General features: G+C 37.3%; 2 protein-coding genes and 1 long non-coding RNA gene across 3 annotated transcripts in view; 2 read left to right on the top strand and 1 right to left on the bottom strand.

Moving 5' to 3' along the window:
• The window catches only part of ABCC6 (ATP binding cassette subfamily C member 6), an 84,226-nt gene extending 50,569 nt beyond the window's left edge, over positions 1 to 33,657 (bottom strand). Inside the window, 9 exon segments of the mRNA XM_056806308.1 lie at positions 1,703 to 1,880; positions 7,522 to 7,734; positions 10,582 to 10,713; positions 16,996 to 17,057; positions 19,910 to 20,035; positions 24,067 to 24,204; positions 24,359 to 24,484; positions 26,222 to 26,398; positions 33,461 to 33,657. Coding sequence (XP_056662286.1) covers positions 1,703 to 1,880; positions 7,522 to 7,734; positions 10,582 to 10,713; positions 16,996 to 17,057; positions 19,910 to 20,035; positions 24,067 to 24,204; positions 24,359 to 24,484; positions 26,222 to 26,398; positions 33,461 to 33,517 — 1,209 coding nt within the window. The 5' untranslated portion in view covers positions 33,518 to 33,657.
• Positions 33,658 to 37,339: 3,682 nt separating this feature from the next.
• On the top strand, positions 37,340 to 88,635 carry LOC100025365 (BOS complex subunit NOMO1). The gene is made up of 31 exons (XM_001376291.5): positions 37,340 to 37,685; positions 41,016 to 41,105; positions 43,447 to 43,492; positions 44,434 to 44,534; positions 44,657 to 44,763; positions 47,214 to 47,286; positions 48,680 to 48,832; positions 49,153 to 49,290; positions 49,798 to 49,887; positions 50,520 to 50,625; positions 50,824 to 50,974; positions 55,636 to 55,810; positions 56,610 to 56,751; positions 57,643 to 57,774; positions 59,022 to 59,158; positions 60,171 to 60,258; positions 61,156 to 61,219; positions 64,592 to 64,687; positions 67,343 to 67,552; positions 67,629 to 67,711; positions 68,235 to 68,394; positions 68,542 to 68,668; positions 72,858 to 72,971; positions 73,582 to 73,709; positions 74,402 to 74,543; positions 81,692 to 81,775; positions 82,716 to 82,826; positions 84,290 to 84,391; positions 86,682 to 86,801; positions 87,737 to 87,829; positions 88,113 to 88,635. Exons 1-31 carry the CDS (start codon positions 37,521 to 37,523, stop codon positions 88,242 to 88,244), a joined length of 3,660 nt encoding a protein of 1,219 aa, XP_001376328.2. The 5' UTR covers positions 37,340 to 37,520; the 3' UTR covers positions 88,245 to 88,635.
• Positions 88,636 to 125,676: 37,041 nt separating this feature from the next.
• On the top strand, positions 125,677 to 127,282 carry LOC103097102 (uncharacterized). Its single transcript, XR_001623337.2, has 2 exons — positions 125,677 to 126,381; positions 126,864 to 127,282. It is a non-coding gene; the product is annotated as an uncharacterized LOC103097102 (long non-coding RNA).
• Positions 127,283 to 144,179: the final 16,897 nt, after the last annotated feature.

The raw sequence follows: 144,179 nt of genomic DNA, 5'->3' as shown, positions 1-144,179 counted from the left end.
CTTTCCAGCCCCCTTTTAAAATTTAGATTCGAATACAGAGCACAGTGGCTTAGTTCTTTAATTTATTTTGCCATTTGGTCAGAGAAAGATGGTAGATCTCAAGCTTAAACGTTCTGAGTTGCATCAGGCTAGACTGATTGGATGTCTTCTCTAAAGTTGAGCATTAATAACTCCTAGGAAGCTGAGGGGTGGGATGAGGGCTGGAGGGCACCAATTTGCTTAAGGAGTGGGGAAGTGGCCCAAACTAGAAATGGAGCAGGTCAAAGCTCTCATGCCAATTGGAGTGCCATGAAGTTCATGAGTAGCCCCTATAGTTGCAGCCTGGAAAGGAGGCTCAGACTTTTAAAAAAGTAAGTACTGAGAGTGGTAAGTTGGCACAATGGAAAATCATGAACTTAGAATTAAAGGACTTGAGTTCACTCAAATAAACTTACCACTTCTTATTTGGGTGACATTGAACAAATTACTAACCACTCAGTTTCTTCACCTGTAAAATGAAAGGGATGACCTCCTTATAGGGAGGTGAAGGACTCAAGGTGCAGAAAGAGACATACATTTTTTTGAAAAGACCTCTGAGTGGAGTTGCTTTTGCTTGTCTATACATCTTTTTTTTTCTTTTTAAAACCCTTGCCTTCCATCTTGGAATCAATACTATGTGTTGGTTCCAAGGCAGAAGAGTGGTAAGGGCTAGGCAATGGGGGTCAAGTGACTTGCCCAGGGTCACACAGCTGGGAAGAGTCTGAGGTCAAATTTGAACCCAGAACCTCCCTTCTTTAGGCTTGGCTCTCAATCCACTGAACTACTCAGCTGCTCTTGTCTATACATCTTTGTCTATTTTTATTTCTCCTAGTTTTCAATGGAATGTTAAAGGAAGGGAAGGTTAGCAACTGGTTAGCAATAACAAGTGTTCTTGTTCAACTACTCTTTATGACCTGGCAGTCCATACTATCCATCAAATTTTCTTGGCAAAGATCCTGGAGTGGTTTGTCATTTTCTTTTCCAGTAGATTAAGGCAAACAAATTAAGTAACTTGTCCAGGATCACACAGCTAATTAGTTTCTAAGGCCAGATTAGAACTCAGCAATATTAGTCCTCCTGACTCCAGGTCCAGCACTCTATGTACTGAACCACTTGACTTCTACTCATGAGAGTAGTTACAGAAATACCACTAGGCTGCCCATGAGAATAGTTACAGAAATATCACAGTAATTCATGGGAAAATGAATTATTAGGCCCTTGGTCTTTTGGTATAGAGTACTGAGTGGCTGTCTATGGGGAGATGAGATAGATGCTAAAAGGAAAAGGGCACGGAAATCCATTGCAGATAAAGCTTCTTCAGTGTTTCCTGAGAATCATATCATAGGAGACTGTTGAGGTTTCTCTCCTTGTCTTTCCATCTTGGGGTAGCTTAAGTGGCTCAGTGGATAGAAGAGTCCTTGTTTCAAATCTGGCCTCAGGTACTTCCTAGATGTGTGACCCTTGGCAAGTCACCTAACCCCAGTTGTCTAGCCCTGACTGATCTTCTCCCTTGGACTTAGCATCAATTCTACAACAGAAGGTAAGGATTTTTAAAAGGGGACGGGGGGGGGGGGGGAAGAGGGGGGAAGATGCATAATTAGGGAGACTGGTTGACCAGAAACACTTTCCCTTGGGGTTCCTGATATCCTCTGGTCACTGCTTTGTCCAGAGTGGGTGGACTCACCTTCCTGTACACCAGACCCATCACAGCTGTCCGCAGTCTTATCTCCAGGACCATGCACACATACATGTGGCGTTGCTCAAACAGGGTTTGCAGGCAGGCAGAAAGGAAGAGTAGTACTGCATAGAAATAGCCCTTCCAGGCTGGAGCCTCAGGATCACTGATGAACTCTAGGAAAAAGCTCCAGGAAGAAGGACTACCAGTGAGAGAATGCAATCATCTCAGGGATCACTTACCAAAGTCTGGGCTATCTTTTTGAGCAACATTAATATTTAAATTATTATTTGATGATGTGACAGAGGCTGGCACATAAAGAAAAAGTGCCAGGCTGAAGAGTGTGTGGGACTAATCACCTTGATAGGGGAGGGGTCCCAGGAGATGGGAATCTTGAGTAGGAGAAGATTCTGGCTGGAAGAACAGTTGGTCTGTCAATAGGGAGAAGCCAAAGTGAGAAGGTGGAATAAGACTTTCTCTTGAAGGTTACCCACTTTTCCTGCTTGTGACTGGAAATCTTTCCCCCCAACACTTCCCAATTGAAGGGATCCAGAGAAGAGAAACCTGAGAAAAGACATTTTGAATCTGTCAGACTACCTCAGCTTCTGTTGCCATGGGTTTGAACAGTGATCAAGGGGCAAAACTCAGGGACAGTCAACCTGACTATCTCTCAGGGGGCTCAGGCTGCCAAAGCCTGAGTTCCCCCCAAACTCAAGGAGAAAGGGAAAAGGGTTTTAGATAGAGACAGGGATCCTCCTTTTCCCCATTTTCCTTTCCCATTCCTTCCCTGCCAGTTACTCCCGTTATTCCCTTTTATTCCCTGATTGAACTGACATTAAAATTAAATTGCCATTAAACATAAATTGAACTGACATTAAAATTAAAAGTTATCTTTTCCCCAAGCTGTGAATCAAGTGTGAGTGAACAGATCAAGGGGAGACCCTTTGGTCTCAAATAGTGGAGGGGCAACATAAGGGACAAGACAAAATCTGGGAGAGCAGCCATAGCTAAGGAGGGAAGGCAGAAGGGGGAAAATCTTCAACCCCCCTCTCCTCTCTCTGAGCCAACCCTAAACATAAGCTGTCCTCTCCTAGATCCTGTTCCCTTTATCATCCCCAAATCTTTTCTCCATTACATCTGCTGTCTCCCCTGAACCTTGTTTTGAGAAGGGAGGTATCCACTCTTTTCCTCTTTCAATACTGGAAGACTTACTCTCGATTTCAACTGGCACCCTAGAATTTAGCTGAACCCCATTTAAAAAAAAAAGCTTTAGTGATTCACTATCACCAACTGTCACCAGCTGTCATCAACTGTTAGTCGGAACTCCTGAGGCTAGCAACAGTTGTCATTGGCTCTGCCTAAGGGTTTCCACACAGGATAAAAGACATCTTGATTCTTGGTGTGGGGAGTAGAAGCCAGTCACCAACTGCCACTCTGGTCAGTTGGAAAACTGAGGAAGTGAGGCCAGTGTAAAAGGGGCTGTACTAGGGCTGTCAGCTTATAGGATCTAACCATCTTATCTTAGTTAGAAGCAAAGCTTGTAGGGACAACAACCATTTTCTAACTGTTAACTCCTGACAGAGCCTAAGAAAGATCTAATGGGAAACATGTTACAACTAATATTGTGATCTGCTGTGGTGGGAATAATTGTAATTTATTGGGGCTATTGTATAATTTATAATACAATGGTAGGGACAATAGATAATGTTCTGGGGACATTAGCCAATATGACTATGGGATGGATACAGATGCCAATGAATTATCTAGATGTGAATTACATCTGGCAAATCATACACCAAATTTATGTGGTGTTTGTGGCAGTGACTAACATCTTAAAGAACATCAAAGCTGTTTCCAACCTGATCTTCCAAAAGAAAACTGTACATGCTCCAGACATCAATAATAGATTAGAGGCATTGTTTGGTCAGATCCCTATCATAAATGAGATATGACAAGATTACATGCAGAGAAAAAAAGTAGTTACTAATACTAAAAATGCAACACCATTAGGGGCAGTAGGGGGAAGTGACATGGCTACTGATACAATAGCAAAATGCAACAAGGCACCAACTAATGCATCTGCTAACAATCTTGTAAATGCACCAAAGGTTCAAAAGATTAAACCTTCACCTGATGTAGCTAAGGTCACTGATAACTCTGGCATCTTGCATGCAAAGGTTCATAAGTCATTCACCACCCATGAATTAGAGTCTTTACATAAATGCATGCCTAAATTTTTATCAGAGCCTCATCTTGCGATCAAAGAACTAAAAAGAGCACTCTGCCTCTATGAATCAGATTTTGAGGAGGTAGAAATTCTTTTATCTGAACTTTTTATGCTTCAGGAACATAAAAACTTTATTGAACAAACTAGAAAAGATTCCTCACTCACAAGCTGGCCAGAAGTTTTTGAGGATCTGGATTTTTCTAATCCAAGATCAATGACTTATCTAAAAAAATGCCATGAGGATCTATTGCAGGGAATGAAGCAATTGTCAGAAAGATCAAAAGAATGGAGAAAATTTGACATATTATTCCAAGAAAAAAAATGAACATCCAAGCACATTTATTGATTGCCTTATTGAAAAAACCACAGGACTATTGGGCTTTAATCTTGATTCAAAAGAATCAGAGGCACATGTGAGGAGAAAATTTCTCAAGGGCTGTGATAAGCACTTGAGGGATTTCTTCAGGAGCTATTTCTGTAAGTTTGAAACCCTCTCACTTTAAAAACTTAGGGACATTGCCACCTATCTACACAATAACTAAGTAGATCAGGAAAGGGAAGAGGATGATCTAAAGAAAAAACTCCAAGAGACCTGTGAAATATTAAGGCAGAAAGAAATACAGAAGGTTAAGAACCTGGTTACAATTAAGACATTTAACAGATAAACCACACAGTATAGACAGACACCCCAAAGTCAACAGAGGGTGCAAAGAGATACTAGAACTTGCTTTTTATGTTCTCTTCAGGGACACATAGTAAGAAACTGCCCAATGAAACATTGCTATGAACAGGGTTAAAATAAGAGAGATGGGAAAGGTCAAAATGCATATCATCAAGGAAAAGAATACACTAACAAAAACTATGAGAGACAGGACTCTAATAGCAAACAGTGTTGCTCTCACTGCAAACTGAAAGAACAAGAGACCCCAGACCTGAAATCCATGGAAGCAGTAATAGTTTCTGGAGCAAAACCCCATTATTCAGAGGTTGTAGCTAGGATTGATCATACTACATTATGCCAGGTGCTAGCATTATCTAGTAAAAAAAGAGATGAATTTGGGAGGTACCCCAGGGAGGAAACATGAGGGCATGATCATAAAGGGCAAAAAGGGAGATGGTAGAAAGGAAAAAAGAAAACGTTAAAATTTTAGTGGTGGAGAAACAGATAGTTGGGCAAGATACCAAGGGAAGCAACTTAAGTATAAAACAAAAGTCTAGAATTGAGGTGGAGAATAAAATTGCACAGATAATAACAGACATGAAACATGACATTTATGGTTCACAATACATGGCATAAAACTGCATGGAGAAAAGCAAGGAACAGATTAAAACCTTTTTGGAAAAATTCTTAGTTTGTAGAATGGGCCTAGAGAGTAGAAAATCAAACAGGGCTAGTAAATCTTTAAAATAGCAATTTAAGTATCCAGACCATTCTGATAAGGCAGTCAAATGGTACATTTTTGCAAAGGACCTGAAAGTTAATACATTTGAATATCAAGGAGGGGAAAGAAAGAGAAATGAGGGAAGAACTAATTTAAACCATAGAGCCAAAGACTTTCACCCACAAGATCATATAACACTCAAAGATACCAGTCCTGGGGATGAGTTTAGCACAGATCAATACCAAACTTCCAATGACTGTCTATTTCCTGAACCAGAGACTGCAAAACAATCTAAGGGAGTGGGAACAGAAGAGTCTTTGATAGTGAAACATCATCCAAGCAGTTCTCAGACTGAAATTAATACAAACACAAACCTTTCCTCTGAGCAAGCTGTTAGCTCACAGACATCAATGGTCCAAAGTGATACAGAGTTAGTTAATAATAGTGCATCGAATGGGGATGGAATAACTGAAGAGGGGATGGAAAATTATACTATAACATCTACAATACCTGAAATATCTACTAATTGTACATGTGCATTACAAACCATGGGGCAAGAAGAAGGTTCTGATGATAATGGGAAACCTGTGCATGCAAACACCATAATAGCTAATTTACAAGACACTCCAGGGCCATACCTTGGGACAAAAGTGGGAAAACAAGGTTACAAACCTCTCAGTGATACAGGGGCAAGTGGATCTGTATTGAAGTCATTCCAGAAGATAGCACCATAGATTTCCAGTCACAAGCAGGAAAAAGTGGGTAGGTAACCTTCAGGAGAAAGTCTTATTCTACCTTCTCACTTCAACTTCTTCCGACTGAGAGACCAACTGCTCTTCCAGCCAGAATCTTCTCCTCAAGTTTCCCATCTCCTGGGGTCCCTCCCCCATCAAGGTGGTCAGTTCCATACACTCTTCAGCCTGGCACTTTTTATTTATGTGCCAGCCTCTGTCACAATGATGATAGCTAGATTTAGTGTTTTAAGACTAGCAAAGCACTTTATATATTTTTTTCTTAACTGGTTCTCACAACAGCCCTGGGGAATAGATGCTAATATCATCCCATTTTGCAAAGGAGCAAATTGAGACTGCGGAGGTTAAGTGACTTGCCCAGGGTTACACAAATCAGATAGTAAGTGTCTGCAGCAAGATTTTTTTTTTAGAAAACTTAAAAAATGTTTTATTGATGTATTTTTTATATGACAAACATTTAGAGATTTGAATATGGATCTTCCTCACTCCAACCCAAATGCTTTTTCTATCATGACATTAAACTAGGACTTAAAAAAAACTTACCTTCTGACTTTGTAACAACTCTAACCAGGACTGGTATCTTTGAGAGTTATATGATCTTGTGGGTGAAAGTCTTTGGCTTTATGGTTTAAGTTAGTTCTTCCCTCATTTCTCTTTCTTTCCCCTCCTTGATATTCAAATGTATTAACTTTCAGGTCCTTTGCAAAAATATATCATTTGACTGCCTTGTCAGAATGGTCTGAATACTTAATAGGGTTAAGTGACCTGCCTAGGGTCATACAGCTAGGAAGTGTCTGAGGACAGATTTGAGCCCTGGTCCTCCCAACTTCAGCCATGGCTCTCTATCCACTGTGCCCCCTAGCTGCCCCTAGCTAAGGACTGTGCAAATCCACCTCACTTAAATCTAATTCATGAAGGTCCTCTTCAAAAATGAAATTCAAGAGGATAGGTTTCTCTCCTCATCTTTCCAACTTGGGGCAGTTAGGTGGCTCAGTGGATTCAGAGCCAGGCCTAGTGAGAGGAGGTTGTGGGTTTAAAAGTGGTCTCAGACACTTCCTAGCTATGTGACCCTGGGCAAGTCACTTAACCCCCTTACTGCTCAGCCCTTACTGCTCTTCTGCTATGGAACCAATACAAAGAATTGGTTCTAAGATAGAAAATAAGGGTTTTAAAAACAAAAACAAAAGTGAAGGATGAACAACAATCTCAACAAGGATTGGATAAGGTTGGTCATTTTCTTGATTTTCTTTCTTCCTCATTCATTTCCTTTCTTAGTCACCCATTTTTCCCTGACCCAGCTCCTACATCATGGACAAAGAGCAAGGAAGGGAAGGAAACATTTTGAGGCAAAGGGGACTGTCAGTTCTCCCTCTAGGGCTGCCCAAGTAAAGAGTGTCAGCCTTGCAGGGATGGCCCCTGACAAGCTTGGGAAGACAATCAAGGGCAGGTCCTTGCCCTGGTAACTACCTCAGTATCTTTGGGACGGCAAATCTGAAGACATCGCAGACGATTAAGCTGAGAGTTCCAAGGAGGAAGGTGCCATTAAACACTTTCCAAATCGCCTTCAGCAAAGGGAATCTGGGACTCTGATGCCCCTGCAGGAAAGTTTCAGTCTCTGGAGGGAGTGCTGGTTCAGCTCTGTTTCCTCCACCCCTTTCAAATCCCATCTCCTCTTTGGTCCTTAAGAAAGAAAGGAGCAAGTTCAATTAGGATAGCAACTTGGCTCACTTGTAATTCTTTGTGTACAAAGGTAATGCTGCTACTGTTCCACTTCTTGTAGTTGTCTATTTGTTTCCACCCATATCTGATTCTTTGTAACCTCCTTTTTTGGGATGTGTGTGTGTTGCTTTTCTTGGCAAATACATTGGAGTGGTTTGCTATTTCCTTCTCTAGTTCATTTTACAGATGAGGAGACTGAGGCAAACAGGTGTAAATAACTTACTCAAAGTCAATCAGCTAGTCAGACCCCAAAATCTTCCTGGCTCTGAGCCTGGTATTCTATCTGCTTTGCCATTTAGCATCCTCTCAGATCTTTTTGAACCCAAGCATGACAGGTGGAAAGGGAATGAGTATTTATTAAGTACCTACTATGTGTCAGGCACTCTGCTAAGTTTTGTATAAATGTCAGGCTTGATCCTTACAACAATCATCCTGGGATGTGGGTGGGAATATTTTACTGATTTTATAGTTGAGGAAACTGAGGTAACCAAGAGAGTAAGTGACTTGTCCAGTCATCTAGTCTTATATTGGATTTGAATCTTGGTCTTCCTCTATCTCCTGAGCCACATAGCTGAATAAGATTTTCCATTTATCTTTCCTTGATTCAGCCCAATGCCTGTCAAAATCTTTTTGAATCTTGACTGTAATTGCTTATGTTAGATATTCTTTCCCACTTCATGACATCTATAAATTTGATAAACATGTCAACTATTCTTTAATCCCAATAATTAATAAAAATGTTACACAGCATAGGGCCACATCCCTGGTGCACTTCATTGGAGACTAAGATGACATTGAGCCATTTAACCGTTACTGGTTCTGGTCACTAAATGAGCTACAAATCCATTTATTTGTATAATTTTCCTAGGCTATACCTCAATCTTTCCCATAATAATTATTTTCAATACTTCAACAGATACTTTGCTAAAGTCCAGGGAATCCATATCGACTGCACTCCCCTGAGCTACCAGTTAAGTAATCCTATCCAAAAAACAAGTTGTAATATATGAGTGTATATATATATATGTGTGTGTGTGTGTGTGTGTGTATAAATATATATCTAAATGTAAATTATATGGTTTGTGACATATACACATGCATACTTAAATATATATATGCATATATATATATATTTATCTATCAGATAAATCAGATCTAGAATATAATATTCTCTTGTTGGTTTCATCTTCGAAAGGATGAAATTTCACTTAAGAAAAATCAAGAAGTAACTAATAGTAGCAGGTGTCTGGATAGAGAGCTGGCCTTGGGATTATGGGGAGCTGGGCTCAAGGTCTGACTGACTCACCCTGGCTGTGTGTCCCTAGTTAAGTCACTTGATTTCTCAGTGTCCTAGTTATGGGCAGTTAGGTGGTATACTAGATAAAGTGCCAGACCTGGAGTCAGGAAGACACATCTTCCTGAATTCAAATATGATCTCAGACAATAACTGTGTGACCCTGGACAAGTTGCTTAGTCCTATTTGTCTCCATTTTCTCGTCTATAAAAATGACCTGGTGAAGAAAAGTCAACCACTTCAGTATCTGCCAAGAAAACCCCAAATGGAGCTACGAAGAGTTGGATACAACTGAAAGCAACACTCTTCTATATGAATACTCTTTGCCAAGCCCAAGATCTATTTCATGAATTTCTTATCTATTTCCACTTTCTATCCAATTGTTCTATAGGGTACTTTGATGACAAAACTGCTTCTATTTCACTCTCCATCAACATATACCCCAATCTTCCCCATCATTTTTCCTACCTCTGGTACTTGGATTTCCTCGTGTGATTAGTATACCTTCTTAATGTGTAATGCTATCTCTTCCCTTCTTGTCTATTCTGTCATTTTTCTTTCTTTTATTTTTATAAAATAACAACTCTAAAAGAGAATGGCAAGGGCAAGGTAACAAGGTTAAGTGACTTGCCCACGGTCACACAGCTAGGAAGTATCTGAGGTCACATTTGAACCTAGGTCCTCCCAACTCTAGGCTTGGTACTCTAATCATTGATGTTTCTTTTGAATAAAGTTTATCCATTCAGAACCATGGGTTTTTTAAGCAGTAGAAATTCATTTTTTCTGAGTTATCCATATTTCCTTATTCCTTGACTTACCCCTTGACTAGGGGCACAGGCATATGAAATCTGGGGCAAAGGATGTAATTTCTGTCTTGAGAGTACAGTGAAGCTACCTCACTGAACACCATGCTCTTTCCAAGTGAGCTAACCAAATAGACCTTTGATTTCAATAAGCCTTTGGCTTTTGACACCCTGGAAAACTAACATAAAGCCAGCCTTCACAGAAAAAGAAATCAAAGCTTAGGACCACCCTCCGGTGAGTAAATATCTCTCTGAGAGGATCATACCTTTAAGCTTTAATAATGTAATACTTATGACTATTTTATATTATTCTATTTTTTATTTTAAACCCAGATCTTCCACCTTAGAATCAATACTACATATTGGTTTCAAGGCAGAAGAGTGGTAAGGGCTGGGCAATTGGGGGTTAAGTGACTTGCCCAGGGTTACACAGCTGGGAAGTGTCTGAGGCCAAATTTGAACCCAGGACCTCTCATCTCAAGGCCTGGCTCTCAATCCACTTAGCTACTGCCCCAACTTATGACTATTATTGACTATTAGAAATTAGCTGAGAGGGAAGGTGGAGTACAGGATAGGGTAAGGTAAATAAGGAATGGTTATGATTTGGTCGAGAATACTCTGAAAGGTAAAACAAGATGATACTAGAACTAAAGTTTATAGAATTTTCATTTGTTCATGGATGATCTGGCTCCTGGCCAATGGAGTACTTACTGTTGGGTTTCATTACAAATCCTCTTCCATTCACTTTCAAGTCGGGATATGATTTCCTCTGATGAATTTTCTTTTCCAAGTGACCAAAGGTCATCCATTTCTAAGGGCTTCCTGTAGCCCTGCCACACTAGCCTGTAAAAGAGAATCCTCTAGGAAAAATTACAAAAGACGACCCCATCATCTCCTCATGACCCCATCTCATCTTTATTAACTGAGGGAAGAGACAGCTCTATAAAGAAATATAGAACAGTGTCACTTTGCTTCTTCGATAAACGTGCAGAAAAGACTGTTTTTTATTCTTCTCACCTTGGTAACTGCTCATCAGACAACTCCTCCATGTGTGCTCTTGACTCCATCTCCTGTCTTCTTCAGCACATTGTTCCATCATTGAAACCTCCCTCCCCAGCATTCAGTTTCTCCCTTCTACTAATAACTTCCCTATTGCAATATTCCCTATTGACTGCCCAAGACTCCTTTATCCTTAAAAACAAACATAAAAACCTACTCACTAGATCCTACCATCCCTTTGAACTACTAATCTATACTCCTCTTACCTTTCTCAGCTAAACCATCAAAAAAGCTGGGTACTTTCACTGCCTTGACTATTTCTTTTCTCACTGGTCTCCAACTTCACCATTCATTTGATTTTTTTTGAAAAGTTTATTTAATTAGTCAGTTTAGAACATTTTTCCTTGTTTACAACAATCATATTCTTTCCCTCCCCTCCCCACACCCCATCCTGTAACCGATGCACAATTCCACTGGATTTTACATATGTCCTATTCTCATGTTGTTGATGTTTGTACTAAGATGATCATTTAGAGTCTACATCTCCAATCACATCCCCCTCAACCCATGTAATCAAGCAATTGTTTTTCTTCCGGTTTTCTACTCCCACAGTTTTTCCTCTAAATGTGGATAGTGTTCTTTCTCATAAATTCCTCCAAGTTGTTCTGCATCACTGCATTGCCACTAATGGAGAAGTCCATTACATTAGATTGTACCACAGTGTTATCATTCTCTGTGTACAATGTTCTCCTGGTTCTGCTCCTCTCACTCTGTATCATTCCAGTCCCCATGGAATTCCTCCACTTTATTATTCCTTTGAGCACAATAGTATTCCATCACCAACATATACCACAATTTGTTCAGCCATTCCCCAATTGAAGGGCATCCCCTCATTTTCCATTTTTTTTGCCAACACAAATAGTGTAGCTATGAATATTCTTGTACAAGTCTTTTTCCTTATTGTCTCTTTGGGGTACAAACCCAGCAGTGCTATGGCTGGATCAAAGGACAGATAGTCTTTTAAAGTCCTTTGGGCATAGTTCCAAATTGCCCTCCAGAATGGTTGGATCAATTCACAACTCCACCAGCAATGCATTAATGTTCCAACTTTGCCACATCCCTTCCAGCACTCATTACTTTCCTCTGCTGTCATGTTAGTCAATCTGCTAGGTGTGAGGTGGTACTTCAAGAGTTGTTTTGATTTGCATCTCTCTGATTATGAGATTTAGAATAATTTTTCATGTGCTTATAAATAGTTTTGATTACTTTATCTGAAAATTGCCTATTCATGTCATTTGCCCATTTATCAATTGGGGAATGGATTGATTTTTTGTACAATTGATTTAGCTCTATAAATTTGAGTAACTAGACCTTTGTCAGAGGTTTTTGTTATGAAAATCCCCCCCCCCCCATTTGTTGCTTCCCTTCTAATTTTGGTTGCATTGGTTTTGTTTGCACAAAACCTTTTTCATTTGATGTAATCAGAATTGTTTATTATACATTTTGTAATTTTTTCTAACTCTTGATTGGTCTTAAAATCTTTCCTTCCCCAAAGATCTGACATGTATACTATTCTGTGTTCACCTAATTTACTTAGAGTTTCTTTCTTTATATTTAAGTCATTCACCCATTCTGAGTTTATCTTGGTGAAGGGTGTGAGATGTTGATCCAAACCCAATCTCTCCCATACTTTCTACTCCCCCTTATTATTCCCTCTTATTTTCTTTAGTCTTTTTAAACTAGCCCCCCCCCCCCTCTCCCTCTCTTGTATTGCTTCCTTCCCCACCAGTCCATTTGTTATCCTTCTACTTCTCTATAGGGAGCAAATCAATTCTCTGCTCCAATGGGTCTAATTGTTCTTCCCTCTTTGAGTCAATTTCAATGCACATAAGAATTAAATATTTCCTGTCTCCAATCTCTTTACCCTTCCAGTGTATTGGTGTTCTCCCTCACTCCCGCCATGTACTTCTTTATGACATATACATTTACCTCATTTTGTTTCTTTTCCCATTTCTCTTAGTAGTAACCTCTTTTTTTTACCTCTAGTTATATATATATATATAAAATGTATGTCTTGGCATTTCATCCTATACAGGTTATCACTGTTCCCTCTAAGTATAATTCTTCTAGCTACCCAGGTGATAATAACAATTTTTAAGAGTTACCAATATCCTCTTTTCTTGTGGGGATACAAATCATTTTAACTTATTGGGTCCCTTAAAAAAAGGTTTGTTTTTTTGTTGTTTTTTTCCCCTTTCTTAATTATTTTTTGGTGATTCTCTTGAGTTCTGTGTTTGGGCATCAAATTTTCTGTTCAAGTCTGGTCATATCTTTATGAATGCTTGGAAGTCTTCTATTTTATTAAGTGACCATACTCTCCTCTGCAAGAATATAGTTGGTTTTTCTGGGTAGTTGATTCTTGTAGATCTAGTTCCCTTGCTTTCCAGAATATCATATTCCATGCCTTTCAGTCCTTCAGTGTAGATTCAGCCAGATTCTGTGTTACCCTAACTGTGATTCTATGGTATCTGAATGACTTCTTCTTTGCAGCTTGTAATAGTTTTTTACTTTGGTCTAGTACTTGAATTTGGCTCTAAAATTCCTGGGTGTTCTCAGTTAAGGACTAAGTACAGGATGTGATCTGTGGATTCTTTCAATCTCCACTTTTCCCTCTTGCTCTAGAATGTTGGGCAGTTTTCTTGGATAATTTCCTGTAGAATGATGTCCAGGCTTTTTCTTTTTTCATGATCTTCCTGTTGTCCAATGATTAAGTTGTCTTTCCTGGACCTGTTTTCTAGATCTTCCCTTTTGTGGATGAGGTGTTTCATATTTTCCTCAACTTTTTCATTCTTTTGATTTTGTTTCATAGTTTCCTTCTACCTTGTGAAGTTGTTTGCTTCTAGTTGTTGGATTCTAGTTTTTGAAGACTGAATTTCAACCCTGGATTTTTTGGTCATCTTTCTCCTTCTAGTCTGATTTTCTTTAGAGGTCATCTTTCATCTTCTTTACCTCATATTTCATCTCCTCTGCCTCATTTTCAAGCTGATTAATTTTGACTTACAAGACACTATTTTCTGTTTCCAGATGATTTATTTTGCTTTTTAAATTCTTTCCCTAGTTGTCTTTAGCCTCTTTTAATTGTTTTTAGAATTGAATTTTGAGTTCTTCCAAAGCCTATTTCCAATTTGCTGGAATTTCTGCGTTTTTGCTTAGTGTTCCTTGATCCTTTTCTGTTCCATTTGCTCTTTTTTCATTGCCTAGATAGAAGCTGTTGATTGTAATTTCTTTTTTCTTTTTCTGTTGTTTACTTATATTTCCCTCTTCTTTCCCCCCAGTAGTTGCCTGTAGTCTCGCTTTTCTCATTATGTGCTGGATCTGTGGGTTTGGGCTATTCTGTCCTCAAGGGACTTCTTCTCTGTTCTGCTGATTGATCAGGTTAGTCAGATCGTCCCCAGCTGACAGCAGAAGCTGAAAAGGAGTCCCCAGCTGACAGCAGAAGCTGAAAAGGAGCTGAGCTTCCTGCCCCATCATCAAGGTTATTGCCTGTAATTTGTTGTAGCTTTTGCCCTTGGAGCTTAGTTAGCAAGGCTCTTAAATCAGTCTGTGGGGGAGGGGTGTTGGAGCTTGAGCTTCCCTGCCCTCTGAAGGCTTCTTATCTGCCCTACTGATGAGATTGAGCCAGGGGGAGGAGTTGATCTGTAAATCTGGATGTGCCCTGAGGCCAAAACCTCCAGAAAAGGGGAAGGGGCAAGATGGAGCACCTTGGCTGCAATGAGGCTGCCTGCTCTATGCTTCTCCAGCTGCCTCTACGCTGCCTATGTTCTACACCCTGAGCCTGACACAGCTATGCCAACAAGGTATTCCCTTGCTTGCCCAGAGATTCTAGCCACTGCTGAAGGCTCAGCACTGTAGGTGGGGGAGGGGTCCTGGGACCTTCCTTCTTCTTTCCCCTTAAACCGGAGAGTTCTAGAATTCAGGCTTTTTGGGGAGTGTACTTTTTAAGTTGGGTCTAGGAAGAGGGTTCCCGAGCTCTCTTCTGTTGTTAGACTTGGTTTTCAGTCCCCTCAAAGCATTGTGTTTTTGAGTTGGTGAGGAAGGGTTTACAGAGGTCTGAACTGTTGTTGTGTCTAAGCTGCCATCTTGACTCCACCTCTTCACTATTCATTTGAGACTATGCTCTCCAGAGTTACCAACAATTCTTTCTCTGAACTCATTCCTCTTGACTTTTGCTGCATTTGACACTGTCGATCACCTTTGTGTGCTAGATACTCTTTCTTTTTTGGGTTTTTATGATCTTCCTCTTTCTATTTATCTGATTTCTCATTCAACTTTGTTAGTTCATAATTTATAATTTGCTTTCTGTTTGTGTACTGCAAGAACCTGTGTTGAACCTTCTCCTTTTCTTTCTTTATGTACACGAGTTTAATCTCTATGCAAATGACATTCAAATCTATATATCCAAGTCTAACCTTGTTTTGGACTTTACTCTCACAGCATCAATGGTCCATTGGGCATCTCCATCTCAATGTCTCAATGGTACTTCAAACTCAGTATATCCACAATGGATCTCAAGATCTTCCTTCCTTCCCCTCTTCTCCTACCATTCTTCTTTTACTTTTTAGGGCACTAACGCTTTGCAACTTTTGGGTCCTTCTTGACTCTTTATTGATTAGATTAATGGCCTCTGAATTCACTAAAACTTTGGGTAGGTAAATGTAGTGGCACATGCCTACTGTCCCTGCTACTGGGGAGATTTTATGAGCTAAGCCAATTGGTACTAAGTGCAGCATCAGTACAATGGGTCATGAAAGCTACTGCATTTCCAGCCTGGGAAAGACAGGGAGAAAGAAAGGAAGAAAGAAAGGAGGAAAGAAGGAAAGGAAGAAAGAAGGAAGGAAAGAAGGAAAGAAAAAGGGAGGAAAAGACATGGAGTTAGACTTGATAGAGACATTATCAGAAGCTGTCTGGTCCAAGAAAGGAAGAAAGAAAGAAAAATAAAAAAGAGAAAGAGATAGAAAGAGACAAAGAGAGAGAGAGAAAGAAAGAGAGATAAAAGAAAAAAGGGAGGGAGGGAAGGAAGGAAGGAAGGAAGGAAGGAAGGAAGGAAGGAAGGAAGGAAGGAAGGAAGGAAGGAAGGAAGGAAGGAAGGAGGAAGGAAGGAAGGAAGGAAGGAAGGAAGAAACTTTGGGCACTGCTGTTTTGCTGAGGAAGCAATCAAGTAAGGTCTTTGGATACAGGTGTGGGTATTCCAGCTGAGGCTACACACTTAGTGTGACTGTGAACTAATGTTACATTGGACCTTGAAGGTAGATACTGGAGAATCAATTCTTATATTCTAAGATGTTTCTGAGTGTCTGTATTGACCTCCTAGAGATGGGAAAATACAACTGATGACACTGGGGGAAACTGTTAGACCTGGGAGAACCTTGTGAGATTGGATGGAAGTTAGAAAGGGGATTAAAAGAAGAAATGGAATGGTGTGTAGTAAAAAGATAACTGGCTTGTGAATCAGAGAATCTGGGTTTAAATATGGGCCCTTCTGTTTACTGCCTGTTTCCTGTTTGACAAGTTGATATGTCCTTTATGAGCCCCAGTTATGCACTTTGTTAAATGGCATACTTGACCACACAATCATAGAGATTTAGGGGACCCTTGAGCTATATGACATCTGACCAAGAATTCCTTCCAGAATCATAGGGGAAGAGACTTATAGATTTAGACTTGATAGAGACATCAGAAGCTGTCTGGTCCAAGCCTTTCAATTTATAGATGAGGAAACTAAGGCCCAGGTAGATTAAATAACTTGCCCAAGGTCACATATCCTTAAGAGATGGTTGGCTTGTCTTTTGCCTAAAGAGTTTTTCTCTCTCCTCCCTGGTGGTACAGAACCAACTATTTCCAAGGTAGCCATTTCTATTTTTGGGTTGCTCTAAATGTTAGGCAAAATTTTTCCCTCCTTGGACTCAATAACCTCCTCTGACTTCTCATTTGACTGATGATTCTATGATGCTATGATGATGCTTATGATGCTTAAAGCATTTTAATCCATGGTAGAAGAGTAGAATAATGGTCAAGGGCTTTAAGGGGCAATTCATAACAATATCCTGAAACTTGTTTTTTTCTTACCTAGAAAACCACCAGAATGTGACTTTAGAAGGAAATGAGGCTCCAGATTCAGGACATGGATTCTGGAAGAGGCAGAAGAAAGCTGACTTTTAAATTCATTTATAAACTACATAATCCCAGTATCCCTAATCTCTTTAAATCCTTCTCCCTAGCTTCTCCAGAGGACTGACCAGTAGTGTTTAAAACTTTGAATTGCTATTGTTGAGTTGTTTCAGGCATGTCTCATTCTTTGTGACACGTTTTAAGGTTTTCATGGCAAAGATACTGGAGTCATTTGCCATTTCTTTCTCCAACTCACTTTACAGATAAGGAAACTGAAGAAAACAGGTTTAATGTGATTTTCCCAGGGTCACACAGCTAGTAAGTATCTGAAGTTAAATTTGAACTCATAAAGATGAGTTTTCCTGATTCCAAGCCTAGTACTGTACACTGTGCCACCTAGCTGTTACAACTTTAAAAAATTACTGGAAACAAGACCTCTGGTGTAGTAGTGGATGCCCCACAGGCATTTTAAACTCATATTCAAAACAGAACTCATCATCTTTCCCATCCCTAGTCCCTCCCTTCTTGCCAACACCCTGCTTCTGAAGATACCACCATCTTCTCAGTCATCTAAATTTGCAACCTTGGTGTCCTCTTCAATTATTTACTTGAACGATAACCATATATCCAACCTGATGTCAAATCTTGTTTATACCAAAGCACTATGTCTCATCTATATCTCCTTATTTCCACTGACATAATCACCATGGTAGTCTAGGCCTTCATCATGTCTTGCCTGTATCTTTGTGACTACCTTTTCATTGGTCACCATACTAGAAGCCCTGATCCCATCCATTGCCTACCCAACTACAGAAGTCATCTTCCTTAGGTACACATTTGACCACGGTACCCTTGTTGTTGTTCAGTCATGTTTTAGTCTTGTGTGACTCTTTGTGACCCCATTTTGGGATTTTTTTGGCAAAGATGGTAGAGTGGTTTTCCATTTCCTCCCCTAGCTCATTTTACAGAAAAGGAACTGAGGCAAACAAGGTTAAATGACTTGCCCAGGGTCATAAAGCTAGTCTGAGACCAGATTTGAACTCAGGAAGATGAGTCTTCTTGACTTTAGGGTAGGTATCCCCTCAGTGTGTCACTCAGCTGCTCCATGGTAAACTCTAATAAGTCCCAATCATTTTCAGGATCAAATATAAAGTTCTCATTCTTAACATTTAAAGCCATTCATAATTTGACCTTTTCCAATCTTCTTATAATTACTACCTTTCCAGCTTCTTGAACTTTTCTCTCCTCCACATATTCTCTGATCCCAACTATACTGCCTGCTGTTCATCAAACATAACACTCCATCTCTAGTCTCCATGCCTTTGAACTGACTGTCCCTGAAGCCTAGGATGCTGTAATTCCTCACCTCTGGTTTTCCTGGCTTCCTTCAAGATTCAGTTCAAATCCCATCTTTTTTCAGTAGTTTTTTTTTTCCTGATTCTCCACTACTGCTAGTGCCTTCCCTCTGAGATTACCTACCATTTACACTGTAGGTATCCTAAAGGTACATACTTATTTAGAGGTTGTGTCCCCTTTTAGAATGTAAACTCCCAGAAGACAGGGACAATATTTTTGTCTTTCTTTGCATCCTTGGCTTAACACAGTATGAAGACTGTACTTAATGAATGTTTGTTGACTGACTAGTTGGTAGATCACTGAAGTAAGAGTCAGAAAATGTGAGCTTAAATCCTATCTCTGCTATTTGGACAAATCACTTCCCTTCTCTGTGAAATAGTAGGGAACATTCTATGAGGATATTAAGACAGTGAAAATAGCTCTTATTCCTGAAAAGCAAATGTTTGTTAGTTCAAAATTGATTAAATATAGCATTTCTTTAATTATTTCATGTGTGTATTTGTCTCCCTACCCTGACTGTAAATTCTTTCAAAATAGGATGGAAACAAGTGTTAATTAAACACTTACTATGTGTTAGCTAGGAGGGTGCAGTGGATAGAGCACTGGGCTTAGAATCACAAAGACTCATCTTCCTTAGTTCAAATCTGGCCTCAAAAATTTACTAGCTATGTGGCCCTGGAAAAGTTATGGTCCCACCATACTGGCGTAATGGAGAAGGTTTATAGGTGGATCAGAAAGATTCCGCCTGGTACTTTTCTTATGTGCCAACCTCTGTCACACCAGGCATGTTTGCTGTTTAGTCATTTAAGTCATGTCTGACTCTTTGGGACCCTATTTGGGGTTTTCTTGGCAAATATACTGGAGTGGTTTCCCATTTCCTTCTAAAATATTTTACAGATGAGGAAACTGAGGCTAACAGGGTTGTGCTAACAGGCTCAGGTTCACACAGCACAAAAGGTAGTCAGCTAATAAGATGGATATTTTAGAATCACAGACCCATAGAGTTGTAAACTACTGGAGAACTTATCTGTATCATTCACTTTCCCCTCCCTCCCATTCAGATGAGGAAACAGACCCTAAGAAGTGACATGTTTGTAGCAGAGTCAGGGTGAAGGGCAGCTAGGTGGTCCAGTGGCTAGAGCTCCAGTAATGGAATCAGGAAGATCTGAGTTCAAATCCAGTATCAGGCACTTACTAGCTGTGGGAACCTGAGCAAATCACTTAAACCTGTTTGCCTCAGTTTTCTCATCTGTAAAATGAGTCAGAGAAAGAAATGGCAAACTACAACAGTACCTTTCTTCAAGAAAACCCCAAAAGGGGTCACAAAGAGTTGGACATGACTGAAAGATGACTAAACAATAAAGAGCTAGTACTAAAACCAGGTTTTCTGAAGTCTAGTCTCACTATACTACACTATAACTTGCCCCTCTTTTTTGGAGAAGGATCCAGATGCTCACAGCAGGGCCTTACTCTTTCTATTTGTTTTAGGGGAAAGAGTGACACGGTTGACACTTACGGAGTCATGCATAATCTTTGAGAAGAATGGAGGCTGGTCTGCTAGGAAGGATAATACAAACTGTGCACCAATCAAAGCTGAATGAAAATAGGTTATGAGGTGGCGGAAAGTGTCTTCTGGAAAGCCCTGTGAAATTTAGGAACAATCAATCAATCCATAAACATTTATTTTATAATTATATATAATATTATTTTATAATATATATAATTACATACTTAATATAGCTACATGTTTATAACATTATTTTAAAATAAAAATATTTGATTTTTCCCAAGTACATTCAAAGACTTTTTTTAAACATTCATTTAAAAAATTTTGAGTTCCAAATTCTCTTTCTCATACCTCCTTCCTTTCCCTTTCCACCTCCCTCCCTGAGATAGTAAGCAAGCTAATATAGATTTTACATGTGCAATTATGGGTAAAGCATTTATTAAGCACCAACTAAGTACTAGCCACTGTGCTAGGTGCTAGGAATACAATGAATCCTCTCATTCATATGGCTGAGCAAGAAGGGTCTAACCCATGGAGTGGGGATGGGGGTGGAATAAACCTTGTTAAATTAAAAGTGAGGGAAGGAAGAGTCAAAGGAATAAAAAAAAATGACAGTAGATATGCTGGGGAAAATTCTTTTAGAAATGGCTTAAAATGTCTCCTCTATGCATTAAAATAGATTTTGATCCACAAATGGTTGATTTATACAAATTCTTTATATATAAAGAATTAGCTAGGTCTAGAGGTACAGGGTGGAGCAGGGCAGGACATTTCCCCTGAAGTGGCTATGGTGGCTAGAGGAAGATGATATTTGGGGCAATAGACTGTGTGTTGGAGCTGGAATTGTAGACCTGAGTATGAGTACTGACTCTACTTCTTGGGGTCACAGGATTCATAGTTACACCCGGAAGGGACCACAGAGGTCATTGAGTCCAATTCCACCCATTATACAGATGAGGAAACCGAGGCTCAGAGACATTAAGTGACTTGCCCAGAGTCATACAGCTAGTAAGTGCCTGAGGTTGTTTCAAAACCTAGCAAGATCAATGTACTCTCTACTGTGATACCCTGCCTCCAAAGCAAGTAACAAAACAAGTATCTTCTCTGGATTAAAATGAAGGGGATAAATGCTACCATCCTTTTAGTTCTCAATCTATAATCATATCATATAGGTTTATTAAGTACTCTGTCCATATATTTCTTTGAAACTCAGAAATTACCCTCTGAGAATAGACTTGGGGTAAATGATTTCAGCAAAATAGTATACAATAAACCCAAAGATCCCAGCTTTTGGGACAAAAATACTGGGAAAATTAGAAAACAATGTGGGAAAAATTAAGTTTAGATCAATATCTCACACCCTGTACCAAGATAAATTCAGAATGGGTAAATGGCTTAAGTATAAAGAAGGAAACTATAAGTAAATTAGGTGAACATAGAATAGTATGCCTGTCATATCTATGGGAAAGGAAAGAACTTAAGACCAAGCAAAGACAGAGAATATTACAAAATGTAAAATGAATGATTTTGATTACATTAAAGTAAAAAGTTTTTGTGCAAACAAAACCAATGCAACCAAAATCAGAAGGGAAACAACAAAGTGGGAAAAAATCTTTATAACAAAAACCTCTGACAAGGGTCTAATTTCTCAAATTTATAAGTAGCTAAATCAATTGTACAAAAATTAAGTCATTCCCCAAATTGATAATTGGGCAAGGGACATGAATAGGCAATTTTCAAATAAAGAAATCAAAACTATCAACAAGCACATGAAAAAGTGTTCTAAATCTCTTCTAATTAGAGAAATGAAAATCAAAACAACTCTGAGGTACCACCTCACACCTAGCAGGTTGGCTAACATGACAACAAATGAAAGTAATAAATGTTGGAGAGGATGTGGCAAAATTGGGACACTAATACATTGCTGGTGGAGTTGTGAATTGATCCAATCATTCTGGATGGCAATTTAGAATTATGTCCAAAGGACTTTAAAAGACTATCTGTCCTTTGATCCAGTCATAGTGCTGCTGGGTTTGCACTCCAAAGAGATAATAAGGAAAAAGACTTGTATAAGAATATTCATAGCTGCACTCTTTATGATGGCAAAAAATTGGAAAATGAGGGGATGCCCTTCAATTGGGGAATGGCTGAACAAATTGTGGTATATGTTGGTGATGGAAAACTATTGTGCTCAAAGGAATAATGAAGTGGAGGAATTCCATGTGAACTAGAACGACCTCCAGGAATTGATGCAGAGTGAAATGAGCAGAACCAGGAGAACATTGTATACAGAGATGTATACACTGTGGCACAATCGAATGTAATGGACTTCTCTACTAGCAGCAATGCAACAATGTAGGACAATTTGGAGGGACTTATGAGAAAGAACGCTATCCACATCCAGAGAAAGAATTGTGGGAGTAGAAACACAGAAGAAAAACAACTGCTTTATCACAGGGGTCAATGGGGATATGATCGGGGATGTAGACTCTAAACAATCACTCTATTGCAAATATTAATAATATAGAAATAGGTCTTGATCAATGATACATGTAAAACCCGGTGGAATTGCTTGTTGGCTATGGGAAGGGGAAGGGAGAAGGAGAGGGAAAATATGAATCATATAACCATGGGAAAAAATTCTAAATTAATTAAGTAAATAAGTCTAAAAAAAATGCCCTCTGAGGCAAATGCAACATCAATAGGCTTTAATGTCCCCATTTTGCAAATGAGGAAACTGAGACTCATAGAGACACTGTAAATGGCCACAGAATGCCCCCGGATATGAATCCAGTTCTCTTCTGATTCCAAATTGGGCATACCTGCAGTAACTGCAGGAGAAATGCCTCCTTCCTGGCACACTCAGTCCTGTGCCTCCAATTCTCCCTTGATTGGCTAGAATGGGCAGGTATATGGTGCAGTGGATAGAGTCTTAGGTCTGGAGTCAGGAGGACCTGAGTTCAAATCTGAATCCAGATTCTTACTGTGACTATGGGCAAGTCACTTATCCCTGTTTACCTCAGTTTCCTAATCTGTCAAATGAGTTGGAGAATGAAATGGAAAACCATTCCAGTATCTCTGCCAAGAAAACTCTAAATGAGGTCATAAAGACTTGGACACGACTAAACAGCAACGCCTTAGCCATAATTGTTTTAGAATATGCCTTTTTCCAATTTCCTCTCATGATAATTTCTCCTTCCTTAGTCTTTAAACCCTTCAAATATTTGCAAGAATTACATGCCAATAAACATGATAATTGACATTTATATAGAGCTTTAAAATTGGGAAAGTATCTTGCATACATTATCTCATTTGAGTATTATAGTTCAGTGACATTATGGGTTTAAATAAATTTATAGGTAGACCTAGTAGTGTAATAATATGCAGACATTGTTTCCATGAAAAAATGTCTTTCAAATTCCCCCAAAAATTTTACACTAAAACTGATTTACATATGATCTTTGGCAATAGAGTCTACTTGCCAGTGAAGGATCACCTTGGTTATTATTATTATTATCATGTTTTATATTGATTAATATTATGTTAATTATTAATATTATATTAAGCAATGATATTATTATTAAATTTTTATGTCCTTCCCCCTTCTCTTTGGGCCAAGATAAAAAAGCCATCTTGTTCAAGAAATGATTATCTATTATTCTATCTCATTAATTTTTATATCCCAAACATCTTGTGCATATGCATAAAACTATAATTTCCTCAATGTAGAAAATTCTCACTATGGGAGTCTTTTCCATTCTCAGATCATAACCCACTTAGTAAATGAATCCCAAGAAGTTTCTGGAGTCATGTAGATGTTAAAGGACTTGCCCAAGGTCACACACTAAGTATAGGAGGTAGGATTTTATAGTCAAATCCTGCTGCCTCCAACCCCACTCTCTATTTATTATGCCACACTGACTCACTTTGTGGATAGTTGTTCAGTCATTTTTTAATTGTCTCCTACTCTTTGTGACCCCATTTGAGGTTTTCTTGGCAGAGATACTGGAATGGTTTGCCATTTCTTTCTCCAGTTCATTTGACAGATGAGGAATTGAAGCAAACAGGGTTAAGTTACTTGCCCAGGGTCATAGTCATGTAATAAATACTTATATTTGTATATAGCCTGGGTTCCCAGGCTCCAACTATGCCCTTCATCTACTTACTCCTTGTAGGGCTTGGTGTACGGTGGCACTGACTGTGACCGCCATGGAGAAGGAGCAGAGCAGCCAGTAAATAAATAGCACTCCTGATGACTGGATCCCCCTCCTTCTCTCCAAATGGATCAGGAAAATTGCCAGGATCTACAAGGAGGGAAGCAACAGCAAGGGGACTTTAGAGCCTGAAGAAAGTGCAAAGACTGTGAGAAAATGAAAACACTCTTGTCCCAAGCCCACCTTTGGTTTCTTCTCTATCCCAGCAAAATTTAACACGCAAAAGCTAAACTCTGGTTATTACCATGGTGATGAGCCACACTGTAGGATTAATCAGGAATTCAGGAGCTTGAGGGATTCCTTTTTTGATTTTCCAAAGAGTGAAGATTATGTTAGAAAAACATAGGAGGACCAAGGTGAAGCCAAGCACCTAAGAAGAACAAGATTCATTTGAGTTTGGAACAAAAAAGGGAAAAGTAAAGGTGATCAACTTTTCCTACATCCAATGGCTAGATCCTTGGATTTGACTTCAAGAAACCTGAAGTTCAAATTCTGCCTCAGTACTGGCTGTGTATGACCTCAGATGAGTCAATTTTCTCAGTCTCAGTTTCCTTATCTTTAAAATGGGGATGAAAATAGCACCCACCTCAGAAGATCTTTGTGACATAATATATGTAAGGTGCCTTGCAAACCTTAAAGAACCATAGAAATGTTAATGATTATTATCATCACATAGCTATTGTTACCTTTCATTTTTAAGAGGACCAATGATATGTGATGTTTTGACTTGTGCATGAATTATATTTCAATGAGGCAGAGTTTCACAAAGTTGTCAACCTCACTTTCTCTCTCAGAGTCATTGATGTCCAATAGGAAGACAAAAGTCAGGATGACTGGTAATGACCCAGGATGTGGTAGGTGACCTTGGTATCTTCCATATCTCACCAGACTCTAAGCACTTCATAGCGTCTGCTTCAATTACTTTCATGGCCCTTAGAACAAATTGTTCTTCTCTACCCATTCCACTAAGTGAAGTCTTCACATTATCACGTCATCACATTATTTTAAGCACAAAATGATAATCAAATTGGAGAATACTGAATTGGAAAGGCACCTTAGAAATAATTTACACCAACTTTCTTGTTTTATAGATAAGGAAACTGAGAGCCCAAAGAAGGGAGATGATTTGGGGATTGACACAGATTAGAGATACGACAAGATCAATGGTACAGATCCATCTAGTACTAGAAATAATAGAAGAAATTTGGGTACTTGAATCCTAGAGAGATGAATGATGACTAAAATGGAAAAGGACTTGTTATCTTGAAGAGAATTATTGCTCCCTCATTACCCTTTTCTGCCCACATGGACAAATATGGCTATTATTACACACAGCAAAAATAATAATGGCATCCAAAGAAGAAAACATGTTTAGCATCATTTTACATTAAGACATCAAGATTTGAATTATGGGGAGAAAATAGTTCCTCAAAGGCACAAATAAGAAACCACAAAAAAAAAAAGTGGGGATGGGGTGGGAGGGAATGAACTGAATACTAAAAGTTCATCCTGTTTCTAATTGAGATGAGGATGGAACATCCTTTAAAGCCACTTTAAGTACCATCTCCTTCCTTTGTAAAACTTTTGGACAAAGTAATAGTCTCTGATTCCAGAAGATCTAGGTTTGAATCTTGCTTCAAGCTACTTCAAAACAGTATGACCCTGGGTAAATGAATTAACCCTGCTAGATCTCTGTTTTTTTTTTTTATCTATAAAATGTGGATAATAACAATATTTCCCATATGGAGTTGTGAAGATCAAATGAAATAAACTATGTAAAAGATTTTATAAACCTCAAAACCCCATTATGCAATAAACACTGTCACTGCATCTATTGTAATCTCCCTCATCCTTTGAACAACTTAACCAGTTATGATCTGGAATCTATAATTTAGCCTTTACTTATAGATTGTCTTGTACTGTTCTTTGATTATTCCATTTGTAATAATTGCTCCCCATCATTAGACTGTAAACTTTCTTGAGGAAAGAGACTTAGATTTGTTTATTTCAAAGTCCCTTGCATGGTGTTGAGCACATGGTGAATAAGTATTGGTTAATTAATTGCTATCAAGCTTATAGTAAGGCCAGGAACTCCAGCAGCTGCTACCATTTTAGTTTTGAAGAGGCATGACATCCGGATGTAGCCCTTGTTGTTGTAGCGAAGGTAGAGGAAGTAGAAGGGGCTAATGACCCACAGATAGACTGAGGGGAGCCAGGCCACAGCTGCATTCATGAGGCATAGGCTGGACATCTGGAGTCCCAGTGACTGGGTTTCATTCCAATTCTGTACCAAGACAAACATAGAGAAGGAGTATTAGTCAGCTACTCTGTATCGAGTTTGGTATATCCTAGATGCAATGGTTCTGAACTTGGGGTCCATTAACTTCTTTTAAAAAACCTTTTTTTTTGATAATTATATTTGTTTTTCTCCCCCCCCCTTTATTATTATTGTTATCATTAAACCTTTGCCTTCTGTCTTAGAATCAACGATTGGTCCCCAGGGTCACACAATGAGGACATGTGTGAGGCCAGATTTGGTCTCAGGACCTCCTATCTCTGAGTTTGGCTCTCAATTCACTGAGCCACATAGCTGCCCCTGATAATTATATTTCAATAAAATTAATACCTTTTGTAATCCTATGTATTTCATTTTCTGCATTTAAAAATCATCATTGTGAGGAGATCCATAGGATTCACCAGACTACTTAAGGGGTCAATGATGCAAAAAAAAAATTAAGGACCCTTGCTCTAGGGGACCTATAAAAATTAAATTTAACTCTCCCCTGATTGTGAAGATTAAATGAAATCTGCTGCCCATTTTTAGATTTAATCACCAAAAATGTAAACATCCCACTTAATCATTGAATCAAGAGGTCTGTGATCCAGGTGTGTCATAGTGGGTGATGAATCAGCTTCAAACTGACTGCCCCCAGGTGGTTCTAAGCAAAGCTTCAACTATAATTGGTAGATGTGAAAGTGGAGGAAGGCATAGGAAGTGATGCAAAAGAAAGTCTTTAAAAGGGAGTTACAACTTCCTGGGAGAACTTCAGCTTCTTCTGGAGTTCTGAGTTTGAGTTGGAGGCTGGTGATGAATCTGCTGATTGGACCTGAGACCTTTCCTGGTGAGACTGTCCTTGAATCTCTTCCTTTGGACTGACATGTGGTGAGTGAAAAGGCTGACTCCTTTCCTGGATTTTCTGACTAGCCTCAGGAGAGACTTACCTCTTGAGAGACTTTCCCAGGTCCTCGGTCTTGCCAAGGCCCCTCTGGCTAAGGACTAACCCTCCCTGCCTGGGTTGAGCCAGGAGCCAGGAGTATATTACTTAGTGCTTAGGCTAGATATCTTAACCTATCCTCTCTCTGATTTCTAACTTCACTCTTTCTATATTTTGTAAATAAATTATAAATAAATCTCTTTGATATTAATTAAATTTCTGGCAACCCTATTCTTAAATAATAATCCAGTCCAACCTTTTATAAAAAAAAACCCTTTTCTTCCAAAGACCACAGGGTATTTGCTGACCTATGGATAGAATATTTCAGGGTATAAACATACCAGCACAATATGAAGAGGTCAGTCTAAATGGATTTTACCTGAAACCCACACTTGGACTTTCCCCTGCTAGGACTACTGCCAGGATTGCTACTCCTGTCTTTGAGAGCTCCCACCTTTTTGGGTGCTGATCCAGGTTCCTCCCACCTCTCACCCTAGGTAAGCAGGTAGTTCACAGCTTGCCTCTGCATGGTAAGTGTATGCCTCTTAGCCTATATTCCCAGAGATCAGCTGTGGTGCTAAAGCTTTTTCCCCGATTCTAAGCAAATAAGTACCTTTCTCTTCCCCTCATCATCAGCATCCAGTTTGTTCCTACACAGCCCTGCCTCCATTGTCCCACTGATTTTCATCCTTTATCCCTGTCCCTTATTCTAATATGCCCATAATAAATGATGTCAAGGATTTTGCTTCATTTGCTTCATTCTGCATCTTTTGCAGTACTTAGCACAGTGTGTCATCAATAGGTGCAAAATTTGTGTTTGTTGAGTATTATAGATGTATAAGGGAACTGTGGAGTGAAAATTTTAGGAAATAATATCACAAGGATTAATTAGCCAGTAAATATTTAAATCATAAGTTCCCTGAGGACAAGGACTATTTTTTGCCTCTTTTTATATCACCAGCTGTTGGCACGATTCCAGGCACATAGTAGGCACTTAATAATTTAAAAAAAACCCACCTTACTTTCTGTCTTAGTATCAATTCTAAGACAGAACAGCAAGAGGTAGGCAATTTGGGTTAAGTGACTTGCCCAGAGTCATACAGCTAGGAAGTGTCTGAGGTCCCACTTGAACCCAGGTCCTCCTTACTTCAGGCTTAGTGCTCTATTCATTGTGATACCTAGCTGCCTCTTAATAAATGTTTATTGATCTACTGTATTAAGTACTTATTAGGTGTCAGAGAGGAGTGCTAGGATCAGAAACATTTCAATCAGTCAACAAAAAGGTATTTACCAAGTCCCTCCTACCTACTTTATACCAACAACTGCATTAGGCACCTGGATAAAAGTAAAAAATAAAACAGTTTTTGCCCCTAAAGAACTCATGTTCTGGGAATGAAAGAAAAAGCCTTTATAAATCACTGACTATGGGCAAAGCATTGTACTAGGAGCTGGGAGTACAAAAAGAAAAGTAAGACAGTCTCTGTCCTCAAGGAGGGCATTCCATTTTAATTCTATTCTATTCTATCTATATGCAATGAATTATAGTTATTATAGGGAGAGACAATGCACATTGAAGGTTTTAGCAGTAAATCGTGGAAAGTGCATGGCAAGTCATATGTTAATGCATCTGATTTGGTGTCCTTTTCACTGGTGAAATCATATCATTTGCTGATGCTGATTCATTTGACCAGGATTTTGGTGTTCGAAATTTGGGCTCTTTTTCCCCAGGGCTGAGCTGACCTAGGGGATGAGCAGACCCTAGTTTTTTGGCAATATGTTTTAATTTTGTCCTTGCTATATCTTCTCAGTAAATGAGACTGTTTTCTCATTTAACTATTAATATGATTGAATAATAAATAATATTTATGTTTACTTATATTTTTATTATTTATATTTTAAATATAATAAAATAAAACATTTTATATAAAAATAAAATATTTTATATTTTAAAAATAAAAATAAAAATAAAATATTATATATTTTTATTATTTGTATTATTATCATTATTAAAATATTAATTAATTGTTGGGTCAGTCCATGATATTATATCGAAGGGGCCCACCTTCCTCATCACCACTAGCACCAAATACTGATCAACTAACAGACGAGTGCAAGAACCCTGAGAGTGAGGGACAGCATCCCTTTGCTGACTGGTTCACCTACTAGAATAGCCCTTAGAGACATCATCTAGGGAAACAAATCTTGTGGAAGGAGGCCATGCATTCCTACCAACAGTCAGCCAATCGTCCCATACAGGGCAGGTAGACTAGCCTAGATAATGCTACCGGACTCCTTTAGGGAAAGTTAGAAGCCAAAAGCTTGTGCCAAGCAAGCCACTTTGTTGTTGACAGCCCAGGACTGAACCTATGAGCCCTGGGCATAGTGACATTTAAAAATGCTATTAAAGAAGAGGCATTGGTATCTGTTTTGCTGCTGCACCATATGTGTTGTCTCCTTTATTAGAATGTGAGTCCTGGAGAGCAGGGGCTTCCTTTTCAACTTGTATCCCCAGAGCTTCACATAGTTCTGAGCACACAGAAAGCATTTAATAAATGTTTTATTCATTCATTCATTCATTCATTCATTCATTCAAAGGGAGATACTAATTATAATAAGTAATTGAATTCCTGACTGGAGTCACTAGTATTAGAAAGATGTCCCCAGTCTCTCAGAACACACCTAGAAGCCTTAGGGGAAAATGTAATCTTGCCTTGGGAACCTAGTGGTATTTGGGACCCATTGGTTGGGGATGGGTGGTGGTAGTCATGATGAATTATAATCACAGTTGCCCCAAATGAGGTCACAAAGAGTCAGACAGAACAACAAATGACATTTTAATCTAGTTTGGAGTATGTGACTCAAGGATTACATGCTGGACACCTTTGCTCTAGTTCAACCAAGAATCTTCACTCAGTCATTCAGTCTTCGCCTAAGGACTTCCAAGGAGAAGGAATTCAACTATTCCTTGAGGCAAGACATTCCATTTTGGGATAGCTTTAACTAACTTCTAGGAAGTTTTTCCTGGCATCAAAACTTAAGTTGTCTCTTTGATATTTCTATCCCACCACTTGAAATTCTGCCCAACAAAACAAGTTAGACCCTCTTCAATTTCTTAAAGACAGTTTCCATGAATCTCCTCTTCATTGGTCTCGGCATTCGAGCTGCTTCAACCATTTCTCTTATATCACGTCATCTATCTGATAGATGTCCTTCACCATAGGTGGTACCATGTATATAACACAATAGACTCAGAGTCAGGAAGACCTGAGTTCAAATCCAATCTCAGAAATTAGCAGGGTGACTCTGGGCATGTTGCTGAACTGCTATCTGCTTCCTTTTCCTCATCTACAAAATGGGAATAATATAGTACCTACCTCCCAGGACTGTGGTGAGGATCAAATGAAATAATATTTGTAAAGCACTCTTTTTTAGTAGTGTGACCCACAACTCAACTTAGCAGAGTGCACAGTGTTAGTATTATTTGTTATTGGAGGCAACTAGGTGGTGCAATGGATACAGTGCTGGGTCAGAGTCAGAAGATTCCAAGTTCAACTCCAGCCTCTTAGCCAAGTCCCTTAACCCTGTTTGCCTCAGTTTCCTCATCTGCAAAATGAGCTGGAGATGGAAATGGCAAGTCAAGCTAGTATCTTTGCCAAGAAAATCCAGTGGGGTCACAAAGGGTCAGATATGACTGAAACAACTGAATAAAATATAGTGCATTAAGGTTTGCAAAGTGTTTTGAGTCTCATAACAACCCAGTGAGAGAGACTTCATTTTGTAGATGAGAAAACCGAGGCTTCAAGAGCCTGAATGACTTTCTCTGGGTCACATAGCTAGCAAGCATAAGAAGCAACAGATATGAAAGTAATAAACACTCTGAAATGTCCTTTTCTAGTTTTATCTACACTCACTCACTACCTTCAGCCTCAAAGGACAAGACCAGACTCTCCTAGCACCATTTCCCACAGCTGGAATATATTCATTTCCTTCTCAATCTGTTGAAATGCTTCTTCTTGCATATCTTTCCATATCTCCCCAGCTCCAAGTGTTCTCTGTCTCCTACTGAAGTTTGGAGCTCCCCTTTACATTGAACTATACATGCAAATCAGGATCATATATTTTTTGTATATTCTTTGTTAGTAGTGTAACCCCTGGCTGAAAGCATGAGATTCTCCTTTTTGGTGGAAACTGATTTCTTAATCCTCCATGCTTGCCTAAGGGTAGAGTTGATGAAATCTTGAGAGAGGAGAGAACCAGCTCTCAAAGCAGAGAGCCAAAAGACCAGGACTTCTTTTCTCTCTCAATCTTTCATCAGCTCCACCCCTCCCAAAGACCTGGAGAATTGAGTAATACAGATACAGCAATGAGGAGAGAACTTTGAGCTCAGGCTTGTCTCACTCTTCATGACCCTGTTTGGTGTTTTCTAGGCAGAGATCCTGGAATGGTTGGCCATTTCCTTCTCTAGCACATTTTACAGATGAGGAAACTGAGGCAAATAAGGTTAAGTGACTTGTTCAGGATCTTTTGGTCAGATTTGAACTAAGGAAAATGTGTCTTTCTGAGTTCAGGCCTGTTCCTCTAGCCACTGGTGCCACTTAGCTACCTTACTTTCATTTTGGCTATACTAACTATATTGTCTTGGGCAAGAGGGAAAGGATAAACCCCTGCTACATGCACTCGGAACCTTAGCTAGGGATATTTGAACTCGGGTCTTCCTGACTCCAGAGCCACCACATTGAGTCACCTAGTGACCCCCTTCTATTAGATTGAAAATGTTCTTCATTTGTTTTTCCTAGCATCTAGTGCAGTGTGCTTAGTAGGAGTTTAATATTCAGTTTAATTGCAAATGACTGGAAGTAGATTTTGCTGTTATTTTCTGATATTGAAACTATGAAGTGAAGGTGATTTTGTCTTAGCATGGTAAGAAGTATGGGGAATCTCACTGGATACTTGTATCTGTATAACTGTATAGAGAGCTCTTTTTCATAAATGATTTTAGACAAAGGCAAGGGCCAGGACGAAGTGACATCTCCTTATCTCCAGGATTCTTGAGGTGCCTCTCAAGTCCAGTCTTGTGTCTCCACTGGAAATCTCTGGTCTTTACATATATAAATGCTCAAGTCTTGCAGCTGCATCCACAAATCCCTGAACATGGTGTTGTCATGGTGGGAAAGAACCCCTGGAGAGAGGTGTTCTGAGAGTCTCTCCCACCAATCAAGCTTATCTGCCCTAAGCCAAAGAGGAATTCTCCCAGTTCCAGGTCAAGATGATGCATAGATAAGGCAGATCTTTTATAAAGCTCTAGGATTGCTACAGGGCATCCCAGTTTCAGAGAACTGCCTTCTTTGCCTTTTGCACTCCTTCCTTCTCCTCAAGTGTGGGGTGGGAAGAGCTAGAGCTCAGGAGACCTCTCTGTCTGTCTGTCTCTCTCTCCCCCCTTTTCCTCTCTCTCTCTCTCTGTCTCTCTGTCTGTCTCTGTCTCTCTCTGTGTCTCTCTGTGTCTCTCCAACCCACACCCTTTCCTGTCTCTCTCTCTCTCTCTCTCTCTCTCTCTCTCTCTCTCTCTCTCTCTCTCTCTCTCTCTCTCTCTCTCTCTCTCTCTCTCTCTCTCTCTCTCTCTCTCTTTCTCTCTCTCTCTCTCTCTCTCTCTCTCTCTCTCTCTCTTCTCTCTCTCTCTCTCTCTCTCTCTCTCTCTCTCTCTCTCTCTCTCTCTCTCTCTCTCTCTCTCTCTCTCTCTCTCTCTCTCTCCCCTTTCCTCTCTGACTCTGTCTGTCCTCTGTCTGTCTGTCGTCTGTCTGTCAGTCTCCTCTTTCCCGCCCCCCTCTTATTCTCTCTGCCACACGCAGGGAGAGCTGTAGAATTTGGGGTACTAGAGAGCCGAAGGGGCAAGCAAAAGAGGGGGTTCCAGCTTTGCCTACTACCATTTGGAAACTCACCTACGGCAAAGCTTGCATTTCTTTCTCGGGGTGGGACAAGCATAAGGCTGGGCGGGGAAAATGGGGTGCAGAGGGGGGTTTTTCTCTTCCTCTATAATTCTTCTTCCCACCGGTCTGAAAGATCAGCTCAGCTTCACTAGAGATTCCCTAGAAGGAATGGGGTGGGGTGGCGGGGTAGGACTGGAAAACACTTACCCAGTTCCCCAAGACAGGGTTGCAGACTCCGCTGCCAGAGCCCACCACTACAACCATTGCGACACGTCTGTCTCAAGTCTGACCTTCTCCCGGACTTGTCTGGGTAGCGAAGCTCGGGCTCTGGAGAGTGAAGGGACATTACCGGGGGGACCCTGGCCTGAATTCTCCTCACCCTTATCAGCAGACCTGGGTCAAGGTCCAGATGGGGCCGTGCGTGTCGGGGGGGGGCGGGGTAGGGGAATTGGGGAAAATGGGGTTGGAGTATGGAATTTTTTTTACGGTATCGTCCCTCCCCGTTTTCTGTTCCAGGGTAGGAGTACCTGTTCCAGAGTGGAACTGGATGAGGCTCCCTAGCTGGGGTGGAGCGATTTCTTCCTCTCTTGATGCTCCCCCCTTCCTAGAACCCAGCGCAGGGAGGCCTTTTGGTCTGGCGGCTGGCTGAATGGCACGGTCTTTTGAAAAAGCCAGAACGCAAGGCTTCAAAGAGGAGGTGGAAGAGGAAAAAAGCAGAAGTATCAGGTTAAACTGGATCTCAAGGCGCTTTTTGGGAGCTGTGGTTTGAAAAAAAATCTGGCAGAGGTCTAGTGTGGGATGGGTTTGCATGGAATAAAGGGGCAAAACAGTTTTTACTCTTTCAGTGTTGTTAGCAGAATGGTCCTAAATTGGAATCTTGCAGTGCTTAGCTAGCTTACCCCATTTCAAAGATTGAGAAATTTGGCCTGTTGAGAGCTTTTGTGGAGTGGGGATGGGCTGAGGGCTTATGGGAAAGTGAGGACAGTTCAACCCAGGGGTCAACTCCTGGTGTCTATCCTTTCCTGGTCTATCTCTTTGGATATCATGGGATCCTATGGTTCGAACTGGAAGGGACCTTAAAGGCTATTGAGTCTAACACCTGTATTTTACAGGTGAGGAAACAGAGGCACTAAGGGTTTAGGGTGTCAGGTGGGTTTTGTACACATTTTTTTTACTCTAAATCCAGCACTGTATCTATCACTTCAGAATAATATCTAATAATATCTAAGTTTAGATACTGGGATATCCAAAGTCGGATCCAGATCCTGGATAGAAAACATCCCCCTTAGGATCCAGCTAAAAATCCCACCTTCTATAAGAAGGCTTTTCTGATCTCCTTATCTCCTATTTTTCAGGTCTATATTATTTATATGTAGTGGGTTGCCAGTTGTTTACCCCATTAGGTTATGACCTCCTTGAGAACAGGGACTATCTTTCTTCTTTGTATCCCAAAGTGTTTAGTACAATGGTTGGGACACAGTAGGTTCTTTATAATGTGCTAAGCACTGAAGATGCAAAAAGTGGTAAAAGACAGTCCCTTCCCTCAATTTGCTTACAGTCTAGCTACTTGCCTCCTTCTCTGTTTGTCCAAATCTTTCCAGTCTGCTATCATTAAAATTATTAAAGGGCTTTTAGAAGGACAAAAACTCCAGGGATGGGGGAAGTTGTCAATAAATCTTCAATGGAATTAAAAACAAAACTCTAGGGTTGAAGTTCTTTCCCTTATTACTTTGTAACCATATCCTTTCACAACCAAGGGAATAAGCTTGCCCTGTAATCAGACAAGTGAAAGGAGATGGAAAATCCTGTTTGTATGTATAACTTACATTGGGAGAGGTAGACTGTTTACATGCTACATATTGGTCAGCAATCTGTTTCTTAATTGAACATTCTGAAAACCTTACCAGGGATAGACTTTGGCTAATTTCTTAGAGCCACAGACAACTTTTCTTGAAGACCTACGAGGATACCAGCCAATATTGTGTTGCCAGGCAAAGGTGTGGACCTGAGAGCCAGAGGTTGGGGGAAGGAGTGTCAAATCCTGGCTCTGACATTTGCTAGTTCTTGAGCCATGATCTTCCCTCGTTCTGGGTCTCAGTTTCCTATTGTGTTTGAGGGGGTTGAATTGGATGATGTGTGGTACAATAAAAAGAAGGCTAGAATTGGAATCCTCAATTTTAATCCCAGATCTTCCATTTACTAGCTTTAGTAAATCATTGAACATTTGGGGCCAAGTTTCCTCCTTTGTAAAGTACAGAGGCTCTGTACTGGGTGATCTCTGAGATTTCATCACTCTAAATTAATGATTTCATATGTAGAAATAATTCAACAATAGCTCAATAAATACTTATTAAGTGCTGCCACCTACTATGTGCAAAGTACACTTTTGGGATGATTTGGATACAAACACGGTTGTCAAATTGAAAAAGGTGTTGATATATGGAATGAGTAGTGGAACTAGAGTTGGAAGAGCTAGGTTCAAAATTTGGCTATTACTAATTCTTTATATGACCCTGAGGGATAGATACATGGCTCAGTGGATAGAGTGACTAGGATGGAGTCAGAAAGATTCATCTTCCTAAATTCAAATATGGCCTTAGAGATTCATTAACTAAGCAAGTCTCTTAACCTTTTTTGACTCAGTTTCCTCATGTGTAAAATGTGCTAGAGGAGGAATGACAAACCACTCTAGTATCTTTGCCAAGAAAACTCCAAATGGGGTAACAGAGTAGGACACAACTGAACAACAAAGTGCTTCATTACCTCTAAATCACGAGTGCTGAGATAATTCTGGGCTGAAAGCAGGCAGGTTAGCTCTGTCCATGTATCTTCTCCATCAGAAGGTAAGCTCTTTGAGGGCAAGAACTGTTTTACTTTTGCAAGTGTTCCAGACAGTGCCAGGAATGTAGAAGAAACTTAATAAATGCTTGTTGATAGAACTGGAAGTGTTTACATTTTATTTAACGTGATTCTTGGAGAATCAAGAAAGGTTTCATGTAGAAAGTTGTGTTCCAGCTGAGTTTTGAAGAAATGCTGAGAGGTGATGATGAGGTAAAAAATTCCAGAAATAGGAGACAGCAAGTGAAAAGGCTTACTTTCTTTTTATTAATGTGTGTACAGGTTGCACTTACCTCTTTAGGGCAGGGATGGGCTTTTTGTTTTAGTTTTTTTTATTTCCCCATTTTCTTTTCTCAGCTTCTAGCCCAGTGTCTTGAATAGCTATGGTTCTTTTGAAATAGATCTTTATTGATATCTTTTGTTTTTGTGTCACCTAGATTCCCTTCCACATGCTTCCCAGAAGGTCACCCCTTATGATAGACATTTTTTTAAAGAAAAAGGGAAAAAAAGAGAAACTATAGAAGAAAGAAAAATCCAGCAAACCCCATCAATACAGATAGCTTGGACAGAATTGAATCAGGAGCCAGGAAGACCTACATTCAGATCCAGCCTCAGACATTAACCAACCGTGTGACCCTGGGCTAGTTTCTCCAGTTTCCCCGATGTAAAGTGGGAGGAATAATAGCATTTACCTCCCAGGGTTGTTGTGAGGATAAAATGAGGTAATATATATAGAGTGCGGTAATATTTATAAAGTGCTTGCACACTCGAAAGAGGTATATAAATGTTAGTTATTATTATTAATACCTGGGAAAAACTGAAGGTTTAGGTAGCGTTCTGCACCTGTGCACTCGCCCTTTCTCCCAAACCCCTCAAAGGATTGAGGTGTTCTCTCATGTTTCTTTTTTGGAGTCAAGCTTGTTCTCTTAAATTTCCAAACATTCATTTTTGACTATTTTTTTATGGTTGTTCTTTCCATTTATATAACAAGAACTTAATAAATGTTTGGTTGAATCGTCGTTAGAGAATACAGGGAGTCCCAAATACTTTGACTCAATACCTACATAAACATTCAATTTAATTTCGAAGGATGGACAAATCATCCTACTAAAAGTGTTGTAAAAAGGAGCCCAATCTTGTACGCATGCGTTCACTGCAGACCCAGACTTCCCTCCCTCCTTTTTTTTGGTTAGAGTACGCCTGCGCATTGTCCAATTTCAGAGGGAATGGGGGAGGATATGGGGAAGTGGGAGGTGGGCTAGAGGGCGCATGCGCGCGGGGTTGAGCAAGGGGCGGGGCCTGCCCTGTCAGCGGCCGGAGGCGGAAGGAGAGGTTTTCTTCTTCAGTGCCGGGCTGGGCGGGGCGGTAGCCTGAGGTGCGGCCGTTCTTGGGTCCGGCGGATCGCGGCTGGGGGGCGGAGGCCGGGGCCATGCGGCCAGGTCGGGGATTGGGTCTGCCGCGGCTGTTGGCGGCTGCCGCCGTGCTGATACTTCTGCTAGGCGGCGGCGCGCAGGTCCGCGGCTCGGAAGACATCGTCGTGGGCTGCGGGGGCTTCGTCAAGTCCGAGGTGGAGATCAACTACTCCCTTATCGAGGTGAGGCGCGCCGCGACCGCGGAAGGACTGCCCCTGTAGGGGATGAGATCCCTGTCGCATGAGGTCTGCAAGCGCAAGACTATCCATTATTGGCCATCATGGAGTATGGAAGGGACCCTAACCATCCCTTTCCTTTTACAGATGAGGAAACTGAGTCTTGGCGTGATTCAGTGACCTGCCTAAGGTCACAGAACGAGGGGCTCGAATCTAGGTTTTTCTTTTTCCCAAATTCGGGGCTGCTTCCCAAACCTCAAATGGAATAATTTAGTGAGAAGTTAAAGACCCCAGGTACCGTGCAACAAAGTCAGGAAATGAGATTTAGAGAATGTCAGTCTACCCAGACTTTTATTAAGTTACCGTATGACCTGCTTCTGTGCTGTGGACTATGGAATAAGCAAAACGGAAAGATCCAGACCCATATTTCAATAGTTTGCATGAAGTAATCTGCCTGAACAGAAGAAAAATGCATTATAAGTTACTGAATGCTTTATGTAAACTTCTGATTGTTTCTGATGTGGGAAAGCTAAATTTAATTCAGTTTTTTTTTATCTAAGTGCCAGAGGTAATGCAACGTTTCCTCCCCACATTTTCACATTTTGCACATTTAAATTTGTACAAATTTAAGTTATATACTTAGTATAGAACTTGGAAATATCAGAGACTACTCCAAACAGTGGCTTCTTTTTGATTATTGTTCTGTCACATATTTAAATGCACAAAGTAGAGTGCATAGAATTGCAAAAAATCAATAATATTGAAATGCAATTGTGAAAAATTTAATTCCTGTGGCCGAAGAAAGTGAGATGAGAAGTGGCAGTTGATATATTGGTGCAGAGGGAATTGGTGAACAGGTCAGAATAGATAGAGTGTTTATATGTAGAACTTTTTTTTTTGGGAGAAGAGAAGGTGAAAGAAGATGCCTGGTGAAATGGATTAGCTAGAAGGAGATAATACTGTCTTTTAGAGAGAAAATCTTGTTACAGCTGTTTGGTCAGTCAACAAACATTTATTAAGTGTACTGTACTAAGAACTGGGGATATGAAGAAAGGCACCTCTTCTCAAGGAGCTCCCAGTCTAATGGTGAGGACAACGTGGGAATCATTATGTACAAATGATATATATCTATATCTATATCTTGTATTTCTCATATATATAAATAATTTATCATATACACATGTGACAAATTGGAGATAAGCAACACAGGGAAGTCCCTGGCATTAAAGCTGATTTTTAGTTTTTGGAGTGTGTATTGTAGTGTAAAGTTCTTCCTTGTGGCTCTCTAGAAAGGTAATCTGGGAGTTAGTTGGTCGTGAAATGGATAGAGTACCTGGCCTGGAGTTAGGAAGAGTCATCTTCATGATGTTCAAATCTGGCCACAGACTCTAGTTGTGTGACCCTGGGCAAGTCACTTAAACCTATTTGTCACCAGTTCCTCATCTGTCAAATGAGCTGGAGAAGTAAATGACAACCAATCTAGTATCTTTGCCAAGTAAACTCCAATGGAGTTGGGAAGAAGAGTTGGACACAACTGAAAATGAACAAGGAACAAAGGTTCTGGGCTCTGCCCTATTTGACTTTGAGTAAATTGCATAATATCTTGCTCAGTTTTTCTATCTGTAAAATGGCAGACATGTCAGGCGTTAATATAAATAAAATACTTCATTTCTTTAAAGAAGAAATTGTTCATCAACTCTAAGTTATAGTAAAACATGATGAATGTTTTGGAGTGTGTGTGTGGGAACCTGGGTTCAAATCCCACCTCTAGTGATTACTAGATGTGTGACCAGTGGTAAGTCATGAATGTGTTTCATTCTTGGTATTTGTATTTTGATTAATAGCATAATGCATGCATTTTACATGGAAGCACTTAATAAATGTATGCTAATTGATTTCCAAATTTTATTTTCCTCATCTGTAAATTCGGTTTATAATAATTCCTACCTGATAAGGTTGTTCTGAAGATTAAATATACTTCTGTATATAAAGCTTGTAAAAGTACCATATAAATATCTATTATTGGACCTCTGGGATCTCTAACCCTAGACTTCTAACCATTAAATTTTTTTTTTTGCTTTGAAGAGGTACATTTTATGTGTATCTTTACCTAGCTGTGCAACACCTAGGTAAAAGCTTCATATATGATGTCAGAGTACTAAACTTTTCTGAATTAATTTTCAGTATATTTATTTTAAAATATTTTATTGGACACTACCTTTGCCAGTAATTCAGGAAATACAGTTCCTTGTGGCTTGCAGGTAGCGGAGGGAGAAGATCTTTACTCTGTTGGGGGAGTAACAGAATTTATATATAAGGTTATATAAGGTTAGTTTGTGCCTTGAGCCATAGGGGAGGAATTACCAGACTGGGGAGTCAGGAAACCTGTGTTTTCCTTACACAATGCCAACTAGTAGTGTGACCTTGGGTTTCACTTCACTTAAGTGAGCCACATTTTCCTTTATTTGTCAGTGAGAGAGAGTTTAATTAGATAGTTTCCAAAGCTTCTCCTACCTCTACAATTCTCTAAGTTGTTTTTTTTATTGAGTTGAAAGCAAAAAGTGGCATCTCCTCTTAGTGCAGAACTTCTCTATTTTTTTTCCCCACTAACCTGAATTAAATGATTTTGTTAATCTTATATGTGTTTATATTGTAGAATTGTGAATTCGTCTGTATTTTTATGCATTAAAACCAAATAATTTTGTCATTTCAGTAATGATTTGATTTTGTTTTATTCCCAACTAAATTTTTTTTCAAGACCAAATATTATTTTCCTAATTTTTAAATAATGGTTGCCTTGTTATGCTTTATAAACACATATTTATTATTTCCTAATTGCGTTTGAGAATACATATGTACATATATGTTTCTTCAAAACTCATTCCATGGCATATTTAATTAATATTATGATTGAGAATCCTAAAACACTATTATTCTTTGCAACACCCATGGAAGATAAGTTAACAGTAAATTAATTTTCCAAATTAGAAATTAAGGAGCCTAGGTATTACAGTACATTATAAAATGTACTATAAAGTACTATATAGTACTACTATAAAGTAGTCAGGCTGTAAGTTTTAGAGAATAGCATTCTACTCAGAGACTACTATGCTATGCAATAAATAAGAAATAAATAAAACTGAAATATTCTAGTAGTTCATATAAATGACATGCATAACAGAAAAAAACAACTTAAGAAATATTTTAAAGTATCAAATGTTTTATGATTTCTGATTGTTTTGGAGGTGGGAAAGTTAAATTTAATTAATATTTCTGTTTTTGAGTATCAGTGCAACTTTTTTTTTCATTTTCACATTTTTAAAAATCTTTGTATAGATTAAGTTATACACCAAGCATGGAACTTTGAAATACCAAACAGACTGTGCTCCAAACAATGGTTATTTTATGATTCCTCTCTATGACAAGGTAAGAACTGAAAATGTTTCACTAATTTCTTGTTGTTCACTATTATTGGTATGGTAGGAAGCTGTGTGCCACATTGATCATACTAATAAGTGATACTGGTTTTGACTTTTTGCTTTTTACTTTTGTGGCACTAGGCAAATTATTAGTTTGTTTTCTTAATTATATGTGGAATATAACAATGTTAATTAAATTCAGAAGTAGATAACTAACAATCAGAACAGTGATATAAAGCCAGTCAATTACTTTTAGTAATTTGGTAGATTCTTGATTTCATTAGAGGAAGCCTCTTTCCACTATTCTATATTGTCCCAAGAATCTTCCATAGATAGTCTGCACATTGTTCTTCAGGCCTTATCTGGGAATATAAATGCCTAAATGCTTAAGGCCATATACTGAAGGTGTTTCTTATTCTTATTCTGTGATTGACTTACCTTTTGTCTTATAAGGTGACTTTGGATTCTTAATGCTGGCAATATGCAAGTTTTGCCAGGTTCTGCCAAGTTGGGAAAGTGGCAAGTGTGGGCCTGGGGGGAGACTGTTGGGAAAGTATACTAGCTTTGAGGTGAGAAAGCTTCCATCTGTAGTTTAAATTCTGGCTTTCAAACTACCCATTTGACCTAGACTAAGTCACAACCTTTTTGGGCCTCACTTTCCTTTTATCTGAAGTGAAGAGTTTGGACTAGATGGTCTTTAAGGTCCCTTGCAGCACTAAATCTATGATCCTTCTACCATTTTAATTTGAAGCAGATTGTTACCAGAAGGTTACCCATAATAATGAATGAATGAAAAAAGTATTTTATGTGCTTACTACGTATTAGGCACTGTTCTAAGTTCCTAGGTTTCAGATTCAAAAGCAAAAGAATTCTTGCTCTCAAGGAGTTCACATTCTAATGAGACAAACAACACCTATGGGGGGGGGGGCACAAAAGGGCATTTTGGGTTTAGAAATCTTAGGGATAGTAAGTGAACCACCAGGGCAACCACTTTGACTCATCTTTTCTTAAAGTAGTAGTCTTGCCTATTATATTACAGTTCTGGGGCTTCATCATTCAGGGAAACCCAGACCTGGATTAAGATTTCCACACTTTTGCCCTCTAGGATATGGCCTTTGGAGATGGGGAGAGGGGTGTACCAGCCCAGAGTCAGGATAGGAGAGAGGTTAGAGGGTGAGTGGGAGCCAGCAAAGTCTAGTAAAGTTTATTTTATTTAATTTTTAAACTTTTAAAATCCTTACCTTCTATCTTTGAATCAATTCTATGTATTGATTCCAAGGCAGAAGAGCAGTAAGGACTAGGCAATGGGGGTTAAGTGACTTGCCCAGGATCACATAGCTAGGAAGTATCTGAGGTCACATTTGAACCCAGAACCTCCTGTCTCTGGGCTTGACACTTAATCCACTGAGCCACCTACCTGCCCCCTAAAGTTAACTTTTTACAGTTGACAACCCATTCATTTCACATTAAAAGTTAAAAAAAAAAGTAAAAGAAATCTCATGGTAATTGTTTCAGTGAATATAATTTAGCACAAAAAGCATGTTTTATCTTTAAACAATTTGCTCAGTTACTACACAAACATTAAGAACCTTGCCCTGGCCAATTTGTGATATGAGACAGTAGAGGAAATACAGGTTTCTACCTACCCCGAAGGAGTTTATAATTCATCGGCGGAATACAGGTAAAGAAACTGAGGTTCAGAAAAGTTAATTAAATTACCCAATGTCAAAGTAAGTGACAGAGCCAGGATTTAAACATAGGTGAGGTAGGTCTCTTGATCTCAGATCCTGAGCTCTTCAAACATAATACAAACTAAATGGTAAATACATACGAAACATAGGAAGTGCTGTAAGATTGAAGGAAGAAGATAGCTGAACTGAAGTGATTTATTTCCATTATTATACATACTTATCCTCTCCTTACTAGATAAATGGTTATATGGATGTGACTTATTTAGCAAGTTGTCTTTAGAAGTCAAAGAGGTAGCAGTGACTCTTAAACTCAGTATTTTATGTTGGAACTATATCATTTGTTAAATCCAGTGCTTTGTGTTTACATAGGATGACAGAAGCTAATAATTTGAGGCAGTTTTTGAGTATCTACCTTGTCTGAGTTCAATTTCTACCTCTGATATTCTTTTTGTTACTTTCTGTAAGTCATTTAACCACCATAAACTAAGCCCATATTTCCTCATCTGTTAGATGAGGGGATTAGACTAGAGGAGCTCCAAGTTCCTTTCTATGCTGTTGCTTTTATATTTACTTTCATATTTAAAAACTTTTGGTTGGATAATAGCTTTAACACTAACAATGCTATTGAAAACTTAACTTTTTTTTTTTTGGTCATAGGGGGATTTCATTCTCAAAATTGAGCCTCCCCTAGGGTGGAGTTTTGGTAAGTAAATGAATAGACAGGTGCCTTCCATTATTGAATATAGTCTTTACTGAATCTTCATGAAAAGAGATATGCTTTGGATAGATTGTTTAAATAGTAGGAATTAATTTCTAGTTGTAGTCATACTTGAAAACTTTCTGAAAAACCTACTGTAGCTAGGCTAATTCCTCTTGGCAGCTTGGCAACTTTAAATACTTCTCTTCTACTTCAGTGAACTACCTTTTAACTGAAAAAAGATTTTTATGATTAAGTGAAAAAGAAGTGATTTTCCCACACTTTCTCTTCTCTTTTTTACTTCTTACTTTGAGTGGATCAGTAGAGAAGGAGGTGGGAGCAAGATGCTTTTTTTATATCTTACTAAAGTTTATGTAGAAGGGGAAAATAGATTTCCTCCCAGACATAATAGGAATAGCTATTCATGGGATGTGCTTGTTCTAACTTTGTAGCTTGGAAATGAGGCATGGCAATAGATTATTGTAGTCCTTTTTTTTTTTTGTAAAATACCTTATACTGTGCTCTGTAATGAGAATTTTGTTTTAGCCATTTGAAGGAACGTATTTCAAGCACTATAATAAAACCACCACTTGAGGATTCATTTGGAGACTAGACTTTTTAGAAGCTTGGAATCTGAGATGGAGGCATTTTCCTTTTTTCATGTCTGGGAAGGTACATAATTAGTGTTTTCCCAGAAGGTTAAAGAATAGAGTAGAATCCATTTAGTGTTGAAGTTTTGTTGAAGTAGGTTTGAATTCCAGTGTGCATAAAGTTTTAGTACTATAGATGGACTATTTGGTGATATTTACCAAACTGCAAATGGTGCTTTGAGATAAAACTGAGATGAGAAACTGATTAACATATTTTATTTAGGAAGGTTTTACTATATTAGATATGTAATGTTGTTCTTCTGTTAACTCCTTTCCCATTTCCTTTTCTGTCTCTAGAACCAACAACTGTGGACCTTCACGTTGATGGTATTAATGATATCTGCACAAAAGGAGGTGATATCAACTTTGTATTCACAGGGTTTTCCGTGAATGGAAAGGTTTGGCTTTTTGCAGTTTTCTTAGTAACTTGCACTGATCTGCTCTTTCTTTTCCCTTGAGAGCATATGTTGGATTAATTGTGCCTTGTTATAAATGACTAACTGTGTGTTTTTTATGGCAGGTACTCAGTAAAGGGCAGACTTTGGGACCTGCTGGAGTTCAAGTTATGTTAAAAAGCATTGGGAATGAAGCTCATATACAGTCTACTGTGACTCAGCCTGGTGGAAAGTAAGTTATGCTTTATTTTGCCTTGTCTTCTGGATGTATAGACTTTTCCTTTTTTATCCTAGAAATTCTTTACAATTTGAGTAAGTAAGCACTTTTTTAAACACTTTGTTCTAAGGCACCGTGCTAGGTGTTTTGTGGGATACCTATTAAAAAGAAATAAATCAGTTTCTCAAAGCTGATTTTTTAGAGTAGGAAATGTAGAATTTTGATGAACCTTCCAGAGATTTGCTGAATGACTTTAGGAAAAATTACTTAACATTCTTAAGTTTAGGGAGGTGGTGTGGTATGGCAAATTGAATAGAGGTTCTGGACTGGGAGTCAGGAGACCAGGATCCAAGTGCTCTGCTACTAATGAATTCTGTGATACAGGACAATTTGTATCATCTCTCTGGTTCTCATAGGATCTTAGGCTATAGAGCCAGAAGGTACTGTAGAGGTCATCTAGTCCAGATCCCTCCCTTCTTTGTCTACAACTTCTTTTGGTCTTCTGGTTTTATTAAATGTGGGAATGTCAGAATTATTATAGATTAATACTTCTTGTAGTATTTGGACTCAATCACTGGACTATAATCTTACATTTAGAGAACAAATAGCCAAGTTAATGTTTCTAGGCAGCCTAAAATTTGTAAGATTCTTTGCTCCTTACTTCCCTTTTTTTGCCTACCATTACTGCACAGGTTGGGGATCTCAGAGGCCATTTGGAATATCTCTTTGTTTCATGGGCTTCCATGCAAAAGAATCTACCCGGTGACCAGTTAATTGATGATGAGATTCTCCTTAGGTTATAATAATAGTCTATCACATTCAGAAATCATCATTTGGTCAGCTAGTTCCCAGCTATTAGACATGTACTTGATTTTTTGGCTTTTTTGTTATCACAGATCATACCGCTGGAAATGGTAGTGTATTTGTGTACATTTGTGTACACAAGTGTCTTTTCTTGCCTTGAATATCCTATTTGGGATCTGGTCCCAGTAATGAAATCTTTGGCCCAGAGGGTTTGAATAGTTTAGTAACTTGCATAACAGCCTTTGAATTGTAATTATAAAAGTGTTTTGAAAATAAGTGTGAAATGTTTCAGTAGTTCTCACTCTGTCTTCCTTGCCCCAGGTTTGCCCCTTCCAAATCGTATGTAGTTACTACGATATCCTTTCTCAAACATTCTTTTCATCATTATTTTAAAACCTATGGGCTCCTTTTGAATTCGGTTGTACTTTAGTAGGTATATTCTTAATATATATTTATTTGAGGCACTATGGTAAATTTTGAGGAAACAAAATGTAAATAAGTTGTAGTCCTTCATTTCTTGGAGCCTACAATTTAACAGGTATTTATGAATCAAAAAAAACACAGTTTCTTTAAAAATTTTTTTTCACCTTCTGTCTTAGTATCAATTCTAAGATAGAGGAGCAACAAAGGGGAAGGCCACTGGGGTTAGGGTCATGTAGCTAAGAAGAAGTGTCTGAGGTCAGATTTGAACTCAAATCCTTTTGATTCTAGGCTTGGCACTCTATCTACCATGCTACCTAATTGCTCCCTTTGGCAGGCTTTTAAGAAATGAGGCCACATGATGTAGTGTAAAGATCATGGGGTAGGGAGTCAAGAGAGCCCCAGTTCTAATCCCAGATTTTTTAACTTTGCACCCCTATTTTTATTTTGGATCTATGATTTCCTTGTGGTGAAAACTCCCTCTACCAGTACTGCTTAGATTACAATTTATATAAGACTACATAATTTATGGTATTTGTTGGCTGGGTCATTGAAAAATTAAGTGACCCACCTAGAGTGATGCAGACACTATGTATCAAAAGTCATGAACTACCCTAAGGGCTTCCTGGCTCCCGAGCCATTTCTTTATTCTCTAGTCATGTTACTTCTCACTTGTGTGACCTTGGGCAGAATATTTAATTTCTCAGGGACCTGTTTTCTCCTCTGTAGAAAGAAGGGATTAGATAAGATGATCTCTACCACCTTCTAACATTCTATATTTCTATGTGCTTTATAATCATTATTTTAATGCTTCCTTTTTAACCAGCATTTGGTGTCGCATTTTGTTCACTATAGTTATTAAATAAATGCTTCATAGTTTTTAATGGCAAACTTGTGGTTATTGTGAAATTATTTTCTTATGCTAACATGATTGCTTTCACTCTGCTGGATTGATTTCACTCAAATCAAATTTGAGGGATATCATTGAGAACTATTGTTGTGTCCTGTAAAGAGTGTTGAACTTGGAATCAGGACAGTTGGATTCAAATCTTGTCTCAAACACTTATTAGGAACATGAGCATTGGAAAGTCTCTAAATCAGTTTCTTCATCTATAAAATGAGTATAATAACAGTTGTACTCTCTACTTCACAAGCTTGTTGTGAAGAACTTTAAAGTAGTATGTAAATAAATGTTTATTCATAGATTAAGAAAAAGATAAACATAATTTTGAATTTCATAGGTTTGCCTTTTTTAAAGTTCTTCCTGGAGAGTATGAAATATTTGCATCTCATCCAACCTGGACATTGAGAGAAGTAAGTATTTGAAACATGATTTAAAGGAATGAATGAAAAAAGTTTTTTAAGCACTTACTCTGTGCTGGGCACAATGCTAAATGTAGGAGAAATAAAAAAAAAAACCTTAAGGAATTTGCATTTTAAAATGGGAGACAACATATAAAATGGGAGAGCAGTGGCCAGGAAAGGGTAAAGTCAGAGATGGTGAATGGAGCCAAAAAACAATCAATTAACATGCCTTTTCTGGAAGCAGTGCTGGTGTTGATGTGATTACTTCCCAGAACAAAAGATTGGGGGTGAAGGGGGAAGATGTAAAGGGGGTGGCTATACATGCTAGGAAAATATCATTGAGTCAAAGTTGGGGGACTAGGGTGATGTAATGGGATCTTGCCAGTTTAAGAGCTGATGGTTTTATTGAGTAAGTGGTTAAATGGAATTGATTCATTTGAATTATGAAGTAAATTTAATTTTTTTTTGGGAAGTTATCCATAAATAAATAGTAAATAAATAAAAACAAATTATTAATGGTATCTTTGGTAATAATTAGGTGGGTGCTATCTGTGCTGCTAAAAATTTTCTTTAGCAGTAGTGTATGTTATCTGTTAGAGCTTTTAAGAGCACATTCTTTTTTCTGTTATGAAATGATTCTATTTTTAATTGGAGGTTTTTTAAAAAAGCAAATACTTAAAACAATGCAGAATGTTAATACAATTTAGTTGTATTTTTCTTAAGACAAACATAAAAATTTAGAACAATTGTGGAAAAAAAATTTTTTTTTGCCTTCCCATAGCTACTTATGTTATGTTTAATAGAATTTAAAATAAATTTGAAATATTGTAGATTTTGCTTTTGTTCTGATATTTGATAGCTTTCCTGCTTAGAAAATCATTAGACAAGATTAGGTTCAGAGTTTTGTCTCTGAAGTTTTGTGTCCCTCTAAGTTTTCACATGCATAGCCTTAATTTGATACTTTGTACTGTTTTATGGTATTTTAAGTTTTGAATGTACTTCTCATCTTACACCATGTTGGCAAACCTATGGCACACATGCAAGAGGGGGCTGCTCCCTTCCCCCTCTCCATGTGTGCCTGAGGACATTTCTCCCATCATCTACCCCTCTGCCCAGCAGCCTAATGGGAGCACTTCCTTCCTTCCCTGTCAGGGATAAGGGGCGGCTCACATGCAGCTTGAGGGTACAGTTTGGGCACTTGATTCCTAAAAGGTTTGCCATCACTGTTGATAGTACACAGTTTTAGACTTGAGTTTTTTGTCTTGCATTCAACATTTACAGTATGCTATAAAGAAGAACAAAATATCCACTTGAGGATTTTAACTGTCAGATGTTATGCTATAATTGTATACCTTGAAAAAGGAAATGTACCCATTCATTTTTTTTTGTTTGTTTCTTTTAGGCTAGCACTACTGTTCGAGTAACTAATGCCAATGCTTATGCTGCTGGTCCTCTAGTAGTTGCTGGTTATAATGTTTCTGGTTCTGTTCGAAGTGATGGGGAACCTATGAAAGGTGTTAAGTTTCTCCTCTTTTCCTCTTCGGTAGTCAGAGAGGTAAGAAGTCATGTATGTAGAATAATAAAGATGATAAAGGAAAAATAGAGGCTACGAAAATAGTGCTAATTTAATTTGTAGATGCTGTTAACTGTACCTGAGCTATTATTTAATGAGAAATCCAAGTAATATATGTATTGATGTGGATGTTTAGGTAACTTATTTTATCTCAATTTTTCTTGAAATAGTAATATTGAATATTATGATCTACAATAATATAGTACTTATGAGGAAGAAGGCAATTATGTAATTTTCCTATAATGATTTTTAGTATGTTTCAAGTTACAGGAAAGAAATAATTTTAATTTTTTTCTCCACAGGATATATTGGGCTGTAATAGTTCTCCAGTTGATGGGTTCCAGCCACAGGATGAGAAACTGATATTTTTGTGTAGTGTTATCTCAAAAGAAGATGGCTCCTTCTCCTTCTTTTCATTGCCAAGTGGGAGATACACTGTGGTAAAGGAAGTTTATAATTTCATTCATCTTTTTTCTTTGTGAACCTGATATCCCAAAATTGATACTTTAGTAGTTAAAATAGATCTGAATCTTTAGTGTTAAATGTTTCAGTTCCTGGTTTCATGTGCCATTCTCTTTTTCTGTTCTTTGTAAATCATAATAATACTGTTTGGTAATGACTATCAAGTTCATACTAAAAAATGTTAAAATAATATCTCCACCTGTGTAACATAAATGAAAATTTTGTTCTTGAGTTACTTTGGTTGGGACTCTTGCTACTGAGTTGCTTATGTAAAAATATCTATCTATATATATTTATCAATATCACTTCCTTTTAAATCTGAAACATTTCCCACAGTAGCATTTGTTACTCTAACATTTTGTTGGGAGGTCTTTGAGCCCTTTCCTTTTTTTCAGGTTGATAGATTTAATGTTTCAGTGGCTGTTTTCCTTTTGGAAGTAAAATAGTGTGCTGATGCCAAATTAAAAACACTGATTTTGTTTCAGGTTCCATTCTATAGAGGAGAGAGGATTACTTTTGATGTTGCTCCTTCTAGGCTGGACTTTACTGTGGAGCATGACAGCTTAAAAATTGAGGTACAATTTCCATAATATTTTCAATTGTAAGGCAGATGTTTATATTTCATATCTACAGAAATACAAAAGTTCTAGGAAACAAAAATTCTGACTGGAGGGATTTTGGGAAAAAAACAGAACCTTGCTTGGTTGAGGTTTTTTTTTTTAAGGACCTCTTGTCCATTTCTTCATTTTTAGAAGAATTAGTTTCTGTGATGATGATAACATCATATTTGTCAGTTTTTTCAGCTGTTGTGCATCCAAGATTAGAAGTGAATTTTGAGGTCCCAAGCTCTATCAGTTCATATTTCTTGGAAGTACCTTTTTTGTTTTTTTTTAAAAGCCTTCCATCTTAGAATCAATACTGTGTATTAGTTCCAAGGCAGAGAAGTGATAAGGGCTAGGCAATAGGGGTTAAATGACTGATCCAGGGTCATGCAGCTGGTAAGTGTCTGAGGTCAGATTTTAACCTAGTCTCTAGGCCTGGCTCTCAATCCACTAATCCACTTAGCTGCCCCCTAGAAGTACTATTTTATAAACTAGGAAGTATACCTGGCAAAATAATTGATAAACAGTTTGAGAAAAAGGTCCATAAATCCTGCTTTGATTGCTTGTGTGAATGATGCATTTTTTATCTCCTGTGCTTGTTTCAGCCCGTTTTCCATGTCATGGGCTTCTCAGTGACTGGCCGGGTTTTGAATGGCCCAGAGGGAGAGGGTGTCTCAGATGCCATTGTCATACTGAATAATCAAATCAAAGGTGAGTGATGAATGTTGGGATCTCATAGTTACAGTCAAATGAGGAAAACAGGACTTATAAATGAAAAGGAAATTATTTCTAACTTGTTTTATGAAAACATGGAAAAGTTTAGCTAGCTATTATTATTTTGATTTGTCCCAAATATATATACATTTGTATAGAGTTGATTTGCTTATTTTAGCTTTCCTTGTGTTTTAGTAAAAACAAAAGGAGATGGCTCTTTCCGCCTGGAGAACATAACCACAGGATCATACACAATTCATGCTCAGAAGGAGCACCTCTACTTTGATCCTCTTACAGTCAAAATTGCACCAAATACCCCTCAGCTGGCTGACATCATAGCCACAGGGTAAGATTGTGGTTTTCTTAGAAAATACTAGGGCAAATAATCTTTTATTTGGAGAATTTTAAAATACAGAAATGTGAGATTTGGATGCTACTTTTCCCCCTTAAATGATCTGTATCAAGTTTTAGTTTAGGTAGATGTGGAGGAATAAAGCATGACTTTCAGTTTTGAAAGTTACCTACTAGGTAGTTTGTTTTTTTTTTTAATCCTTACCTTTTGTTTGGATTAAGGACTGGGCAGATGGGTTAAGTGGCTTGCCCAGGGTCATACAATTAGGAAGTGTCTGAGGCCCCAAATTTGAACCTAAGACCTTCGATCTCTAGACTCATCTCTTTATCCTCTGAACCACCTGGATGCCCTAAGTCTTTCTGAAAAAGTACTCATTTGTTGGATACCTTAAAATTTATTTTACCCCAGAAGTTAAAATAGGTTTGTTTATGAAATAAAATCAAATAACATTTTGAATGGCTTCTTTCCTTGATATTGAATGTAAATTGGTGCTTCTATAATTGGAGAAATATTTTATAATCTCTTTAAGTAGCTGTGAAGGATAGAATTATGGTCAATGTTTATTGTGTTCTTCTGAAGATTATAGTGTTGATTAAGAAACATTATAAGATGTTTTTGAGTAATTGGGCTGGGATTATTGCACTTTGTTCTGCTTTGTCATTTAGTGGCTTCTTTGTATCATCATTGCACTATCTCTTAATTAAACCTAAATCCCAGAATATACAAAGGATCTGTGATTTTGTCAGCATGGGGAACTCCTGGGATGGGAACTCATCAACAAAGATGGCAAACCATCTGTAATTTAGTAGACAGAGAGATGCTGAAGGCACATAAAAATTAGTAACTTGTCCAAGGCCACAAGACTAATACATGCCAGAGGCTGGATTTGATTCCAGGTTGCCCAACACTATTGACAATGCTATTTTTTGAACATAAATAAAAACTTGAAAAGCAGTCACCCATACATTTAACAAACTCTTAAAAACAAAAATGCAAAAAGTTTAGCTACTTATAGACTATGTAGTACATATCTATACTCTATCATAAGGATGTGTTTTTCAGGAAAGAGTTCCCTGAACTTACCCTATTTTCTTCTGATTGTATTATTTTTATTTTTTGTTTTTCCTAAATTTTTATTTTTGCCCTTTCTATATATTCAGCTCTGACAGCCTGCACTGTTAACTTCTTTGAACTTCAGGCATTTCTAGTTTCTTTTTTGAAAAGTGGAATTTTATTGTTGTTTTTTAATTTTTTTGCAGTTTTTGAATTAATTTATTTAGTCACTTTAGAACATTATTCCTTGGTTACAAGAATCACAGTATTTCCCTCCCTCCCCTCCCCCCTCCCTACCTTCAGCCAATGCACAATTTCGTTGGGTATTACTTGTGTCCTTGATTAGAACCTATTTCCATGTTGCTGGTGTTTGCATTAGGATGTTCCTTTAGAGTCTACATCCCCAATCATATCCCCTTGACCCATGTAGTCAAGCAGTTGTTTTTCTTCTGTGTTTCTACTCCCACAGTTCTTTCTCTGGATGTGGATAGTGTTCTTTCTCAGAAGTCCCTCAGAATTGTCCTGGATCCTTGCGTTGCTGCTAGTAGAGAAGTCCATTACATTTGATTGTACCACAGTGTATTAGTCTCTGTGTACAATGTTCTCCTGTTTCTGCTCCTCTCACTCTGTATCATTTCCTGGAGGTTGTTCCAGTCTCCATGGAATTCCTCCAGTTCATTATTCCTTTGAGCACAATAGTATTCCATCACCAACATATATCACAATTTGTTCAGCCATTCCCCCAATTGAAGGGCATCCCCTCATTTTCCAATGAAATGTGACATTTTAAAAAACTTATTGGCTCTGCTCTTTCGATTTTTCCAATTCTAGGAACTAGATTTCCTTATTTTTCTTTTATCTCTAATTTCTCCTTATGCCTTTTAGTACATTACATTTTGCAGTGCTGTATTTCATCCCTACATGATTGTAACTGCTAAAAATTTGCTCGTAAGATTTTAAAAACTATTAAAAATAAAAAATATCAAAATTTTCTGAAATACTTCACCAGTGAGTGAAATTAATGATCATGATTTATTTTCTTGTCTTTGTTCAGACTTTTTGGGGGAGTTTCTGGATCTGTGATTTCTCCTAGATTAGGAAGTCCTGGTGAAAAAACTCCCTCCCCTACTGTAACAGCTTTGCAGCATCCAGTTGTGCCTTTGCAGGGTCCCAGGGAGTGGCATTTAAAGCCCCCCCCCCCTTTTTTTTTAAACTCTTACCTTCCTGTCTTAGAATTTTTTTTTTAAACCCTTACCTTCTGTCTTGGAGTTAATACTGTGTATTGGCTCCAAGGCAGAAGAGTGGTAAGGGCTAGGCAATGGGGGTCAAGTGACTTGCCCAGGGTCACACAGCTGGGAAGTGTCTGAGGCCAGATTTGAACCTAGGACCTCCAGTCTCTAGGCCTGGTTCTCAATCCACTGAGCTACCCAGCTGCCCCCTCTTTCTTAGAATTAATTCTGTGTATTGATTCTAAGGCAGAAGGGTGGTAAGAACTAGGCAATGGGGGTTGAGTGACTTGCCCAGTGTCACACAGCTAGGAAGGATCTGAAGCCGTATTTGAACCAAGGACCTCCCATCTCTAGACCTGGCTCTCAATCCACAGAGCCACCCTAGCTGCTCCTAAAACCTTTTACAACCTATCTCCTTTCTACCTTTCTAGTCCCCTTCTACATTTCTCCCTTCAGTGTATTCTGTGATTTAGCTCAGTTGGTCAACTTATCTCTTTTCTCTCCTCCTCCCAGATTTCTTGTCTTTCCTTCCTTTAGGATTCATCCCGCTTCTGCAGGAAGTTCTTCTCTTACCTCTGACTTTCCCCCTTTCTCTATCTTCTCTGTAATTATCTTTCCTTTACATATATAACTTATATGTACATAGTTACTTGCATGTCAGGGACCATGTTTTTTGCCTTTCTTTGTACTTCGATACATCACACACAGTGTCTGGTGCATCATAAGTATCAATGTATGTATAGGTGTGTGCAAAACGTTCAAGCCTTTTATAAGTATCTATAGTACTTTATTATGTCTTAAATTCAGCATTGTATGGCAAGTGTTTTTCTTCATTTCCTCTCCACCGTCAATCCCCAGATGCTGAACATTATTGGTTGTTATGTCTTCAGTATGGCATACTAATGTCATCTGAGTGCACACTGGTTGTCATTTATTGAGTGTGTACCACATACAAAGTCTTTTGCTAGAGGATCTGAGGGTTGCCAAACTAAACAAGACATAGCCCTTTTTCTTTGGGGAGATCACAAACTCAACTGTAAGAGAGACAAAGGAGAAGTCCTTTGGGATTTGGGATCTTGACAAAACAACTGACATGATATTTCTTAGAGTTAGGTGGTATTTAGGTTGTCCTTAAAGGATGAACATGACTTTCGAGATAGAAATAGTCATTCATGAATGGGTGTTCCAGCAGGAGGGAAAAGAAGGAAAAAGGATAGGGTGGTTGAAAAGCACAGGACATATTTGGGGAAAGACAAGTGTCCCAAATTGGCTAGAATATAGGATATATGAAATAGAAGGAGATAAGATCAGAAAGGTAAGTTGCATCCAGTTTGTGGAGGACCTTGAATACCATTCTAAGAAGTTTGAGTTTAATTGAGTAGATGGTAAGATAGGAAAAGTGTTTGGATAGGGTAGCAATATCAAATGAGAATTTTCTTATGCCTTCAAAGGTATTGTATTGAGTTATAATGCAGACAGACTTTTGTCCTTTCTTTCCTAACAGAATTATCTCTAGTATCTCAGAGAGCTATAATATTGGAGCATTATTGAGGTACAAGTAACTGTTCCTTTGTCCCTAGAGAGCAGGGTTCATTTTATTTAATCACTAGTACTCCTTTATTATCAAGAGTGTCTGCTCCTTGCTGTTATCACTACTTTTAATGAATTGCTGACCCTACTGATCTCTACCATCTTAATCCTTCATTTTCATTTTTATTTTTTCTGTGGCCCATTGCTTCTCCTTCATAGCTTTCAAAAAAAAAAGTCTAACCTTTTATAGAAATTTCTAGCTAATTAGAGTACTTCTTTTCTTCCATGAGGAGTACTGGCCAATCACAGATTGTTGGGCCATTGACACTTCTTGGCTATTATTATTTGTTGGAGGATACATATGTACTGTTGCTTCTCTATCAGATTTGTCTTTTTTTTTTTTTTTTTTGGGTGGAGATGGATGGAGTTAGAATTAATTGCCATGTTTCCTTTTGGAAGGCTCATCTTCAAATAGACAATTTTTGATTGTACTCTCCTTCTTTTGCTGTAAGTTGGTACTGATATATGTGTTTAGGATAACTCCCAGGTTTTATATTAAACACTTTGTGAAAAGCCCTTGACTTCCTTTGGACAAATAGATACTATATTTTGCCACTTAAATTGCTACTATGTTTTTTAATGTTTTGGTTTGTTGACAGAGTTACTAATATTGAATCTACCTTTTAATTAAATCTAGGTGTTACTGTTCTTTTAAAGCTTTGGTTTTCTTTAGAAAGGAATGGATTTTGTGATTGATGTGATTCTGGCCCCCTTTCCCCGTAACCTCTAAACTAAATTCATATATTGGAATGAATGGCTTTCTTTTTTTTTTTTCCTGGGCAGGTTCAGTGTCTGTGGTTACATATCTATAACTCGCTTTCCTGACACAATAAAGCAGATCAATAAATACAAAGTTGTTATGACCTCCCATGGAAGGGAAAAGTCTTTGATCACAGCAGAGACTGATTCACGAGGAGAATTTTGTTTTAAAGCAAAATCAGGGAACTATAAAGTACAGGTAAGATGAGAGAATGTTAGACTTTAAAAGAATTAGAGGAAACTCATAGTTTTTAAAGGCCCAGTTAAGACTGATTCCAGATTAAGATACTTAGATTGCTCATGTCAATGTAAATTCTAATATTCATTTAAGACATTTTTACTGTATTGACAATCATTCCAAAGTATTATGTTTTTGATTCCCTATGTCAATATCTGTTATCAGGCAGTCCAATTCTCTTGAAGCTGAAACCATTGAAGATCTGTAAGATTGCATAATGAGAAATAGACATTGATTCTTTAAAGAAGAGTAGTTTTATTGTTATCTTTTTCTGATGAGATAAAAATAGGTAAACATTACCATCTTATTTATTTTTGTAAAATAAAAAATAAAATATATTTTAAAAAATATATAAAAATGTTGTAAAAAAAACATTTTAAGACATGCTAAAAAAGAAAAGATTTATAGAAATAGGACCTAATTCCAAATAAGATCCATCTAGATAATGTTCAAATTCCCTGGTTTACACTTGGTGTTAGTAACCTATAGCTAGGGACCATTTTGAGGGGAGAGTCATGTAATTTATGCTTTTCAGGTCAATAGGATGAGTAGCCAGAAGTAGTTGTATGATGGTGAACGTGTTTCTGCTATTTTAAGTTACTACTCATTTAAGGTCATAGATGAATATGAGATATTTATGGACATGTTAAAAATGAATATTTGTCATTTAAAATCTGTATAATGCTGGGTACCAACAAATGTACTTTGTGACAGACTAAACTTATGTTATTTTATAATGTTGTTCTGTGTATTCATTTAGGTAGTAGTTCCTGAGGCAGAAACCAGAGCAGGACTTTCTTTGAAACCCAAAATGTTTCCTGTTATTGTTACCAACAGGCCAGTGATGGATGTGACCTTTTCCCAGTTTTTGGCCTCAGTTTCAGGGAAAGTCTCTTGTTTGGGTAAGTTGTGAATTGAGAGCACAAATGGATAATTATGAAAAAGCAATGAGGGTATGCTTGTGAAATTCTCTTCATCCTGGACAGTATTATATGGTTCTGCCAAGTATAATAATGGTGCTCTTTTTTTAAAGACTCTTATTTTTCTGTCTCAGAAGTAGTGTTCTTAGTAGCACCTTAATTAGTACAAGGCAACTGAACCTTTGTCTGAGGGGGCTGAAAGTTAAAGGTTACTGTTAGAACATATTCTGCCATCTTAGAACAATTTGGCTTAGCATTTAGTTGGCAAGTTAGTTAAACTAGGAAAATAGCAAATGGCAAGTGCTTCTTTTCCCTGGCTGCCATTACCGAAGTGGAAGATCTGCTTTATGTTCTCCACTTGCTAATTTATCTTAATTCATTTTGTTGAGGATGTACTTTATGAAACTGTCAGACTGATTATAAAAAATATGCTATGCAAAATACTAGTTGTGTCCCTGGTTCCTAGAGAGGATTTTATGATGCCTTATTTTTCTTAATATGTACTGAATAAAGTCTAGTAGGTAGGTCATTTAGAATAATTATCCTAGGCATTGTTCTTGTCACCTTTGGCTCCCACGGTATATTGAGGTTCTGAGAAATAATCTAATTTATGACAAAGCACAGGGCTCTCACTCTCTCATTCTCACATTCTTCACTAAAGTGGGGTTTACTAGTGTTTTGGTTCTAGTGACCTATTTGCTCAATGATGCATTAGAACAAAATATGTTAACACTAAATCTGAAAAAACTTATAGTAATTGTTTTTGAAGAATTAAATTGTTACATGTAATAAACTAGAAATTTGAGGAGAGAAATAAATGCTTTGAGTCTTTGAAATTTTGGCCTATTGAGGCTTTTTTTTTTTTCTTTATAGATACCTGTGGTGATTTGCTGGTGACTTTACAGTCCATAAGCCGTCAGGGGGAGAAACGTAGTCTACAACTTTCTGGCAAGGTCAACTCCATGACTTTTACTTTTGATAATGTGCTTCCAGGAAGATACAAAAGTAAGATGCATTTGAACTTTGCTAGATTTAGTTAATATGCCTTATACTTTCTACCAATCTTTTCTTTTAAAAGTTGTGTTTGGTCTGTTAAAATATAATAGTCACAATCCAGTTAGATCTTAATATGTTTACATACTTAAGTGTCTCTTCTTCATTGATGTTGCATATGCAATAAACACATTATTAGGCTTTAAGGAAGGTATTATCATGGAATGTACTGGTTGCTATCCTTATTTGAGAGAACATGTTCTTTAACTTTTGATAAGTTTGGACTTCATGCTGTTCCATTTCTAAATAATAGGACAATGATAGAAGTAGTTCTGTTATTATATAAACATTATGATTTTGTCTTACTACATTTTGTTAATTAAATGACATTGGCTGTTTGCACTTCTACTTGTTCAAAATACCATCTTTAATCTTATTGTAGTGAGTGACAGTGTCCTGAAAAAGTACAGGGTATATTTTCCATTTTTATTAACTTCTCAGATCTGTGGTTTCATTGATTCATTCTCTACAGATGTCAATCAGACTCCCTCCATGCTTTAATTAATGACCCTCCATGTGGCAAATCAGAATTTACCAATGTTAGGTCTAAAGAAATCCTTATGCCAAGGTTTGATGAGTTGCTAATACTAAAATATTCCCTTTACCTAGTAACTAGTCTTTTTGAACTTAGCTGGTCAGTTTCTTGTACATTATTCTATTGCTAGTCTCATACTTTGAAACTGATACTTTGAAACTTGGTAGGCGCTTGGCTGCTAGGCTCTGCAACCTGTTGGCATTGTGTTTTTGCACCAGCTGTCTTAAGAGGTTTAGTAGGTTCCCCCTCATTTGATGTTTTCAAGTGGATAAGTAAGGATAATCATTGGACATGATGTTATAGACAGGGGATGGGGTGCTCCTGTTCAGCTATGCATTATAGTAGATAAGCTTATATATCTCTTCCATTTCTGAGATTATTTCATTTTTTTGAGAAACCATAACCATCTCCTTACTAATGAAGCATCTAAGTAGGATTTTAGTATAAAAGTTTAATTAAAATTCATTGAAATTCTTTCTTACAGCCTGATTTTTTTTTAACCAGGTGAAGTTTGATTTATTTCTTGCTAATTTTAAGGACAGAAGATCATTATTTTAGGTTTTTTTGCATTGTTTCCAAAATCATAAATTCTTGGGAAGAAAGATACTTCATTAATGTTATTAATATGGTATTGCCTTCCATGTTTTTTTCTTCTTCTCCCTAGTAAGTATCATGCATGAAGATTGGTGCTGGAAAAATAAAAGTCTAGAAGTGGAAGTTACAGAAGAGGATGCATCAGGGATTGAATTTAGGCAGACTGGCTATATGCTAAGATGTTCACTTTCTCATGCAATTACATTGGTATGTATGGGATGTGGGAGATAGTCTTATTTGGAGGGGAAAGAGCAGTGGACTACCTGTTCTAAGAATTTTGTTACCTTGAGAAAATCACATTCTGGGTCTGTTTCATTTTTGTTTTACCTACCTTCTATAGGTATTGTGAGGAATGATAATTAGAAAGCAACTTAAATTCCTTTAAGTAAATATATTAATATTAATTTCATATGTAATTACTTGTCTTGAGTTAACTGTTCAGGTTTTGGAGGAAATCATTTTTGGAGGTCACTAGATAAGAGGCTTTTAAAAAACAGATTAATACTTTTAAACTCTGGACCACTTAAATGGTTGAAAAAGATTAATGTTAGAAATTAGATTCTTTTCAGAAGAACATTCATTTTTTTTCCTTACAAGCACATGTAAATTACCAGTGCAGTAATATAAACTTCTATAGCAAATTCTCTGTTGATTGTTTTGTGCAGAGCAAAGAAGAGTTAAAAAAGATCACAGTGGTGATTTGCCCTTTGATGGCTGTAGTTTCTGGACTAATGCATATTGGCAAATATGATCTCAAGTAGGAAGATAACCCTATTCCATTTATGAAGCTCAAATTGTCACAAATTCATTAGCTTTAATGTCTTTTGACACCAGTAGGTGTCAGGTAATTGGGACATGAAAAAAGTAAATAACTGGTTATACCACACATTGCAGAAGTTGAGATTGGAAACCAGTATTCTTAGTTTCTATATGTTTTTCTAACCATTTAGCTATATATTTAGAAATAGTTATGATGATAGAAATTAATAATAGTAATTGTTATCCAGCCAGTAGGGAATGATACAGATGCTCAAGAAAAAAGATGGGGAGTCTATACAGGTATTAAATTTGGGTTTGGCACATAATAAATAGATCTAATCATCTATCAGTAGGTCTTGAACATAAGGGTCTTCCTTTTTATATAAACATTACTACTAATTTTCTTGATGTCTCACTGATTTCTAGTAAATCATTTTGTTTGTTATCTTTGGTCCCTTAGGAATTCTATCAAGATGGAAATGGGCCTGAGAATGTAGGAATTTATAACCTATCCAAAGGAGTGAACCGATTCTGTCTGTCAAAGCCTGGTAAGTTTAGAAGGAATAATATTGTTACTAGTTAGAATGATTGAAAATCACCAGAGAATTATTTTAAAGGCAGCTTTCTTTATTGGCTCTTTTTGCATTTTAACTATCAATTTTCAGTGATGTTGAGTTTTTTTTTTTGAAAGAAGTCACTTAAATGGAGTGAATTAGAAATTTTGTGCCAGACCCTTCATTTTTATTTACATAAATATATTGCATGTTTAAGTGATCAAAGTATTTATGAGTAGATATGTCATTCCTTCTAAAGGTTAATTGTATTGGTGATTGGCTGACTGTTCAGTATGGTTAAGAGTAGTAATTTTGGGTAATCATTTTAGGTGCAAAAGGTAGTAATGGTTCAGACAAGAAAGAGTTGCCAGATGTTTTCATTTTCTTGAAATTGTTTTATTCTACTGCTAAGTCAGGAATTATACCCTACTGCTGAATTTGAGAAATAGTGTTGTAAAAACGTTTCTATGACAGTTTTCCACAAAATTGCATACACATTTCTAAGTTAGAAAAACTATGAAAAATTACATACTACAAATTTGTCTTTGGAAATTGAGAAAAGGATTCTTAAAAATTGAAAGCTGTATTCAAACATTTTGCAATAGAATTCAACTTTTTGATCCTTCTTTTTTGCCTGCCTGGAAGCTATTCCTATAGCAAGTTAAATTGTTAAGTTATAGAAAGTCAAAAATATGTTACTGAATTAAATGGTTTGAGTCATTGGGAATACTAAGTAGGTTTTGGGAAAGATAATTAGTTGGCATTCTAATTCTTTTATTACAAATCTGTGATATGTTACATATCTTCAAGTTAGAGATGCTAATACTGGATTTAACATGTTAACTCAGAAAAAGACTTATTTCTAAAAATTATTTTTTCTCATTGTCAAAGGTGTATACAAAGTGACCCCACGATCTTGTCATCGGTTTGAGCATGGATATTACACTTATGACACGTAAGTTTAACCTGCTTATTAAATATTTAATAATTTGCAGGCATATTCCTTTTTTTTTTTAAAGTGAAGAACATATACTTTAATCTGTACTCTGACTCTATTATCTTGCTATCTGGAAGTGGATAGCATATTTCATAAGTACTTAGGAATATGAGTCAGCCATTTTGTTCATCAGAATTGCCAAGTTTTCCAAAGTTGATTGTTGTTGTTCAGTTGTTTTTCAGTTGTGTCTGAACTCTTTGTGACCCCATTTGGGTTTTTTTTTTTTTTGGCAAAAATACTGCAGTGGTTTGCCATTTCCTTCTCCAACTCTTTCCACAGATGAGGAAACCGAGGCAAATAGGGGTAAGTGACTTGCTCAGTATCACACAGCTAGTGTCTCAGGCCAGATTTGAATTCCGGAAGATGAATCTTCCTCACTCCAGACCTAGCATATCCATTGTGCCACCTAGCTGCTTTACAATATTACTGTTACTGTATAACTTGTTCCGGTGTTGCTTACTTCTCTCTGCATCCATTCGTACAGGTCTTGTCAGGTTTTTCTAAAACCATCCCCTTCATCATTTTTTAATCATAGTATTTTATCCCATTCACATAGTGTAACTTTGTTCAGTTATTCCCCACTTCATGGACATCTCCCCATTTTCCAATTCTTTGCCACTACAAAAAGAACAGCAATAGTTTTGTACATATAAGTTCTTTTCTTCTTTTCTATGATCTCTTTGGTATATAGACCTAGTAGCTGGTTTAAAGGTATGCAGAGTTTAATAGCTTTTGGGAATAGTTCCAAATTGTTTTCCAGAACATTTAGACTAATTCTACCAATAGTGTATCAGTTGTTTTCCTACAGCCCATCCAGCATTGTCATTTTCCTTTTTTTTTTATTTTGGCCAAATCTGATGGGTGTGAGGCGGTATCTCGGGGATGTTTTAATTTGCATTTCTCCAGTTATTTGTGTTTTTGAGCAGTTTTTTCATATGGTTATCAATAGCTTGGATTTCTTTCTCTTTAACTATCTTTATTTCCTTTGACTATCGTTCTTTTTCTCATAAATTCTCTATATGCTTTTCTTTATCCGAGTAATGTACAAGCACATCTTAAGAAGATATTTCTTCTGTTTCCATTGGGAATAGAAGGAGTTGTTTTCATTTGCAGCAGGAAGAATTTAAATCTTATACCAGGTTTTTTTGAACAAGGGCTGTGAAGCATTAGTATATATTGCTGAGAAAATATCTAGTGAATCTTTTCTTCCTTTGTTCCTTCCTTCTTCCCTCCCTCCCTTCCTGCCTCCCTGCCTGCCTGCCTCCCTGCCTCCCTGCCTCCCTGCCTGCCTGCCTCCCTGCCTCCCTGCCTGCCTCCCTCCCTCCCTCCCTCCCTCCCTGCCTCCCTGTCTCCCTCCCTGCCTCCCTTTCTCCCTCCCTCCCTGCCTCCCTGTCTCCCTCCCTGCCTCCCTTTCTCCCTCCCTCCATGCCTCCCTGTCTCCCTCCCTGCCTCCCTGTCTCCCTCCCTGCCTCCCTTTCTCCCTCCCTCCCTCCCTCCTTCCCTCCTTCCCTCCTTCCCTCCTTCCCTCCTTCCGTCCCTCCCTCCCTCTCTCCTCTCTCCCTCTCTTCTCTCTTAGAATTAATACTAAGTATCAGTTCCAAGAGAGAAGAGTGGCAAGGGCTAGGTAATTGGGATTAAATGACTTGCCCAGGATCATACATCTAGGAAATATCTAATGCCTAATTGGAACCTTCTGTCTCTAGGCCTGGCTCTCTAGCTATTCTTGGAGTTTTTAGAAGAGAGTAGAAAAACTATTGGGTGGGACTTAAATGCAGACTGTTCTTGCCATAGGAAGTTAAACTAGAGCACTTTTGAAGCTTTTTTGAGCTTATAGTCCAAACCTTATTTTTCTTTTAGACTTTGTGTGTGTTTGCTTTGCTTTTATTGCCCCTTCTGTGTCTGTACCTTGTTCTCCATAAAAATTCTTTAGTTAGTTGCTTTTTTGGTTATTTGCTCATTTTTCCTACTTTTTTATAGGTAAGCTCTGTTTTCTGGGAGGCTAGGGTACCCTCTTAAACTTCAGTGCTTTCTTGATGCTATTCTTAGCTTTTTTTTCTGGGTTTCTGCCAATTTCAGTTTTTCCAGGACTGAGAGCTCCGAGAGCCACCTCCCACTGTTGATTCAGTTAACCCTTGAGATGCTGATAGCTTAAAGACTTCCCTCGGGGTTGGGCTTAAGCTTTTAGTCTTACTCTGAGCTTGGTCGGGTCAGGAATTGCTTAGATTCAAGCTTCAGGCCTAGGTGTAAGTTTTTTTGGTCTCACTGTGTACTTGATCTAATCAGGCACATTGTTGATTGTCCTGTCCCAGAGCTCCACCCTGAGCTTTCTGCAAAAAAGATCTTTTAGTCTACCAACTACCTCAACCTGGGATCTACATCCTTACCCCTAGCCCAGACTGGACTCATGAAGATCAGCCCACTTCAGAACAGATTGCCCAGAACTGGAATTCCATACTTCCCCACAGGTTTAGAATTTCAAGGGGTGTGGGTTGATTTGACTTCTATTTGTTTAGGCAGGGTCTGGATGTTGGCTTGGTCTTAGGTTCTGAAGGTAGGATAGCAGATGTGGGGTGGTGTTAGGGGGGTATGGCTTGCTCTTATATATGCCATAACCTCCTGCTGACTGTGCTCCCCTCTCACCCCAATGCCCCAGACATTCTCTGCCTACCTTTTGGGTTTTTCTTTTCTTGAAAAGTTGTTTTACTCTGTCTCCTTGTTGGTTCTTTCTTTCCTGTATTTGTTTTGCGGTGTTATTTTAATTTTGGTTGGAGAGGATTCTTGTGATGACTCTGAGCTTCTCTGCTTTACTCTATCTTGGCTCCTGAGAACTTTTAAAAATCTGTTCAGTTCATTTCTGCAAAACTAATTGGAGGGGGCATCTGAGTGGTTCAGTAGATAAAGAGTCAGGCCTAGAGATGGGAGTTCTTAGGTTCAAATCTGTTCTCACACACTTCCTAGCTATGTGACCCTGGGCAAGTCATTTAACCCCCATTACCTAGCCCTTATATCTCTTCTGTCTTAGGACCAATACCCAGTATTGATTCTAAGGTGGAATGTAAAGGTTTAAAACAAAAATAATCTAATTGGACATAATTTCTTATATTCAGTTCCTTCTCATATATTTTCAAGTTGTTGATGAGTTTTTTGGACTGTTTTGATGTTGAAATAGTTTTTATATTAATATTTCATTTAAGAGAGATTTCATTTCAAAATAAAATAGGCCAAACAATATAAGAAAGTTCATTAATAAAGGGTTACTGGAAATGGGTTTGTCTTTTGGAATTTAATAGGTATTACCATTTTGGTTCAGCTTTTTTTTTTGGTTTGCAGGTCTTCACCCAGTATCCTGACACTAACAGCTATTCGGCACCATGTTCTTGGAACTATCACCACTGACAAACTATTGGATGTTACTGTGACCATTAAGTAAGACTAATATAGAGATGGGTGTTTGGGAGAGGGGAAGCTGAGGAAGCTTATATATTGATAGCATTTTGGAGCTGTAAGGGGGCTTTAGAGACAGTTCCATAACATTAACATTTGATAAATGACAAAAGTAAAGGCTAGGGAAGTTAGATGGCTTACTCAAAGTCACAGGTAATTAGTGGCATAGTATAACCCAGATTTCTACCTTTCATATCCATTGTTTCTACTACCCTACCCCTTTTCCATGGCATCAACATTTTTTCAGCCTTTGAGCAAGTCATTTATATCTTAAGTTCCATCTTGAATGCTATATACTATGTATAGAATTACAGTGTTTCATCTCATTTCAGATTTTAGGGTAGACTGTTCTCTTAATTTTTCCTCCTTTAAACCTTGTGAAGATGACCTGGCTAAGGAAAATTTATGAAAACAAATCTATAACTTGGATTATGATCACCTATTTATACTGTTTAAAAGAGACCTTTTATTTATTTACTTTTGAAGTGCTGATATTACAGTCAGTGATTCGCATCCAACCTCTTAATTTTCTAGAGAATTTAAAGGCAATGAGTTTTTGTCAGACTTAAATATGAGTCTTTTTTTGCCTTTGTTGACAGCCTGCTTTTGTCTAGTAGTTTATACTTTCTTTTTAGTAGTAGTACTAATAGTTGTCGCTCTCATTTTCACTCCTTTAAAATAGTATTTGTATGTCCTCCAACTTTTTTTGTAGTGTTAGTTACATTCCAAAAGAGAAAGGTCAAAGTCATGTTAGGATGGAAGCAGTTCCAAAGTTCATGGTATAATTAAAAATCAATAATTCTGTTACAATTATACATAGTCTAGGCATAATAGTCACCAATATATTTAGCATTTTTTCTATGAAAAAATGTAATAAAATTTCAGAATTGGTCCAGCCTGCACCTAAAGAATCTCACCGGTTTCTGCTTCTCCAGTCTTCGTTGAAGACCTTGTGGGGAGAACTCACTGTCTTCTGAGGCAGTCCATTCTGTTTTGAGGTAGCTCTGTTTCTGAGGAAGTTGCTTTCCTTTCTCTCCCAGCCATGCTCCTAGAAAAAGCTGTCTGCATACATTCACTGCCTCCATTTCTTCTTCTATTCTCAATTTTGCAATCTAGTTCCTGATGTTGTCTCTTAATTTAAGCTACTTTTCACCAGCTTTACTTAGTCCTTGACTCTTGATTTTCCAGCTCCCTGTTATATCACTTTTCAGGCTCCTCCATGAGTTTCTTTGCTCTTTCTTGTTTTTTCTCTTCATCTGACTGCTTCTTTCCACTCTTCTTTGCTAAATCAGAATTCAAGTCATATCCCTTAACTGAGTGTACTTGAAGGCTCTGCCTGTCTTTCTTTCTGTTCTCTCTTTTGGTGACATCATCAGCTCACATGGGGTTAATTATTATCTTTGCAGATGACAACCTAGATCTATCTATCCATTTATCCAATCTGTCTATATATCTATCTAAATTCTCTCTCTCACTCTTTCTCTCATCTCCTATCCATCCCGCCCTCCATCTTCCCTCCATCCCTCCCTCCCCCTCTCCATTCCTCCTTCCTCTTTGCCTCTCTCCTAAGGCTTACCCCTGACTGCCAATTATATATTTCAGATTCAATGTTTAAAGTCTACATTTCCAAAGAAGAACTCTTTCCCAGCAAACCCATCATTTTCTTCACTTCATATTTTCATCTATAACCCTGCCAGTCACTAAGGTTTGCAGTTTCAGTGTCATCTCTTACTCTACACTTTCACCCAACATATTTAATTAGTTGTCGGATCTTATTGTTTTTACATTCACTTTTTTTTTTCCTGCTGGGACCCTAGTTGAAGTCTTATCACTTTTCACCTGGACTTTTATAATAATCTAATTTTTTCCCCTGTCTCAAGTTTCTTTCTATTTCAGTTCTCCACACAACTGCCTAGATGATTAAACCCAGGACTAACTATGTTACTTCCCAACTTAACTCCAATGGCTCCCTACTCACCCTAGATAACTCATTTGTTGGGCATTTAAAGTCCTTTACAACATTCTTTTTCCATTCCTTTTGTGCACTCCCCTTTGTATACACTACAGTCCAGCCAAACTTGTCGTCTTATTGTTTTTCACAAACTTGACTTCATTTGCACCTTGGTGCCTTTGTGCTGGTGTCCCTCATGCCTGTAATTCACTTTCTCCTTTTTTCTTCTTCTTGGAATCCCTAGTGTCCTTTCCTTAGAAGCTCATTTCAAGGGCTTCATTTTACTTGCAGTCATTCCTGATTCCCTTTCCTCTCCCCTGATACTCATTTTCCCTACAAATTATCTTGGTTATATTTTTTATCTATTTTGTATACTTTGATATATACCTGTTGTTGTCTGCCCAGGTTAGATTATAAGCTTGTTGAGAACAGGGACTATAACTACTTTGCTTTATATATCCAGCACCTAGCATAGTTCCTGGTGCAAAGTAAGTGTTTGATAGATGTTATTGATTGATTGATTAACTAACTAACTAATTGATATAACTAACTTCTTAGTTATAAAATTGGTTAGCCACCCTCTAGCTCCTTCTGGTTTACCCAATAATTATAATTTACAGAAGCAGGGCCCCTAAACAGTCTGATGAAATCACTCAGTATGGGTCCTATCCCTTTCTTTTTTCCAGGTCTTCAATTGACAGCGAGCCTGCCTTGGTTTTAGGTCCCCTAAAATCTGTTCAGGAGCTCCGTAGGGAGCAACAATTGGCTGAAATTGAGACTCGCAGGCAGGAAAGAGAGAAGAATGGCAAAGAAGAAGGAGGGACAAAACCTCCAGTACAAGAGATGGTGGATGATTTACAGGGTCCTTTCTTATATGACTTCTCTTATTGGGCACGGTGAGTTTTTATGTTCCTGTTTTCCTGCTGAAAGGGGAAAGAGAAATAACTAATGTGAATATCTTAATTTTTTTAGATCTGGAGAGAAAATCACCGTTACACCCTCATCTAAAGAACTCCTCTTCTATCCTCCTTCAGTAGAAACAGTTGTCAGTGGAGGTAAAAATAAAACCCTTTGTGCAAATCATGCATATTAGTTATGAACATTTTCCTTTTATGGAAAAGAATGATTCTTTTTTAAAATGACAAACGATCAGGTAGTGTTAGTTTTTTCACTTATTAGAAACAAAGTATGTTATAATTTGTGTACTTAAGTTCAACTTTTGTTAAAAGTTGATTCTTTTTCATGGAAACCTGTTCTTGTCAGCTACTACTATTTTTCTGAACTTTTCAACTTTTCAAGATAGAAAAGTAGAAATTTTTGCTTAGCATTAAACTCTAGTGAGGAGGCTTTATGCTTCATTGCTCTAAATAGTTCTTTTTTTTTCATATGGATCTCAGCTTGTCCTCTTTTGGACTTCAGTTTCTCTATTCATTAAGTGGACATGCTAGAAATAATTTACTTGCCCCAGGGCTTAAGAACTGTATAAATCCATCTTTGTTAAAATTTGATTGTTACATTTCTTAGAGATTATGAAAACCTAGAACTATGTTGTTCTCCTCTCCTTTTCTTCCCCTTTAGAAAGCTGTCCTGGAAAACTGATAGAGATCTATGGAAAAGCAGGCCTGTTCTTGGAAGGCCAGATTCATCCCGAGTTGGAAGGAGTTGAAATAACCATTAGTGAAAAGGGAGCCACTTCTCCACTAATAACAGTTTTCACTGATGACAAAGGTAGCTATAGGTAAGCAACTGATATAGAAGTGTTTGTATAACTTAAAAAAAAAATTCTTCTAAAGGAGCTAGGAAGCAAATAATTTCTTTGGATTTGACCATAAATCTCTTTAAGTTTACAATCGAGCTCTCATGCTTTTTTTTTTTTGTCTTTAAGTGTTGGACCATTGCACAGTGATCTGGAATATACTGTGACATCACAGAAGGAAGGATTTGTTTTGACTGCACTGGAGGGAACTGTTGGAGACTTCAAAGCTTTTGCATTGGCAGGAGTAACTTTTGAGGTATTGTTCTTGCTTGGTCTTGAGATCTCATGTTATAAATATATTAGGTGACTTAGTATGTAGAGTGTGAAGTTATTGACCACAGAATGTTCTTATATTAGTAGAATGGTTGTATTTGGAGTACATTTGACTTTGGGACGTTTTCTTTATATTTTGAAAAGTTGTCAAGTTCTTCTGTGTCCTATAATACTAGGTTGTGGTTGTAGCCATTTTAATTGTTATTTTGATGAAGTCTGATTTTTAAAACAAATTGTTCTTTGTGTTGAATTTGGAGATCTCTGAATGGGAGTACATTTCTTTTAGTGTCCAAAGCTATGAAATAACCATATTGTGGTTTATAGTTTATGCCTGAGGAAATTTCAGATATTCAGATGCATCTGTGATCTCATCTATGAAACAGATGGTAACTTGCCCATCTGAGTGATTCTTATCTGTGCCTCTCCAGAGTTTTTCCCAGAATCCACTCAGAATACTGGAGGCTTTCTTCTCTTTCTTCTGATATATCAGGGATATCCCTGGATCATTTTGGCCATTTATCTCTCATCCTTCTTTGTTACTTCATGGCCAGCTCATCTTTTCTTCATGTTGTAGTTTCTTTTTGATGAATTTCATTAGTATTCTTTGCCTCTATTGGTTTTATATTGCAAACTGCTGTAATCATTGTGAATATGCATTGTTATTCTTTGTACTTACAGCCAGAATCTAGCACAGTATCTGAAACATAGTAGACTTTTAAATTGTTTATTGAATCATATGGTTTTTTCACTTTTTAGTTTTTTTTGAGGCAATTGTATCCCAAACTTTGTTGCCAAATATCAATAAGAATAGAATATTTGTTTTCAAAAGATGGACTTTTGCTTTCATTGGGAGCTTGAGGTTAGTAAAAGAGCTTTGTGATTTCTTGAAAGCAGTTTAGCCTGTTTTTATCCTTAAACTTTGAACCTGATGTTTTCTATATGTAGTAATTATCACATATATGCAAATGGCATGATAAACTCTTTAGGATTTTCCAATTCTTAATTATGCTGAAATTTGGTCCATAGATAATTTTCTATTTGACTTTTCTTATTTGGAGAGAGTGATAAACAGCAGGCCTTGTAAGTGTCATTCAGAAATGGGTGTATACCCATAGGACCTCACTGTCCATAGGGAATCCCTTGTCAAACCTGGACTCTAGAGCATTGGGCTTAGTGTCAGGAAGACCTGAATTCAGATATAATCTCAGATTAGCTTTGTGACCTTGGGTAAATCAGTTAACCTCTGTCTGATTTAATTTCCTCATCTGTAAAAATGCAAAGAATAATAGCATCCACCTCCCAAGGGATGTTGTGAAGATCAAATAATATTTCTAAAGCATTTATGTTGCCAGTGCCTTGTACATAGGTGCTTAATAAATGCTTGTTTTTTTTCCCTTTCCGCTATCACAATGATGAATAACTATGCTTTAGCTATTATTTATTCTTAGAGGGCCGATATTGAAAAGTGTTATTTCCATAGTGATATTTTCCAAGAACTCCAGAATGATTATGATTTATGGATAAGATACCTTGTAAAAGAGTATGGAAAGCATTATTCAACTGAATCAAATTCTTTTTCATACTCAAATAAATATAATAGGATCTTACATTTTCTACCTCCTATGGTTAGTTGTGATGGATAAAGTTTTTGCCCAATTTTGCTTTTTTCAGTGAACAGAAATCTATTCTTTCTCCCTCCCACTCCAATCTTCACAGTTTTGGGAAAGTAGATGAAAAACAAAACCCTTGTGGTAAATATTAATAGTTAAGTAAAGCAAATTCCCACATTGGCCATGTCCAAAAACTGTGTGTTATTCCGAACTCTGAATTTCCCTTATGGTCAGGTCAGGAATTGGTTAATAAATATACTTCATCATTGACTTTTTGGACTTATGGTTGGTCACTGCACTGATCTGAAGTCTTTAAGTCTTTCAAAGTTGTTTATCTTTATAGTGCTGCGATTGTATAATTGGTTTTTGGTTTTGGTTGCTTTGCTTTGCATCAGTTCATACAAGTTTTCCCAGGTTCTCTTTTTATCATTTTTAATAGCACAACAATATTCCATATAGCCATAATTCATTCAGCCTTTCTATAATTGATAGGCACTCCCTTAGCTTCTAATTTTTTGACACCACAAAAATTTGCTATAAATATTTTTGTAGATGCAAGTCCTTTTCTTCTTCCTTTGATCTTTTTGGGGATATGGGTTGAAGGACTTTATGAACAGTTTAATATATTTTTGGGCTTAGTTCCAAATTGCTTTCTAAGATGGCAGAATCATTTCACAACTTTTACCAACAACACATTGATATACCTCTTTTCCTAAAGCTCCTTCAGAATTTGTCATTTTCATGTTTTGTTTGCTTTGCCATTCTGGTGGATGTGAAGGGAAACCACTGTGCCAGACACTATACTAAGTACTGGGGATATAGAAAGAGGCAAAATATAGTACCTGCCCATAGGCAGCTTATGGTCCAGTGGGGAGACACATGCTAACAAAAGCTACAAAGCATTTATGGGATAAATAGGAAATAGTTAACAGAGGAAAGGCACAAGAATTAACAGTTGTAGATGAATAAAAGATAGGATTTTAGTTGGACTTAAAGCAATTCAAGGAGGTCAGTAGGTGGTGGTGTTTTAATTTTTTTCCCTAATCATTAGTTGTTTTGAGCATTTTCTCCATGTAGCCAGCTTCTTTATTTTCCCTCCTTCAAGGCATATATCAAATCCTTCCTTCTGTAGGATGACTATTCTAGTACCCTCAGCATGCTATTAGAGCCTTCTCTTCAGAGATTACTTTCTCTCTACTATTAATGTGTCTTATACATGTCATGTCCACCCTTGCTTGAGACTCCAGGGTATCCCGACTGGTGGCGAATGATCAGTCAACAAAAATAACAAATGGAAGACAGCTTAATCATAACAGCCATGGGATTGCTTTGCATCTGATAGCTGCTCCACTTTCCGGATGTCTGATCTTTATTTTTATACCCATTCTCTTGGTATGCAGATATACAAAATCAAAGAGATAATTAGAAAAGTGATACATCAAATTTTAACAAATCACTTGATTAACATTCTATATTCTTGTATTGTGATTTACAGACAGAATAAAGGTTGCACACAAGATAAATGATTTTGTCACAGGTGGCTGAATTTTCTCATTACCCTGTGAGAAGTTTTGAGCTTACAAACAATCAAGGAAAATTATGTATTGCTTTTAATAAAATGGAATAATTAATCAGCAGTTCTTAGAAGACAATTCAACAATCATATCATGGAGGCTGAGGGGTCTGGGAACACAATTCAAATTTAGACTGGTGGCTTCTAGGGGAGTTACTGATTTGTGTAATCGAGTCACTGAGGCATACTGAAGCTTGATGTACTTGTACTTATCACTTGGGGCTCTATGATTGATTTGTGTACTGACTTCATGAGAATAGGCTTCTGTATGTGGGAAAGTTTTTGGCTTGGCCTGTAGCTGCTGTTTTGCTGGGAATTACGTACCTAAGTAAAAGTTAACCCATGATAGTCGTTTTGGGATTGCGTTTAAGGGTCTGATATTTTGGTGATCTTTTGGAGAATTAGGGTACAGGTGTTTTGCTCTTACATTATTTCTTTTGAGACTAGGGGGAATAATAATCATGTCAATTCATAGGTAAGGGGAATAGATGAAAGAAGTCATGTGAAAGGGGGTTGGGTGGGCAGTCACATCTCGCCAAGGACAATTCTGTGGTCTCCCCAGTTACCACGCATGACTCTGTCAAGGTGTTGTGGTCTGATGGCTCCCAGCATTATACATAGCTATTTAATTGCCTGCCTGCCTCATAAGAATGTGAGAACCCTGTGGGCAAGAACTATTTTTTGCCTTTCTTTGTATCCCCAGCACTTAGCACAGTTCCTGCTTTAGAACAATTGCTTCACAAGTGTTTTTTGGCTGACTCGCTCAAGAATAATGATGCACCATAATAACATTAATATGAAGAGTAATAGCAATTATATGGCACTTTAAGGTTTACAAAGTAGATGGGAGATATTATTAACCTTTGGCCTTTGCTTCTATCTGAACAATGATTGTTTTCTATCTTTTTGTCCCCATTTTAAGCAAAAAGTCATTCACAGTATAATAGCAAAATAAATGGCATTATTTTGATGTCACTTTATTACAACAGATAAAATCTGAAGATGACCAACCACTTGCAGGAGTCCTTTTATCCCTCAGTGGGGGTGTGTTCCGTTCCAATCTTCTGACTCAAGACAATGGGATGCTGACTTTTTCAAACCTGGTAATGTATTCATTTTTAATTTGCTGCTGTTTTCCTACAGAGAGGGCAGGGACAGAGTGTGTACATCTTGTAAATACGAAAAGGAAAACTAACTTGGAGTGTTTCAGATCCTCTGGAGACCAAATCCAATTAGAACATTGTTAGTACCAGTACTTCAGCTGCTGATTCATGTTTCCCTCAACACAATCATTGCGTTTTCTCGCTTTCCACCTGTCACAAAGATGTTGTAATTAATTATCCAGGCCACAGCTCTGTCTGTATATCTCCCATTGTTTCACAGCAGGACTGCAATGTTTATGATCTTGAGTATTGTAAGGTAGTTATTTTTTATGTTTCTTTTCTAGAACATGTTCCACATATTGGAAAAACAGCATTCAACTGAATCACTAGTGTATTCTCAGAGAGTATACATTAATAGTCATTGTGTCAATCCTATAGAGGAGGCTAACTGTCCACAAAGATAGGAGAGGGGTGATTTTTCTTAGCCTGTTAAGAACCAGGGGAACTATATTAGTGGTAATTTTGACCTTGATAATTGCAGTTCTCTTCATTCCCACTGGGTTGAAAATACTCTTGCACAAACCTCCTATTTTTGATTATTTTTTGGCAGAGCCCAGGGCAGTATTACTTTAAGCCCATGATGAAGGAGTTTCGTTTTGAACCATCCTCACAAATGATTGAAGTGCAAGAAGGGCAGAATCTGAAGATTGCCATTACTGGTTACAGAACAGCTTATAGGTAAGTACACTTGGGTCTCACAAACAAATCTCAGAGCATGATATCTGAACTGTGAGATATGACTTAGAGTTTGTGCCATATGGAAAGTAAGACTTGAGTATCTTCACTTATTTCTATAACAGTGTTTTTTAGGGCAAGAGGAGGACATGTTTTGAAGTGAAAAAAAATTTTTTTTTGACTAGTGTTGACCTAGAATAGTCTCTTTCAAATTGGTTGACCTGAATTAAATTGAAGAGAGAATGTACTTTGAAAAGAACTATGTGTATAACACACATTCTATTTACAATAGTGAACAAAAGAGTGAGGGGAAGTGGTTGGAAAATTGAGGATTTTCTTGAGAAAAAGTGATTTTGAAGAGTTTAAATTAATTTTTTCTTTCTAAAAATATTTCATTATCTGGAGTAAAATCATCCTTTGATCATAATTTTTCAAGGGCTTTAGAAAACTGTTTAAAGAAGAAGAAATATGACATATATATACAGTGATCATATAGGAAATATTTAGAAGTAAACCACATAATTAAATTTGCTTAAGTTGTTGGGAGACAGTACTATTTTGTTTTGTTTTCTAAATTTCCATGCCTAATTTATCCAGTATCAAATATAAGACTTTTTGCTTGAGATCTTGTATGTACAATAGAAGACTATGGGATGCTCACACACTCCTTTCTTCTTTCCTCCTGCTCTTTCTAGTTGCTATGGTACAGTTTCTTCTTTAAATGGGGAACCAGAGCAAGGAGTTGCTGTGGAAGCGGTAGGACAGGGTGATTGTAGTATTTATGGGGAAGATACTGCAACTGATGAAGAGGGAAAATTCAGACTTCGAGGATTGTTGGTAAGAATAATTTTTTATTATAATTTCTTTATTTCTTTGTATCATATAGTGATAAGGTTGGATGTTAACACTTCATTTTGCTTAATGTTTTCTTTATTAATGAGATATTTGTTGAGCATTTACTATATGTAGGACATTTGTCTTATGTTACTGTATTAGAACATTAGAGATTATAGCTTAATATTCATACTATCTTTCAACAGGCTTTGTGTGCTCCAGGTATGAGATGAGGCATTTATTTTCAGACTTGGCCAGTGTGTATTTCATTTAACTAATTTTGTTATAAAGAAGGGTTCCATTGGGGGTGCCATAGAAGTGAGAGCGACTCTGTTGCTTTCTGGGACCTAAGATGTGTAATAGATGCTCCTTATTAAGATATTTAAGGTAGCAGAGAAATGCTAGAGCGATGACACCAGGAAATAGGTTAGAGGGAAAGCTAGGATTCTCACTCCTTCCCTCCACCCCACTTCCTATCTCTCTCTCAGTTGGTCCTAATAGCTCTTCTCAATGTGGTGAGTTATCTGAAATTTCAAAAAGACAACTCTCACGCAATGACTCTTTCTGAAAGGGGTTTATTCTTAAAGAGGGAAGTTAGGGGGATGGGAGATGGAAAGAGGGAAGTTAGGGTCTCCCTAATCTATGAGATTCAATATGGGGAAGTAAAGTTAATTTTTCTCTGAGGGAATATTGTTGATAACTGAAAAGTATCTTCAGAACTATGCTCCAATCTTTTCAATGTTAAGTCACTAGCCAGGAATCCAGAGCAGTTTGTCTTCTGGCTCCTTCTCCAGAGTCCAAGAGAAGAAGTGACCAGTTTCAGATGCTGACTTTCTTAACTATCTCCCTGACCAGATTCTTCTTTGGAATCTTCCTTCCTTCTCTCCTTGATTGATAGTTACTTCAAGCTTCCATTTCCTTGCATTTGTTTGCCAATCTCATCGGTGTTATAATCTCTTCCTCATAGATGGTAGAGTAAAAGATGCTCTGTTCCTTCAATCCCTACACACACACACACACACACACACACACACACACACAAGAAAACAAATCACCTCAAAACAAAGAAAACTGTAGGAATACGTCTCACTGGGGTAAGAGGAGAGAGCAGTCTAGGCAGCATCAGTGAGAACTGGCACAACTTGAACCAGCCCAACATTTGGTCACTCTGCCAGAGGCAACAAAGCTGCAGAATGGGAATGACCCCAACCTGGACCACTCAGCACAGGTATAGAAGGCAGAGAAGGCAGGAAACAGGCATACTCACATTGCAGTAGATTCCTTAGGCCACAAGGGAGCAGAGAGAGAACACTGGGATTTTAGGATTCTATTCATTCTCAATTTTCAGCAGAGTCTAATGTGGCTACAAGGGAGCGGAGAGGGGGATCTGGAACTACAGTAATCTGCTCATTCCTATGTAGCAGCAGAGTGCCTGAGGTGATGGAGCCCAGATTAGGGAACCTGTCCAGCCCAGGCTATTTGAAACAGGCATTGAAGCAGCAGAATAGGGACCAGCCCAGGCAGTGGAACAACAGGGGAACTGGAAGCATGGCATGCTGAATAGAGCAAGATGAAACAACTACAAACCTCTCCACAATAAGCCAGCAGGGCTACTTTCTTGACAGACACACCATGAAGAACAAGGGCAACTGGGTCTACCAGAGTACCAGAGAAGTACTCTGGAGCAGTGTGCTCTCTACCCCAGAAGTAGACAAGAACCTCAACAGATAAATAAGATAATGGGAGAAAAAAACCACCAACTAGAAACATGAGACCCCCCCCAAAAATCCCTGACTGTAGAAAAGTTATTTTAGTGACAGAGGAGACCAAAATTTAAACACAAAAGAGGACAACAGTGCCAAAAAGGAAATGTTGTGAAGCCTAAAAGGAAAAAATGAAGAAAAACTCTAAAGAATCTCTGGAAGAACTTGAAAAAAACTTATAAAACCAAGTAAGAGAATTGACAGAAAAACTCAGCAGCTGGGAAGAAATTAACTCCCTAAAAACTTGAATAGGCCAAGAGGAAAGTGAGACACAAAAATACCTTGAAGAAACAATACCTAAAGAATAGAATGGATCAAATGGAAATGGAGACCAGAAAAAAAAACCCTAAAACACTGAAGAAAACAACTCTATAAAGAGTAAGGTTGACCAAAAGAAAAAGGAAACACAAAAACTCAAGCAAGAAAATAACACTAAAAAGTAGAATTGGACAAATAGAACTAGTGAAACCATAAGATATCGGGAAACAATAAGACAAAATCAAAAAAAGAAAAAATAGAAGAAAATAGAAAATATTTTACTGGATAAATGACCAACTGGAAAATACTTCAAGGAGAGATAATCCAAGAATCATTGGAATACCTGAAAGCCAGAATTAAAAAAAAAAAAAAGATCTTGGATACCATATTGCAAGAAACTATCAGGGAAAACTGCCCTGATATCCTCAAAGAAGAGGAAGAATAAAAATTGAGAGAATCCACCAATCATCTGAAAGGGATTAAAAAATGAAATAACCCAGAACTATTATAGCCAAATTCCAGAATGCCCGGACCAAAGAAAAAAGTACTACGAGGTTCCATAAGGAAACAATTGAAATATTGTGGAGCCACAATCAGGATTACAACAGAACCTAGCATTAAAAGACTGGAAGGAATGGATTAGGATATTCTGAAAAACAAAGAATCTAGTACTATAACCTAGAATTACATACCCAACAAAACTGAGCATAATCTTCCAGGGGAAAACATTTTGATGATTACTGAAATAGAGGAATTTCACACCTTACTGACCAAAAAAACAAGAGGTAAAAAGAAAATTTGATGAATAAATTTAACATTCAAGAGAAGCATAAAAAGGTAAAGTGAAAATTTAAGGGTGTTGATAAGGTTGAATTGAGTACATTCATTCCTGGGAAGTTGATAATTGAAATAATTAAAATATTTATGATACTTGAAAAAGGTAAGGCACTTAAAGGTTGCAAGATACCTAAAGTACCTAAGATACTCAAGAATTTTATCAGTGTATTAGTGCCATGAAAAGTATACTGTAAACCTCAAAAAAATAGAAATAAATAGAAATAAAAATAGAAAGAAGGAAGCTAAAAAAGATGGGCTGATATAAAAAAAGGGGGAATGAGAAAGAGTAATACATGGGGAGAAGAGAAAAGGAGAGATAAAAGAATGGTAAACTACTCATTATGAGCATCTAGGTGGTAAATACAGTGGAGGAGAAGATAGGGGTGGTGGTGACTGTAATTGAACCCTAATCCTTACTGGAACTAGCTCAGAGTGGGAATAACACCCACACTCAATCAGCTATAAAAACTTTTACCTTACCCTAATGGAAAGTAGGAGAATAGGGAAAAATAAGGAGGGTAGGATGGACAAAAAGGAGGTTGAATTTGGGAAGGCAGATCTGAACAGGAAAAGGTTAAAAAGGAGAGAAGAATAAACTGGAAAAATAAGATGGAGGGTAGCACACAATAATCATAGTGGTGAATGTGAATGCGATGAACTTGTTCATCAAAGGGAAAAGGATAGAGTGGATTAAAAACCAGGATTCCATATATGCTGTCTACAAGAAACACATTTAAGACCGGGAGACACATAGAGTTAAGTAAAAATAAGAGGCTGGAACAGAATCTATTATGCCTTAGCAAAAGTAAAAATGCAAGGATAGCAATCATGATCTCAGACAAAACAAAAGTGAAAATTGATCTAATCAGAAGGGATAAGGAAGGAAATTATATCATGATAGAAAGCACCATAAATAAGGAAACTACCAGTAATTAAACCTATAATATACCAAATTGCATAGCATTCAAATTTTTTAAAAAAAATGATTTATAGGAGGAAATGGAGGACTTCAACCTTCCCCTCTCAGAAGTAGGTAAATCTAACCAAAAAATTAATAACAAGTTTAAATAGCACTTTAGAAAAATTGGATATGATAGACCTCTCTAGAAAACCGAATGGGAATAGAAAGGAAAACATTTTATATGGCACCTTTACAAAAATTGACCACATGATAGGGAATAAAAATCTCACATCCAAATGTAGAAAAACAAAAATATTGAATGCATTCTTTTCAGACCATAGCACAGTAAAAATTACACTCAACTATAGGTAGCAGAAAGAAAGACTAAAAATTAATTGGGAACTAAATAGTAAACTAAAGAGTGATGAGGTCAAAGAATAATTGTTTCATTAAGGAAAAAGACAGTGAAGAGACAACATATACAAATTCATGGGATGTAGCCAAAGTGGGACTTTAGGGGGAAATTATATTTATAAATGCTTACATCAATAAAATAGAGAAAGAGCATGTCAGTGAATTGGGCAAATCAATAAAAAAAAAACTAGAAAAAGAACAAATTAGAAATCCCTAATTAAACACCGTAATGGAAATCCTGAAAATCAGAGAGAGATTAATAAATTGATAGTAAGAAAACATTTGAATTAATATTAAATATATGACAGAGTTGGTTTTATAAAAAAAAATATATATATACCCTTGTTTTAACTTGATTTTTTAAAAAAGAAAGAAAACCAAATTACAATATCAAAAATGAAAAAGGTAAAATCATTACCAATGAAGAAGAAATTAGTTATTGGTGGCTATTTTGCTCAACCATATGCCAATAAATATGACAATTTAAATAAAATAGATGAATACTTACAAATATATAAGCTGCTCTGATTAACAAAGAGGAAATGGAGTACTTAATCCCATCACAGAAAAAGGATTTGAACAAACCATCAAAGAACTTCTTTCAGAACCCCGCTCCTCCCCCAAGCCAGATGGATTCTAATTCTACCAAACATTCAAAGAACAAGGACTCTAATACTACACAAACTATTTAGAAAAATAGGGGAATAGGGAATTGTGCGTAACTCTATGACACAAATATGGTATTGATACCTAAGCCAGGAAGAAATAAAACAGAGAAAGAAAACTATAGATCGGTCTTCCCTAATGAACATTGATGCATTTAAATACTAGCAAAGATATTACAACATTATGTCACAAGAATCATATACTACCATCAGGTGGATTTTATACTAGGAACACAGGGATGGTTGAATATTAGGAAAACCATCAACATAATTGAACATATCAATAACAAAACCAACAAAAACCATATGATTATTTCAGTAGATATAGAAAGAGCATTTGACAAAATGGAATACCCATTCTGTATAAAAATAGGAAACATTGGAATAAATATAGCTTTCCTAAAAGTGATAAATGGCATCTATCTAAAACCATCAGCAAGCATTATGTACAATAGGGATAAACTAAAACCTTTCCCCATAAGATCAAGTGTAAAGAAAGGATGCCCATTAAGACCATAAGAGTGGTCTCTTATTTTATATTGTGCTAGAAATGAATACTATTGTAATAAATGCAGAAAAAGAAATTCAAAGAATTAGAATAGGCAATGTTGAGAAAAGTTATTACTCTTTGCAGATGATATAATTGTATACCACCGTTCTAAGAATAATATGGAACCAGGCTCAAAGGACCACAAAACTATGTTTACTCAGCAATACCACTACTGGGTCTGTATCCCAAAGACATCAGGAATATGGAAATATGTATTACATGAAAGTGAGGATACAGCTTATATCAGACTATATTCACTGCCTCAGAATTGGGGGGGGAGTATAAGAGTAGGGAGGGAGAAAAATCTTAAATGTCAAAAACAATTGTCAAAAAAATATTTCTACATGTAACAGAAAAAAGATGTAGCAAAATATAATAGCAAAAAATTTAAAAAGGAAGTGATAATTAAAAAAGAAAAATAGCATCAATAAAACATTAAAAAAAGAATTGCAACTTTAAGTTTGCTGTTTTATCCAACAACATCATGGACTGGTGATACGTTTTTCAAGAACTCCACAAGGAAACGTGACCTAGAGTTATAAACAGTCTGGTTTTTGTTATTGAATCCTTTTATGAGGCACCTAGATATTATTGATAAAGAAAGAAAAAATGCAAATCCTCAGTCTTCTGCTATAGGCTTTGAGCTTGGGCCAAACCACTTGGTATGTTCTCCAGGGATGGAAACAGAGATACCATTGATCCACCCTAGCTCTGTGGTACTATCTTAGACAATCTTGATATCTTTTGTTTTTAACATTACCTTTATTCCTAAATATTGATTCATTGACTAGCTGATAATATACACAATATTATATAACCATAAGTGTAGAATATACTCATCTCTTCAGTGAAGGGAAATGCATTTTCTCATCTTGTCTTAGGAACCAAGCTCAGTCATTATAATTATATATTGTTCAGATTTTTTTCATTACATTGTTGTAGTTATCCTGTATGTTGTTTTCCTGACTCTACTTACTTCTCTTCTGCATCTGTTTTTGTGTTTCCATGTTTCTCTGAATTCTTATTCGTTATTTCTTAGAATTCCTTGCAATAATATTTGATTATATTTATGTTCTACCATTTGTTTAACCATTTTCCATTTGATGGACATCTACTTTATTTCCCGTTCTTTGTTATTACACAGAATACTGCTCTGAATATTTTATTCTGCCTTTGAGCACCTTTACTTCTAGCAGTTTCGTCTTGGCAGGGTATGGAATTTGAACTATTCCAAATTGTTTTCCAGAATGATTGGACCAATTCACTGCACTTAATATACTAGCTTTCATTTTGTTCTTGTCAGAGTCATAATGTTTCAGATCTTTTTTTTTTTCAAAGATACAAATAACTTTATTTGAAATGAGACTGCTTCAGAGTCTAGGTGACCCACAAAATGTGTAACCGGTGATCAGAAATTGGTTGGTCCCATGGTTTGTTTTAAGATAACTTTTCTAATGATAATAACTCAGATTTATATTGTACTTTTTAATGTTTATAAAATGCTTTCCACAACATTGTGAGGCAGGTAATTCAAGTATTATTGCCAGTAAGGCTAAATAAGTTTCCCAAAGCTACTCAGTTAGTAAATTTCAGAGCTGGCATTAGATTGCATGTGCTCTATCTACTTACTCTACCACAGTATCTCTTAGTAAAATGTTAACAGATTTTATGTATTGGGGGAGAAATAGTACCCTCTTTGTTAGGTCCAGAAAGTTTTGCATGTATTGAGCTCTTTCGGAATTTGTCATTGGTTTTATTTGCAGCCTGGGTGTGTGTACCATGTCCAGCTCAAGGTAGAAGGTAATGAACATATCGAAAGAGCCCTCCCTCAGCATCGAGTAATTGAGGTAAGGCATTTATTTAACTCTGTAAGGAATCTTATAATGATTAGCTCATATTCTAAAATGTTCAATTAGCAACCTACATTTCACTTAGTTGGGGAACTTTAGATCTTAACAAAAGGTCCTCGGTATAATATTTTCTTATAAATAATATCTGTGGCATGAAAAAGTATAATATTAGCATTATTAGAACCATTACTTTTGTTCAGAAATTTAAATAGTTGGTTTTTTATTCTCTCTTCAGTAGTAAGTTCCTTAGGGAACTTAAGGTATGTGCTTATGGAGCTTTTCAGATCAAGGACATAAGAGCATTGGTTTAAATGGTAAAAGATTGCTTCATTGTTGTTACCCAATTTTCCCTTATCCAAATGAACCTCTTTTCACTTATCTCTTGACTCCCAGAAAAGGTTAATTAGCCTTCCATTAGATGGACAGTCTTTTTGCAATGAAGGTCATTATTCAAACTTAACTTGTCAAGGTAAAAAAGTATATATTCAATTCAGCAGAAACCAGGCCAGGATTTTCACATAGGACTTTCGTCCTCTAATCTCTCTACTTCCCCTCCTCCCTATAAGCCTAATTTGCTGGGCCTGAAGGTAAGGTTAAGAGAAAGAAACTGACTTGGTTAGATTTATATTTTGAACTTGTCCTTCTTTAGAGTTTAAGGAAACAAAGGTAACATGTGGTACTTTGATTTGAAAAGGATGGTGGTGATTGATATCATGACAAGTTCAGGTAGTGTTTCAGATTTAAATGTTTTTGAACATTTTGTTTTTCTGAGGGAAGAGAATGGTAGTTTCCTTTAAGCTAATCAGTAAATCTGCTTTGCTCCATTAGGATAAGCAGGTATCTTGATATAAAGTCAATTTTAAGAATTCATATGAGCAGAAATTTTTTCCTTTGATTAATTCTTAGTGCTGTACATTTATTCTTGAATATATTTTAGGTTGGTAATTCTGATATTGATGATGTAAACATCATAGCTTTCCGGCAAATTACCCAATTTGATTTAAGTGGAAATGTGATCACTTCCCCTGAATATCTTCCTTCATTATGGGTAAGCGCAAGTCCATGTTTTTAATTTAATTTGTTTTTTTTTACTTTAAGATGAGGGGAACCAGGTTATTAGACTCTAGTAGACTATTGCTAAAGTACTAAGTTTGTTGTTAAACTGATTAGAGAAATTGCTAAAAATTATTGTTAGGATTTTAATAAGTTTGATTTTAGCACTGTCCAAATTAATATAAGCAGTTATTGAGTTTTTAAAAAATAAAACTGATCTGTTTGCAAATAACCATATTTGTTTACAAATTAGTCTTTACAGATTATAGAGGAAAGTTGATGGATAATAAGTATAGCCTGGGACTTAAAGTAGAAAGACAACATTAAAATGATTTAATACCATTTGCTCACTTAGCTTTTTATTTAAAGGTTGTTTTCATTTAGGTTTCCTGTAATTTTATAATTGGGTTTCAAATTCAGATTAATTTGAAAGGAGTTTTGAGATTTAATTCTGCTGACAATGTATTTTTCATAAAATGTTGGAAAACTGAAAGTTTAGGCTTATGGAAAGTATGGTACTGGCCTTATCATTTGGCAGGTATAGGTTAGGGCAGTGATGATGAACCTTTTAGAGACCCAAGTGCCCAAATTTGGACCCTCATGCCACATGTGAGTCCCCTCCTTACCCCAGACAGTGGAGGGAGGAAGTGCTCCCATTGGGCTGATGGGAAGAGAAGCCTGTGATGGGAGAAATGTCCTTAGGAGCATGTGGAGAGGGGGAAGAGAGCAGCCCCCTCTGACATATGTGCCATCGGTTTGCCAACATGGGGCTAAGGCATTCACAACTTAATATCTGCCAAGACTGTGTACACAACTATTCTTTATGGTCCTTTTGGTCATAGTTCTGAGGATAGAGAGTGAGTCCTCTAGCCTGAGAAAAACAAACATGAAAATCTCCCTCACTAAAATGCTTTTTGAGGCATCAGAGGAAGCTTAATGCAGAATAGAAGTACCTTTTTAGGTTTTAGCAAATAATTATGAGGCCAGACGTTGCATATAATTTTGAAGCAAAAAGGTGAGGAAAACTGAAATTTCTATGAATGTCACCTTGTCGAGGTCTCAGGTGATTGTCGAAGTATTATAAATAATTTAGCAGACATGGGTGTTTTGTCTTTCAAATCACTATGAAAGAACTTCTTTTAAGAATTAAAGATATTGGAGGAGGCAGGGTAGCTGATTGAGAGCCAGACCTAGAGATGGGAGGTCCCAGGTTCAAGTCTGGCCTTAGATACTTCCTAGCTGTGTGACCCTGAGCAAGTCACTTAACTCCCATTGCCCAGCCCTTATTAGTCTTCTGCCTTAGAACGAATACATAGTATTGATTGGGGGAAGTTAAGGGTTAAAAAAAAAAGGAATTAAGATATTCCCAGGAGGTCCAAAATATGAGTCATATTCTGGTTTCAAAAGTACTCTAAAATGTTTTTTTGCTTTGATTCCTTATTGTTTTTACTCTTACAGGTAAAACTTTACAAAAGTGAAAACCTTGACAATCCAATTCAGACTGTCTCTTTGGGGCAATCTCTCTTCTTTCATTTCCCACCATTACTTAGAGATGGAGAGGTAATAAAGACTACTTGATTTGAGTCTTATTTTTGTTCTGGTTTCCCCTCTACTAAAGAAAAAAATGATAGTCACAATATACAAAAATGTATAGGTCTACTTTTGTCAAAGTAATAATCAGAGGGTTTCTGGATGCTCTATTAAGAGGGTTTGAGTTATTGTGTTAATATAAAAAAAATATTTCTTTTATTTTGTATTCCCGCCCCATGTAAAAACAACTTTTTTAAAAGAATATTGTATCTTTAATTCTTTCCCTTCTTCCCTCCCTCTTCCCACCCCTTGCACTCTCCTATAGATTTCACATGTGTAGTCATGTAAAATATTTTCCCATATTAATCCTTTTGTGGAAGTGAACTCAGAAAAAAAATCAAGAATGTGAAAAAAGTGTGCTTTGGTCTGGATCAGACTCAGGTCATTAGCCTTGATAGATGGGGCCTGCCCTTGACACTGTGTTCCATCTATACCCTGATGCACTAGATCCCTTGTGCTGGCCTTCTAAGTTGTTTTGGGCTAAAAATTATTTCACCTTGTCTTTTTGTGGGTTATACTGTTCCAGAATTCATTTTAAGATATTCTATTATTGTTTTTTGGAGGGTAATTTGGGAGAAATAAGATAGATTCCTTTCCTGTACATTCTCTGCCATTTTAGTTTTACCCTCAAAAAAAGAATTATTTCTCATTTTAGTGGTGTAGACCTAATATTTTGGGATCTCTTTGAGGAATCTCATTTGATAAGGAGGATAATTTCCAATTGATGAGACCAAATTTCTTGGCCATTTCCCTAAGCTAAGTTGTCAATATATTCTATGAAATGATATAGTAATATTTTTCTACATGAAGTATAGCTAAAAGACAATTTAGTGACTTTAAAAAGGATTTCAGAACTTATATAACCAAGCAAGTATTTTCTTAAATGAGTGTCCCTAGAACTCTATATATACTTATTTCAGCAATACTGCCATCAGTTAAAAAAAAATCTGCCCTCTTTGGACAAAATTTGGCTTCTGTTTATGGTATTCAAGAAAATGTGCTGTGGGCTTTATGACAGTTCTCAAAGAAGAGTTCTGTAAATGTTTTGAGCAAAGCAGTTTGAGGAATATGAGAAGAGAATGAGCCCTAGATTGGCCACTCTCCTCTGTGGCAAAGTCCTCCATTCCATTCCTTCCACTCCTGTGATGTCATTGTCACGATGCCTGAGAGATACTGAAGGATAATGCAGAGGCTATTATTTTCTGTGAAACCAACCCTTTTGAAGCTAGTATCCCAACCTAGAACAGTTTTTGAAAAGAAGGTAGAAATATTATACACAAGGAAAAGGTTGACAAAAGGATAGGAATGGCCATGCAGAACAAGGAGATGCCAAGACAGAACAGGAGAAGAAAATCAAAGGTGTTAGGGACTTGTAATTCTAGTATCTTTTTTTAACATCATCTACATTTTCCAATGGAATACTCTCCCAGAGAGTGGCCCCTTATTAAAAAATAAAAAAGAGAGGGGAAAAAAGTTTAGTAAGACTAATCACCATATCAGAAAAATCTGTCGTTATAAGGAGCATTAGCCACTTAATCTTCTATCTTTGTAAGAAAGTGATGGGCAGATGCCTTTTTATAGTTCATTTTTCAGCTGATCTTGGTCATTTTAATTGATTGAAATTCACTTCTCAGTGAATTTTTATTGTTCTTTCCATTTACATTGTTGTAGTTGTGTGTATTTGTTTTCCTTATTTTACTTCATTTTTTATAATTCATGTTAAGAATTTTCTGTTTTCATTGTATTCTTTTTTAGTAGCATAGAAATAATAATAATACATTAAATTTATGTCTCAGAATTTGTTTAACCCTTCCCTTGGTTGATAGGCATCTACTTTGTTTCCAGTTTTTTACTACTACAAAAAATTCTGTGATGAATATTTTGGCATATATAAAATCTTTTTGTATATTATCTCTTTGGTGGATATGCCTAGCAGTGGAATCTCTGGGTCAGAGGATTTGGACATTTGAGTCTCATTCCTCCCTATCCCTTCCCCCTCTCTCCCTCCTCTTTTTAAGCATAAATCCACATTACTTTTCAGAATGGTTGCATCAGTTTGCATTTCAGTGTACCTGTCTTCTCATAGTGCCTCCAACATTAAGTATTCTCGTCTTTTGGCATTTTTGCCAGTTTCCTGGGTGTGAGGCAAAATCCCAGAGCTATTATTTCCCTTTTTAGTGATTTGGAACAATCTTTCATATATGTTTAAATCTGTATATACTTAATTGATGATATATTTTCCCCCCTTTTTTATGGACAGAATTATGTTGTATTACTGGACTCTACACTATCCAAATCCCAGTATGACTACACCTTGCCTCAGGTTTCTTTCACTGCCATCGGATATCATAAACATATTACTTTGATTTTTAATCCTACAGTAAGTAAAAGGGGAAATTTCTTTTAATGTGAAAAAGGAATATATGTGAAAATATAGAAACTTCACATGCTTACCATACATTCTTTAGCCCAAGTGATAATGTTAATTTGTGTTTTTCGAAGTCAATATACTGCCTTGAATCTTATATTTGAGTTTGACACACCTGTCCCATCTTTGGTCTTCAGTAGTAGTTAGTACTTTGCATATATTATTTCTTTCAAACTTCTCAGCAACCCTGAGATTATTTGGTAATTATTTTTATTTTATACACAAGGAAACTCAGACCCACAGAAGTTAAATAACTTGCAGCCTGTAAGCATCAGAAGTAAAATTAGAACCCAGGGTCCTCCTGACCCAGTACTTTTCTACTAATGGACTGAGGGTAAAGAGTCTGATCAAGTTTCTAACCTATAAAATGATAGAGAGCCAGGCCTGGAGATGGAGGTCCTGTGTTCAAATCTGGCTTGATACTTCTTAGTTGTATAATCCTGGGAAAGTCACTTAACCTTAATTGCTGACTCCTTACTGCTCTTCTGCCTTGGGACTGATACTTAGAATTGATTCTAAGACAGAAAGTAGGGGTTTTAAAAAAAACAATTTACAATTAGACACCCTGTATATCATTTGAAGCACTTTGAGGGATAGGCATAGGAACTAGAATTATGATTGTATTAGTAAATAGGGAACTCCTAGGTGAGGAAACTCCCTTTACTAATGCATATTGGCACTTTATCTACAACTTACAGTTTTAGAGAGCTGTCTAAGAGCTCTGAGATGTTAATTGACTTGTCTAGAGTTGCACAGATTTGAATCCAGGCCTTTTTGGCTTTGGGACCAGTTTTCTAGCCATCACACCACACTGCCTATAGCCACAAAGTAAATGTGAATGGTATTATTCATAGTCAAGTAATGAGCTTTTCTCTTGATATTTTCAGAGGAAATTGCCTGAACAAGATATTGCCCAAGGATCTTATATCGCATTGCCCCTGACATTGCTTCTGTTGCTAGCAGGGTATAACCATGATAAGGTAGGAATTTTGTTAATACATCAAGAGTAGTTAAGTGTGATGGGCTCAAGATTTGGGTCAAGGAGAGCTTTCCTCCTGGGTAGCTGTGGAAATGTCAGCTAAAGAAGGCCCAGCCTGAGTAAGTAAAGATGTGAAAGTACCCAGTGGGCCTTCGGGATTCTAGAAGAAGGGAGGTGTGTGTGTATTTGTGGCTTATAAATGTGTGTTACTAAATGTCAATCTTGGATAAAAAATTTGGATTCGTTTTAGGTTTTTCATTTCCATCCTCTTCTGTTTCCTCTAGCTAATTCCTTTGTTGTTGCAATTGTCAAGCCGACTACAAGGAGTACGAGCTCTTGGTCAAACTGCCTCTGACATTGGTGCCCCAGAGGAGATAAAGAGACAGGCAAAGAAGCAGAAGACTCGTAGGACGTGAAGAGAAAGACATGTTACTTACGCTCGGACCCAGGCCAGGCTGGAGGCTGGGGTGGTTTGGAAGCAAGGCCCACTGCTGCACAGTGCATTAGATAAAATGATGGATTGCAGAAAATTTCAGATAAATTTCTGTTTGTTCCACATCCCCTCTCTCAGTGCAGCTGTACTTTCTCTTTCAATTCTCTTTGACCCCTTGCTGTTTTAAAATTAAGAGTTACCTTGAATGGACCCCCTCTCACTGCTGAGCACATATTTTGGAATTGAAGATAATTTATTTTTTGCCACGGAAATATTTTAAGCTCTGCTAGTGATGTGAGAATGTAACTCTTATCTTTGGCATTATTTTGCAAGAGGAATTCCAATCCAATAAACAAGATTCTCAGTTTCTTTAAGTGTGTGATATTTTGGTGAGTCATTTTTTTTCTTGTTTTATTTTACATTTGTGACCTATTTAAGAATTAGCCTCTATTCAGCCCCAGGAAGTTGTGTTGATTTCAAGAAAATAGTAAACCTAGACTTAAATATTGCATCTAGTCTCAAATATGATTTAGATTGTATTTTGTAGGATATGCACAGGAATTTCAAGTTCTGAATCACTTAACAGTATTATGACATTGGTCTTATGCTTACACAACCATGATAGAAAAACGAGGGCCTAGAAAAGTAGGTTAAATATAGTTTGTGAATCAGTGGCAAATGGGATAGAACTAAGGAGTTTTCTGTTTGTTAATAAGTCAGTCCACTTAGGTGGCTGTTGAATCACCAACTGTTGGCTAAATAGCGTCATGTGTTGCCCTCTTTTTACCTTAGAAGATTATAAGTTATATTGAAAATCTTGGGACAGATGCAATACATATCACATTTCTGAGAGTATTTTCTTACTATTATTTCAAACGGATGCCCAGAAACATCTCTTTTAAATGTTAATTGTGCTTTTTATTGACATAGTGTAAAGGTTAAGAGCTTGTGAAAGATGTAAGTAAATGTCAATGAATTCTCTGCAGTTCCTGAAATGACCATTGAGTGGCAGTGTTCAACTTTTGAATGGCCAAAAAAGTTTCTATTTTTTTTTAAAAAGTTCTTCTAAAAGCAGAGATGTGGCATTTTAGTTTGAGAGTTGAACAAAATCAGATGTAAAACTTTCTGCCTTGGGTTTTGCAGTCTCCATGTAGAAATCCTTTGGATTGTCAGATGCAAGACATGGAGATAATGATAATAGATGAATATTTCTCCTACTCTTAAAGGTTTACAAATACTTTCCTTGTAATAATGCTGTGAGGTTGGTCATACAAATATTATTATCCTTATATTTTGAATGAGGACATGAGATTCAGAGAAGCGATGACCTCAGTCACACAGCTAGCAAATATCAGAGCTGGGATTTATTCCCAGGTCTAATGAGTCTTAATATTTTTAGGAAATTACATTGATACAACTAGAAATCTTCTTGAAAATATCAGCACTTTTACATACTAACTTGTCAGAGCCAACTCATGCCTGTATGTGTTTAGGGGGCTTGCTAGTGGAGGTTAGGTTGGTAAGATTACATTGAATGTATAGAACTCATTCAGTGATAGTCTCTAGCTTTTAGGAAAAATTCTGAGATGATGTACATATTTTTTCCTGTCTTTTCCTCATCTCTCTGAATAATAGGGAACCATCATAAGTTCTTGAGTAATGTGATTTAACTTTTTTTTTCTTATAAAGCAAAAATGACATTGCTTTGTTGAGTGATAATTGCTTACATTTTTGAATCACTTTATGGTTTCAAAGTGCTTTCTTAACATTAGCTTATTTGGTCCTTATAACAGCTCTATGAGGAAAGTAGGGCAGGTATCTTTAATTTCATGTTTTTAATGAAGGGGTGTCATTAGAGGGTAAATGACTTCCCCAAGGTTACATGACTTGCAAATCAAAGTTTTCTCACCCCAGGTCTACTGTTTCTTTTTTCTCTCTTGTGAAGCATGGAAAGAGATTATTGTTGGAAGAGCTGTTTGCTAAGGGTTTCTCTTTATTTATTTTAAAAATTAATTTATTTAGTTAATTTAGAACATTATTCCTTGGTTACAATAATCACAATATTTCCCTCCCTCCCCTCCACCCATCCTTCCCATAACCAATGCACAATTTCATTGGGTCCTTGATCAGAACCCATTTCCATGCTGTTGATGTTTGCACCAGGATGTTCATTTAGAGTCTATATCCCCAACCATATCCCCTCAACCCATGTAATCAAGCTGTCATTTTTCTTCTGTGTTTCTACTCCCACAGTTTTTCCTCTGAATGTGGATAGTGGTTTTTCTCGTAGATTCCTCCAATTTGTTCAGGATCATTGCATTGACACTAATGGAGAAGTCCATTATGTTCGATTGTACCACAGTTTATGTGGTACAATCTATGTACAATGTTTTCCTGGTTCTGCTTCTTTCGCTCTGCATCACTTCCTGGAGGTTGTTCCAGTCTCCATGGAATTATTCCACTTTATTATTCCTTTGAGCACAATAGTATTCCATCACCAACATATACCACAATTTGTTCAGCCATTCCCCAATTGAAGGGCATCCCCTCATTTTCCAATTTTTGGCCACCACAAAGAGCGCAGCTATGAATATTTTTGTACATGTCTTTTTCCTTATTATCTCTTTGGGGTACAGACCCAGCAGTGCTATGGCTGGATCAAAGGGCAGATAGTCTTTTAGAGCCCTTTGGGTATAGTTCCAAATTGTCCTCCAGAATGGTTGGATCAATTCACAACTCCACCAGTAATGCATTAATGTCCTGACTTTGCAACATCTCCTCCAGCATTCATTACTTTTCTTTGCTGTCATGTTAGTCAATCGGCTAGGTGTGAGGTGATACCTCAGAGTTGTTTGATGTGCAGTTGTTTGATGTGAGACATTTAGAACACTTTTTCTTGTGCATATTAATAGTTTTGATTTCTTTAACTGAAAATTGCCTATTCATGTGCCTTGCCCATTTGTCAATTGGAGAATGGCTTGATTTTTTTGTACAGTTGGTTAAGGGTTTTTCTTTAGAAGCATGTTCTGGAATCTCTCACTTATAAATCCATTTTTATTTCTGTCTCCAAATTAATGATAGGTTCTGGACAATGTGACCTACTGGGTTTTTGGCCTTAGCATCCTTACGTGCAAATCGAGGGGAACACCATTTCCCCAGGGTTAGTCCTCATTATACCTTGAATAAAAACTATGTCTTACCTTCACTTTCAAAGCCCTCCACTACACTGCTACTGACTACCTGTCCTGGGCTTAATACCCTATTTGTAGTCTAGTTATGCCTATAATTTTTTCTTTCTAATTTACTGACTCCTGACCTTGCCTTGCTGTTAATACCTGGGACATTTGCTCTATACTGAAAATACCCTTCTTATATGTCTTCTAGGTGAAATAACCACATATCCAGTTCAAATGCAATTTTGTCCATGGAGATTTCCTTGATTGCTATATTTTATATTGTTTTTACTTTTGTCAATGCATATCTCATTCCATTGTACTAACTCATTAGTTTTTCCATAGCAAGAAGTGTCATTTTCATTTTTCTTTCCCCCTTAATACTTAGTTTAGAGGTTTACAGTTTGTGCTCAAGATTTGTTTGATTTGAATTTGGTTAATCATGCCATCTTTCCTTTATAGATTTGAAATAATTTTTCTGTTGTTTTCCCTGTTCAATTATTATGTGAATAATTACCTCCTACAAGTAGTTTTCTAGCTGTTTTGTTATGTCAACTTCTAAAAGGGATTTTGCCTTTAAAGTTGTTGTGCATAATAATGTAGTATAATAGTCTAAAATCATGCACTAGTAAATATTTTTGATAATTATGGTGATTCCTTATCTCATAGAACCAAAGAACTGATTGGAGGGAAAGTGGTACAAACAAAGCTCAGTTTTGAGGGGGGTTAGATTCACTTTCATGGAGACTAGCATATCCACCTTAGTAATCTTAGGTTATATTAAAAAATAATTTTATGAGGACCATTATTTTTTTTTCCTGCCGTACTTAAGGGACATTTTGAGTTGCCCCAAATTTTAATATATTTTTGAAGAAAAAAGTTGTATCCATTAAATGGACAAAATGGTAGTGGCTCTTAATTTTGGTAATTTTAATATTTAAAATAAGATTAATATGGCACATCTCCATTGTCTCCACAAAGATCATACTTATGGTGTCTGCATGTACTGTTCTTCCTCTTCTTGTCCCTTTGGATGGGGTAACTGGACAAAGTAAGGGCATCAATAGGTTCTGCCATTTAATTTTGCGGCTACCTTACTTTTAAATGAGAGAGTGGATGATTCAATGGCTATTGAGGGAGCAATTTTAGGCAAAATAGGGTCCTCCTCTTAGTACTTTCTGTTTCTTTAGGCTGTTACGGGTAGGGGTATTGCAAAATACTATCTTTTTAGAAATTCTCAACATGTGAAATCCCTAGATTATAATTTTTTTTTTTTAGTAAATCATTGGAAAGATACATAATAGACACTAAATTTTTTTTTGCTAAATACAAAATAATGATAATAATAATTTGTGAAAATGATGTTGCCTACAGTGTGTTATATACAATGAAAAGAATACTAGGTTGGAAATAATACTTGGATTCTGGAATTGACTTTGCAACCAATTGGCTCATGTAATATTGGGTAGGTCTTTTTAACCCTTATTGAGTTTATTTTCTTATCTTTCAAATGAGATTAGTACATATCAGTGATGGTGAACCTATGGTATGGGTGCCAAAGATGGCATGCAAAGCACTTTCTGTTGGCACATGCCCTCTCCTTTTGCCCCACCCCTCCTCTAATTTGTTACTAGAAAGGCAGAGGGACTCTGGCAGAGCTGCTCCTTTCCCCTCTCCACAATGCATGACATTTTTTCATATCAATCACCCCCCCCCCCCCCCCAGCATCCCAATGGGAGTGCTTTCTCCCTCCCCTGTGTGGGGCAAGGTAGGGGCAGGACATACCCAGCACTCAGATGGGGGGCAGAGCATGGTACAATGTCTCTAAAGGTTTGCTGTCACTGGTCTAGATGATTGATCTTTTAGGTTTCTAACAGCTCTGAAATCATATATATTCTCTTAGAGAGACAGATGCTTGGAGCTTTTTTTTTTTGAGTAAGTATTGACCTATCCAAATAACCCCACATTTGTCACTTTCCCCTAATTAGGATCTGGTCTGGGATGATGGAGCAGAATGAATTAGCTAAACTACATGGACATAGGAATTGTTTCTGTTGCTTCATTAACAGTATATAAAATCTCAGTTAGCCAAGTCGATAGAGGAAGGAGAGGGGGATAAGAAGTTCTATTCTCATCCTATTTCCTTTTCAAAATGAAGAGAAAGGAATAAATTTATATTATCTATTAGACTACTTAACAAAGAAAAGCCCAGAATTCACTCTCTGAGAGTGAAGTGGATCATTAATATTGAATGTTTATAATATACTTGTTAGAAATGAATCAATTTAATTTTTTTTACTTTATTCTTTAATATAACTTACACACAGCAGGGGTCAAGATTGATTCTCTTCATCTGTTTTCTGAGGTTTTAGATCCTATTGACTAGATGTGGAAAATACGATTTTCAGAGAAATGTATAACTTGGAGAGATTGTCATTTTTTTTTGCTCTTTAAAAATTTCTTTCCAAGTTTATAAAATAAGTCTCTTTGAGGTGTGGAATCATAGAATTGTAGAATTAGAAAAGGTCTAAGTAGTCACCTAATCTAACTCCCCACATTTTTAGATGAAGAAACAGCCCTTGAATCTAGAACTCTTTCATCTACACATATAAAGCCTTAGATTGCCAATAAGTTTTGGTAAAATTTAGGTAAACAATATGTACATAATTCTGATCAACAAGTATTTATTGAATGCCTCCTGTGTTTGCCAGACATTTATTTTATTAGGTATTAAGAATACAAATATAAAGAATGAAAGAATCCCTGCTGCCAAGAAGCTTGTATTCAAAATGAGACAACTATATATATGTCTATACAGAATAAATATAAGGAGCATTAGTACAAATAAATACAAAGAACTCCGGGAGGGCACCAATGGTTGGTAAGATTAGGAAAGCTTCATTGATATAGAAGTGATGCTTTAGCTACATCTTCAAGGACGACTGAGTGTGGTTTGTCTTTCATTTTTGAAGAGGAACAATGGCATCATGAGGATGATATCTATGACTAGAATTCTTTGATATGTGGTGGTAAGGAGTGAATGCATTCCAGGCATGGAGGATGGCCAGTACAAAGACATGGAGATAGGAATGGAGTAGTAGGAAAGTTCAAGAAGGATGACAACTAAACAGTTTCTAAATATTTGAAACATTTACTACTTTTATCTGTGAGATTTTAAAATTTCATGTGCCATAGTTATTCAAAAGGCTTTCTAATACAGATTTATAGGTTTTTAATTGATCTGCATCTTTTTCTTCAAGGAACAAAGGGAAGGTCAATTTAGATCATAGTTTATGTATATTTGTGTATCGTGATAAGTTCCATCGACTTTGGAAAGTTAGGTTGGGGCAGTATTATGAAGGGCTTTAAAAGCTGAACAAAAGACTTTATGTTTTATCCTAAAGAAAATAGAGAGCCACTGAAATTTGAGTTAGGAAATGAACATGATTAGATCTGTGCGTAAGGAGAATCATTTTTACTCAGAGACCAATCAGGAAGCTGTTGAAGTAATTTAGACAAGAGGTGATGAGAACCCTTAACTAAAGAGGTAGCTTTATATCACTTATACCAAAGAGATGTGAGTAAAGAGAAAAGGTGTGCTATAAGATATATTGTAGAGGGAGGGGGGAAAAAAACGCAATAAGACCTGGCCATTAAAAGGACATGAGGGATCACGGAAAATGAGAAATAGGGGATAATGGCGAGATTATAAACTTTGGAGACTGGGAAGGGGGTTATGCCTTTGACAAAGAGTGAAAGAGAAGTAGATTTGGGGGAGAGAGGCAAGTTCTGATTTGGTCATGTTGAGTTTGAGATGTCTCCAAATATCCAATTCGAAGTGCCTAATAGCAATTAGTGATATAGGTCTAACGCTCATGGTAAAAACAAGCTGGATATATAGATTTGTGAGTCATATGCAGAGATGATAACTAAATATCACTTGGAGAGCCATCTAGACAGAAGATTGTCCAGAATAGAGCCTTGGGGAACACCTACTATTAGGGGGCTTGATTTGAATGATGAGTGAAGCAGGGAAATTGAGAAGGAGCAGTCAGACAGGTAGGAGAACCAGAAAAGTAGTGCCCAAAACCCAGAGATGAAAGATTCTCCAGTAGGAGGGGCTGGTCAGCACTCAAATGTAGTAAAGAAGTCAAGAAGGGTGAAGAATAAGAAAAGGACCATTAGATTCAGCTATTGAAAGTTCATAGGTAACTTTGGAAGAGAGAATTTTAATTGATGAAGTTGGAAGCTGGTTTGCACAGGGTTGAGAAGTGAATGAGAGGAGAGGAAGTGGAAACAATGAATGCACCTCTGAAAGCTTTGTTCTCTGTAAGGTGAATTTGGGCGAATATTAGATTGTGGATGTATATATTGGGGACAAATAATCATCATAGCCTTCTCGGGGGTTATCAACAACTGATATTTTAAAATCTAATAATTCCTAATGGACAGATTAAGGATCTAGTTTACTTAACACCAGAAATTCTCCTGGGAGTTAAAGGGAAAGAAATCACAAAGGTTAAAAAAAAATTTTTTTTAGGTGAATTTTTTCATTTAAGAAAGTACCTTGGGAATTCTTGCAAATCGGAGACTCTTGAGGAATTAGGTCTGGGGCTTCTCGATCAGTCTAATTTTAAGACTTATGGCAGGGCTAGTTCTTAGAAAAATTGAATTGACACTTCTTTTCTTTCTAGAAGCATCCTTTTTCTTCCATTCAGCATCCCTAGCTCTATGCTAGGTGCTCTGTGATTCTCCCAAGTTGAACCTTCATTAAAAGATACAATAGGGGGCAGTTGGGTAGCTCAGTGGATTGAGGGCCAGGCCTAGAGATGGGAGGTCCTAGGTTCAAATCTGGCCTCAGACACTTCCCAGCTGTGTGACCTGGGCAAGTCACTTGACCCCCATTGTCTAGCCCTTACCACTCTTCTGCCTTGGAGCCAATACACAGTATTGATTCCAAGATGGAAGGTGAGGGTTTAAGAAAAAAAAGATACAATGAACTTCACCTACCCTAAAGTATGAATGAAACTAAAGTTTTCTTCCTTGGCTTCAGGGATTTGAAATCTGAATTAGGCAGTTTTGAACTGAAAGGGCTATAGATTAAAGAAAACATAAGTTAAAACCACTGGACAGCTTACAGTAGAGGAGGAGCGGTTGGGACAAGATTGAAGATTTACAGAGAAGGGAAAATTTAGCTTGAAGCTCTGCAACCCTTAAGAATCATATATAAGGGCCAGCTAGGTGACTCAGTAGATGGAGAGACAGGCCTGGAGTTTGGAGATCCCAAGTTCAAATCTGGATTTAAATGCTTCTTTGCTTTGTGAACCTGGGTAAGTCACTTATCCCCAATTGCCTAGCCCTTACCACTCTTGCTTTGGAATGGCATGATTCTAAGACAAAAAGGCAAGGGTAAAAAAAAAAAAGAATTGCTTATGTATCAGACCTTTCTCTTGGATATTTTGCAGGGCAAAAAAGTCTCTAGACCAGGGAATTTTAACTTTTTGTGCCATAGATTTCTTTGATAATCTAGTGAAACCTAGGTACCTCCCCCCCTTTTTTTAAATGCATAAAATAGCACTGCAAAGAAAACCAATTAAGTTGAATTGCAGTTACCAAAATATTTTAAGGAAGAGTTAATGGATCCCAGATTAAGAATCTCTGGTCTAGGTAAATGTATTATCAGCTAATGTTAATGTGATTTGAGCTTGAGTCAGAATCACTTAGGCTGTAGCAGAAATTAGACTTAGTTTCCTGGACCTAAGGCTTAACAAACATTAAAGTGGCAAAAGAGGTGATGAAATTTCTAGACTTCATGAAGAAATTATTTAACCTACTCTCATTTAGATGGGGAAATTTTGGGCAAGTGAAATGATTTACTCAAGATCAGATAAAATATAGAAGACTGTGGTTTAGGATTTCTAGACTTGTTTTCCAGTGTACTTTCTACTATGTCAAAATGCCCTTTATGACTCTGAATTTGCAAAATTTTTGTGTTTGTATCACTATTTTACATTTAAGAGGTGACCCTTATTAGCTAGAGTCCCCATCTCCCTCTATTGTATTACAGTTAAATTCTGTTAACTCTCTTAATGATGTTGTTAACATTTTGTTTTCCCTTTATGTGAATTTAAAAGTCATTGCATTTTCAACTGTTATTTTGTTATATTGAAGAAGAGGTGCATTTTTCCAGGTGAAATGCCTCTCTAGTTTTATAATGAAAACTAATAAATCCTTTTAGAAAAAGTCTCTTAATCCCAATCTTTAGGAGCTTATGCATAGACATGAACCAGGCATCATGGAGGTGGGTGTGTGAATAGAGGCTCCCTCACCAGGGACACTGTAGAAGGGATTCTAACACTGGATAAGAGGAAGTGGCTTCCAATTTTCTTCCATCTCAAGATTTTATATTTCTGTGACTTGTAAAAAGTTAGTTTTAGATTTTGATCTTTTATTATTTTGCTATTCTTTTCTGTCTCTTAAATTATAGCCTTGGTGAGGGAGTTGTAGAAAAATGACAGGCACTAGATAGAGCAAAGTTAGGTGCATCTCCTGAGATTCACTATTATTTATTTCCTGGAAAAGCATTAAGGTTTACATATTCCCTGGATGCTCTTGTACTTCAATGGATCTGTGGTCATAATAGTGAGTACTTCACTGAACAGTGCAGATTGCAACCCATCTACACCTTCTAATTGCATGGAGTTCTTTGCCATGTTTCTGCAAAGGTTCTCCTCAAAGGATCTGTCTCTAGATCGTTGAATGTTTCATGTGTACAGTCAGTATATCACTGACAAGTAATTAATCACAAGAGTGTTTCCATGTCTCTCAAAGGAGACAATGCCTTGCCCTGCAGTGATTTTCTGGCCTTTAAAACTAGAGACAGTGGTGCCGTAATGGAAAATTTTAGAAGAAAAAGACCTGAGTTCTAATTTTGGCTCATCCCTTTCTAGCTGTGACATGGGCAAACCATTTAACCTTTATGGACCTCAGTTTCTTCATTTGTAAAATGAGGCAGCTTATAGGATTGAAAAATTGCTAAGGCCCCATTTATCCCTATCTATGATCATGTGAGTTCATAAATATAAATGATGAAACCCAAATTAAAAATCCATTTCTGACTGTAGAATACAGTCTATGTTCTCTAGGCACAGTCATTTTCTCCACAGATATGAGGAGAAGGTCTTCAGTAAGGCTTTAATGTTTAATATTTTTCATCTGGCCATCCTGGTTAGTAATCAAGATGCTGCCTTATTGTTAAGGAGTCTGAAAAAAGAATCATTGCCTGGGGATGTATCTGCCAAGAGGATAGGGATGTTGATCTTTTCTTTCCTTACCCTATCTTCCCTTAGCTATCCTAATTGCTGATTTCCTGGGGTTCTGTTGAAGACTGAGACCCACTCAGTGCTGATGGGAGCAGGACAGATGACAAAGATAGGAGGATCGTAGGATTAGAGGTAAAAAGGTACCTCAGAGTCCAGGAAAAAACATTTTCCTATCCAGCAACTTTAGTTGGATTTCTTTTTTCTTTATTCATAGGAACCCATGTACTAAGAATAGAGGCTGAAGATTTTTCAGAACCTCATAGGTTCTTTTAGAATCTGAATGGTAGAGTTGGCAGAGACCTTAGGGATTAGATGGTCTAATCCGACCATCTCACTTTACAGCTGAGGGAACTGAGGTCGAGACTTTGCCCGAGGTCATGCATTAAAGGACAGAACTAGTAATAAAATCTAGACTTATTGACTCAATGCAGCCTTCTTTCTGCTGAGCCATGCTGGTTACATCCATCTGATTTCATGAAACACAAAAAATGACTAAAGAACATTAGGGATTTAATCTAATTTTTCTAGCATTTTATTGTTAACATTTTTTTCCTTTTCACTGCGCAGTCTCTTCTCTTTACTTTTCTTTCTGCCTCTTACATTCATATGCACTGGACCCCTCCTGGCAACAACTTCAAACATTTAAGTGAAGGCAACTGACACAGCTACTCTGTCAGAGTCTGTAGTCTTTACCTCCCTGTTGAATAAAGGTTATATTTGAGATTTTATAGTCCTTGGAAAAAGGTGTATAGTCATAGACTTCCTCTGGGAGGAATTCCATGTGGCCCTTTTGGGCCTTGATTCCTTCTCAGAAGAGACCTTGATCGCTATCACCAAGTTCTTGAAATAAAACATAAAATTGCATTTCTTGATCCTTGGGGAGATGGAAGGGTCTTTGGGCACCTAAAATCTAAACTGCTGGAACATAGCTGCCTTGTGCAAATTGGAAAGGCCTCAAGTTCAATCCTTGCAAAGGACCTTAGCTGACATCAGAGGAACAACCCCATGACGCTGGAGAGTCTTATCACCAGAAGGTTGGCCACTGGGTGGCTATGCATAGTAAGTCATGAATACAGGGCAGGGAAGTGGTGCAGTGGATACAGCTCTGAGTCTGTAGTCAGGAAAACAAATTCAAACCTAGCCTCAGGCACTCACTAGTGGTGCAACCCTGGGCAAGTCACTTAACCCTGTTTGCCTCATCTGCCAAATGAGCTGGAGAAGGAACTGGCAAACCACTCCAATATTTTCACCAAGAAAACCCCCACCAAGAATCAAATAGGAGTGAAAGACTGAAACACAAAACTCATGAATGCTGTCAAGGCAGCATGTAAAGATTCTTAACTACTTTGGGAGTTTGAAGGGGGAAGATGTCCCTGTGGAAGTGGGGCAAGAGAAGACTTCAACTAGCATGAACTGAATTTGGAGGATGAGTACGATTTAGACAAGGACATGGCCAATCTTAATACAGGCTTTGAAGGAGAGAGTACAAGTCTTACTCTCCTTTTGCAGACGAGGAAACTAAGGCCTGGAAGGCTGAGTACATTGCCCGTGCTCACAAGAATCTGAGGGGGATTCTGCACTCATCTACGCCCTCTAGGAGATACCTTCTCTTAGGAATTGGAGAGGAGGCGAAGCGTTGTCTTTCTATTTAGTCCTCATTGAGGACTGAAGTAATTAATTACTGTCATGGGAAAAGGGTCGAAATAGGAAAAGATTTAAGAGATGTGGAAGGCTGCTTTTAATGTGCAGATTAGGAACTCCAGGGAAAGGATTTTAGCAGACAGAAGGCAGAGGAGGAGCAGTTTGGAAGTGACAATGGCTAGAGTGGGTGACTTCCTGGAGGAGGTTGTTCTTCTTCCTGTCCAGAAGGGAGGAGGAAAGGCGGCTTTCTGAGCTCAGCTCCCTCAGCCTGACTGTGGAGGAGAAACGTCTCAATCATCTTTGGAGGTTCTCTGGGGAACATCTAGAAAAGGATCTGACCATACCTGCTGTGCTTTCCTGTCAGATGGCTTTGGGGTTTTACCTGAGGGGTCGCTTGAGAGCAATCCTAATGGGCTTTGGGGACAGCTTTTGAACTCAATCTCATGAACTACTGAGGGTCATAGATAGGCAGCTTAGTCAGTCTTTGGGGAACACCGAGATAGAAATAGGGAGCTGGTAAGTTAGCCAGAAGACCTGAAGGCTCCTTTGTGAGGGACTCAGAAGGTTGTGGGGGACTAGCTAGATCCCTTAGAGTTAGGGACCCCCTGTTCTGATCCTCTTTGTATCTCCTCATAATAAGAGATGCTGATTTTATACGTCAATTGTCTCCAAGGCGTTGGCACAACTGACCCAGTGAGAGAAACTAACTGGAGGTTAGAAGACCTGGAGATCCCGGCTGGGTATTCAGGGGGATCTCCAAGAGGAAGCTACTCTATCCACTCTGGCTCTCTCTCCCCTTACTCTTTTTTTATTGCCCAGACCCACGCTGAAATTAGCTACCTGCAGTCCAGTGTACTGTCCATGGAACATCAGTGTCTCTTACAGAGGGCCCTTCTGGAATGTGATGGCAGAGATAAGGGGAGTTTGAGTTGCTGCAACAAATGTCATCACCATGCCTGTCCCATCTCCATTGCTTCTATCTAGGACCATGTCTGCTTACATCCCCTACTGGAAGCCCTGGGCTCCCTTCATCCTGTCCAACTGGCAAACAAGTTTGAAATGTTGGGCTATGTCGAGGAGTGGGGGTTGTGTGTGGGAATAATGGGGCGTCATCTTGCTTGGCCAGCCACTGAGCCATATGCTTCATCCCTGCCATACTGTACCTTTCAACCACTCAGAACAAACTGAGTTTTACTGGCTTGGTGATGAGTAGTTGTAGCTAAAACATGTTGGAAGAGCCATCTGGCTTATGGAAATTTAGTTAGCCCTAAATATAATCAAATAATCATTGTCTCTCAGTGGTTGAGCTTTTCCCTCTAGGAGACTTCATAACCAGACTGCTCTGGAGGAGAGGTTGGAGAGACACATGAGTTACTGTGGGATATAAAGTGACCGGGAGGAGTGGAATTAGGCAATCAACTTTTGTAGATGATGTTTGGATATGGGTATTGAACTGTAGCCTACACTGTAGTCATGTTTTGGGGTCCAGAAAACTTCCAAGGGGGCTTAACATTGTATGGAGATGGACTAACAAAGAAAGGAGTTATAATGAAGGAAAATGAAAATACTGCCATAGTTTGTGTAGGCAAATTGAGATTTTGGAATGGAAGGTTATTTAGAAGTTTAAAAAAAGTTTGATTCAGATAACCAAAGCTTTCTTCAGGAAGATGACTATTCTCTCTCTTTATAACTTTTTTTTTTTAATTTCCAAGTTCTCTTCTTTCCTCTATCCCTCTCCCACCCATTGATAAGGCAAGAAATGCATATGAAATCATGCAAAAATATATTTCCTAATTAGCCATATTCCAAAAAAAGCAAGAAAAATAAAGAAAAAAAAATCAGTCTGCATTCTGAGTCCCTCAGTTTTTTTTTTTTAAATGAAGAGGTGGATAGCATCTCTCTTCATGAGCCCTTTGGACTTGTCATGAATCGATGTCACATATTGATCTGTTACTAAGTCTCACAGTTAATTATCTTTACAATATTACTGTTACTTTTAGGTTGTTCTATTGACTCTGCTTACTTTGTATCAATTCATATAAGTCTTCCCAGGCTTTTCTAAAACCATCTTCTTCAACATTTCTTATAGCACAATAGCTTTTAAGCACATTTATGGACCATAATTTGTTCAGACATTCAAAACTCCACCAACAGTCTATTAGTGTATCTATTTTCCCCTCATCCTCTCATTTCTGATAAATGTGAGGTGGTTTCTAAGAGTTATTTTAATGTGCATTTTAAAAATTATTAGCATTTTGAGCATTTTTTTCACATGACGATAAATAGTTTTTTTTATCCAAAAACTGCTTGCTCACATCTTTTGACCATTTGTCATTTGGGGAATGGTTCTTATTTTTATAAATTTGACTCAATTCCCTGAGAAATGAGAGCTTTATTAGAGAAATTTGCTATACATTTTTCTTCTACTTTCTTTTTTCTTTTTTTTTGTTGCATTGGTTTTGTTAGGACAAAACCTTTTTTATGTAATTTTTTTGGGTAATTTTTTGTAATTTTTTAATGTAAACCTATATTATGTAATCAAAGCTATCCATTCACTTCCTTTGAAACTTTCTATCTCTTGTTTGGCTCTTATGATCTTATGGCTAATTTCTCCCATGCTTCCCTAATTTCTTTCTTTCTAAGCTCTTACCTTCTGTCTTAGAATCAACATATAGTATGGATACCAAGCTAGGCAACTGGGGCTGAGTGATTTACCCAGAGTCACACAGCTAAGAAAGTATCTGAGGTCATATTTGTTTTTTGTTGTTTTAAAAAATCTTTCATTTAAAAATATTTTCCATGTTTACATGATTCATTTTCTTTCCCTCTCCTCTTACCTCCTCCTTCCCGGAGCTGAAAAGCAATTCCATGGGGTTGTACAAATGTTATCATAGACCAATTTTTTAAAGCCTAAACCCCAAATCACATATCCATATATACATATGATAAATGATGTCATATATTTTGCTTTTACATTTCTACTTCCATGGTTTTTTTTCTCATTGTGGATAGCATTCCTTCACATAAATCCTTCAGGAGTGTCCTGGCTTGTTGCATTACTACTAGTAGCAAAGTCCATTACATTAGATTGTTCCACAATGTTTTACTTTCTGGGTACAATGTTCTCTCAGTTCTGCTCATTTCACTCTGCATCAGTTCAATAAGGTTCTTCCAGTTCACATAGAAATCCTCCAGATCATCATGCCTTACTGCACAATAGTATTCCATCACCATCATAGATCACAATTTGTTCAGCCATTCCCCAATCGAGGGACAACCCTTCATTTTCCAGTTTTTTTTGCCACCACAAAGAGTGCAGCTATGAATATTTTTGTACAAGTATTTTTCCTTTTTATCTGTTTGGGGTACAAACCTAGTAGTGGTATTGCTAGATCAAAGGGGATTCATTCTTTTAAAGCTCTTTGCACATAATTCCAGATTGTCTTGGGCCATATTTGAACCTAGGACTTTCTATCTGTAAGCCTCACTTTCTATCCACAGAGTTACCTAGCTTCCCCACATCTTTGCCCCTACCACCTCTTGTTATTTACTCATGATATCACTCTTTATTTCTAAATCATTTACCCATGTTAAGCATATTTTGATATTGGTTGTGAGATGTTGGTTTATACCTAGTTTTGAGAGCCATTATTCTTTTTTTTGGGGGGGGGGAACTACCTTTTATTTTAGAATTCATACCAAGTAATAATCAAAACAATCTGGTTAAGAAACAGAGTAGTGTATTGATGGAAAAAGTTTAGTTAATGACCATAATAATCTAATGTTGAATAAATCGAAATATCCAAGCTATTGGAGAAAGAACTCTTGTTCTATTAGACAAAAACTGCTGGGAAAACTGGAAATTAATATGGCAAAAACTAGGCATAGAGTAACAACTGATACCATACACCAAGTAAAGCCAAAATGGATATTTCATCTCTAAAGGAGGATATCATAAACAAATTAGGGAAATATAGAAAATTTTATCTGTCAGACTAATGGATAAAGGAATAATTTATGACCAAACAAAATGAGTAAGATCAGTTACTTCTAGTTCTTGGATTTTAATATATAAAGACTCAATTTCTTCCCTAACTTTTTGGTCATCCTTCTCCTTCTGGTCTGATTGGCTTTGTAGGTCATCATTCACCTTCTCTGCCTCATTTTCAAGCTGGTCAATTCTGGCTTTCAAGACACTATTTTCTTGTTTTAGTTCATGTGCCTCGGTTTCCAGATGACTTACTTTGCTTTTTAAGTTCTTTTCCCAATTGTCTTCAGCCTTTCTTAATTGTTTTTTGAATTGTGTTTTGAGTTCTTCCAAAGCATGTGTCCAATTCACAGGAATGTCTGCATTTTTGCTTGGTGTTCCTTGATCCTCCTCTGTTTCATTTGCTCTTTGTTCATTACCTGGATAGAAGCTGTTGATTGTAATTTCTTTCTTCTTTTCCTGTTGTTTACTCATATTTCCTCCCATTATTGGCTGTATTCTTGCTTCTTGGTTTATTTGCTGGAACTGTGGGTTTGGGCTATTCTGTCCAGAAGGGGCTTCCTCTCAGCTCTGCTGATTGATTAGATTAATGAGCCCTGAGGTCTGCTGGCAGCAAAAGCTGAAGGTGGAGGTGAAAGTGTGGACACTGAAGAGAGCTGTGCTTCCTGCCTGTACCTCCAGGTTAAGGTATTCAGTAGTGATTGCAGCCTTCTCCTTGGCTTAGTCAGGGAGGCTCTCAGTGCAGTCCCTGTTGAATCGGGCAGGAGGGTCCCCCAGCTCTGTCCTGTTGTTAGATTTGGTCGAGAGCCATTATTCTTATGTAAATTACCCTATCTATGGGACTTAGCATTATTTAAAAAAAAATCTTGAGAAAGATTTGATGATGGTAGCCTTTTCTAAACTTCCCAGACAAGGAAATTTCAAGATGTTTTTGCATATCTAAAATAAATATGAACTGTTTTCACTTTAACCTATTTCCTCTTACCTTGGTTTTGGAGGTGTCAAAAGAAAACAGGTTAGCATTCCACTGATGAAGACTCTTCATTACCACTTTGCAAGGTCTCCAGATGAGTAGAATCATCACCATATATTTTCTTTGCCAGAAAGAACAAAGGAACTTAATAACAAAGAGTATCATTACTGTCTGAATAATAAGCCATATACCACCAGTGACAAACATACGGCTGGGACTTTAACGAAATCGAGATGACTCATTTTCCAAGCCAGACTTCCTCTCTTGTGCTAGAATTTGGATGTAGCACAAATCAAAAGAGCTCATGAACTCTGCTGACATTTGAAGGTTATTCCCAGCTGACAATCCCTGTGCCCTGTGTGAGCTGCTAGCAGATGGACAGAAAACATCAGGGAATGCTTGATCAGCCATGTGATATTCTTCAAGTAGCCCCCATAATGATGCAATGACCTTATGGATGGTCAGTCAGTAAGAAAACAAAACAACATGAAAAAAAAAAACCCAGAGCAGGCTACATAATTTGCTCCTACGCAGATGAGAATGGAATATCTGAATCATATCAAAGACATCAAATCCTCATGTTTCCCTTTGGTTCCTGGAGACTCCTTTGTTTACCCACAGTGCCAATAGCACCACAGAGATCATTATACTTTTGTGCTATGTAAAAGCTTGATGTAGGTTTTAATAAGTTTCTAATACCTCATGTTTACCCCCCCCCCCATCTTAACATGAAAGAATTAAGTTCACAACCATTATTCTATGGAATTCCATGATTAAAGGATAATAGTCTATCATTAATCTTTGGAGGATATTATGGAAGACAATTATCCTTACAAAACCAGTGTCCTTGTCAGGGAGTAAAATGGGAGGAATGGTTCAGTGCTCTGACCCAAGCTAGCATTTCTATACTTTTTTTTATGATATTCAGTGAGTTGGTCCATTGTTTTGATGATGGAGCAGTTGCTTAAGTTGGTCCCATACCAATGTATTCAATCTGTTACAAATGTCCCATCTGGTTGTTTTTCCATTCTTCAAGTGCCTTACTCTGGCAGAGGCTTTATCTCTTGTCTAAGGTCCTCTGGAAGTAACTTCTGCCTCAGACTGTCTGCCATCTGATTCCTATGTGAACTGGTTAGTTTTGAACTCTCTCCTAGAGATATGATTATTTTATATTTTACCTGATAGGTAGGATATCATGTTCAATTTGCAAATGGCAAGTAAGCTTCTCTACTTGATGAAGTTAAGGCTGATGCTCTAAACAATTCTTCCTCCAGTAATATTTTGCCTGCGATATGAAACTATACTTTTCAAAATCCTTCATAATATCTCATTTAATCTTCACAATATTTTTTGTGGGATAAAGATGGAGGGAGGTATTATTTTTCTCATTAGACAGATAAAGAAACTGAAGCCTAGCAAGGCTAATGACTAAATGGGCAACCAAGGAAACTCAGCTACTTAGTGATAGAAATCAACTACTCTAGTTTTTATTCTGCTATAGCATGGCACTTCCTCCCTATTCATGCCACTTTTCTTCTGGGGTTTTTGTGGGATTTTGTAAAGAATGTCACTCATGATCCAGGAAACCTCAAGATTTGGGCCTACACAGAACAGAAGAGGGCCAATCTTGGATTTCCCCCCATCTTTCATATTCTTTTGGCTTCTTTTATTCCCATTCAGAATTTCATCTGGGAAACCTCAGAATATAACTCACATCCAGGTCTCTACAAGTATGAATATATTTATATCTATATCTAAATCTATATCTCAAATACAGGACTACATTTATTTCACTTTACAGGAAATATAGAAAAGACAAGATTAATAGTAAACTATTAAATGTGGATACAATTATCTCTCTTCTCCAATCAATTCTACCCTTCTTTCGCTCTTTCCCAGCTCTATGAAATAGGGAATACAAAGACCATTCTGCAACTCATCCAATTAATTCTTAATTGGTGATACTTAAGGAGATGTCCTTACCTCTGTCCTCTCAGTAAGACTGTGCATAGATATATCCATATCTTTCTAGAAGAAGAAACAACAGAGCTTCTACTAAAGTAAAGCTCAGGAGGTGGAGCCAAGATTTCAGAGGAGCAGGAGTTATAGCAAAGTTTCCTCCTTCTACCACATCACGCAGATCTAGAAAATTTACTAGACTAAGTCTTGATAGAGAAATACAAGAAAAGAAGTTATAGTGAGATATTTTTCCAGACCACAACAACATAGGAAGAAAGATCTAAAGATTCTGTGGATAAAGTCTAACCAGGAAAAACCACTCAAACTATTCCTTCAATGGGAGAGTACCAGGGCAAGAAGATGTCCTAAATCCAGCCCAGAGGATCTTGATCTAAGGTGTAAGAACTGGTGCCAACAAGTGATTTTGTTGCTTACTACTCAATTCCAGGTCACAGATATTTGAATCAGAAAGCAAGTAGAAGTTAAAAAAAATCCATCAGTCACCTCCTGAAAGAAATTCAAATGAAAAGTCCCAGGAATATTATAACAAAAATTCAGAGTTTCCAAGTCAAAGAAAAGACAAAACTTTACATGGCTAATAAAGAACTAGCATTTATTAAGTGCCTGCTATGTTCCAGGCACTGTGCTAAGTGTTTCACAAATATTACTTGATTCTCACAACAACTTTGGAAGGAAAAGACTTTATTATTTCCATTTTATAGCTGAGGAAATTGAAGCAGGCAAAAATTGACTTCTTCAAAGTTACATAGCCAATAAGTATTTGAGGTAATATTTGAATTCAGGCCATATGATTCAAGGCCCACAACTCTATCTTTTGCATCATCTGCCTCTAGAAACCTAAAAAAAAATTCAAGTGCCAAGGAGCCATAGCCCAAAGGATGCAAGCTTTATTAGATACCACCTTATAGGAATGAAAAGCTCGGAATACTTTTTTCTAGAAGGTAAAAGATATAAGCTTACCACCAAGAATAACTTACTCAAAAAAACTGAGTATTATCCTATAGGGGAGAAAATACATTTTTAATGAAATAGAGAACTTCCAAGTATTCCTGATGAAAAGATTAGAGTTGGATATAAACCTTGAAATACAAACACAGGAATCAAGAAACACAAAAATAAACATGAACAAGTAGTTGTATGAGACTACACAAGGATACACTTTATATTTTGGTATGAGTTGATGATATATGTGTCACTTTAGAACTCTATAATTATCAAGGATCATTGAATTTAGTTAGATAGAGGGCCTGTAAGTGGTTCTGTTATATTTTGATTATCTTAAAAGAAGATGGAAATGAAAGGGAAGTAGAATATATTGGGAGGGGGAAATAACCTCACATAATTGAGATGTATCAGTATAAATCTATACAAACAAGGAGGAAGGGTTAGGGAGAATGGAAAAAAATTGAAACTTATTCCTATTTAAACTGGTCAAAGGAGGGAAGAATACACACAATTGGGTTCAGAAACATTTCATTCAAGAGGGAAATGGGGGAAAGAGGAGAAGGGAAAAGAGGAAATAAGATGGATGTAGTTAAGGGGGGGGATTGACCGAAATAAAACAAAAAGAATAATTAATTTCACAAAGGGACTTCAAAGAGAGTAAGTAAAAATTCATGATGAAAGAAGTTACCTGCCTTCCGATTAGAGAGATGGTGGTCTTAGAGACTTTATTCTTTGACTACAGCCAAAGTGGGAATTACTTTTTCTTAGCTATGATTGTAAGAGGGGTTTTTCTTTTCTTACTTTCTCAAGGAGGGGGAAGAAAGGGAAGATGGATTTTCATTGATTAAAAAATAAAATTCAATTTAAAAAAGAACTAGGAGGGAATAGCTTTGACCCATCCATACCTCTATCAGATATAATAGAGATCAAAGAAAGAGGAAAAGATTCTATCTGTACAAAAAATAATTATAGCAATTCTTTTTGTGGTGGAAAAGAAATGGAAACTGAGGAGAAGCCCACCAATTAAAGAATGATTGAATAAACTGATTTATTAATCTAAGGAATACTATTGTAATATAAGAAATGAGGAAAAAATCATTTTAAAGATGATGACAAGTGGCTAGAGGAGATCTGCCTCATCTTGGGGCTCATCTTGGGTTGAGGCGGAGGAGGAGGCAGGAATGAATGCATGGCCTGTTAGGACACAGGAGCACATGCCCCTCTCTCTGATCCTGGTCCAGGAGGTAGCTAAATGGCAGAAATGGAATAAAAAGTCTTTTGAAGACTTACACATACTGATGAAGAATGAAATCAGTGGAACTGGAGAAATTTGTATAGCTCTAAAAATAGCTCTGAAAACTGTAAAAGCTCTGATCATCCATGAGTCTAGAAAACCAGTGATGAAGCAGGCTATCTACCTCCTGACAAAGAGGTGATGGATTCATGGTACAGATTGAGACATTCATCTTTGAACACGACCATTTAAAAAAATTATTTTGCTTGACCATGTCTTTTTGTTAAAAGAATTTCCACCCCACCATGAGGTGAAAGTGTGTGTGTGTGGTGGGGAGGATAGGAAGGGAAAATAGATTCATGTTAAATTTTTAAAAAACCAATAAAAAAGCACAGCTCAACTTTTATCTACTACATGATATCTTTTTTTCTTATTCCCTACTACCACATCCCTAGTTATTAGCATTTTTCCCATCTGAAATTCATCTTATTTTACATATACTTTGTATTTTCACATGTGTGTACACATGCATATATACTATGTCACTTCAACAAAATATAAATTCCTTGAGGGGTAAATATTTGGTTTTGCACATAATGGACACTTAATGAATATTTGTTGAATTGAATTGGATCAGTCATTCATTCAGTGAGCTTCTTTTAAGTGACTACTATGTGCCAGGCTCTGTGCTAAGCACTGTAGATGAAAAAGAGGTAAAAGAGATACTTTGCCCTCAAAAAACTCACAATCTAACAAATCAAAGTCCCAAACAAAGGCTTATCACTGTATAGGTTCATTAGGCTACTCAGGGAATTCTCCTGCTCAGGCTTTATACACATGTGGATGAATTTTGTCTCATCTTCAGCCAGATGACTCTAGCATTAGGAGCATGGCTATTATGAAGCCAAAATCATTAGTTTGGTGCCTGTAGGGGCTCATCAGCTTGCCTTAGCTTGACTCACACTCATTATAATGACTGCCCTTTCTATAACTATGACACGTTTACCTGAAGACAAATCTACCACCACTATTAGGGAACAAACAAATGTCCTATAGTTCCATCTTACATGAACACAGCATATTCGTTAGCTTGGGAATGAAGTATAATACATTCATGAGTCAATCTTTTGAAAGAGTATTTCCCTCTGGAATATATTCTCATAGCTTTAGAGCTAGAAGGGACCTTAGAGATCACCTAGACTATGAAAAAAGAGGCCCCCAAAGACTAAATGACTTGTCCAAAGGCACACTGTGACAGAGTTGGAATTTAAATTGAAGTTCTGTGATTCTGAGTCCATTTACGCCATGCTACCTTCTCTATCACTTCTTTAGTACATTCCCTCAAAGAGAGTTGAAATGGCTTTACAAGTGTGTGGTTGGTTATTTAGCATGGTTTCCATAAAACCCTTTCTATTTGATTTCCTCCAAATAGATGCCTCTGGGTCTTAATCTTTTAACCATACATGATAAAAAAAAATTATGTGCTTAGTCCCACTCTGCGAGAGTAGTGATTGTGAGTATCCTTATTCTATTGCTACCTAGTGTCTTTTTCCATGATCTTTTTCTTGTTTTCTGCATGTGATGAGAAAGACAGAGATATAGGATATAGGATATAGGAGAGAGAGAGAGAGAGAGAGAGAGAGAGAGAGAGAGAGAGAGAGAGAGAGAGAGAGAGAGAGAGAGACAGAGACAGAGACAGAGACAAAGAGACAGACAGAGAGAGAGAGAGACAGAGACAGAGAGAGAGAGACAGAGACAGAGAGAGAGACAGAGAGAGAGAGAGACAGAGAGAGACAGAGACAGAGAGAGAGGAGAGAGAGACAGTGGGGAGAATCTTCCCTAGTAATAGCATTTTATGTACTTGATATTATTTTGGAGACTAAGTTCCCAGAGCTGTTGATTATTTATTGATATTTTAAGGTGGTTGACTAATTTCATTTAAATTACCACCTACTGCCAGGCACCATTAATTCTCATTGGCAGATACTGTGGGCTTTTGTTTTACCCTGATTGCCAACTGTGTAGATTCTACCTGATCCCATTGGCTCTTAGCTATTTGCTGTTACTGGTGATAATCCTTCTTAGCAACTCAGAAGTATAGTCCTTTTAATAACCCTTCGAAGTGTGATCTGATGATAGGCTTATTTATTAAGCCCATTTGGGCTTATATTTGGGCATTCAGGGGATAGCACAGGACTCTTACTGTGGAGAGAAGAAAGAATGGTCTAGGAGAACCTGCATAGAAAATCAGGGTAAATTTTTCAGCTCATCCTAAGAGGCTCCAAAGATGCCTTTTCATTAAGATGAAGAAGTTGAAGTTGTCTCGTATAAAGTATGTTTTGTTTCTTGGTGGGATTCCATGGCATTCCTCCCTGGTGGCATACTCCTTATCTCCTAAACATGAATAGGTCCCATTTGAGTTTCTTGAAGGGTAAAGGTAAGAACAATGAATTCATGCAGGGATCTGACTTCTCTGTGTTTTGCTAACTAGCTGTTTGACCTTGAACAAGTTAGCCTCCCTGTGTCGGTTTCCTTATCTTTTAAATAGAGATAATAACATTTATTTGCTTACCTCATAGGGTTGCTGTGAGATACTTTGATGGATTTAAGATCTATCTTATCAGTATGAGCACTCTTCCAATAATTCAGGCTTTAGCACATTTATGCATGTGCAACTTGTGTGATTCTTGACAATGCAATTTTGTAAATGATTCATAGAGGGGATGCACAGCATGTTAGAGTTAGTGTTTCCACTGTTAGGTCAGTGGTTTCCACCTTTTTTTTTTGTCCCATGACCCACTTTCAACAACAAAACAATGTTGTGAATTCCCAGGGTAAATAAGTTTACTACTTATAAAGTGGTTGTTTTTTTTTAAACCCTTACCTTCCATCTTGGAGTAAATACTGTGTATTGGCTCCAAGGCAGAGGCAATAGGGGTCAAGTGACTTGCCCAGGGTCACACCGTTGGGAAGGGTCTGAGGCCAAATTTGAACCTAGGACCTCCCCTCTCTAGGCCTGGCTCTCTATCCACTGAGCTACCCAGCTGCCCCCTACTTATAAAGTGTTTTACAATTATTTACTTCTTAAGATCCCATTAAAGAATTAGAATGAAAACTTGGATCATCATTGTGAATCCCTTTGGGATTTATGAACCCCTAAATGGGAACTATTGTTCTTTGTCTTAATATTTCATGGAATGAGGTCAAACCCTTTCTCCCACTACCTGATCAGCTTTCCTTCTCTAGAAGTCACACATAGCCTTAGTGGGCTTTTAATCTCATTTATCATTAATGGTGACATTCAAACAAGATTATGGTTTTCAGAGGTCTTTTGCGTCTACATAGTCTATAAGTTCTAAAAAAAATAATATGTATATAGTTTCAAATAAAAACATTATCATGAGTACTACTACTACTAATATTATTCTCTTTACTAGAAGACTTTTTCATTAGGTGACTTTTTGCTTTTTTTGACCATAGCAACACATAAACAAATATATTAAGTTTTTAAAAAGGATTGTGACCTTTGTATGTAGAAAGAGTACACGTATTGATGAAATTAGCTTTTTCTTTTTTTTAAAGTATTGCAGTATATGCAGGGTATCCCCAAAGTCTTAGTATAGTTTTAAGCTTTAATGCTTAAAATTTTAAACTTTAAAAGCCTTAAAATGGCACAGAGACTTTTGGAACACCCCGTATTATAAATTTATTTTTTCAGATTAGATACCCCTTTTTTCTTTTTTTGATAGATAAAATATTTATTTTATTGGTATCTTTTATTTACATCATTGAAATTTCCCTCATTTTTTGTTGTCCAATCCCTCTTAGAGATCTATCCCATTAAAACAAAAATAAGTTTTTAGAGACAAAAAATGAGGGGAAAATCATCAAAACATTAGAGAAGTCTGAAAATATGTATAATGTGCAATAATTGTGAACCTCCCTGTCCCTACAAAGTGATAGAGTTGAGGTGATAGAAACCCTTTTTTATTGCTCTATTTGACAAATTCTTCTTAGCTCTACACCTAGTTCTACACAAGGAAACCTTATTATGACAACTGAAGATGGAACTATCTATTCTAGAGTCTTGGCAGGGATTAAGAAGAGGAAGGGACCTATTTGATTTTTTATCTTCTTTAATGAATGAATGTACAATATGGGTTCTAATCACAAGTCTTCTACTTACTGTGTATCTTTGAACAGTAACTTCATTCTGGGTCTTAATTTCCTCACCTTCAAAATGGGAGGATTCAATGACACTATTTTAAAAGATCTTTCCAGTTATAAAATGGATCACCATCATGAGATTGATAAGTGGCAGGGCATTTTCCCCCCCTACACACCAAATTTCAAGAAAAGGAACTCTATACTGGATATGGGATAATTAAAGTTGACTCCACAAGGTAAGAAAACAAAAACACCATATAAAATATAAACATCAAGAAATAACATTAGACAATTATTGTATTTAGAGCTTCCATTCAACCTGAATTGTTTTTCAACCTACATTGGGTATGCAATTTGTGGCTGTCAGAGCCCCAATCAATCAAAACACCTTCCCTGTCCCCTTCCCCAATGGCAATAACTCATCCTGAATATCTCTCTCTATGCCCTATCCCACAAGAGATAGCAGATTAAAGAGTTTCTGTGCCTGAGGGAAATGGAGACGGTAAACTCATATGGAGTCAATCTTCCTTCATTGCATGTTTCCTCTGGGCTGTTCCCATATTTACCAACTTGAGGCTAAAAGATGTCCAGCCTTGGGGTGTAAGGAGACTGTGGTTCTGTGTAGTGAAAAGGGAAAGGTGAGGAAGATAACCAGAGACAAGAGATTTGATATACGAGAGAGAGGTTGAAAGATCAGATATCCAAGACAGAACACAAAAATAATATAATGGAAAAAATTTAATAGAAGAGAAACATAAGAAAGCAACTGCAAAACCCCCCAAACTCTTCATTTTATATAAATCAAAACAATTGCTGTAAAAGACAGGATATTCTGAGATAATTTAAGGATCATAGGTCTTCCTCAAGAATATAAACCAAGAAGTCTCAGTGCCTTATAACAGGAAATAATGTAAGAAATAAACCAGAACCTTTGCATAGAGACAATTAAGTCTTGATTAATTCAATCTACAGATTGTCTCCAGAGAAAACTTAAACATAAAACTTGCAAAGCATGTAGTGGTTATATATATATAATTCTACTATCAAAACAATACATTTTCAAGCATCCAGTAGAAAGGAGTTTTGTTATGAAGGAATATGAATTCAAATACTCAAGATTATTATACAATTATGAGAAGTCAAAGAAGAGAATATAATAGTATGTTAAAAATAAAAAATAACACAAACCATTGGTTCAACCTGCAACCTAAAATAACATTTGGGATGATATTTTTCAAGAGGAAAAAGGTTTTAAAATACCATTTAGTCCAATGTTCTCATCTTACAAATGAGGAAACTGAGTTTCAGAAATGTCAAATAATTTGTCCAAGGTGACACAGCTACTAAGTGGCAGAGCTAATATTTGAACAGGCAGGAAAAAAACAGTGATTAAAAAAATTATTTGGTCAATTTCAAACATTATTCCTTGGTTACAAAAATAATATTCTATTCCTTCCTCCCCTTACCCCATCCCTCCCATAGCCATTGCGCAATTCCACCGGGTATTACATTTGTTCTTGATCAAAACCCATTTCCATGTTGTTGATGTTTGCATTAGGATGTTCATTTAGAGTCAACATCCCCAGCCATATCCCTTCGACCCATGTAATCAAGCAGTTCTTTTTCTTTGGTGTTTTTACTCCCACAGTTTTTCCTCTGAATGTGGATAGTGTTTTTTTTTTTTCATAGATTCCTCCAAGTTGTTCAGGATCATGGCATTGCCACTAATGGAGAAGTCCATTACATTGGATTGTACCAGTGTATCAGTCTCTGTGTACAATGTTTTCCTGATTCTTCTCCTTTCACTCTGCATCACTTCCTGGATGTCATTCCAGTTCCCATGGAATTCCTCCACTTTATTATTCCTTTGAACACAATAGTATTCCATCATCAACAGATACCACAGTTTGTTCAGCCATTCCCCAATTGAAGGGCATCCCCTCATTTTCCAATTTTTTGCCACCACCAAGAGCGCAGCTATGAATATTCTTGTACAAGTCTTTTTCCTTATTATCTCTTTGGGGTACAAACCCAGCAGTGCTATGGCTGGATCAAAGGGCAGACAGTCTTTTAGCACCCTTTGGGCATAGTTTCAAATTGCCCTACAGAATGGTTGGATCAATTCATTACTCCACCAGCAATGCATTAATGTGGCGACTTTGCCACATCCCCTTCAACATTCATTACTTTTCATTGCTGTCATGTTAGCCAATCTGCTAGGTGTGAGGTGATACCTCAGAGTTGTTTGATTTGCATTTCTCTGATTTTAAGAGATTTAGAACACTTTTTATGTGCTTATTAATAGTTTTGATTTCTTTAACTGAAAATTGCCTAGTCATGTGCCTTGCCCATTTATCAATCAGAGAATGGCTTGATTTTTTGTACAATTGATTTAGCTCTTTATAAATTGGAGTAATTAGACCTTTGCCAGAGGTTTTTGTTATGAAGATTGTTTCCCAATTTGTTATTTCCCTTCTAATTTTGGTTACATTGATTTTGTTTGTACAAAAGCTTTTTAATTTGATGTAATCAAAATAGTTGATTTTATATTTTTTGATTCTTTCTAGCTCTTGCTTGGTTTTAAAATCTTTCCTTTCCCAAAGATCTAACAAGTATACTATTCTGTGTTCACCTAATTTGCTTATAGTTTCCTTCTTTATATTCAGTTCATTCACCCATTCTGAGTTTATCTTGGTGTAGGGTGTGAGATGTTGATCCAAGCCTAATCTCTCCCACGCTGTCTTCCAATTTTCCCAGAAGTTTTTAATAGAATAATAGATTTTTGTCCCCAAGGTTGGGATCTTTGGGCTTGTCATAGACTGTCTTACTGAGGTCACTTATCCCAAGTCTATTCTACTGATCCTCCTTTCTTAGCCAGTTCCAAATTGTTTTGATGACCACTGCTTTATAGTATAGTTTGACATCTGGTACTGCAAGGCCACCTTCCTTTGCATTTTCTTTTCCATTATTTCCCTGGATATCCTTGATCTTTTATTCTTCCAAATGAACTTTGTTGTGTTTTTTTCTAATACAGTAAAAAAGTTTTTTGGAAGTTTGATGGGTTTGGCACTAATTAAATGAATAAGTTTGGGTAGGATGGTCATTTTTATGTTAGCTCGTCCTACCCATGAGCAGTTAATGTGTTTCCAATTGCTCAGATCTAGTTTTAGTTGTGTGGAAAGTGTTTTGTAGTTGTGTTCATATAGTTCCTGTGTTTGTTTCAGCAGATAGAATCCTAAGTATTTTATATTGTCTAGAGTGATTTTATTTATTCATTTATTTATATATATATATTTTTAAACCCTTACCTTCCATCTTGGAGTCAATACTGTGTATTGGCCAGGGTCACACAGCTGGGAAGTGTCTGAGGTCAGATTTGAACCTAGGGCCTCCCGTCTCTAGGCCTGGCTCTCAATCCACTGAGCTACCCAGTTGCCCCCTCTAGGGTGATTTTAAATGGAATTTCTCTTTTTAATTCTTGCTGCTGAGATGTGTTGGAGATATATAGAGATGCTGATGACTTTTGTGGGTTTATTTTGTATCCTGCAACTTTGATAAAGTTGCTGATTATTTCCACTAGTTTTTTAGTGGATTCTCTAGGATTCTTTAAGTAGACCATCATATCATCCACAAAGAGTGATAGCTTGGTCTCTTCATTGCTAATTTTAATACCTTTAATTTCTTTTTCTTCTCTAATTGCTACTGTTAGTGTTTCCAATACAATGTTATGTAACAAAGGTAATAATGGACATCCTTGTTTCACTCCTGATCTTATTGGGAATGCATCTAGTTTATCCCCATTGCAGATGATGTTGGCTAATGGTTTTAGATAGATACTGTTTATGATTTTTAGGAAAGACCCTTCTATTCCTATACTTTCTAGTGTTTTCAATAGGAATGAGTGTTGTATTTTGTCAAAGGCTTTTTCTGCTTCTATTGAGATAATTATGTGATTTTTGTCAGTTTGCTTGTTAATATGGTCAATTATGTGAATGGTTTTCCTAATATTGAACCATCCTTGCATTCCTGGTATAAATCCCACCTCATCATAGTGAATAACCCTTGTGATGACTGGCTGGAGTCTTTTTGCTAGTATCCTATTTAAGATTTTTTCATCTATGTTGATTAAAGAGATTGGTTTTGGAATCAGTACCATTTTTGTGTCATAAAAGGAATTTGGTCGAACTCCCTCTTTGCTTATTATGTCACATAGTTTGTATAGTATTGGAATTAGCTGTTCTTTGAATGTTTGATAGAATTCACTTGTGAATCCATTAGGCCCTGGGGATTTTTTCTTAGGGAGTTCTTTAATGGCCTGTTCCATTTCTTTTTCTGATATGACATTATTTAAGAATTCTATTTCTTCTATTAATCTTGGCAATTTATATTTTTGTAAATATTCATCCATATCACCTAGACTGGCATATTTATTGCCATATAATTGGGCAATATAGTTTTTAATGATTGTTATAATTTCCTCTTCATTGGAGGTGAGCTCTCCCCTTTCATCTATTATACTGTTAATTTGGTTTTCTTCTTTCCTTTTTTTATTAGATTGACCAGTACTTTGTCTATTTTGTTTGTTTTTTCAAAATACCAGCTTCTGGTCTTATTTGTTTGTTCAATAGCTCTTTCGCTTTTGCTTTTATTAATTTCTCCCTTAATTTTTAGGCTCTCTAATTTAGTTTTATTCTGGGATTTTTAAATTTGTTTGCTTTCAAGTTTTTTGATTTGCATGTCCAATTCATTGACCTCTGCCCTCCCTAATTTGTTAATATATGAACTGAAGGATATAAATTTCCCCCTGAGTACTCCTTTGGCTGCATCCCATAGATTTTGAAAGGATATCTCATCATTGTCATTTTCTTCAATGAAATTATTAATTGTTTCTATGATTTGTTCTTTAACCGATTTTGGAGAATCATATTTTTAAATTACCAAGTATTTTTTGATTTGGCTCTCCATGTACCCTTACTGATCATTATTTTTATTGCCTTATGATCTGAAAAGGATGCCTTTATTATTTCTGTTTTTCTGCATTTGTTTGCCATGTTTTTGTGATGTTGTAGTACATGGTTAGTCTTTGTGAATGTACCATGTGCTCCTGAAAAGAAAGTGTGTTCCTTTTTGTCCCTATTTATTTTTCTCCATATGTCTATTAGCTCTAATTTTTCTAAGATTTTATTCACATCTTTTACCTCTTTATTATTTATTTTTTGATTTGATTCATCTAAATTTGATAGTGGTAGGTTCAGGTATCCCACTAGTATAGTTTTACTATCTATTTCCTCCTTTAATTCCACTAGTTTCTCCTTTAGAAATTTGGATGCTATACCATTTGGTACATACATGTTGATTACTGATATTTCCTCATTGTCTATACTCCCTTTCATTAGTATGTATTTACCTTCCCTGTCCCTTTTAATCAGATCTATTTTTACTTTGGTTTTGTCAGATATCATGATTGGGACTCTTGCCTTCTTTCTATCAGTTGAGGCCCAATACATCTTGCTCCAACCTTTAATTCTAACCTTGTGAGTATCTACCCGCCTCAGGTGTGTGGTAGGATTTTGGATTCTAATCCACTCTCCTCTTTTTTTTTGTGTTTTATGGGTGAGTTTATCCCATTCACATTCAAAGTTATGATTGTCACTTGTGAATTCCTTAGCATTTTGATAACCTCTCCTAGTTTGGTCCTTTCTTCTTTTGCTGTATCCGTTTAAACCAGTGGTTTACTTTTACTCAGTGCCCTAATCCCCTCACTTAATATGCTTCACTTTTTGGCCCCTCCCTTTTTGTTCCCTTCTTGTTTTTTTAGGGCCTGTTAAGTTCCCTCCTCCATCTCTTTCCCTCCCTTTTTGTATACCCTTCCCCCACCCCACTTAGTTTTCCCTTCTCCCTTACCCTGTTGGATAAGATAGAACTCAAGACCCAATGGATCTAGATGCTCTTCCCTCTCAGAATTGATTTCACTGAGAGTAAGGTTTAAGTATTACCTATTAACACTCTCTTCCTCTCCTTCTTATAAAAGTATTCTTCCCCTCCCCTTCCCATGTGTATCTTTGTGTGATAAAGATTATCCTATTTATTTTATTTCTTTAAGTATCTCTTGGTGCCATCTTCAATTCCCCCTCACCCTTTTTCTTTTTTTTTGCATATCATCTTTTAGCCCTTAATGCCCCAATCTCTTCCTGTGAGTTATTCTTCTATTTACTATAACAATGAAAACAATTTTGAGAGTTACAACTAACATTTCCCCCATATATTAATATATAATTTGATCTAATTGTAGCCCTTAAAGAAGAGAGTTTGAATAAAAAAAATATTTTCCCCCTTTTCTCTCTCTTTCTTATTTACCTTTTCATGTTTCTCTTGATCTTTGTGTTTGGATATCAAACTTTCCATGTAGTTCTGGTCCTTTTTTTTCTTACAAATACTTGGAAATCTTCTATTTTGTTGAATGCTCATATTTTCCCCTGGAAGTATGTAGTCAGTTTTGATGGATAGATGATTCTTGGTTGAAGACCCAGTTCTCATGCCTTTCTGAATATCGTGTTACAGGCCTTGTGGTCCTTTAGTGTAGAAGCTGCCAGGTCTTGTGTGATCCTGATTGGTGCTCCTTGGTATTTGAATTGTCTCTTTTTGGCTTCTTGTAGAATTTTCTCCTTATTTGAAAGCTCTGGAATTTGGCAATTACATTTCTGGGAGTTTTCTTTTGGGGATTTAGTGTAGAGGTTATTCTGTGAACTCTTTCAATGTCTATTTTGCCCCCTTGTTGAAGAACATCAGGGCAGTTTTCTTGGATGATTTCTTGTAGCATGATGTCAAGATTTCTGTTTATTTCTGGCTTTTCAAGTAGACCAATGATTCTCAAATTGTCTTGTCATAATCTGTTTTCTTGATCTGTCATCTTGTCAGTGAGATATTTTATGTTTTCTTCTATTTTGTCAGTCTTTTGACTTTGCTTTATTAATTATTCCTGTTTTGCAAGATCATTGGTTTCCAGTTGCCCAAATCTGGTCCTTAAGGCCAGGTTTTCTGTTATAATCTTTTGGTTTTCTGCTTTAATCTTTTGAATTTCCTTTCTGGTTTTGTCTATCCTACTTCCAGCTGTTTCTCCAATTGGGAGTTCTTGATCCTCAAACTATTATTTTCCCTTTGAACTATTTCCCACTTTTCCTGGCAGAAGGCTTCCATCTTTTGGATAAGCTCCAATTTAAATTCTTCAAGAGCTTGTGGACAATTTCCATTTTTATGGAAGTTTTTGGCTTTGTTTGAATTTCCTCCTATATTTCCTCTATAGCCTGCATTTTTCCTCTGTAAAAATTTTCAAGGGTCAACTCCTTTTTTTTTTTTGGTGGTGGATGGAGGTTGTGGCTCCTGGGCAATTTGCCATCACTGTGGAGGTTTTTCCTTCCTTTTTTTAGTCAGAGTTCTGAGTGAGATAGGCAGGCTCTCTGTGTATGGAGTCACGGAGCAAGGATTTTGCCTGAGGTAAGCTCTTGAATCTCTGCAGCTTCTGCTGTTCACTGCCCTTCTCTGTGCCTTCTTGCTGAGAGCGCCCACAGTCTGTGCTCCCCAGCCCACCAGGGTTTCAGGTGTAGCTGCTCTCAGAGGTAGGTCCTTGGTGGTTTTAGTTAGCTCCTAAGGACCTAGAGGTGCCCCTTACTCCAGAGGTGTCCTCGCTCACTCGATGATTCTGGTGCATGCTGGCTCTGACTCTGGCTCTGTAGGTGGGGTCGGGGAGGGTAGATCAGCTCATGTTTGGGTGGGAGCTTTTTCACCCCCTTATATTGTGGAAATGCCCAAATCCCATGTACCTTCAATGCACCCTACTGTAGAGTCCCTTTGTTCTTATGAATTTGTTTTTTTTTGGTCGTTTGAGGTAGTCTATATCAATGGGTGCTGAGGAGAGGAAGCATCTTGGGTCTAGACTGCTGCCATGCTTACCCAGAAGTCCTACAACTCCAAGAACAGTGATTTTTAAAATTTCTCAACATGATTAGGGGCAATATGTGAATAGGATAAAAGCAAAGAAGAGCAATTGGGATGGGGGAAGATAAAGAAAAAAGTGCAACACTAAATAACTTTTCCAATGGGAGGGAAGTTTGTGGTAAGAAGCAGGGCTTTATATAATAAATTTGGTCTGGTGGGATTTATACATTAAGATACCATCTTTTCTGATTTAGTTTTCCTGTGTCTCAAATTGTATCCTACACTAGAACAGGGAATATAAGAGTTCTGAAGGGTAGCCAGTATCTGAATTGTAGGGAGGAAATATCAAAACAAAAATAAAATAAACTAAATTTAGAAATTAGGATTATGATGAGAGTAGCGGTAGGACTGCTCATGACAAAGTAATTCCTATCGTTTAACACTTCTTTTATTCTGTATTGCCTCCTTCATGAATGAATATTTCTAAGAGACATAGTAGAAATAAAAGAAGATTAGGGTAAGATCTATGAAAATAATATGGAATTGGGATGGAGGTAGATAAGTTTAATACTCCAGAAGCTCTACCTTTATAACGTACATGATGGGAAATCAAGAAGGATATATATCATTAACTGGAGAATAAAATTCAGAGTAATATAGAAGAGAAAATAAATAAAGATAAAATCAAAGTAAGGGAAAATTTAGAAAAAGGCGCTTCAAAACAATATTCCTTAAAATGGTTAGGGCAAGGGGACTGAGGTTTTTGAATTAGATATTTAGCTGGATCAGGAAAGAAAAGGGTAAAGAGAAGGAGATAATCAGGTAAAAGGAAATATAAGCAAATAATTTAAATTTATTTTAGGAATTTTAGATATGATTAATCAATGAGAGGTCAGGGAAGTTAAACTAGCTTCAGAGTAATTAATATAAGCAAAACGTAATCCTGAAGACAAATTGCTGATTTAGAAGATGATGGTGATAAAAATCAACACAGAAGAAATGCATAGAGGAAGATACAAGATAAAAATCCCAATTTCATGTGTGACTGGATTAGATAATCCACTCTTACTGCATTGGAGTGGAAGAGTGGATAAGAAAACAAAACAAAAGATATATTACCTACAGGAAACATTTAAAAATGAAGATACATGAAGAATGAAAGTGAGAGGCTTGGGTAAAATTGACCATATATCAGCTAATTCCAAAAAAGGACTTGCAATCTTGCTATTAGACAAAATAAAAATGTAAATTCACAGTGCTAAAGAAGATAAGTAGGGAAGTTATATTGTCTTCAGAGATCCATAAAACAATCAAACAATACATTGAATTAATACTATGATTCACTTCCAACAAAATCCAACACCAAAGAAACCAGGAGTGAAAGTGAGGATGATTTCCCATAATAGATGTGTAAAGGATTAGTAGAATCCTAAAAGCCAGACAGGGTGAAGTCTTTATGCCAAGAAGTCCAGAACTATTTTCTTGTAGTAGTACCCCAGGGACACTTTGGAGACACTCTACTAATTGTCCTCCATTAACCCAATGACCACATTAAAAATAGGTCACATTACTTCTTCAAAGGTGAGTTATATTTGCCCAGGTTCCTTTTGTAACACTGTAGGACTGTCTTTCGGGTTAGGGCACTGTACCCAGGAAGAAGCTGGAGGTCCACAGTTGATGATGATGGCACCTTGGACAATGCCACTACAGATCATTACAAAGCATGTTCTTTCATATAATCCTCACAGATGAAGAAGTAGGCATCATGAGCAGAAGCACAATTTTACAAATGAGGAAATGGACTGTAAAAAATAGACTCGAATACAGGACTACAATCCCCATGAGCCTTTGCTCCACTTCCCCAGAATGCCTTGTAATCTCACCTGGGCCGAGATTGAGAAGATATTTAAGCAAAGGCTTTTGAAGGGCTCGGCCTTTTGGACTTCCGTTTGGAGCAGAGGCGTCTCTTCCATGATGTGAGGTTATTGTGTCTAGGCCTCTGGCCTAGGCACATGTTTCTTACTTGTATATTCTTAATCTTTAACCTTTAATAAACCTCTAAAAAATATAGTACTCCTTGCAGAGAGAAACTAATTTCTACCTGCCTCAGTCTCCCCATCTCCCCTAAATTTTAATCTTTACAGGACCAAGGCAGAGGGATTGAGTTAGTTAAGTTCGAATTATTTTCTTATTCACTCTTCCTTTTCAAAGGGGACCAAAGATATCACTGAGAGATGTCTTGACTTGTGCATGAACTGCATTTAAGTGAGGCAGAGTTGCACAAAGTCATTATTCTCTCTTCTGGAGTCACCAAAGTCCAGTGACAAGACCAAAGTCAGGATGACTGATGATGGCCCAGGATGCAGAAGACCTTGGCGTCTTCAATGCCTAACCAAGTTCTAAATGTTCCCGGCCTTTGGAACAAATTATTTTCATCTGCCCATTCTACCAGGGGAAGTCTTGGGGTAGACACCCCTCCAAGCCCTTGATGGGTTGGAGGTCTGTTGTATACCTTCAACCTGATTTGGCCCCTCTGCTTAGATGGTTTTACTGGAGTGTGGCTACTGTGCATGTTTCAGCTTCTTAGAATCACAGGTGAGAATTGGGTGAAAGGTGGACACCAAAGGTAGACAAAGAACCCTTAAAAAGGTTCAGCAAGTCCTCATGCTGCAGGTGGTAGTTCTCCCTGAGTGCCTCATATACCCTATGAGGTCACATGATAGAGCCAGCACTAGAACATAGGTCTTCTGGCTCCAAGTCCAACAGTTCTTCCAAAAGACCGTATGATGTTTGATTGCTATTAATAACGATGATTTCCTTATGGACTAGAAGGCTCTGGAGATGCCACATTGTGGAATAGATTTTAATATTCATATCAACCCTCCAAACTTTTGAAAGGATCCTGGAAAGAATCATTGATGGAAGGGAGGAGAAGAAAGAGCTTCACGTAAAGAAATTGAATATGGCTGCTTTAGCCTCAGAATATTCGTCTCCAGGCATTAATCTAATTTATTAGACCTCTGTGGTCTAAGAGGATTCAATAACTATTCACTGGGGATAAAGTCTCAGGGAGAAAGACCAAAAAGATCAGGAGACTTGGATTTTCTAGTTTTAAATTTGCTTTTAGGTAAACTAGCTGTGTGACTTTCATCAAGTTACTTAGACTCTCTGTGCTTTAGCATATTCATCTATAAAAATAAGAATAATAGTAAAAATTTATACAGCACTTTAAAATGTGCAAAATACTTTACATATGTATCTTATTTGATCCTTATAACAACCCTCTGAGATAGGTGCTGTTATTCCATTCATTTCAAATATAAGGAAATTGAAGTTAGATGACTTGCCCAAGATCACTCAGCTAGTAAGTATTTGAGACAGGATTAAAACCTTAGATCTTCCTGACCTCAAATCCAATACTCTATAGATACCTAGCTTCCATATTGACCTGTGTCCCTCTCAGAGCAAATGAGAAACTATGAGAAGATAATAGATTGGACAAGTAAGAGTTTTGAGGGAAAAATCATGGTTTCAAATATGCCCATTTTACTGGACAATTCCTATTTATTACAAAAGAGGGCTTTACTTGGAGAAGGGGAGTTCAGTGGGAAATCGTGGGGCAAAACAAAAGGGTGCCAAGGAAACATACAAATACACAGAAGAGAATTGAACGATGTTAAGAAAGAGTTATAGACAAGAAGATCAATGTTGGTAACTCCTTGTCAAAGTTTAAAAAATCTCAATAATCTGTATATGGCAGACTCATGATTTCAAGTGTATTTCTCTTTTTTTTCTATCATGCTTTTATATGGAAATGTTCATATTTGTTGAGAACTCTCAAGTTCTGAAGTATGTCTTTTTAAGTCTTGTGATTAAGTTCCAGATCTTCTCCTGTCTTGCTAGGTGATCTTGGGCAAATTATTTTACCTTCCTTGGTTTTGGTTTCCTCATCTCTCAAGTGAGAAAAATTCAAAGAGAATAATAGGATAAGATAGAACCAGAAGGCATTTCAGAGGCCATCTAGCCCATTCCCTTTATTTTTATAGATGAGTACACCAAGGGATGGGATTGAGTGACTTGCTTCAATTCAATTAACATTTATTAAGTGCCTACTATGTGCTAGGCACTGTGCAAATGCTGGGGAAAAAAAAAGGGCAAAAGACAGTCGATGACCTCAAGGAGCTTACAGTCTAATGAGGGAAACAACATATAAAGAAATATAAACAAACAAGTTATGTACAGGATGAATAGGAAACAAAGAAAGCAGCACAATTAAGAGGGTTTGGGGAAAGACTTTCTGCAGAAGGCTGGATTTTAGTTGGGATTTAAAGGAAGCCAGAGAGATCAGTAGTTGTAGGAGAAGAGGGAGAGCATTCTGGGAATGAGGAATAGTTATGAAAATGCCTGAAGCTGAGACATGCAGTGTCTTGTTCATGGAATAGCCAGGAGGTCAAGGTTACTGGATTGAAGAGTATATGGTGAGGAGTAGTATTGAAGAAGATTGGGAAGGTAGGAGGGGGCTGGTTGATGAAGGTCTTTGAATGCTAAACAGAACATTTTCTATTTGCTCCTGTAGGAAACAGGAAATCACTGGAGTTTAGTGAGCATAATGTCCTCCCGAGAAGTGACAAAAGTAGGATTTGATGTCAGATTCTCTGATTTTAGTCAGTGATCTTTTCTGGCTCCTATTCTGAAATCTAAGGTCCCTTCCAACTCTGAAGCACAATGGAAGTGCTTTAAAGGGGAAAAGCATTATTCAAAGGTAAGAGTTTGTTATTGGAAAAGTCCTGTTTTCCCTTAGGTTTGACGAGGATGAATGTGACTCATTTTGTAAATTTAAATTTGAAATTTAGCCACCTGAATGAGAACATGAATAAATGGCTGAATGTCAGATGGAAAATACCAATAACCTCATTTTAATTAAGAAAAATAGCTGCTGCTCTTTAAAAACTTTCCCTCCTAGTGCCTCTGTGGGCTTTGGGAACCCACTAAGGTGAGTCGCTACAGGCATGATAGATGCTGCAGAGTGCCCGTGCTAATATACTAAGTTGAAGAGCATTACTCTATGCATGATTTATTAATTTTATTGCCCTAGAGAGACTACAGCTTTGTCCCTCTCACCACTATTCATAGATATGTTTTACTTCGGTAACAAACTTACTAATTCTCTGTTATGTCCCTGAGAGTGTTCCTATTTTTGTCTTTTAAACTTTCTTCCTTACTTGTTCCATTTTTGCTATCAAGGACCAATCTCTATCAGGAGGAAAAAAACCAACAGAAGAAAAATGGAGAAGAGGAAGGAGTTACTCCAAAGAAAGGACAATAAGTTCCTTCACAAATTATTCCAGCTTGGTTTCTGAGCCTGGCGGTGGAGTCTAGTCTCTACTCTCTTTTGTGGTTGGATATAGGACCAAAGGACTGAGACCAGTGGTGACAGCTTTAATTCTGAGGTCTTCTTCAGAAATACCAGAGAATGCCTCTCTATTTTGACCTTCGTTGAAAAGAAAAATAGAGAAGAACCCACTGCAAAAGAGCATTGCACTGAAGAGTCCAGGACTGAAAGTCCAATTTATAACCTACTATGTACTATCTGTGGTCAACATCACTTCACTTTATTTTATTTTTGATTTTTTTGATTTCTTATATTTTATTGTATTTCCCACCTAATAAATGGAGAAAAAAAATCTCAAACTTTTTTTTTTTACATTTTGTAATCCAAATTCTCTTCCTTCTGTCCTCCAACTCCCTTTCCCTTCCCCAAGGTGGCAAGCAATCTGATACAGGTTCTACATGTGCTATCATGTAATAACTATTCTCATGTTTGTCATATTGTGAAAGAAGACATAAATCACCCATTTAGTGAAAAATGGTAGGCTTCGATATACATTTAGATTCCATCAGTTCCTTCTTTTTTTTTTAAACCTTTACCTTCTGTCAATATTGGCTCCAAGGCAGAAGAATGGTAAGGGCTAGGCAATGGGGGTCAAGTGACTTGCCCAGGGTCACACAGCTGGGAAGCGTCTGAGGCCAGATTTGAACCTAAGACCTCCCATCTCTAGGCCTGGCTCTCAATCCTGAGCTACCGAGCTGCCTCCACCATCATGATGTTCCTTCTATGGAGGTGCATAGCATTTTTCATCATGAGTTCTTTGGAGTTGTCTTGGGTCACTATTGTTGATAATAGTTAAGTCATTAAGCACTGATCCTCATACAATATTGTTGTTGCTATGCACAATGCTCTCCTGGTTCTGCTCACACCACTTTGCATCAGTTTACAGAAGTATTTCCAGGCTTTTCTGAAACCCTCCTATTCATCATTTCTTATGGCCCAATAACATTCCATTACAATTCCATGTCACAACTTGTTCAGCCATTCCCCAATTGATGGACATGCATTCAGATTTCAATTCTTTGCCACCACAAAGAGAGCTGCCCAAAACATTTTTTTTAAACAAACAGCCTTTTCCCCTTTCTTTGGGATATAGACCTAGTAAGTGCTTCACTTCAATAGTCTCAGTTTCCTCATCTTCAAAATGTTGGCGCTGAGATTACTTATTATCTAAGGTCTATTTTTGGCAAGAAATTCTAGGATTCTCTCCTCAACTGTGATTATAAGATTGCTTAGCAATAGTTAGACAAGTAGATGTTTTAGCCAATAGTCTCAGAGAATCATAGGTTATTGGAGAAAGCACCTTATTCCTATCTCTGTCACTGAGGAAAAACATTTGGGATCAGCCCCACAGTCCTTATCTTCAGCAAAATGTACCTACGTAGCTTGGTATAAGGGAAAGAGGAAACGAATGAGGAGAGGGTGATCTGGGTCCTAATCCTAAATGTGTCATTTACTGGATATCTGGCATCAGACCAATCACTTAACTTCTATATAGCAGTTTCAAAATGGATACAATAATACTTTCATTACTTACCTACTTCAGTGGATTTTTATGAGAATAAAATAAGGTAATGACTATGAAAATGCTTTGAATAGTGTAAAACAGTAAAGTAATACCAGCCTTAACTCAGCGAGCGTAATTGTCAGGACTAGGGCTTACTTGATTACCCATGAGTACTTCTAATTTCCAAACAACCCAAGGGGACAGCTTGGTATTCCTTACACGTAAAATAGGGATTAAAAATGGACACCAAGGAGGCAGCCATTGTTGATGAAGAGGATGAATTGTGAGCCTATGTAAATTTATCTCTCCTCCTGCCAAAACAGCCACAGTGAAATGTAACAGATTACACAAATAAACACAGCACTTAGGATATTTTCAAACTAGCTGTTCCTCAGTGCCTGATTAATGTTCTAGATGTTTCTTCACAGACCCCTTTCATATTTCATTCCGACAGTCAGGTAGAATGGGATGATAATGCATGCTAATCTCCCCGCTGAGGGAGTCTGGGAGGGCTTTCCTCTTTAGTCACTCATTAAAAGTTTATATGCACTTCTAAAGGAATTATGTACCACAGCATCTTGAGGGGGTGTCAGAAGGAGGGCTGGGAGAGGTACCTCGGGGCAAGTAATGGACCTACCTTTTCTTTTTCTTTTGTTGGGGATGGGGGCTTTATAGTATGAATCTGTCTTGAAAATATCAAAAACTGTAAAGAATGGATGGGATTCAGGGGCTTGGAGAACTGATCCATCCCTCGTCAATGAGCACTTAAACATTTTCTGGGGAAGGGAGTGGGAATATGAGCTGGCAAAAGCTTGACAATTTTACTGTTCTCAGGGTCTGCCAAGCCCCTCTGTTCTGCAGATCCAATCTGTTAGAAGCAGCATTCAGACAGGATGTAGAAATTTAGAAGGAAGCCTCCCAAATGGGAGGCTTGGATTCCCCAAAAGGAAGAAACCTGGAATCTGCTTTTTCTGTCCAAGAGAAATGATGGAATACTGAGAGTGTCCAGGTTAACATAATAGTGATGTCATCGAGGACATTAAAAAATAGAACCAGCCATGACAACCATCTAGGGAATAAGCTTCAGAAAAATTAAACTCCATTTTCCCCCCATTGCTATTAAGTCACTTTCTTTGGCTATGTAGACAATAGTCATATGTGCCTTTAGAAAGTTGTTGGCCTGATGTATAGACCAAGGCCTGAAGAAAATGGCAGTTTAGGTGGGGTTCAATTCAGAGACTATTTTGTTATTCTGATCAGTGGCTTCAGAAAAGTATTTATGACTGGCTGGGTGGTGCAGTGGATAGAGTCAACTCATTTTTTTGAGTTCAAATACTATCTCAGAAAAAGCTATGTGACCCATGGCAAGTCATTTCACCTTGTTTGCCTCAGTTAGCTTATCTGTAAAATGAGCTGAAGAAGGAAATGACAAACTACTCCAGTACCTCTGTCAAGGAAATTCCAAATGAGCCCATAAAGAGTCAAACAACACTAAAAACAACTGAAGAACAACATTAAGTCCAGCCTACTGGACTTAAAAAAAAAAGAATTTAGTTTTGGTTTGTTGCAGTTTGGGTTTTACAAATCAATATGATATGTTTTGGTGGAATTGGCTTCATGTCATTCAAGGAAAATATATCATGGGCTTTTGAACTTCCCATATATTAAGGTTCACAAAAAGCACGAAATAGATTGGGGGCTCCCTTATTGGAAGTTTTGCTTTCCCTGTTTCAATTAGAAATGATGGAGGTCTGCCTGGTGGTTTCAGTTACCCAGTCATCTCTTCTTTTTTCACTATCATTATTTTTTTTTTTGTGGGAGTGGGGTAAGAGACTACAGAGCCTGAATTGAGGGGCAGGAATGGGGAGAGAGAGCACAAATATGTGGGGTCAGCAGGTGTATGCTCACATCCATGGCGTTAGCCATCTGAGGTTGGTCTTGGAGAATATCTGGCAGATATTCAACTTTAGCATCAAATTCTATAGTGGAGGAAGAGGAAGAACTCAGTAAATCCCTTCAAATTAAATCAACATATACTTTAGTAGTTGATAACATCTGTACTTGTGAATGTAGGAAAGGAAAGAGAAGAATAGATTGGAAAGCACATAGAGACAGAGAAGTCTAAGTATACAGAAGCCTCACTTCCACATATAGGGGGAATAGCAGGGTAGGGAGGAAATAGTGCTGGGTTTGGAATCTGACTCCTGAGTTCGAATCCTGGCTCTGCCATTTACTGACTGAATGACCTTGAATAAGTAATAGCCTCTCTAGGTCTTGGTTCCTGTAGCTATAACCTTCTACATTACCTTGGTTAATATCACTTCACTTTAATAGACCTCAGTTTTCACAGGATGGACTAAGGTCCCTTTCTGGTCATAAATCTATTGACCTATTGCTATTGGCATGGGATTATAGGTTCCCCTTTGTACCCTCAAATTATAGAAGTGCTCCAGGTCAAACTGTAAGCTGGAAAATTCCTTTGCTTCCTTGAATTCTTGCTAACACTAACCCTAAACATCAAAGACTCATGTTAAGACTGGACATCAAAGGGAAAGACCCTTGAGAGAATTATTGCCCTTGGATTCTCCCCTAGGTTTTGAGTTTGACACAGAGATACACCTCCAGGCTATGCTTTGATACCATCAGATTTTATCTAAGACATCTTCTTATCCCCTAAACTATGAGGGTTACCCCCTATGTCTTCAGGACATAAGACACTACACTGACCCCAGTCAGGTGACTAACTCCCCCCACTTTTGCCTGAATTCATACTGTCTTCCAGTCATGTATCACCTGCTGTAAATAGAGTATAAAAAGCCCAGAACTGATCCCTTCAGGGAGGCAGCTTTTCAACTCTGCTTACCTCCCAGCCAAATTTAACACCAATTTCAAATGAATAAATTTCTCTTTATTTCTAAGCTAAGTTATGGAGTCTTGCACAAAGGGTACTTATCCTAAACCCCAGGGGTTCACCTCAAGTCCCCCACAACACTATGAATACTTTGAGGAAAGAGTCAGGTGGTGTTGGACATGGTGATCAGTAAATCACTATATAAAAATTAAGTCTTTCCTATTTTAATAGATATTAAATGGCTAGTTGCTAATGTAGGAGTCATTTCCAAATCAGTTCCCTGTGAATAGTCAGACCACCAGCTTCCTAGAATAAAGATAAAATACAATTTAAAAGGGAATGAGAATGAATATTTTAAATTGTTTTGCAAACCTTGAAGTGCTTTATAAATTATATTAAAATGTGATATACAATTGAGACAATGCCAACATGACCTACTTAGATAATATGCTTACAGCAACAAATGGTAAATGAATAAAAGACATTAACACAGATGGTTATTAGTTTGAAGGATGCTTGAACCCAAATGTTCAACCTCCACAAAAAAGGTCTTTTGGTTTAAAAGATCTTAGAAATTGCCAAAGCCAGAAAACACTTGATCTCTTGACCAAGGAGAGATATAATGGTAGTCAAGGACAACTCCTATTTAGAGCTTAAACTTTTTTGTAATTTCTTATGGAGGAGTATGGTGGAAGCTTGTGAGTATGATCACCTCATAAAATAGTAAAATAAGGGAAAGAAACAAACGTTTAAAAAGCTTGATGAGAGACTCAATCAATCAAAATCATCCTCAGGGCATTTAAGGGTGAAACTGGAAGGAGGGCAACTAATAAACAAATAATGGCAAAGATCTATACAATTTTTTAAATTAAGACTCTTTTCTCTTTAGAGTATAGTGACATTGTCATTTCTGATGTCCTGCATGAATAAATAAAAAACAAAGATGGGAAGAAGAGGTGGACAAGACCAATGTACACAAAAGATGGCAGAGAAGTAAAGGCAGAGAAATTGCCCAACTGAATTCATGATACAGACTTGCTAAATATCTTGTTCATGTTATTGTTAAGATGATTTCTATGTTGAGAGTGAGGTAGTTTGAAAGCATTTAATTTTTTATTTCATTTCTGGACCTGAAACACCTGAATAGACTGAATCAAGAGTAGTTTATCTAAATGATAGATGCTGATATTGTTTTTTTTAAATTTTTATTTGGTCATTTCCAAACATTATTCATTGGAAACAAAGATCATTTTCTTCCCCCCCCCCCACCTCTCCCATAGCCCACAAGCAATGCCACTGGGTATCACATATGTTCTTGATTCAAACCCATTTCCCTGTTGTTGGTATTTGCATTAGAGTGTTCATTTAGAGTCTCTCCTCAGTCATATCCCCTCCACCCCTGTAGTCAAGCAGTTGCTTTGATGCTGATATTGTTATGGGAGGGATGGGAAGATATCAATATTCCTTTAGAACCCTACTATTTTTAAGGAACAAAAAAGAGGGCAAAGAAAAACTCAGGAAAAGCATATAGCTTTATACATAATGTTTTGTTCCATTTAAAAGAGTCTAGAAAAGGGAGAGGAAAAAAAATAATAGGAAAAATGAGAAAGAAGAGATAGAAACTGTTTTTGTTAAGTGAGGCACATCAGAAGAAGAATAATATATAAACAGAGAGCTGAGTATGGAGGCAGTGAGTCTAAATTGGGCTAAGATAACTGGAACACAAACAATTAGTTTGATGTAGAAATACATTAAAGTCAATAGAGAAATAGAAAGGGATAGGGAAAAAAGTGGTAAAGGGGACTTGAGAAAAAGAGAAGATAATAGTCAAAATAAGACAAACCAGTTCCAGAAGACTGATTATAAAGATGGAGTATTTAAAAAGAAAGAAGAGTAAAACTCAGTGATCTGGATATGAACTGGATGAAAGAAGGAAGGGAAAAGGAGTAAAAACAGACAGCTCCAGTTATAGATTACTAATGTTGGTACCATTATATTCCCTTTCTAAATCTCTTTTTCTTTGAAGCAAGAAATTGGGGTGGGTGGAGAAAAAATTATAATTGGAAATTACGCCAGTGAAAACACACTAGTCATAACTGTAAGTATAAATGGGATTAATTTACCTATAAAACAAAAGAGTATGGCATGGTGGATTATCAAACAGCATCCAAACCATATGCTATTTACAATAAATACACTTGAAACACAACTCTCACAGGATTAAAATGAGAGATGGAGTAGGATCTATGATGCCTTAAATGTATAAAAAAATCAGGGGTGGCAATAGGCATGATTAGAAGAGATAAACTAGGGAACTATACTATGCTTACCAGTATCTGAATTAGATCTGAGAATATCTAGATGCTGGATTCAGTGAGAATGAACTCTATGACAACAATCTTTTACCAATCTTTTATTATTACCATATACAGATACAATACCAAGGAATATATCAAATTAAAGCTGAGCTGGCTGTGACTTCTGATACCTCCCTTTTTTCATCTAGCCTTTACAAGAGAGAAACCCCACTAAGAGAAATGACCTTTTTACTATGACTGCTTTTATCACCTTCAAATGCTGAGGGTGAGATCAGTTCTGGACTGCTCAGGTGATTGCCTAAATATTTAAGCAAACATTTGTCCTTCAGGTGTTTTAGTAATGTATGACTTTATTTAGGGTTTTCTCAGCTAAGATATTGAACTGATTTTCCATTTCCTTTTCCAGCTCACTTTACAGATGAAGAAACTGAGACCAATAGGATTAAATGATTTTACTAAGGGTCACACAGTTAGCAAGGGTCTTAGGTTGAATTTGAATTCAAGTCTTCTTGACTCTAGGCTCAGAGCTCTTTAATTGCACTACCTAGCTTCCCCCACGCAAGCACAAGACTACATATTTTGGTGCTATATGTCTTATTACTTCCTTTCCCATATTTGTGTTTATGACCTTATTTTCCTGCTTCCACAGAGCAAAATTTCTATTGCCTTACCATTCCTGGGCTACTTCTTTATTCAGTTTCTATTCACAGAACCAGGATTTATCCATCATATCAAAGCTTCACCAAAACCTATACCACTCACATCCCTTGGTTCTGACTATAAGCAGCCAGATATCACATGATCTCACCATTACTTCAGTCTGGTCCCAGCAATAGTACCAAGTTCACACCTTAAGAGGTGGAAACTGGAAAAAAGTTGTGATGACTGAAACTCCTGCAGTTCAAGGCTTGAAAGAGAAATTTCCCTATGGATCCCAATCAATCCATGAATCAGGATTCCATCTTTGCTATCCAAGGGAACCAGTGTCCTGAATCATCCAAGAATATTGTTCAAAGGCAATTGCTTTTTGTGTGTTTCCTGACTTGATTTCCCTGCTATGGTTAAGAAGCAATGTGTTTCATTGACTGGGGTTCAAATCCCTATTTGAAAGGTAAGTATTTGATCTAGCACCTGCTATTTCTTAATGCTCACATATTTGGGTTATGCTATGGATTTTTGCCTGGAGGTAAACCCTCATATTTGTGCTGAAATTAATCGACAGCTACCTGATTGGAGGCAGTTATGTTAACTAGGGCCTTGTCCAACTCAACTACCCCTACCCATAGATTATGCAATCTTCTAATCCTTTACAAGTCTTTAATGTTCCTTTAACTTCAAAAACTATTGAATTCAATGGAGGTATCTCATAGGAATGATAGTTCCTCTTGACCTATCTGTGATCCAGTCTAGGATGAGACTATATTACTTATGCTTGACAGAATTCCTACTTCTGTGTACATCTTTCTGGTCATGTGTCATTGTGACAACTGCAGAGGCAGAGGGGAGCTATGTTCACCTGAATTATGTGCTATATCCTTACTGCCTCCTTTTTTTATTAAGTAAACTTATTTTTATTAAATGTTGTATCATTCTTGACTGTTTTGTTGCATTCCAGTCTCTAGCCTGACCTACTGGACTGACCTGAGTTAGGCATCCTGATTAAGTAAAGATGCATTGTGATGTATATTGTTGGAGAAAATCCTCACAAAAGTGTTAGCACAGCATAGGGAGTGCAGGATTTGACATCAGAGAGAGCAGAGTTCAAATCCAACCTTAGGACACTTACTAGCTGAATGATCCTGGGTAAGTCCTTTAACTAGTCTCAGTTTCCTCATCTATCAAATGGTTATAACATTATGACCCACCTTGTTGGGTTGCAGAGAGGATACAGTGAGAAAACGTTTATAAAGATTTTTTGCAAATCCTCAATCACCATATAAATGTTAGCTATAATAATAATTTAATGACTATTATTGAAGCATTCTGGGTTTTGGTTTAACCATCAGCTTCAATCCAAGTCCCAGAATAGATATAGCTATCTCACAGTGAAAAGTTGAGGCCAACCAAGAGAAGCAAATGTAGTGATAATTTCCAGAGTTTGGTATTTTCCAAGTAAATCTTGTCAAGGATTGCAAGAGCCTGTCCTCCCTCCAAGTAGCTTGATAGAATGGACAGTTACACTCAGCTCAGCAAACTGATCTTTATTATTATTGTACTATGTGTTCAGTCAAATTCTGTGAGGAGCATAAAGGAAGAGGAGATGTGGCCTTGTCCTCAAGGAGAGCCCATTTATCTTGAATAGCCCTTGCTTTCTCAAACCTTCTAGTTTGTATCCCTTGATGTCATCCCAAAGCCAAGCCAAAATACTTCACAAACTGCTGTTCTCCCCAGATCTACGAGGTACAGAACTTCAACTCAGGGCAAAAAGATGATGCAAATGTTAGTTATTATTTTTGCATGCATGACTCAGAGACCTGAAAGCTAAAAGTGGAAAAAGATTTAGTGGCAATGGGGGCGAGGGTTGGGGAGGACTCTAACCCCATCCTTGCCTTTTGCCACCATCCAATAGAGAAGGGGATCTTTGTTTATTTGCCATATCCTTTTAGTAGCTGTGTATGCTGGTGGATTGGAAAGTATCTTTCTTCTTTCATCCCTTTTTGGGCTGCCTGACTGTCTATTTTAGGAAGAAAACCTGGCAAACGTCTTGTTGAACTCAGCTGGATGGATGCTCTTGTAGGATTCTTTAAATGTCTATATAGAGCATTTGTCACTTTAAATATCATTGGTTCATTTTTCTCTCATGTTATCTTCTTGGAATGCCATTGGCTTGATCTGGGGGTTTCCCCCTTTTTGATTCATTATAGCCCACTTCACTTAAGTGGCTTGAATGGTAGAACATATGCGTAGTGGCACTATGGAATATCTTGGGCATCCTGTGAGGGTCGTTTTGAGAAATAGGAATAATTATAATAATTATGCTTTATAGGCCCCAGATAGAGTGATCAGATCAAATTAATTATGGGTTGGATGGGCTTCTTGTTAACAAAGCATATTATCACCAACCATCAGAGCTTTTTAGCAGAAAAATGCTTTTCAAAAGCAAAGCAGCATCTTGGTACTACTCTTGGGTCTAACTGACTTTTACTGTCCATCACTCCTAATAAGCATTGTGATTAGGGCTACGGTAGGATGTGGTTTTATGTGAACTCAATACACTAGAATCCAGGTATACATGATTAGCAATAAAAAATAAAAGCAGAAAAATGCCCAAAATAAATGTTTTAAAATTATGTGCTCATCTGCATCATTTGCCCAAGCAGAGAAAAAGGTCTCCCAACAGTCTGTCCAATCATGCTCATTCTTGCTCCATTAGTGTGAGTCATGATATTGTTTTGCACCAAACACAGGTTCTCACATCAGTCTTTGCCTGGAGTTTTCACCTGTAACAAATGATGTCTCTGTCAAAGCAATGCTTCTCTTTGTTTCATTAATGCTACTTTGTTATTAACAACAGCCCCAAATTACGATCGGAGTGATGCTGGGAGCTCACTAAGGAGAAGAAAAGTCACAATGTGTCTAGGCATGTTTGTATGAGAAATACTTATTAAATAATGGGAATTTTCAGTTTATGTGAAGAGTCTTAGAACATTTCGATGGCCTGAAATGAGGCTCTACAGTACAAGTGAGACTTTAATGCAGCCTTCTTCCTCAGGGGGAAGACAATGGGATGGGAAGAGACTTCCCATCCAGAGGATGGACCTGGGAAACCATTCGTGTCCTATTCAGTTTGGGTTCTGAGGGGGCTTTGACTCCCCCAGCTTCCAGGCATCAAGGAATCCCCCCCCCCGCCCCCCCAAGCATCTACCTTCAACATTCACCTATAGGCTACAATAAGCTTAAAGCCAAGGTATTTGATGAAAATAGTATAGTGAGAGTGAATGAATAATGAAGTATTTATTAAGCATTCCCCATGTGCTAAGCCCTGGGCTACATATTGAGGATAGACACATGCATTTACATACACAAATATGTGTGTGTTTTCACACACTCAACACCAGCTAAGTGGTGCAGTGGATTAGAACACTGGACTGCAAGTCACTTAACTATGCCTCAGTGTCCTCATCTGTCAAAGGAGCTGGAGAAGGAAATGGCAAGCCAGTGCAGTATCTTTGCCAAGAAAACCCCAAATGGGGTTTTGGAAATGACTAAAATGAACGAACAATACCAATATATACACATAAACACATGCATACAAAACATACACACACACACACACATATGAAAACTCCCTGAAGGCAAGGACTATCTAATTTTGTTGTTCAGTCTTTTTAGTCATATTTTGTGATTCCCTATAGCAGGGCTGCTGAACCTTTTTCTAGTTCAAGTGCCCAGAGGACAAGTTCAAGCTGTCTGTGAGCCCCAGGATTACTGGAGAGAGTTAAGGGAGAAAGGGATTGCTTTGGGTGGCTGGACAGAGGGATGGGGCATGCAAAAAATGTCCTCAGGTACTGGGAAGAGGGCAACGGAGCAGTTCCCGGAGTGCCGACTCTGCACATGTGCCACTGCTGCACCAATGAGACCCTTTTATAGTATTTTTTTTTCTGGCTAAGATACTGGACTGGTTTGTCATTTCCCCCCCCCCCCCACAATGGATTAGGCAAATAGGGTTAAGTGACTTGTTCAGCTAATAAGTGTCTAAGGGTGGATCTGAACTCAGGTTTTTCTGACTCCAGGGTTCTCTCCACTGAGTCATCTAGCTACCAGATTCAGATATAGCTATGTATATATATATACATATATAGGTATAGATATAAATCTCTATAGCTATAGAGACCTAAATCCATATCTATATGGTTATATCTATATGTAATAACTCTGGTTATAAAACCCCCATAAGGCAGTCTCTGCCATTGTAATGAGGGATGATGTAAAGGGGAACTAGAAAGGGGGGAATAGAGTCAATGCTTAGCAGCCTATTTAGGGAGATTGAGAACCCTTGTTTCAGGCAAGATAAGGCAAAGCTCAGAGGAGGAGGAGGAAAGAGGATGAGGAAGATGATTGTAATAATAATAATAATAACTAACATTCATATTGTTTTTTTTCTTTTTTCATATAACATTTTAAGGTTGGCAACGCATTTAATAGTAAACAGCTATAAAATATTCCTCCCATAAACCTGTTTCCTCATCTGTAAAATGAGCTGGAGAAGGAAATGGCAAACCAGTCTAGTATCTCCCACAAATATACATAAATGGGAAGAATGAGCATATACATAATGTACATTAGTATTTTAGAAAGACCACATGGTTCATGAAACTCAAAACTTTGGTAATACATGAAATCTTTTTGTAATTCCTTAAGCAATTCGCCGTCCTCTTTTCCACAAGGGCTCTTCCAAACTTTTAAAAAATCTTTTCTCAGACCTCCTGTGTCTCCCCTCTTCTCCCACCCTCTCAGTCAACAATGTTGCCTCATTTAGGGTGTTCCCAAAGTCTTAGTGCAACTTTAAGCTATTAAAAATGCTTAAGATTACACTGACTCTTGAGAAAGCCTACTTCACTAAAAAATGGAGGTCTTCATGGAGATCTCCTATTCCTCATCTCACAGCACTCAGATGCCTTCTGCCTCTATCTCTTCCTTCATCCCTGTCTCATATGAAAAGATTGCCCTTCTCCTTGCCAAGGCAACCCCCATCTATATTGTATAAGTAGTCTCATCCCCATCTTCCCCACCAGGTTACTTCTATCATTCTCATTTTCTCACTTTTCTTCAATCTCTTCTGTCTGCTTTCTACTTTGCTTTTGCTTGATCTATCCATGACTATCCATCCCAGCTAACTATGATCCCATATCTCTCCTCTCTTTTAGGCTAAATTTGAAAAAAAAACATATAAAATAAGTGCCTCCACATTCTTTCTTCTCACCCTTTTTTCACACTCCGCAATCTGGCTTCTGATTTCATCATTTAACTCAAATTATTCTCTCCAAATTTACTAATAACCTTTTAATTGCCAAATCTAATGCCTATTTCTCAATCCTTATACTTCTCAATGTTTCTGCAGTTTTTGACATTTTTTATGTTTTATTTTACCAATTATATATGATAAATTTCTGCATAAGTTTTTACCAAGTTATATTATCTCAATTGTCTCCTTCCCTTCCTTCCCTCCTTCTTCTCAGAGCTGGCAACAATTGGATCTGGGTTATACACAAATTATCATGCAAAATATATTTCCACATGGTTCTTTTTTGTAAGAGAATAATCACATAAAAACCAAATCCTAAGATAAAATTCCAAATAGATTAAAGTGAAAAATCATATACTTTTATCTGTATTCTAGCAAAAGTTTTTTTTTTTCCTGGAGGTGGATAGCATTATTTGTCATAAGTCCCTCAAAATTGTCCTGGACCATTGTATTGCTGAGAATAATTGAGCCTATCATAGTTGATCATTCTGCAGTATTACAGTTATCGTATACAATGTTCTCTTGTTTCTGCTTATTTCACTCTGCTTCAGTTAGTGTAAGTCTTTCTAGCTCTTTCTGAAATCATCCTGTTCATCATTTCTTATAGCACAATAATATTCCATCACCATCATATACTATATTTTGTTTAATCATTCTGCAATTGATGGACATCCCTTTAATTTTCAATTCTTTGAAACCCTCAAAAAGAGCAGCTGTAAATATTCCTGTACAAGTAGATTCTTTTCCCTTTTTTAAAAATTTCTTTGGGATATTGAACCAGTAGTGGTATTACTAGATCAAAGGGTATACATTGTTTTATAACGCTTAGGGCATAGTTCCAAATTGTCTTCCAGAATGGTTGGATCACTTCACAAAAACTCCATCAACAATGCATTAGTGTTCTAATTTTGACACCCCCCCCAACACTTATCATTTTCCTTTACTGTCATATTGGCCAATCTGATAGGTGTGAAGTGGTACCTCAGTGTTTTCTTCTGCATTTCCCTAATTAAGAGTGGTTTAGAACATTTTTCTATTGATGAATGATCCCTTCATCTGAATATTGCTTGTTCATATCCTTTGAGCTTTCATCAGTTATGGACTAGCTTGTATCCTTATAAATTTAACTTAGTTCTTTCTATATATTTGAGAAATGAAACATTTATCAAAGAAATTTGTTCTAAATTTTCCCCCAGTTTGTTGTTTTCCTTCTAATATTGGTTACATTGGTTTTGTTCATACAACCTCCTTTTGATTTAATATAGTCAAAATCATTCATTTTACATCTTGTAATGTTTCCTATCTCTTGTTTGGTCATAAATTCTTCCCTTCTCCATAGATCTGACAGGAAAATTTTCTGTGTTCCCCCAATTTATTTTCATATTATCACCCTTTATGTCTAGATAATTTATCCATTTTGACCTTATCTTGGTATAGGATGTGAGATATTGGTCTATACCTAGTTTCTGCCATACCACTTTCCAATTTTCCCAGTTTTTAAAAAATAGTGAATTCTTAGACCAAAACTGGCATCTGTGGCTTTATCAAACACTAGATTGTCGAGGTCATTTACCCCATATCTATTCCATTGATCTACCCTTCCATTTCTCAGTCAGTGCCAGATTGTTTTGATGATTACTGCTTTATAGCACAGTGTGAGATCTGATACCGCTAGGCCACCATCCTTCACATTTCTTTTCATTATTTTCATCCACTCCCTTGATATTCTTGATCTTCTGTTCCTCAAGATGATTTTTGTTATTATTTTTTGTAGTTCTATAAAATAGTTTTTTTAGTAGTTTGATTGGTATGGTACCAAATAAATAAATTAATTTAGGTAGAATTGCCATTTTTAATATATTAGATTAACCTACCCATGAGTAATTAATGTTTTTCCAATTGTTTAGATCTAACATTATTTGTGTAAAAAGTTTTTTGTTATTGTGTTCATATAATTCCTTTGACTTGGCAAATATATTCCCAAATATTTAATATTGTCTAGAGTAATTTAAAATGGAATTTCTCTTCCTACCTCTTGCTTCTGGACTTTGTTGGTAGTATATAGAAATGTTGATGTTTTATGTGGGTATATATATATTTTTAAATATATTTTATTTGATCATTTCCAAGCATTATTCGTTAAAGACATAGATAATTTTCTTTTCCTCCCCCCCACCCCCCATAGCCGACGCGTAAATCCACTGGGCATTAGATGTTTTCTTGATTTGAACCCATTGCTTTGTTGATAATATTTGCATTAGAGTGTTCATTTAGAGTGTCTCCTCTGTCATGTCCCCTCAACCGCTGTATTCAGGCAGTTGCTTTTCCTTGGTGTTTCCACTCCCATAGTTTATCCTTTGCTTATGAATAGTGTTTTTTTCTCCTGGATCCCTGCAAGTTGTTCAGGGACATTACACCGCCATTAATGGAGACGTCCATTACGTTCGATTATACCACAGTGTATTAGTCTCTGTGTACAATGTTCTCCTGGTTCTGCTCCTCTCGCTCTGCATCACTTCCTGGAGGTTGTTCCAGTCTCCATGGAACTCCTCCACTTTATTATTCCTTTTAGCACAATAGTATTCCATCACCAACATATACCACAGTTTGTTCAGCCATTCCCCAATTGATGGGCATCCTATGTGGGTATATTTTGTATCCTGAAACTTTGCTAAAGTTATTATTTCAACTAGTGTTTCAGTTGATTCTCTGGGATTCTCTAAGAATACCATCATATCATGTGCGAAGAGTGATAGTTTCGTTTCCCAATAGCCTACTTTAAATCCTTCAATTTCTTTTTCTTCTCTTATTGCTAAAGCTAACATTTCTAGTACAATATTAAATAATATTGATGATAATAAGTATCCCTCCTTCACCCTTGATCTTATTGGGAAGGCTTTTAACTTATCCCCACTGCAGTTCAGATTTGCTGATGATTTTACGTATATAGTACTTAATATTTTAAGTAAAGGTCCATTTATTCCTAAGCTTTCTAGTATTTTTAATAGGAATGAATGCTATATTTTGTTGAAGGCTTTTTCTGCATCTATTGATATAATCATGCAATTTCTGTTAGTTTTGTTATTGATATGGTCAATTATGCTGATGGTTTTCCTAATATTGAACCATTCTTGCATTCCTGGTATAAATCCCACCTGGTCATAGTGAATAATTCTTGTGATATACTGCAGTAGTCTTTTTTGCTAGTGTTTTATTTAAGATTTTTGGTATTGATATTCTGTTTGGTATATAATTTTCTTTCTCTGTTTTTGGGCTTCCCAGCTTTTGACACTGTTGATCATCCTTTTCTCTGTTATTTTCTTCTCTCTGGGTTTTATGATATTACTTTCTCCTGGTTCTCCTCATACCTATCCAATCACTTGTTCTCTGTCTCCTTTGCTGTATCTTTAAACACGTCACATTGAAAACAGTACAAGTCCCCTAAGATTCTGTCCTGAGTCACATACTCTTTTCCCTCTATGATATTTCACTAGAGATCTCATTGACTACCTTGGTTTCAATGATCAGATCTAAGCAAATGATTCTCAGATATGCAATTTCACCCCAATTTCTCTCACAGTTTATAATTTAACATTTCCAGCTGCCTTTTAGATTCTTTGATCTATAAGTCTTGTTGATCTATTAACCTCAATATGTCAAAAAGTGAACTCTTCTTCCCTGCTCTCCCCCAAATTTCCCCTCTTCCTATTAATTTCTATTCTGTTTGGTATATAATTTCAAAGGTACCATTCTCTTCCCAGTTTCCCAGATTCACAATTTAGATGTTGCCCTTGGCTCCTCTTATTCTCCTCTCTGTTTCCCCAAATCCAGTTATTTTGGCATTCATAACATCCCTTGCATTTGGCCTCTTTTCTCTTTTGACACTGCCCTAGTGCAGGTCCTTGTCATCTCACATCTTCAGTAATTAGCCTTTCTGGATCTGTCAGTCCAATTCTGTCAGCTGATCTGTTGAAGATACTGTTTTTAAAATAGCAGAGAGTAAAGAGAAACCACCTTCCCATATTACCACACATTGGAGGACATGCAGGGAAACGTCAAGGAGAGATTCCCTTTCAAGAGTTGGATTCTTCCCCCAAAGCTGGCTCCACTTCTCTGCTGTCAGATGTGACTGCTTCTCTGCTGACACAGATGACTGACTACTTGATAAGTATGCAAAGCTGACTAGCTTAGTTTTTAAAGGTCACTAGCTGACACCCAATGGCTTCCTGTCTTATAATTTCATCAAACTGTTGGAGGAACTTCTTCATACATACAAATGGAGCAATAAAGTGTAAACACCTCTTTATGCTTTTTTTTAACAGTCTCAGAAGAGGCCACTCATTGTGTTAGCCATTCAAGGTCTCAGAAATCATTTGAAAAAGTTAGAAAAATAATGAACCCAACATATGAAAGGGTTTGACCTTTTACAAGGTGTCATTACTCCAAATCTGAAATGGGCAACATCTTAACAACCTGTCTCTGTTACCTTCACATTACACTTAGCAATTTCATCAGGGATCCTAGGGGGAC

Source organism: Monodelphis domestica, chromosome 7, assembly GCF_027887165.1.
Source record: "Monodelphis domestica isolate mMonDom1 chromosome 7, mMonDom1.pri, whole genome shotgun sequence".
Classification (NCBI taxonomy): Eukaryota; Metazoa; Chordata; class Mammalia; order Didelphimorphia; family Didelphidae; genus Monodelphis; species Monodelphis domestica.
Note: the sequence above shows the minus strand (reverse complement) of the source record. Positions and strands in the feature narration are given on the sequence as shown.

Coding starts and splice junctions, on each gene's coding strand:
- LOC100025365 (XM_001376291.5), top strand. CDS start 37,521: ATGCGGCCAGGTCGGGGATTGGGTCTGCCGCGGCTGTTGGCGGCTGCC. Junction 64,688..67,342: donor GATGTTACTGTGACCATTAA/GTAAGACTAATA, acceptor TCTTTTTTCCAG/GTCTTCAATTGACAGCGAGC. Junction 72,972..73,581: donor TGCTGACTTTTTCAAACCTG/GTAATGTATTCA, acceptor ATTTTTTGGCAG/AGCCCAGGGCAGTATTACTT.